The sequence below is a fragment of the Heloderma suspectum genome, chromosome 16 (assembly GCF_057233095.1).
Source record: "Heloderma suspectum isolate Gila_16-S chromosome 16, 16-S_ref, whole genome shotgun sequence".
In the NCBI taxonomy this organism is placed as follows: Eukaryota; Metazoa; Chordata; class Lepidosauria; order Squamata; family Helodermatidae; genus Heloderma; species Heloderma suspectum.
The window spans coordinates 22,432,230-22,557,219 of record NC_139473.1 but is presented as its reverse complement, the minus strand read 5'-3'; the positions used below and the strand labels follow the sequence as shown (position 1 = coordinate 22,557,219).

Here is a 124,990-nt window from a genome sequence, read left to right as displayed (position 1 = left end):
CCCCATTGGGTTCTAGTATTATGAGAGAAGGAGAAAAATGTCTCCCTATCCACTTTCTCCACACCATGCACCATTTTGTACACCTTTTCTTTAATGCTGATGCCCCAAGAGGCTCACACATCTAAAACAAGAACAAAATAATCACCAATGATAAAAACGGTAAAAACATTTTTTAAAACCAAGATGATCTTGCTAAACCTGAACTGCTAGATATCTAAAGTTTTAAAGTCTTGAAAGCTCTGTGAGCCTGTTTGCAAATTATGCAGACTTGGCTCAAGGTACCCAAGTCTCGCCAAAGAGGCAACAACAGGCTTGGCCTGACCAGCAACTCAGGTTTAGCAACATTCTCCATTGGCTCCAGAGTTGCTCCTTGGATGGCTTCTTTGCCTGCAAGCTATGTTGGGGAGGGTCAGGTGGAAGACTGACAAGCAAAGTAGAGGAAGGAACTAGAGGATTGACTATCCTTGACTTGATCCTAACCAACAGAGATGACTTAGTGGATAAAGGAGCAGTTACAGGAACTCTGGGGGGAAGCAACCATGTTGTACTTGAGTTCTTGGTTCTAAGGGAAGCAAAAGCCGAGTGTAGTCAAACGCGTGCCCTGGACTTTAGGAAAGCTGATTTTAATACACTCAGAACAATGATCAGTCAGGTCCCATGGCAAGCGACGCTAACGAGAAAAGGAGTCCGAGATGGGTGGGAGGTTTTTTTTTAAAAAAGGAAATTCTCAAGGCACAATTACAAACAATTCCAACAAGAAGAAAAGGTGGAAGACAACAGAAGAAGCCAATGTGGCTTCACAAAAAGCTTAGAGATGACCTGAAAACAAAAAAGGACACATACAGGAAGTGGAAGGAAGGCCAAGCTACAAAGGAAGAGTACAGGCAGGTAGCACAGCATTGCAGGGATGGCGTCAGGAAGGCTAAAGCTGAGAAGGAGCTGAGGTTAGTGAGGGATGCTAAAAACAACAAAAAGGCTTTCTTCAGATATGTGCATAGTAAAAGACAGAGGAAAGAAATGGTGGTTCAGCTATTCAACGAGGAGGGTAAAATGATACGAGATGACAAAGAAAAGGCAGAAGTGCTCAGTTCCTACTTTGGCTCAGTCTTCTCCTGAAAGAGGGTCTATGACCCCCCCAGCAAAAGCGAAGTACAGGCTGAGGGGCAGGATTGCAGCTTGAGATCGATAGGCATATGGTCAAGGAACATCTAATTGCTTTGATGGAGAGGGTTCAGAGGAGGGCAACAAAGATGATCAGGGGACTGGAAACAAAGCCCTGTGAGGAGAGACTGAAGGAACTGGGCATGTTTAGCCTTGAGAACAGAGGACTGAGGGGAGACAGGATAGCACTCTTCAAGTCCTTGAAAGGTTGTCGCAGCGAGGAAGGCCAGGATCTCCTCTTGATCATCCCAGAGTGCAGGACACGGAATCATGGGCTCAAGTGACAGGAAGCCAGATTCCGGCTGAACATCAGGAAAAACTTCCTGACTGTGACAGCAATACGAAAATGGAACCCATTCCCTAGGGAGGTGGTGGGCTCTCCCACCCTGGAGGCGTTCAAGACGAGGCTGGACAGCCATCTGTCAGGGATGCTCTGACTTGGATTCCTGCATTGAGCAGGGGGTTGGACTTGACGGTCTTATAGTCCCCTTCCAACCCTACTATTCTATGATTCTATGAAAGCTGCTCAACAATCTGGTATGATAAATAGTTCTTCAAGGGGACGGGAATTTCATGGCCTATATATTGCCAAGGGTTAGCTCAGTTAACTCATGTTTATGTTCATTCTTGGCTTAATTGAGCAGCCCTGCTGCACTCACAACCAAGGTGGCTGCACAGTGGCACCAGCCTGCCCGCCCCAATGCCTACAATAAACAGCGGTATTGCACCCCGCAGCTAGAAGCACTGCTAAAACCTACTCAGGTTTCACTTGTACATAAAGGGCATGGCTTGGCACTCTGCACATCCTTGGAGGCTGGCTGGCTGGCTGGCTTTCTTTCTTTCTTTCCTTCCTTCCTCTTTCTTTCTTTCTTTCTTTCTTTCTTTCTTTCTTTCTTTCTTTCTACTTCTGACACTGGGGGTAGCTTAAAATTAAAGGAAGCACTGTCTTTTGCCTCTTAATTTCACATGTTTGGACTGAGTGGTGGTACATACAGAACCCTGGTTTAAATGAAGCTTTATGCATGCTCAGACACACTCTTTTCTCTCCTGCCAGTTCCGTTATTTCTGGAGCTGGAGGCAGTCCTGCACTCAGCATGTGCTCCAAGGAAGAAGTCTCTTTCCCCCTGATAAATTCTTCATGTGTTCTGAATCCGAACACTGTCTCAGATGAATTCTTCTACTTCGGTGTAAGTCTGAATCCGAGATTGACTTTCCCAGGTTGAATGCTGACTTTGAGGATACTCTGCCCTCTGTACGTGCCCAGGGGTATCCCATTCATTCTTTTAACTCCACAGTTTCCAAAGCTGGGTGCTGGCACTAGGAATACATTCCCAGGATGAATGCTGCATCAATGAGAATTCTGCACTCTGCACATGTCCAGAGAAACTCTCATTGTTCTCCCAACTCCACATGGTACAAATGCGGGTGCCAGCACTGGAAACGGATTCCTGGCAATAGAAGTTCCAAGGATTCCTGGCAATAGAAGTTCCAGACTCTGCACATGTGCAGAGGCACCCTCTTATGCAGATTGTCAGAGCTGTGGGTTGACTCCAAGGAGGCATTCAGTCCTCTCTCATAAAACAAGTGCCTTGTGAACCTGGGCCATGGCTCAGTGGCGGAGCCCCAGCGCGGCATGCAGAAGGCCCCAGCTTTGATCCATCTCCAGGAAGGGCTGGGAAGGAATCCTGCTGGAAACCCTGGAGAGCCGCTGCTGCCAGTCAGTGTCCACAGGACTGGACTCGATGGACCCAGGCTGTGACCCAGTAAAAGGCAGCTTCCAGTGTTCCTGTAATACAGTGTGTGCATGCTCAGAGGCACTCTGCCTTGCAGATTTCTGATGCTGGAGCCAGGAGGATATGCTCATCACCGTCTGGCGCCCCCCGATTGTATTGGACTGCAACTCCCATAATCTGGTTGGGGGATTCTGGGGGTTGTAATCCAAAACATCTGGAGGCCATCAGGCGCGGAGAGGCCGCTCAACCCCCCTCCCCATGCCCAGAGAGGAGGAGGCCGCTTCAGAGGAGGCACTTGGCACTTTACACGCGCCCAGAGGTACTGCGCGTTGCTGGTGGGGGGAGGCGCAGGGAACTTGGACGTTGTCTGCACTCTGCCTATGCCCAGGGTCCCCCTCTCACGGCTCAGAGAGAGAGAGGCCGAGCGCGAGAGGAAGGCAGGCTGCGGCACCGGCGCCGCAGCTCCGTCCCGGCTGCGCCGCTGCCCCGCCCGTCCTGCCGCCGGTCACATGGGCGCCTCCTCGCTGCCCTAATCCGGCGCCGGCCTGGGAGGGACGGAGCGAGCGGAGCAGCCTCACCTGGCAGCGGGAAGCCCCGCCGCCGCCGCCTGCTGCGATGGTAAGCGCGGGTCCCGCGGGGGGCGCCCGCCCAGAGTGCGGGGAGAAAGCGGAGCGACTCCGGAGCCGCGCCGAAAACGCGCCCTGGGAGCCGCTGTCGCTCCGGCGCGTCCTTCGCAACGCTGTCCGGCTTCCCTCGCCCTGGATCCGAGTCCGGGTTGCGTCACTTGCTTGCGGGTCGCGGGCGCCTTGATGCGGCGGCTTCGCGAATCCTCCCCGCCGCGCCGCGCCGCCGCCGCCGCCGCCGCCGCCGCCCGGGCACGGATGCCCTCTGCCAAGGCCAGGAGGCGGGCGCCGCGTCTCGCTCCGTCTCGGGGGCATCCAGGCCTCTGCCCCGAGCGGGCAGCTGCACTGACTGAGGGCGGCGGCGGGGGCGGGAACCGACTCCCTTATTGGTGCCGGGCAGCGCAGCTTCGTCCCAGCCCACGCTTCTCCGGAACTGCCTCCATGGAAGCTGGAATAGCACAGGGAAGGGGAGCTCTGAGCATATGCAGAGTTGTTTTCCTTCCCGTGGAACACTTTGCCTCTGAGGCCCTGGTTTACAGGCCCCAAGTGGCTTCTAAGATGGTCCCCCAGTTCTCCAGCAATCAGTGAGACTGGATTATTGGGGGGGACCTACAGGAGCACCCCAGTTGCGTACGGATGAAGCGTAACCGCTGAGAGGGTGGACCAGCACAACTGACCCCGGCCGCAAACTTTCCAGGTGGCTTGAGGTCTCTCAGCCTCAGCTTCACTACCTGCAGCATGGGGCTACAGTGGCAGCAGCCCGCCTTGCAGGGGTGTTGTGCTGAGTGCTGCGGGGGTGTGGCGTGCAAAGCCGCTGAGAGCGCCCGTTGGGACGCGCCCTCAGAGGCCAGCACCGGATCTCTTGGGATTCTGTGCCACAGGATGTGTCTCTCTAGGGAGAGGCAGGGGCCCAATCCATTCCCACACACCTGGACATCCAGAGGCAGAAGTCGGCCTAGCTGAACAAACAAGGGGCACTTCGTTCCTCTGGGAGTGAGGCAGCATTTTTAGTCAGCCCTGGCCAGGGATGATGGGCATTGTAGTCCCCATATCTAGCAGGCGCCTGGTCAGGGATGGCTGTTTTTAGGGGGACATTGTAGCCCTGTGCTTTGTTTATAGCCTGATTCTCATGTTGGTTGCCACCAGGAGTAGCCAGAGGGGACCCTTGAGATCATGTAGTCCATATTTCCCCAACTTAATGCCTTCTGGATAGCAACTCCCATCATTCCCAGCCAGCATGGTCATTGATTGGGGATGATAGGAGTTGTGGTCCAAAACATCTGGAAGGTGCTAGGTAAGGGAAAGTGGGTTGGAACTATTTCTGCCTTCTTTCTTACTGGACTTGGCTGAAATTTATTTTTGACCTGCAGCTTTCTTCCACCAGCTGCTCCCCTCCCTCCACAGCTAGACTAGCAAACCCCCTCCCTTATCACCTGACAGCTTTCTCCATCATGCAGAAGGATGTGTTGGATGCGTGCATAGTTTCAATTCTCTTACAAGTCAGGAATTCGGGGGGGGGGGGAGGATGGGAAGAACTATTCGCTACTAAACAAACTGGGGGATTGTGGGGGAAAGGAGGGCTTCCCAAGGCTCTGTCTACGACCTCAGCTTTGCTTGCAAAAATTAGGACAGATTTATAGTTTTAGAACTAAGACGTTTTGAAGAGCAATTTAGCATGCTGTTGGTTTCAGAGGGAGGAAAATGCCAACAATCAACTAGCAAGTGAATGCTTAATATTATTGCTTTGATTTACTGGAAAGAATGAAAGGGTTAAGGCACAGTACTATGCAGGTTTAGACAGAAAAAAGTCCTACAACTCCCAGCAAAGCTGGCTCGGCATGCTGGGAGTTGTAGGACTTTTTTCGGTCTAAGCCTGCACAGAATTGCACCCTTAATTTTTTACACATTCAACTTGGAAATCCAATATTGGAATGCAGTTTGAGAGTTTTACAATTGGAGTGACACTGGTGTGACTGGCAACGAAATGTATCCTTATCTCCTAGGGGGAGTGACCCATTCCGGGTTCTTGATAGCCATACCCTTCTCCAAGGACTCCATTCTTTTATTCCCTCTCCTCTTCTTTTTTTTCAACTGACGGGCACCGTTCCATGGTTCATGAGTGTACTCCGTACCCCTTGGTCTGTTTTGTTTGTTTTGCCCCCATGTGTTTTATTCTTTAAAATGCCCCCCTCCAGTTTCTTAGTGGGCCCGTTTTGGCTACATAGCCATCAGCACTCACTCTTGTGAGCATGCTATTTGAAGGGGTGATTACTTTTGTTATTATTAATAATAGCTTATGGAGCAAACGTTTTGTGGGAGAATTTATTTGACTGATGTGTAAGGGAACTCCAGAACAGTGAGGTATGGTCAGACCTTTTCCACCACTACTCCAGTGCGTAGAATTTGTGGGAAATTGACTTGTGGTGAACAGGTTGCATGTAACCCTGGGCCCCTCTTTTTGGCATGTGCTGCGATGGTGAATAGTCCTTTAGTCCAGTCCATTGTTTTCAAACTCCCAGTCATTTGGGCAATTAAAATGGGAGGTGCACTTCACCCAAGAAGAGTGGAGGAAGGTGAAAAAAACAGCAATCGTTCTGAGAAGCCCACTTGCTGTGTGTTTCTGTGAGCCGCTGCCCTGAGCAGGACTCCTCTGAGGACAGGTGGGCGTGCTCCCTCTTTGCCTTAGGTGTGATTGAATGATCTGGTGACATCCAGGGCAGCCATGTGGAGGAATGATCTGTTTCCAGCAGAGGTTGATTGGAAAAGCCCAGAGCAGCGAGTCATGCAGAGACCCAATGGGGTAAGCTTCTTTGAAAGCAGGTGACTTGTGTGCGTGCATGCCTGTGTGTGTGCACGTGTGTGTGTGCGTGTGCACATTGGGACTGATTGAATGATCCAATTCGATGCCATACAGAGGCATAAGTGTTCACACACACACACACACACACACACACAGCTAGGGCAGAACAGTGACTCCTTCAGAGATACAGTGGGTAGCTTTAGTCTCCCAGGAGCTTTTCATTCTTCATGCATTCTTGCAGCCTCTTAGCAGGGCGTCTTTTTAAAACCATGAATGTATTTCTAGAATTGATGCATCCCACCATTCTATAGCAAACTTAACACTCTAGGAACAATTGCCTCAGAGGCTGATGTGTTTCTGGGTCTCCCGGCCTGTGGGTTTCTTCTGGGTAACTTCTGTGTAATGTGTGGGGTTTGTATTGCATGCAATGCCAGCCAATCTGTGGTGGGAGACAGTTTTTATATGTAATTACTGCATTTATTTTCTCCATGGAGGAAAGTGGAGAAAATTTTATCCTCCACTTTATTCTCACAACAACCCCGCAAGGTAGGTGAGACTGAGAGTAATTGCCTGGCCCAGGGTCACCTAGAGAGCTTTGTGGCTGAGCAGGGATTTGGGCCAAGACCCCGTCCTTCTCACCACTGCACCACGCTGCTTCCCATTTTTCTGCCCCGAGTGGTGGGATCCAAGAAGGGTGCTTTTGCTGGGCTGCAAAGGAGCTTGGCCTGACACTCATGGGGGACCCTAGAATGAAAATGTTGCCGATTGTCCAGACCTAGACGGGGGTGAGAGTCTAAGGGAGAGTCAGACCGCTTGGCTTCGACGGTGGGCCTTGAATGGTGACGTGGTGGTTCTAAGACAGGGGTGGGGAACCTCTTTCACCCTGAGGGCCAGATTCAATTTCAGAGAAGCTCTTGGGGCCACAGTCCTATAGTGGGCAGGGCCAAAGGCAAAGGGGCGGGGCCAAGATACTGGCCTATTTTAGCTTAAAGGTCTTGCTGCCAGCCACTGAGCTATGCGGGAGACATTTCAGCCTTTTTAGAATGGGGAAGAACACTACAAAAGCTGGGAAACCAGCACATAGTTGGTGGCTGGGGAAAGGGGGAGGGGGCAGGGAAAGGGGGTGGGGCCATTTGGGAACCTCAGCGGGATGGATTCGGCCCCCAGGCCTGAGGCTCAGCGCCCCTGTTCTGCCACGTGTCAGTGATTGCAAAAGCAGAGCTGGAAGGTGGCATTGGCGGGGGCTGGGGGCCTCGATGCCTGTGGGGGTTTCAGTCGGAACCAGCCAGAGCTCCTGAGGAGCTCTCCAGGGGGCCTTGCATCAGGACCACCAGCCTCCCTGGGATTTGGGAGAGCGTGGCATCTGGGGCCACCTTGCCTGCAGCACCCAAGTGACCCTTCTATTGCGCGGCATGTCAGGACAGCTCCAGTGTGCTTTGGGTTTGGGAAATTCATTGTGACGGCTCTGGAAGGGAGAGAATCTTAGCACCAGGGAGCCCCTGCTCCTGAGAAAGCCCTTCTTGGTGCCCTTCCCATTTTCAGATCTGGCGCATGGGTGTGGGATGTGCTTAATAGGGGGCTTTGGGGGGATTTTTGAGACCGTGGTGGGATGAAGCTCAGGCGAGAGGATGGTCTCGAAGGGGTGTAGGGACCAAGGAGCTTAAGGCTTTAAAAGATAGGTCAGAGTTGACACCTTGCAGGTTTGGGGTCTGGAGGACCCCAGGTAGTTGGAGCAGATGTTGGAGGCTCATTGCTATAACAAGCGACTGACAAACCCACTGATTAAGACAGCTGTCTGGAAAGCTTGTTGGTCAGTGCTGAATGTTCTATCTATGTATCTGTTTATTTTATTTCACATATTTTTGGCCACCTTTCAGGGCAAGAGTCCTCCCAAGGCAGTGTACAACAATAAAAAATCCCATCTGACAAAAACCAATACAGCAATAAAATCGCAAACAATCATAAAAACAATAAAACGTCTGGCCCTGTACCAATGTGATGGGCTGCCCCCCCCATATCACAGGACAAGGGTAAGTAACCTAGTGCCCTCCAGTTGTTTTGGACTGCAACACCCATAAACCCCACACAGAATAGCCCATGATGATGGGAGTTGTAGTTCAAAACATCTGGAGGGCCCCAGGTGTGCGAGTCAGCAAAACTCAAGCTCACCGAAGTTCTCCAAATTCCATCTCGACTCGTTCCGACTCAAGTCGCTATCAGATTGCGAGCTTTCCTTTTTTCTTTTCGCATGAAAAGCCGTGTGTATTTTCGTGCACATTTTCCCAAAGTTATGCATCAGTTGTGCACACCTTTGAAATGTACACATTCTTCTCCCATTGAATAAAGCATATTTCTGTGCATTTTCAAAAGTACACATTTGTTTCATGCTCATTTTTCAAAAGTACACATTCTGTCAAACTCATTTTCGGGCATCCAGGAATCATATTGCAAGTTTGGAAATGTACAGGCGTCAACCGCAGTTTGCGCCTGAGTCCGTGTTCATTCTGGAAGGGGCGCACTGGGCAAATCCTGATCAAAAACAAACAAAAACTACTTTCTCATACGTCCCTAAGCCAAGGTTGGCCTGCTGTGAGCAAGGCAGGTTAGGCCTGAGAAACAGGCCCAGGCCCAGGGAGAACTTTACAGCCAACCAGGGATTCGAAGCCCAGTCTGCTTCTGGCAGCCACTATGCTACACTGGCTGGGATGGGATGCTGCATTGCCAAGGAACCAGATGCTGCCTAGTCACTTCACTCTGATGGCTTTGGGAAGCACAGGCAAGACAGTGCTACCGAGTTGCACATCTGGGCACCACATGGGGCAAGCAGACACCCAGTGACTCCCGAGGCTGTGTTGTCCCTCCTTCTTAAGGTGCCGTCTCCTATCAGGGGTTAGCTATCATTACAGCTATTTTTATTTTTGACGCCGCTGCTCTGAATAGTTGTATAGAAGTACAGCTGAACCGTTGTCCCAGCGATTGCCTGATACCCACCGGCCTCATCCACAAATCCTGTGAGCTAGGAAGAGCCGGCTTGTGTGTCTGTATTCTGCTCTGCGTGATGCTTGCATGTTCTCCTGGGGCTTCTTTGCGGAGCTTTACCTCAGAACTGCCTAGCGATTAGGGTGTTGGGTTGGAATGGGTAGATTAATCAACTGAAGCTGTAGCTGACCAATTGGCAGGGGATGGTTATAAACCCTGAGTGAAAATAATATTCGTGGGGCTGAGGGCTCACCTTATCTAAGCTGTTTAGTTTCTGGTCTGTTACTGTAAAAAGTAATGAAAGCAGAAAAGTTTAATGATGGGTTGTCCCTTTGAACTTCGATTGGCAGCTTTTATTATTACATTATGAATCATCTCATACTCCAAGCAAGAAGATGACACAATGGCTTGTGTCCAGTGGGTTGTAGCTAATGTTAATCTGTCTTAAGTCCCATTCATTTCAATGGGTCTACACTAAGTAGGGCTAATGTTGGCTTGTTGTTGTTGTTCAGTCGTGTCCGACTCTTCGTGACCCCATGGACCATAGCACGCCAGGCCTTCCTGTCCTGCGCTCTCTCCCGGAGCGTGCTCAAGTTCATATTCATTGCATCGGTGATGCTATCTAGCCATCTCATCCTCTGCCGTCCCCTTCTCCTTTGGCCTTCAGTCTTTCCCAGCATCAGGGTTTCTCCAGAGAGTTTTCTCTTCGCATTAGGTGGCCAAAATATTTGAGCTTCAGCTTCATTATCTGTCCTTCCAATGAGCACTCAGGATGGACTGATTTGACCTCCTTGCAGTTCAGGGGACTTGTAAGAGCCTTCTCCAGCACCACAGTTCGAAAGCATCAATTCTTCGGCGCTCAGCCTTCCTTATAGTCCAGCTCTCACAGCCATACGTTACTAATGGGAAAACCATAGCTTTGATTAGACAGACCTTTGTCGGCAAGGTGATGTCTCTGCTTCTTACTATGCTGTCTAGGTTTGCCACAGCTTTCCTCCCAAGGAATGATTTCATGGCTACAGTCACCGTCTGCGGTGATCTTGGAGCCCAAGAAAATAAAGTCTGTCACTGCTTCCATTTCTTCCCCTTCCATATGCCAGGAAATGATGGGGCCAGATGCCATGATTGTAGTTTTTTTAATGTTGAGCTTCAAACCAGCTTTTGCACTCTCCACTTTCACCCTCAACGAGAGGCTCTTTAGATCTGCTTCGCTTTCTGCCATTAGGGTGGTACCATGAAATGGCAGCTCGATTGAGGTTTGGCAGTATGCAAATGTATTTAAATTTAATTGCTGTGGTGGTTAAAAGGCACATGATTAATCAACTAAAATAAATGTATCTTTCAATCAGTTGATCACCCTTCTAGGCTTTCTGATTGAACTGGTGCTATAACTCCATTAGTTTCTTGATGGAGTTCATTTGCTGGCAGGTTAAGCTGGGTGGTGCCTAGGTGAGAATTTCCAGAGATGAATAATTTTTAGCACGACTGCTCAAGAGAGTCAGCCAAAAGGTGCCAACAAGCCGGCAATTAAGCAAGCGACCAGCCATGTTGGAGTTGTATGTTACTCGCTCGTTGGTGCAGAATGCCGTGGCCAGGTGACTAACGGGGGCGGCGTATCGCCAGCACGGCACACCTAGGCTGAGGGCACACCTATACAAAGCCCTGCACAGCTTGGGACCAGGGCTCTTCAGAGATTGCCTGACCCCCTGCCTGCCTCTTCCGTTGCTGTGTGCATCAGGAGATCCCCTCCTGGAGGCACCCAAGATTTTAGAGGCACAGGCCATCATGGCGTGAATAGGGCCTTCCGTGCTGGAGTGCCCACTCCTGGAAACCTTCTGGGGTTTCGGCACCTACTGAAAGTGCACTTTTCTCGACAAGCACTCCCAGGAAGGGAGCCTTGTTTTCTATATACAGTAGTAATCTACAGTATTTAATTCTGATCGTATACTGTATTCCTTTGTGCATCACTTAGACATTTCTATTAAGGTTAACAATTCATAAATGTCCTTAACAATATTTATGAGTTGCTTACACTAAATAAATAACCCGAGCTTCTGGAGTTGGTCTTTTTGGGACCTGCCAGCTAACTCAGGCGCGCCCAGAGCACTTTCCCCTCTCCATAACCGAGCGCTCTGCGTGAGATTCACGGAGAAGGACCTTCCGAGGCCAGGGACGCGAGGCCTGCTGACTCCTGCTTGTGCAATGCGATGTTCTTCTGGCTGAGGTTACTCAATGGTGAGCACGGGAGGGGCATTCTGCCCATGCTCAGAGACGTGTTTACTGTTACTTCAGACGATCTGGACTAGAGATGAACAAATGGATTTCCTTCTGGGGCAGAAAAAGGCCTCTTTCCTCCCCACTTCCCCACCCCATGACAAAACCCCTTTCTGGCATACTCTGTTTCAAAACAGCTGCCTTGAGGCAGGTCTGAGCAATTGCTGGGATGTGGCCATGCAAATAAAAGCCACTGTCCTCCCCCTGCCCTCCCCCGCTACTCTCCCATTAACTTGCGAGCCCTGTAGCGAAATATTCCATTTGCAGCCTAGATCTCACACCAGAGCAGAAAATGGCCTCGCCCATCTCTGAGCCAGGGAACGAGCCAAAGGTACAGTACGGTACAGAGCCTGCAAGTCAGGTAGGGAAGGGAGGCCTGATTTCTGGAGCTGGATTTGGTGCTGACTGGAGGCAGCACCTGTTTCTGTAAGGCTGCAGGGCAATAGGGGGCAGGGAGGAAACTTCTCTGTTGGACCCATAAAAATCAAGGACCCTCTGGGTAGGATGATGGTCATGCTGTCCAAAACATGACCATAGGGCCCAGCTGGGAAGGGGGCTTGGCTGCTAGATCACATCCCGGTTCCTGCCTGAGATTCCTTGCTCCTGCCTCACGAGAAGTGGCAGCCAAAGGGGCCCAGAGACTAATTTACACCCAGTTCACTTCAGACCAGAAAAGGGAGACTCTGAGTGGAGCGTACTGCACGCTCTCTTGAGTCCCCTGGTTCGAGAGTCTGACAGATCTGGACTTTCATTCACGAAAACTCACACTGCAGGGAACCTGTAAGTCTCTTGCATACCATGGGACGCTTTCTTCTTTTTTGCCACAGTGGGCTGACACCCCCGCAACCCCTCCCCGCTGGAATTGTGCGCCAAGATGTACCTTGAAAACCGACATGATTGTCCTGGGAAAGGGCTGTTTGTGGCTCAAACTGCCTCTGGCTTTGGGGGGGGTGGGGAGAAATATGCCCCTGTACTGCTCTCCGGACATTTTGGTGCCATTCCCAGAGTTGATCTACCTCTTGTTAGGCGCAGAAGAGGCTGCAAATAGATATTCATGTCCAGGCTTTGATGCTCCCGGAGGTGTTTGATTATGGACCATTTCTGTATTCTTAGGAATATCTTATAGCTATCAGGCAATTTTGGGCATTCACCGTACTCTGTGTGTGTGTGTGTGTGTGTGTGTGTGTGTATACATATGTTGCTTTTGTCTCGGCCTCTGTCCACAGGGCAGGAGTGGCTCACTCTGGACAGAACACAGAGGATACAGATGTTTTGGATCTCTGCTCTGCCTTGGCCACGCTGGGTCCTTGTGGCCATCTCATTTTCTCTCTGCCTTAGTTTCCCCATTTACAAAATGGGGAGAGCTGTGATTTACTGCTCTTATAGAATCATAGAATCATAGAATAGTAGGGTTGGAAGGGGCCTACAAGGCCATCGAGTCCAACCCCCTGCTCAATGCAGGAATCCAAGTCAGAGCATCCCCGACAGGTGGCTGTCCAGCCTCGTCTTGAAGGCCTCCAGTGTGGGAGAGCCCACCACCTCCCCAGGGAATTGGTTCCATTGTCATATTGCTCTAACAGTCAGGACGTTTCTCCTGATGTTCAGCCGGAATCTGGCTTCCTGGAACTTGAGCCCATTATTCTGTGTCCTGCATTCTGGGGTGATCGAGAAGAGATGCTGGCCTTCCTCTCTGCGACAACCTTTCAAGGACTTGGAGAGCGCTATCTTGTCTCCCCTCAGTCTTCTCTTCCCAAGGCTAAACATGCCCAGTTCTTTCAGTCATTCTTCATAGGGCTTTGTTTCCAGTCCCCCGATCATCTTTGTTGCCCTCCTCTGAACTCTCTCCAGTTTGTCTGCATCCTTCTTCAAGTGTGGTGCCCAGAACTGGACACAGTACTCCAGATGAGGCCTAACCAGTGCTGAGTAGAGGGGCAGGACTTGTTTTTGACAAATCCATGTTGGCTTTGAGTAATCACTGCATTGTTTTCAAGGTGCTTCCAGATGGATTGCTTTATCATCCGCTCCAGAATTTTCCCTGGGATTGATGTCAGACTGACTGGTCTGTAGTTCCCAGGTTCCTCCTTTTTACCCTTTTTGAAGATAGGGACAACATTAGCCCTCCTCCAGTCATCTGGCACTTCCCCCGTCCTCCATGATTTCTCAAAGAGAATAGACAGAGGTTCTGAGAGTTCTTCTGCCAGTTCCTTTATTACTCTAGGATGCAGTTCATCTGACCCTGGAGATTTGAACTCATTCAAAGCCATTAGGTGTTCTTTGACCATATGCCTATCGATCTCAAGCTGCAATCCTGCCCCTTCAGCCTGTACTTCACCTTTGCCAGGGGGGTCATAGACCCTCTTTTGGGAGAAGACTGAGCCAAAGTAGGAATTGAGCACCTCTGCCTTTTCTCTGTCATCTGTTATCGTTTTGCCATCCTTATTTAATAGCTGAACAACCATTTCTTTCCTCTGCCTTTTACTATGCATGTAGCTGAAGAAAGCCTTTTTGTTGTTTTTAGCATCCCTCGCTAACCTCAGCTCCTTCTCAGCTTTAGCCTTCCTGACGCCATCCCTGCAATTCTGTGCTACCTGCCTGTACTCTTCCTTTGTTACTTGGCCTTCTTTCCACCTCCTATATGTGTCCTTTTTTGTTTTCAGGGCATCCCTAAGCTTTTTGTGAAGCCACATTGGCTTCTTCTGTTGTCTTCCACCTTTTCTTCTAGTTGGAATTGTTTGTAATTGTGCCTTGAGAATTTCCTTTTTTAAAAGCTCCCACCCATCTTGGACTCCTTTTCTCGTTAGTGTCGCTTGCCATGGGACCTTACTGATCATTGTTCTGAGTGTATTAAAATCAGCTTTCCTAAAATCCAGGGTACGCGTTTGACTACACTTGGCTTTTGCTTCCCTTAGTACCAAGAACTCAAGTACAACATGGTCGCTTTCCCCCAGAGTTCGTGTAACTGCTCCTTTATCCACTAAGTCATATCTGTTGGTTAGGATCAAGTCAAAGATAGTCGATCCTCTAGTTCCTTCCTCTACGTTCTGTAGGAGGAAGTTATCCGCCACACAAGTCAGGAATTTCCTGGAGGGGCCATGTTTTGCAGAATCTGTTTCCCAACAAATATCAGAGAAATTGAAGTCCCCCATTACTACTACATCATGCTTCCTTAAAACATTGGCTATTTGCTTTTCAAAAGTTTCATCCCCATCTTCTAGATTGGGTGGCCAGTAGTAGACTCCGACCACCAGGTTCCTTTTATTCTTTGCTCCATTTATTTCAACCCAGATGCTCTCGATGGGGCTACCAAGCTCCTCCTCCTGTATTTCTGTGCAGAGATATGTATTTTTCACATACAGTGCAACCCCACCTCCCTTTCTGTTCCTCCTGTTCTTTTTGAACAAGTTATATCCTTCAATTGCTGTATTCCAGTCATGAGAGTCATCCCACCAAGTCTGAGTTATACCTATCAAGTCATAATTTCCCTCTTGTATTAAGAGTTCAAGTTTGTTCTCTTTGTTTCCCATACTCTGGGCATTAGTATATAGACATCGAAGACCACGTGCTTCATAGTCTGGCTTTCTTCCTACATGTATCTAAAGACTATTATTGGGCGCCGTCAGAGCTGTTCTCTCCGTTGCAGTGCATGCGCCTACGTCCATTGTTACCCCCAACATTACATCTCCCTTCCCTGTAGGATTCAGTTTAAAGCCCTCCTGATGAAGTTCTTCATGCTGTGGCCAAACACATTCTTCCCAGCCTTTGTGAAGTGCAATCCGCCCCTTGCCAACCGTCCATCTTCCAGGAAGTATAGCCCATGGTCCCAGAATCCAAATCTCTCTCATCGGCACCAGCTTTGTAGCCAGTCATTCACCTGGAGTATTTTTTGTTCCCTTTCTATCCCTCTTCTAACTACTGGAAGGATGGATGAGAAAACTATCTGAGCCCCAGAGTTCTTGAGTTTCCTTCCCAAAGCTTCAAAGTCTGACGTGATTTCTTTGTAGGTCCGCTTGGCGGTATCATTTGTTCCCACATGGATGAGAAGAAAGGGATACCTGTCAGTGGGCTTCATGAGTGTAGGCAACCCTTCAGTCACGTCTCTAATCCGTCCTCCCGGGAGACAATATACCTGGCGAGTTCACGGGTCTTCGCGACATACTTGGGTCTCGATCCCACGCAGCAAGGAGTCTCCCACTACTACCACTCTTCTTCTTGTTGTAGGCCTGGGTTTCATCGCCTCTGCTTGGCTGACCTTCAGCTCTTGCTCACTCTCATGCAGGTTCCCCTGTGATTCTTCCTCTGCAGGCTGTCCTCCAGTCTCATCCGCAAGTCCCTGGAATCGGTTCCACAGCTCCATTGCTTCCGCTGGTGCAGAGTGGCATCTAGTTCTTATTTAACTTGCCTTTTGATGCGTTCCCCCCCACCTTCTTACCTGTTGGACCTGTCAGTGTGTTGTAGTAGCCATAGCTGGGGATATGCAGATCAGCAAACCTCGAGCTCGCTGAATTCTCTGAATTTCACCTCATTCTGACTCAAGTCTGTACCAGATTGCGAGCTTTGTCTCTTTCCTTCTGCATGAAAATCCATGCGTGTTTTCCCAAATGTACGCATCAATTGTGTGCATCTTTGAAATATATGCATTCTTCTATTAATTAAAGGATATTTGTGTGCATTTTCCAAAAATATGTATATTTTCATGCATATTTTTCAAATGTACTCATACCATTGAACCCATTTTGGGGGGTCTACAAATTGGAATTGCAAGCTCAGAATTGTACGGACTTCAATTTGCAGATCTCGTCCAAGTCTGGGCACCCCTCTTATCGCTGTCCTAATGATCTATCTTGCAGGGTTGTTGTAAGGAAAAATGGGAATGGGAGCGGGAAACTAGTATCTGCATTGCCCTGGTAGCCTTGGAGGGTGGGAGACATGGTGATTGTCCAGGGCTGAGTCCATTTCCAAAGGGCTTTTAGGTTTGTGTGTTTGCATTGAATAAAGTAATGTGTGAATGAGACAACCCTGTGTTTGCAAACACAAACATCATCTGGCTGCCAAGTGTGGCTGCAGCTCCTGTCTATTGTCTCTGGCGTGGTTTGCTGCCACATAATCTGTGGAGTCGCCCCTTGAGGAGCAGAGGAAGGCATCTTAATAGCAAGTAAAACTGATCATGGAGGGAGGCAAAAGGGTATGTTAATCTGTAGCAAAGAGATGGGGAGCTTCCAAAACTGAGGACTAGAAGCTTGAATTGGTAGGAAGCATGTTGGGGAGTTTGAAGGGAGGGGTAGGCACTGTGATCGTCAGACGGGAAGATGCATTTGGGAAAGGCTGGTTATGAGGTGACCAGAGAACGGTGCTGTGGCAGGAGGGGAGACCAGCCTGGTGGAGGTTATGGGAATCCAGGAAATGGCCGGATTGCACCATAGCAGGGCTTGTGAAATGCTTTGCATGACAGAAACGTGTGCGGGTTTTGAATAAAGGGTTCAGTGTTGACTCCAGGTTTAGGAGGGTCTTTGAGGAAGATACCTTCCCTCAGCAGTTTACCTTCTCACCACCATGGTCACCTGCGGCTCGTGCGCCTCCTGCTCTGTCCCATCCTTGCTCCCCCTCACGTGCTGGACAGGCCGGGAGCCAGGGGGCAGCTTGCCGGCAGGCCCTGCTGGGAACGAGCAGCTTGCCAAGGAGAAGAGGAGGCGCAACTCCAGGAGGCTCTTGCCGGCGGGCCCTGCTGGGGCGGCCCCTTGGCAGGGGCCCGATCAGGCCGACCTTGGTGTCCATCCTGGAAGTGTTGTTGAAACGGAGTTATCCCTCTCCTTATGCTCCTCCTGGTATCCTGAGTGCGGAAAACTGAGCCCAGAGAGCCACGGCTGGGGAGGTGCTGATCAGGCTGATCCCTCCCGGCCACAGGCTGGACACGAGAGGTTTAGAAGTCCGTGTGGGCCTCGGCAGCATGATCATATCCTGGAGTGGCTCTGGAAGAACAGGCCCACAAGGGCATCTCAGGCAGAGATTGGGGCAGGGGGGCGGGAATTGCCCTGTTGAGGTTTTTACATGGATTTACCAAATTCACATCTCCTGAGCCGATAAGCGAGCAGAGAGGGAGGACAGAGTTCTGTGGCAAAAGCCGCACTTTTCTGAGTGTGGCGATGCTGTTTGCCATGGGAAAATGTGCATATTAATGGGGAGTGTGCACAAAATTGCATTGCGCCCGTGGGAAAGTATTTGAATAAGAAGTGTGTCTGTGTGGAAAAGATGTGCACAAAGAGGTGAATTTCCATGTGGATTTAAAAAAACAAAAAACAGCACAACTTGCAAACTTATTTAGAAATGGGATGGAACGAACTCAAGCCTCAAAGTCCGACAATCTCGGTGAGGGCAAAATTAACAGATCGGCCCATCCCTAACGTCAGGCCCCAAACTCGGGCCCTTGTGTCTTTCTGCTCTCAGACCTTTGGGTTATGCCCCTGCCAGCATTTCTGAGCCTGTCTCTGGTCCTGTGCAGCTGAGGCTGGAAGCTGCAGTCGCTGGGTGGGGAGGTGGGAAGACGCACCAGCATCACAAAGCTGGCTGCATTCACTGGCCCATTTGCACGAATCTTTCCCCGTGTACCCAAATTCCAGGCAGAGGGATTGAATCAGGTGCAAATCCTTTTGCATGGGGACCAAATCTGGCCTCCTTGGCATCCCCTCTGGGGTCCGCCCGCAGGCCACGCCCCTCCCCCTTTCCCCCACCCACAGGCCATTTGGCTGTCTCCTGGCATTTGTGCATTCCCCCCCCCCATGCTAAAACGCTGACCTGCCTCTCCCAAGGCTGGTGTCTGGCAGCAAGAGCGTGAAGCTACAATGGGGTAGTATTTTGGCTGTTCCAGCCCCGCCCTTTTTGCCTTTGGCCCCACCGACCACTGGGATGTGGCCCCCCAAAGCTGCTCTGAAATGGATTCTGGCCCTCAGGCTGAAAGAGGTTCTGCCCCCCTCCCCCTGGGTATACTCCCTATTTGCTTTTCAACTGGCTTGTAACTCCCTCTGGCCAGGGCAGGCTGAATTTCACGGGTTCACTGCCTCCAAAAATGGAAGCTCTGTCCAGAGGACCCAATGGAGAGGCAATGAATGGGCTTGTGCCACGGAAAAGGAGCCAGGAAGGTCAAAAGAGGAAACTAGGGAGAGATCTAATCAGTGCAAGGAGATGGAGGAGGGTTTTTTTCTTAAATTGAGGACTAGAAGCTTACTGTTGTCTTGCAGAGGGTGGCACTCGCAGAGAGCTGAACGACAGGATCTGTGGGGTGCGACGGGTTGACAGGCTGCATTGGCCTGAAGTGGTAACTCCGCCGTGTCCTCTTCAAGGGCAGAGTGGCTGAGCGTGCCTGGCTCCGGGGGTAGCAATGACACAGATGTAACGAGCGATATTGATCAGGACGGACCCAGATGGGGCATGATTGCTGTGGCGGGGGCGGGGCGCCGCCGTGCCCCTCCCGGCCTGGCCCCTGCAGCTGAGCCTGCGGCCTGCAGTGCAGCCTCTGCCCGGCTGGGGGGGGGCAGAGGCGCCGTGCCGGCCCCGGATTTTGAGGCCCTTGAGCAAGACCCCCTCCATGCCCCCCCCAGTGGGCCTACCACTCGTCGCCGTCGTTGCCAGCTGCTCCTGCCCCTCCGTCTCACGTTGCTGCCGCTCGCTTGCCAGACAGGCCGAGAGCGGGAGCCGGGGGGCTGCGGCACGTGCTGCTCCCTCCTCACCAGCACCGTTCGTGGCCGGAGCGAGAGGCAGCAGGGAGCAAGCCCTTGCCCGTGGAGGAGGAGGCGCAGCTCCAGGGGCCTTGCCGGTGGCAGAGGACGTGTCTTGCAGTGGCCCATACGAAGTCCTGCTCCAAGCCTTGGCGGCCTCTCCAGCCAGAAGGGATTCCAGGGAGCCCAGCTGCGGGAGAGACGCTCCTGGCTGAGACCCTGCCCCCAGAGCCAACGGTTCTAGACGAGCTGGACCGGTGGACTGACTCAGGGTAAAGCAGGTAGATGACGGGTCATCGAATATAAAGGGCGACCCACCAGGTAGATCAAGGAATGGAACACAGAACCTGGATCAGAGGTGCCTCCCTACGGGGACCTGGAATTCTCTGTGGAAGCAGCTGGATTGACGCGCTACAGCCGCTGGGCCGAAAGAGAACGGTGTAGAACTGGCGGCTTGAGGAAGGATGGCAGAGGTTCCGGGATGTGCTGGAAACGTAACAGAGAGAGGGCGGAGTTTGCCATGGCTGGCGGCAGCGTAGGCAGGCAAAGGGGTCAACTGGACGCTGCGCGAAATGCGTAGCGTCTTAGGGCACAATCCTATGCACGCTTAGACCGAGGAAAGGCTACGACACCCAGCATGCCCCAGCCAGCAATGCTGGCTGGGGCATGCTGGGAGTTTTAGGCCTTTTCTCTGTCTAAACGTGCATAGGATTGTGCCCTTAGTGACCCCAACTTTTTTTAGACTCTTGTGTAAGTGCAAGGGGGCCAGATCTGGACTGCTGTATGCAAGATGCGGGATTATAAGAAGGATCTCCATTGGTGCCAGTGGAGCTTTTTTATTTAGTCCCTGTGAGGGGTGTGTGCAAATTTGGGCGGGAAGCAGCTGGGTGGGAAGGAACCCCCATCTCATGTGCGTCAGTCCCAAGCTGGATCTGGCCCCCACACTCTTACACAAGTTTTTTTAAAAGTTAGGGTCACGGAGATGCTATATGTTTAACATAGGGTGTCTCTACATTAAGCACCCCCCCACACACACACTGCATCCTTACCTGGGCTCTGTGCTTTCAGTTTCTTTGTGGGATTAGGATGGGAGTCAGGTGGCTTGAATCGAGGGAGCCCTTCCCTCCCTCCCTGGCATGTGTGCAAAGGAGCGGGGGCAGGGAGAGACTTTTTTTCTTTGTGTAACTTGTGCTGTCCTGTTTCCTCGCAGCCCCCAGGAAAGCTATGACTTACTTCTGAGTAGACGTAAGATTGTGCTGTAAGTCTGCAATCCTAGGCACTCTTATTTGGCAGTAAGCCCCATTGAACTCAGTGGGACTTATGTCTGAGTAGACATAACACACTATAAGACTGCAACTCTCAGCACACTTACTTGGGAGTAAGCCCCACTGAACTTAATGGGGTGCTCTGAATTAACAGAGGATGTTGATTCTGAGCTTGGTGGGGGATCAGATCTGTCTCCCTTCGTTGCAGGGAGGCATTTTGCTCAAGTATTTAATGGCAGATTTAATGGTTTGAATTGAGGAAAGTCCTTCTCTGCGAGATCATAGTGCTACATCGGTATTACACACTGCCAGTATGGCGCCATTAACTTTTATTACTAGCTTATCACCAATCTTTTTGAAAGCGGGTTAAAGGGGGAAATGTGCCAGAGACAACCTCATAAAGCCCACTGACAGGTATCCCTTTCTTCTCATCCATGTGGGAACAAAAGATACCGCCAAGTGGACATACAAAGAAATCACGTCAGACTTTGAAGCTTTGGGAAGGAAACTCAAGAACTTTGGGGCCCAGATAGTTTTCTCATCCATCCTTCCAGTAGTTAGAAGAGGGACAGAAAGGGAACAAAAAATACTCCGGGTGAATGACTGGCTACGAAGGTGGTGCCGACGAGAGAGATTTGGATTCTGGGACCACAGGCTATACTTCCTGGAAGATGGACTGTTGGCTAGGGATGGGTTGCACCTCACAAAGGATGGGAAGAATGTGTTTGGCCACAGCATGAAGAATTTCATCAGGAGGGCTTTAAACTGAATCCTACGGGGAAGAGAGACGTAAAGTTGGGGTAACACTGGATGTAGGTGCATGCACTGCAATGGAGAGAACAGCTCTCATAGCGCCCAATAATAGTCTTCAGACGCATGTAGGAAGAAAGCCAGACTATGAAGCACATGGTCTTCGATGTCTATATACGAATGCCCAGAGTATGGGAAACAAATGGAACAAACTTGAACTCTTAATACAAGAGGGAAATTATGACTTGATAGGTGTAACTGAGACTTGGTGGGATGGGACCTTCTCAAACTGGGGAGAGGTAACGAGTGGGGTACCGCAGGGCTTAGTCCTGGGCCCAATGCTCTTCAACATTTTTATTAATGACTTGGAGGAGGAGGTGCAGGGAATGCTGATCAAATTTGCAGAAGACACCAAATTGGGCGGGATAGCTAATACTTTGGAAGACAGAAACCAAATTCAAAGTGATCTGGATAGACTGGAGCGCTGGGCAGAAAACAACAGAATGACATTTAATAGGGATCAATGCCAAGTTCTGCACCTAGGAAAAAGAAACCAAATGCACAGTTACAAGATGGGGGATACGTGGCTCAACCACACTACAAGCGAGAAGGATCTTGGAATTGTTGTCGATCACAAGCTGAATATGAGCCAACAATGTGATGTGGCTGCAAAAAAGGCCAATGCTATTTTGGGCTGCATTCATAGAAGCATAGCTTCCAAATCCCGGGAAGTACTAGTTCCCCTCTACTCAGCACTGGTTAGGCCTCATCTGGAGTACTGTGTCCAGTTCTGGGCACCACACTTGAAGAAGGATGCAGACAAACTGGAGAGGGTTCAGAGGAGGGCAACAAAGATGATCAGGGGACTGGAAGCAAAGCCCTATGAAGAGAGACTGAAAGACCTGGGCATGTTTAGCCTTGAGAAGAGAAGACTGAGGGGAGATAGGATAGCGCTCTTCAAGTCCTTGAAAGGTTGTCCCAGAGAGGAAGGCCAGCATCTCCTCTCGATCATCCCGGAGTGCAGGACACGGAATAATGGGCTCAAGTTCCAGGAAGCCAGATTCCGGCTGGACATCAGGAAAAACGTCCTGGCTGTAAGAGCAATACAACAATGGAACCAATGACCTGGGGAGGTGGTGGGCTCTCCCACACTGGAGGCCTTCAAGACGAGGCTGGACAGCCATTTGTCAGGGATGCTCTGACTTGGATTCCTGCATTGAGCAGGGGGTTGGACTCGATGGCCTTGTAGTCCCCTTCCAACCCTACTATTCTATGATTCTATGACTCTCATGACTGGAATACAGCAATTGAAGGATATAACTTGTTCAAAAAGAACAGGAGGAACAGAAAGGGAGGTGGGGTTGCACTGTATGTGAAAAATACATATCCCTGCACAGAAATACGGGAGGATGAGCTTGGTAGCCCAATCAAGAGCATCTGGATGAAAATAAATGGAACAAAGAATAAAAGGAACCTGATGGTCGGAGTCTACTACCAGCCACCCAATCAAGGAGAAGACGAGGATGAAACTTGAAAAGCAAATAGCCAATGTTTCAAGGAAGCATGATGTAGTAGTAATGGGGGACTTCAATTTCTCCGACATTTGTTGGGAGACAAATTCTGCAAAACCTGACTCCTACAGGAAATTCCCGACTTGTGTGGCAGATAACTTCCTCCTACAGAAAGTAGAGGAAGGAACTAGAGGATCGACTATCCTTGACTTGATCCTAACCAACAGAGATGACTTAGTGGATAAAGTAGCAGTTACAGGAACTCTGGGGGAAAGCGACCATGTTGTACTTGAGTTCTTGGTTCTAAGGGAAGCAAAAGCTGAGTGTAGTCAAACGCGTACCCTGGATTTTAGGAAAGCTGATTTTAATAAACAACAGAAGAAGCCAATGTGGCTTCACAAAAAGCTTAGAGATGACCTGAAAACAAAAAAGGACACATATAGGAAGTGGAAAGAAGGCCAAGCAACAAAGGAAGGGTACAGGCAGGTAGCACAGAATTGCAGGGATGGCGTCAGGAAGGCTAAAGCTGAGAACGAGCTGAGGTTACTGAGGGATGCTAAAAACAACAAAAAGGCTTTCTTCACCTATGTGCACAGTAAAAGACAGAGGAAAAAATGGTTTTTCAGCTATGAAATAAGGATGGCAAAATGATAACAGATGACAAAGAAAAGGCAGAGGTGCTCAATTCCTACTTTGGCTCAGTCTTCTCCCAAAAGAAGGTCTATGACCCCCCTGGCAAAGGTGAAGTACAGGCTGAAGGGGCAGGATTGCAGCTTGAGATCAATAGGCATATGGTCAAGGAACACCTAATGACTTTGAATGGGTTCAAATCTCCAGGGCCAGATGAACTGCACCCTAGAGTAATAAAGGGGCTGACAGAAGAACTCTCAGAACCGCTGTCTATTCTCTTTGAGAAATCATGGAGGACGGGGGAAGTGCCAGATGACTGGAGGAGGGCTAATGTCCCTATTTTCAAAAAGGGTAAAAAGGAGGAACGTGGGAACTACAGACCAGTCAGTTTGACATCTGTCAGGGATGCTCTGACTTGGATTCCTGCATTGAGCAGGGGGTTGGACATGATGGCCCTGTAGGCCCCTTCCAACCCTACTATGCTATTATTCTATGTTTCTATGAACCTGGAGGTTGATGACATAGTATAAAGGACCTGCAAACATCCGTGAGTGACCAGTCATGAGTGTGCAATAAATCACTTGTGTAGGGACACCCATAGCGTTTAGTTGAGCCCTAAGAGATAGCAAGTGTTAGTATCAGTTAATAAAATCCTGGGGGGAAGTTACCTCTTGACCCTAAGGATTTGTTTTTTAATTAACAAGCTTTAAAGGGTTGAGAAATAAGGATGAGGAAACACTCCTTTATCACATGATTGTTGCTACTAGAGTAGCATATACAAAGCACTGGAAATCTGACCGAATCCCGAGAATTAGAGGGATCCAATCTTTATTTCAAACTTTAAGTTATGAGAGTTTGCAGTTCTAAATAAATTAACCTGGATTAGCAGAGCTCACCAGGGAGGGGGGCCTTGTGTGAAGTTTGAGCAACAGTGGAAGTGCTTTAAACCAGTTGGGGTGCTCCACACTGTATAATGGTCGGGAACCCATTTTTGTTGATAGAAAGAAGAGAAAATGTTGGTATAAACTGGCTGCTTTAGTATGTTGTGTTGCTGAACTTTTTTTCCTCTGGAAAATATAACTTTAGAAATTAAAAATAATAATAACTGACTCAGTATAAATAATGCTTCATGTGCTCAGGGCAGGAGAGGTGTTCTAACTGTAGTATCAGCGCAAGAACTGAATGTTCCCCGGAGGAGGATGTGAAAGAATAACAAGGTGCCTCTGTGCATGTACAAAATAAATGCAACCAGTCTTTTTAAAAATCTGGAACTTGGGGAGGAGAGCTCTTCCTGTACCAAAAGCCAGGCGTGATTGAGCTCCAACACCTTTCGTGTTAGCAACAGACTGTCAGGCTGGTTTAATGTGATCAGGGAGTGTCAAGGTTCCCCTTATGACCTGGACTCCCCCCCCCCCCCAATCAACTCCTTAAGGCTCTCTTGTCTCCTTAAGAGTCCCATCTTATTGGATTCCTGCATTGAGCAGGGACTTGGATTCGATGGCCTTGTAGGCCCCTTCCAACCCTACTATTCTATGATTCTATGACCTTCCTTCTTTTAAACTTCCCCTTCCCGGTAATGTGGGGTTTAGGCTGTAGACATGTGTTAACTGATGCTCCAGACACAGGGTTTAACCACAACAGTTTACTAGTAGATTTAAAGCAAACAAATTACAACTAAAGGTATTTACACAATAGAGCTGAGTGATACAAAAGGCATTAAAAGAAAAGAAAATTTGAAAAACACAAGTTCCTTTACCCTAGCTGTCCTTAGACTTTTCTAGGCTGCTTCTTCCTGCTCACTCTTCTGACTCTGCTCTCACTTCAGGCTCTGGCTGTCTCTGTTCTTACTGGCTGTCTTTATATACCGTCCTCTCTCAGAACCAAAAGTACTTCTTCAAACCTGAAGAAATGAAACTTAAATGGAGAAATGAAACTGACACTTAACTGGAGCAATGAAACTACTCCTCTCAGGGTTACTCCTCCCAACAGAAAACTCCAGGTCCCTAAGTCTGACCATTTTTCCCTTGTAGGCCTCAACGCTTCACAGGGAGACAGCTGGTAATTCCACCCTTCTCTTTGCAAAGGGCCAAATACAGCTTTGAAGACCCCTTCTGGATCCATCCGATAAGAGCCACTGTGGAGAATTAACATTATTTAATAATTAATATGAACTTATTAATTATCTATGAACTTGAGCACGCTCCGGGAGAGAGCGCAGGACAGGAAGGCCTGGCGTGCTATGGTCCATGGGGTCACGAAGAGTCGGACACGACTGAACGACTGAATAACAACAACAAATAATTAATAATGAATAAAAGTAAACAAGGTTCTATTTCATTAAAAAAAACACCCATAATCCTTTTGTCTAAAAATAGTCAAGGTGATGTACACGAAAAACTGAGTGCTGTGTTATTACATTGCTAAAATCATAGCTTCCGAGGCATTTTTCAGATCGACAAGAAACAGATTTGTCTGTCCGTGCTCTAATAACCCCCCCTCCCAAGGTGAAGAGGTGGTGATTTGCCCCAAGCAGTGCAATGCAGCCTTGTGGCTGAGCGACATTTGAACTCGGCGCTCTCATGTCCAATCTGGGCCCGTTCTCCAGTACCTGCCTATGAAAGCCAAAGCCCACGAAGCATCAAAAGGCACTTGATTCCAGAGGGCACAGGGGCACCCAAACGGGGGAGCCCTTTGGATCGAAATCGAGGGCCTCGTTTTCCTGCCTGCCTGCTACTCTGGAGAATCCCCGGGGTGTGGAAGTGCAGCGTAAGCCAGAGCCGTTGCCCACTGCATGGTTTTCAGCATGTGTTCCTAGAATGCTCACCAGCACACAGTGGCCCCCTGCGCCATGCCGGCCCTCCAGCGCATGCTGCCACTGCAGCATCCCGCCAGATGACCGCCCAGCCTCTGCTTAAATGGCTCCGGCGGAGGAGAAGCTGCTGCTGCCAGGGGCTGCCTGTCCCATGAGGACGTTTCTCCTCAGGCTTAGCCGACATCTACGTGGCTTTTTCCTCCCCGCTTTTCCTTCTGCGTGGCGTCTGTTCCGCTGCCAAGCAGCTCACGCTGTGGGGACGTTTCCCGGCACCTGCTCCCCTGCAGTTCCCACCTCCTGCCCTCCCGAGGCCTCTGTTGCATCCCTCCCTCGTCTTCTCTTCTCCAGGCTCAGCAGACCCTGCTCTCCCAGCTGCTGCCCATTTGACTCGGTTCCCCGACCCGGCCGTTCCTGGTCCCTCCTGTTTTGTCTCCACAACGGCCCTGGGAGGTGGGGAATAATGCTTGGCTCAGGGTCACTCCTCAAGCTTCGTGGCAGATCAAGGTTTTGAGCCCGCATTTCCCCCTCCCAACGCGTTGCCCACTCCACTGCTGTAGGACCCATTGGTACCGTCGTAAATGTGCGTCTTATGCTTCAGTCCTGTGCATAGAGGGGGTTATCCATGTACCTAAATCTGTACCGCACTCGTAACTGTACAGACCCAGCTTGCTTGCAGAGAGATCTGTGGAAGTGGTAATGGTGGGCGAGGAGGCAACGGTGCTCGTGGGCTTGGGGGCACCGGCCTTTACAGTTGTCTTTTGCTCTGGGGCTTTCCCACCCATCCAGCTGCTTCGGCTAGTCTCTGTCTTCTGGTTTCTGTCCCTCTGCTCCCTTTTGCTCCATCCTTCTGACCCCTTTCTCTCTCCTCTTGCCACATCTCCTGCCCTGCCCCACACTCACCTCAGGCGCCAGAGGCAGAAGGCACCTTGGCAGCCCTGGAAGACTCCAGAGAGACCCAGGCCTGTGTGGGGGAGATGCCCATTGCGGGCACCCTGGGAGAGGGCACCGATCAGAGCTTCTCCAGGCAGCCTGAAGTGATGGCCAGGATCCCCAGAAAGCACACAGTAAGACCTTGGCGTGAGGAGACCGAGTGCCATCTTGAGTTTTCCTCTGTGCCCCCACCCCCAGCCCCAGCCTGGATTCTTCCTCCCCTTGAGCATCTTCCTGCACCTTCCCAATGGTGCAAATGAACATCACGCATCTATGATCTAAGGATCAAAGGATTTCTCCTGTTCCTATCCTTTACCATTCCTCTGTTTTCCCCCTGTCTGACATCCTGCTCTTCCTGAATTCCCGCTTAACTAGGTGACTCTCCTGGTATGAACTTACCTGGTATTAACTTACAGTCGCCATCTGAGGCCCTCCTCTAAGTGCCTCCTCCAAGGGAGCCTCGGAGGATGGCAACAAAAGACAGGGCCTTTTCAGTGGTGCCCCCCCATATGGATTAATCTCCCCAGTGAGGCCCACCTGGTGCCAACATTGTCATCTTCCTAGCACCAGGTTAAGACTTCCCTCTACTCCCGGGTATTTGACAGCACATTGTGAGATTTTTAACAGGTTTGGGAATTGCTATTGTTGCTTGTGCAAAATTATTTTATATTTCCATATGCAAATGGTTTTATTTTCCATTATTATATTGTATTTTTAGGGTTTTAATAAACCACCCAGAGAGCTTTGGGTATTGGGCAGTAGGGAAATACAATAAATAAAACAAAATTTCTGGAATCTTTATTCCGGAACAGGCACAGGGGCCAATAGCTCCGTTCCTTCAGGTCACTTCTATTTCTGCCCTGTCCCGATTAGTGAAGGGCATGTCTGGACTGAGAAAACACTGCTCCCCACAAAGGCTGTTGTAATATGGTCATTATGTTATTATGAGTTTAGTATTGGATTTTTGTGACTAGGGACGACTGCTGTGTGTTTATGTGCTGGCTGGGGATTGTAGCCCAGCCAGGTTGGAGAAGGCTTGCAGCCTAACTCGGGCCCAGCAAGTTGGACTTCTGTAGGCTCTGATGCTGGCTGTCGAGACGGCTTTTCGTGTGGGTGAAGATCAGCCAGCCATTGCACAGGGCAGCAAAATGTTTGATTCTTGTTTCAGTGGCAGGACAAAAATGGCTCTCACCATTGAAGTATGTTTACAACATTGGTTGGAATGAGCTAGCTGTGAAATCAGCAAGTCATTTGTCTCACAGTATCTACTCTTCAGTAGCAAACAAATCTGGAATTCATTTCTTTTGGTGGCCTTGTTCAATCGTAATCTTTTAGGTCAAAATCAGATGGCCCGATTTTTGTTATTCTTGGTAATTTTATGAAGTGCAACGTGACTTGATGGGTTTCCCTTTCAATCCTTCATATTCTCTTTAGAAGCTGTGTTTTTAAAAATTGTGACTGGGGGGCCAGGAAGTGACCCCCCTGTTGCAAAGGGGATGGTGAGCTGCTGTCTTGTTCGATAGAGGCCAGAGTGTTTGCAAGACCGCTGGCAGTGCCAAAGCAAAAGAGAAAAAAGAGGGGAGAGAGGTCTGTCCAATATTGCAAGCGTGTTGTACCTCAGATCTGCAGGCCAATTCCAGCCTTCCGGCACCCCCAGATGGCCAGGCCCCCTCCCCTTCCCCCTGACTACTGATCATTTAGTGGCTCTTTGGATTTTGTGTGGGTTTCCCCCTACCCTAAAAGGCTGAAATGCCTCTCGGAAGGCAAGAAGAGCTTCAGGCTAAAGCAGGCTGGCCTGCCCCTTTTGTCTTTGGCCTCACCCGTCTCTGGACCGCAGCCCTCCGAGAGCTCTGGAATGGAATTCGGCCCTCGGGCGGAGAGAGGTTCGGCACCCCTGCAGCGCTGGCTCGGCCGCCAGGCTCCTGCTGCTGCCATGTACGAAAGGCACCAGGAGGACTTCATGAGTAATAGAAGCAGCAGGGGAGGCCGGTGGCTCCGATGTCCGTGGGGCGATGAATGCACACCTCGGAGAGCTCCCTCAGAGCTCTGACTGAAGCCTGGAGCCAGTTCACCACCCCACCGACATCGGAGCCACCAGCCTCCCCCGAGAAATGATGCTTCCCTCTTCCGCCTCCCCTGCTCATGCCCACGCTCTCGCTCTGTCTTCCTCCCTCTCCCTGCTTTCTTCACACGGCCTCTGCTGCCACCTTTCCCCACCCAGATCAAGCATCTCCTGAAGGAAGACTCGGAAGAGGCTGAGCTGGTCCAGTTCCTCAGAGATTATCCTGCAGAGGAGACCTTCTGTCGCGTGGAGGTGGGCAAGATCCGAAGGGACGAAGGCCCCAGCTGCCTGGAGCCTGAGATGTTCACCAGTGTGGCACTTGGGGCCACGCCCAGCGATGCCGTGGAGGAGAAGGGCCTGAAGGCCTCCCATTGCCCGCGGCCTCTCAACTTGCAGCAGCAGCACATGGCTGCTCCAGCGCCCTCAAGTCCATCCCGGCCCAGAAGCCCCTGGGGCAGGCTGGACCCATATGATTCTGACGAGGTACAGCATCTCTGGCCGCCCTCTCCCGACTCCGCTGCTGCTGAGCTCTCCTGCTGCATGGGCGCTGCCTGGCCGTGGCCCTTGGAATCTGTGGCGTTCCCAAGGCTAGGATTGCCACCCCTGGGACACGTGGAACCCGCCTGTATGTGCGTGTGGGGCTGCGTCTCCTGATCATGAATGTGACCCCTGGTGCACTCCTTGACCCATAGTAAGCAAAGGGCTGGCCCCAGAGATGCTGGTGTCAGTGGCTGGAAATCCCATGGGCATCTCCCCTCCACTACTTTGCACAGGGCGACATCTGGAGAGGAAGTGTGTTTATTTATTGTTATTAATCTGTTACATTTATATCCTGCCTTTTCCTCCAAGGAGCCCAAGGCAGCTTACAAGGCCCTCCTCCTCCCCATTTTATCCTCTCAACAACCCTGTGAGGTAGGTTAGGCTGAGAGCCTGTGACTGGCCCAGAGTCACCCAGGGAGCTTCATGGCCAGGTGGGGACTGGAACCCAGATCTCCCAAGTCCTGGTCCAGCACTCCCACGACTAAAGCACACTGTCTCTCATCATGCAAGCCCGTGGCAGGGTTGCCAGCTTTTAAACGTCTCCCTGTACCTTCGCCTTTTAACAGCAGCATGATGCAGGCCTCAACTGCTGGTAACATTCACTGCTGGGCTGTGACGTGCTAGCTTTCCTGAAAACCAAACTGCTCTTAAGAGCGCAGGAGTTAAGCCAGGGCTGTGCTGCTGTTTTTCCCTGGCCAGTTGCCAGCCCAAATGAAGACCCGTTGTGCAGGAAGCTTCTTTCGTGGGCTTGGGCAGAAGAACGTCCCGACAGATTGTGTCGTAGTTTCATTTTATAAGCAGTGGGCTGTTGTTGTTTTTGCCTTTGACAATACAATATAGTATGTGTTTTGTGCTTGCAGTGTTTTGTGTTTTTATAGCTTCTGCCTGCCCTGAGTGCTTGTGGATATGATAGATAACTATCTACGATAGATGGTTTCCTAACTACATCTCTCTCTCTCCCTCTCACAGGATGATAAAGAGTATGTTGGGTTTGCAACACTCCCTAATCAGGTCCATCGGAAGTCGGTGAAGAAAGGATTTGATTTCACCCTCATGGTTGCAGGTATCGGGATGGTGGCAGGGTGGCAGGGTGGGGGAAGGTTCCCATTTTCTTTTCTTTTGAGATGCACAAATGTTGCAAGTTAAAATGGGCATGGTTCACAACAAAGAATTCTAGTTCAATCTGGCCATCAAGTTTCTAGCCCTGTACCATCTCATGTTTAAGCTGTGGGTGATACCAGTGATCAGTGATACCAGCTGCTCATTAATCTAAGCCCAGCTAAAGCTTTGCTTTTGATTTTTGAAAGTTTTATGCTCCTAGCGCCCTTTTTTTATACTGACCCACAGTCTAAACTGGGGATGGCAGAGAGCTAGAAACTTGATGGCTGGCTTTAACTATACTTCCTTGCTGTGCACAGCACCAGTTCTGTGTTAATAATTTTTATTCAGTTTTCGAAACAATTTTTATAAACATAAATTTCACATATAATCTGTATTAATTTTTTGTTCAAATTTTGAAACAACTTTTCACATATAATTATATTAATAATTTTACACAGTGCTAGTTCTAAGTTGCAAATGCGTATTTCTCTGTATCTCTGTGTGTGTGAATATATATATCATTTGTATATGCCCCCTCCACAACCTTTTTTGGCTTTCCTTCAAAAAGTCTGCTTCTTTTGGATCCATCTTCCTGCTCAGCAATGTCAACTCTCTTTTTTTCTTTCTCTCAGGAGAGTCTGGGCTTGGGAAGTCTACGCTGGTGAACAGCCTCTTTCTTACGGATCTGTACAAGGATTGTAAATTCTTAAATGCAGAAGGTAAGCATTGCTTCTGAACCACCCTCTCCCTGTGTCCAGATGCAGCAGAGAGCTGGAGGAGGGGTGTGCTAGGCACCCTAGTAGCCACTGAAAAGGGGGTTTATGCAGGAGACCTGTGCAAGAGGCCTCTTTCCTTCGGAAAGGGACCCAGGGGACAAGAGCGTAAGAAGAGCTCTGTTGGATCAGACCAAAGCCTGTCTAGTCAGGAGTCCTGTTTCCAGCAGTTGCCTCCAGCAAGCTTGCCAACCGATAGACTTCCTGTCAGTCAGGGGGCTCCATTTAGCCATGACTGCATCCTGTGGCAGCAAATGTATCATTAATTCATTTATCATTTATTTCAAGACATTTTTATTATAGCTGTGCACAAATGGCTGATTGAAATTCTCCACCTTAGTTGTGGGCAGAGAAATGGAACAATTTCACTGAATTTCTCCAGCAGGAGGAGAAATTCTCTAATAGTTTCTCACAGGTAGGTAGGGCTTGCCATCGGCAGGGACTGTAGAACAGCTTCTTCCTTTCTTTCCTAAGCATTTTGGGGGCTGCCACTACAAGAGGCAGCAGCTTCAGCAGTGTCGGCATCCGACCCTGTTTTGCATCCCCCACAGTGCAGGTGTTGCAGTGCAGGGCGCAGTGTTGCATCCCGCTCCAGGGAAGACGTTGAGCCAGTGGCATGCCAAAATCTGTCCTCCTGTTTCCTGAAAATTTTCTTCCCCCATGAAAGAGGCTTCAGTTTTTCTGACTCATTCTCAGGGCATTTTATAATTTATTTATAATTTATTTTGTTGGGGTTTTTTGACCTTACCTAATCCCTGTGAGGTGACCGAGGGTGCTGTGTGTGTCTTTCCCCTGTTTCTATCACACATCTCTCCATTGCTCTGCAGCCTCCCAGGCTGCCTTCATTTCTGATCTGAAAAAGCCCTATGGGAGGAGTTACCTCCTGATGTCTTCCCCTGGGCTTTAATTGAAGTGTGGGAAGCCGGGGAGGCTACAGGCTGCTGGAGACGTGATTGTACAGTGAAAGACAGGACACTTGGGCGCTCTCCACACTCCTTGGCCACCAAGCACAAGAAGCCTGAACCCAGCCCCAGGGAATTTTTCCAAAATGTTCTTCTCCTTTGAATTTCTTTTTGAAAGAAGTTTTTTCCCCCTCCCTGTCAGATTGAATGAGAATGGTAAAAAAAAATGTTGGAGACATTTTCCGCACAGTGCTAATTTCTATCCTACTCCTCGGCACAAAAAGGCTGCCAGAGTGGCTTCCATGCAGCCACTTCGACATGCAAGGAAAAGGGGCTGGGGAGGGCAGAGGAAATATGTGCGAGACCTATGCGAGTGAGTCTGTTCTTTAGCCCCGTTGGAAGGGAAGTGTGCTGTGCCTCCTGTCCCCGATACTGTGTGCACTGATGCAGACATCTGCAACAGGAAACCCTTCGCATGTTGAGGTGCACATGGAGGCTGTGCTACACCTAGGAGCAGCTGCACCCTTTTCAATAGGGAATGCCCCTTCATGCGAGTAACACTTGACTCTTCAAGTGTATTATGGTATTGCAGGCTTATGTCTGTCCCCTAACCTGCTGCTGCCCCTTGACTATCAGTGGACGACCCCACTGCATCCTAGTATCGTAAGTGAGAGAGAGAAAGGTCAAAATCGATCTTCTCCAGGCCGTGCATAATTTTAATAAGTCCCTAAGTCAGAGGTGGGGGAACCTGATGCCCTGCAGGGGTGGTGGGACTCCAACTCCCATCAGCCCCATCCAGCCAGACCTATGGTCCAGAATGATAGGAGTTGGGGTCCCAGCAACATCTTGGCGTCGCCATGATCCCCATCCCTGCTCCAAACTCTGTTGGTAGGTGGGGGAGAGGGGGATTTTCTTCCTCTCTCCTTCCACTAGTCCTCGGAGGCCGCCCCTGACGCTGGTCCTCCATAGGTTTATGATGGACAAAAGAGAAGCACCTTCTTCATGCGCACACATGTCTCGCTCACGTCGGGACCTCAGTGCTGAAAGACGTGGCGACGGCTACTAACTTGGATGGTGATAGAAAACGATCAGGGCCTGATCCAATCATGGATCGGAGCGCATAAGAGATTCCTTGCCCTCCCCCCTCCCCAAGCCCTTGGAAGCCTCCAGGTGGTGGTGGGGGAGGCCCATGGAGGGAGCCCAAGCGCCGTGAGCCGAATGAGGAACCTCTGCAGGCCAGATTAGCCCTGTCGGCCGGAGGTTCCCCTCCCCTGGATTGTTCATGGAGGAAGAAGAAAGCTCTTGGCCTTGATAGATAGACTGAACCTCCATGTACAGGAAGGAGATACTCCTAAAGCACTGCTGCTAAAGCCCAGGGGCACCTGGCTGTCCACTGCTGGAAACAAGACACTGGGCTCAGGCAGACCCGTCTTGGTCTGTTCTCCTTTTTGATGGTGTTGACCCACATCGTCGCGGAGGGGGTTTGGCCTCCAGCAATGTACGTACGGGAACTGCAAGCTGCCGCCCTCTCCCTCTTGGCCCGTGGCCTCCCCCCACCCCCGCCCATCTCTCCTTCCTTCTATGACTAGAACGGATCCTCCAGACCGTGGAGATCACCAAGCACATTGTGGACATTGAGGAGAAAGGGGTGAAGCTTCGCCTGACCGTTGTGGACACGCCTGGCTTTGGGGATGCTGTCAACAACACCGAATGGTAAGCCTTCCCTGGTCACCACAATGCGTTGAATGTGGGGCCACCCTTGAAGATGGGGCAGAAGCTTCAGGGCGTTCACTGAGTTTCCAGTCAATCCCATGCTTTGTCAGCTGCACTGGCTTCCCGTCCATTGCCAGGCCCAATTCCAAGGTTTGGTGTCAACATTTGAAGCCTGAAATGGCTCGGGACCAGAGTATCTAAACTAAAACTTGGGGCTGGATTGGGACCCCCGAGGTTCAACACCCCTGATCTAAGGGAACACGTTCTCCTGTATATATCTGCCCAGACCCCTTGGATCATCTTCAGAGCCCCCTTTCCTGGTGCCCCCACCAAAGGAAGCTGGGTGGGAGGCTACAAGAGAGGGCCTTCCCAGTGGTGGTCCCCTGTTTATGGAATGCCCAACCCAAGGAGACGTGCCTGGCGCCTACATGGTTGTCTTTTCAGCATCAGGTGAAAGCGTTTCTACTCTCCCAGGCATTTTAGAGACCGAGGGTACAATCCTATGCATGTTTAGACAGACAAAAAGTCCTACAATTCCCAGCATGCTCCAGCCAGCCATGCATGGCTCTTATTCTGTATTGTATTGTATTGTACTGTATTGTATTCTTTCAATTATTTGTAATCCTCCCAGAGAACTTTGTTATTGGGCCAATTAAAATAGCAGCAGTAGCAAAAAAAAAAAAAGATTAAAAAAGGGGAGGAATTCGCCCCGGCAGCTTTACGGCAGCGCCGTGGAGAACTCTGGGGTGGGAATCCTATTGGTCTTCTCCTTGACCTTTGGATGGGGGCCAAGACTGAGATAAAAATAGTCTGCTAGAGACAGAGGCCAGATGGCTACGGGGCAGATCAATCCTGCTGCCGCGGGTGGTTCAGGCTCTAGGACAGGAGGACACGACTGACCACAAGCTGCTCTCTCCCTCCCCCCCGCCACGATATGCCATCAAAACGTGTTTGTCCAGGGCTCAGATAGGAATTTTAGTATGTTTTTATTTTAATCCTCCCGATAACCGATCAATCTCAGAGTGGATTACAAAAGGGAAAAACAATAAAATACAAAAACAACAGCCAGCACAGGACTAAATATAGACGCAAGAGTCATAACTCAGTGGCAGAAGGTCCCAGGTTCTATCCCGGGCAGCAACTCCAGGTAGCCCTGGCAAGGAATCCTGCCTGAAACCCTAGAGAGCCACCGCTGCTGGTCAGCATTGGCAATACTAGGCGAGATGGACCGCAGCTTCTGATGCTCCTATTTCAGTCAGCTCCTTATTCACAACCATGAGGACTAGAATCTTACTTTAGTTTTAGGGGGAAAGCCATAGTTCAGTGGCAGAGCCCCTGTTTTGCATGCATCCCCAGCAGCATCTCTAAGAATCCCGCCTGCAACCCCGGAGAGCCGCTGCTGCCAGCTGGTGTCAACAATACCAGGCTAGAGGACCAAGGGTCTGACTCGGAGTGAGGCAGCTTCTGATGTGCGGATAAAATATATCAAAGCAGCTGTACCACCGAGCCCCCTGCCCCCACGCTCTAGATTGTCTGGGAGAAAAGAAAAGCCCATGCCCAGCGGGGAAAAGACAACAGTGGCGAGCATCCTTGGGGAGTGGAGTCTGGGGGCTGCTTGTGCGCCTCTCAGAGCAGCGGTGATCCTCGGGGGCCTGAATTCTTCTCTGGCTTTGGTTAAGATTTGAACTGGTGAAGAGATCCCAGCATAACTGCCACCCTGACCCTATAGCAGGCCAGGGATGCAGCACCATTTTTCGGTGGGGGCCAAATTGCACCCCCGGGCCCTCCGTGGGCCAGCTGATGTCAGTGGGTTTGGCCACAGCCTCGTCTGTGAACCCCCGCCTCTTTGCCATTCGCCATGTTTGTCCCAGTGCCGACTGCTTTCTCCACCGCCGGCATTTCTGCCATTAGGTCGGAGTCTCCGGTCAGAGGGAACAGTGGGGATTCCTCCGGGGGGCGGGGCTTGAAGCCCAAGCCCTGCCCCCTGGAGGAACCCACAGTGGCATCCCTGCAGCAGAGCTCAAGCCAGCATGAGCCGGGGGCAGGTGCACCAGGAGACCCCCGGATTTCTCCCACGTGCCTCCTTGGCGCGTCCTGCTCCCCTTCCCCCCAAATGGGGCAACGCGCCATGTTCCGCCCTTGTCTCTGCCCCTCCTTGTGATGTCGAATGTGTTATTTACAGACCAGGGACAGACGGTGTGACTTGGCCAAGCCGCTCTGGTCAGAGCAGGACTCCACCTCGGGAGGCGTGAGCCTCACCTGCTCCCAGCCGTGCCTCGAGCAGCGATGCAGACTGCGGGCTGCCTCGTCTCGCTCCTCCGCTCCGCTTGCTAAAGCTCTGCTCTCTCCCCCTCCCCAGCTGGAAACCTGTGGCCGACTACATTGACCAGCAGTTTGAACAGTACTTCCGGGACGAAAGCGGCCTCAATCGGAAGAACATCCAAGACAACCGGGTCCATTGCTGCCTCTATTTCATCTCGCCCTTCGGACATGGGTGCGAATCCTGGGACATGTGTTCAGAAGTCACGGGCCAGAGGGCTACTCCTATGCTAGCAAGCAAAGGGGGGACATGGTAACCGGTTGTTCCTAGCCTTTAAGGGTCCCCTCTACACTACAGACATATACTGGCTTTCCATCACTGTAAGCAGTCGTGGCATCCTGCAAAGGATCCTGGGAACGCGAGTTCCATGAGCAGGATTCTGGGTTGGAGACTGTTGCCCCATCCAGGTCTTTGGGTCCTTTGGATATTCTTCAGGAGACCTTTGATGTTCCTCAGGTGTTGAGCCTCTTTCAGCCCAGGGCTGAATTCTGTTTCGGAGAAGCTCTTGAGGGCTGCATCCTGGTGTTGGGCGGGGCAAAAGGGAAGGGCCAAAATGCCGGCATCGCCTAGCTAAAGGCTCTTACTGGCGGTAACGAAGCCTTTGGAGAGGCATTTCAACCTTCTAGAGTGGGGAATAACTCACCCCAAAGCTGGAGAACCACCTCTTTCTCCTCACTGCTCCCACTTGCTTGCTCGGCAGGCAGAGAGCCAGGGGGCAAGTCAGCTGCGGCATCTCCTGCTCCTCCTCCTCGTCCTCATTGCCACCATTGTCTGGGCCGGAGCGAGAGGCAGGGGAATGACCAGGTTGCAGTGGTGAAGAGGAGGAACACTCTTGGCAGCGGGCCCCTGCTGGGTTGTGGGCCCCCGGCAAATGCCTGACCGTGCCCACCCGTGGCGCTGCCCCTGCAAATCTGTGTAACCTATTAAGTAATTTGAAGGAGGAGGTGCATTTGAACGATGTTGCAAAAGAATTGGCTGTGTCGGTCACCCCAGTGCCGCTGTGCTCGTTGGTCAGAAAAGACGATGGCTGCAGGGCAGTGCTTCTTCCTCATGCCCCCCCCGCCCCCAGCCCCCTTGCCGTGCTCTGTGTGCATGGTGTGCTCTTGAGATGTGGGCCATCCCTTTCTTGGCAGGCTGCGGCCTCTGGATGTCGAGTTCATGAAAGCTCTCCACCAGCGCGTGAACATCGTTCCTGTCTTGGCCAAAGCGGACACTCTGATGCCCTCTGAGGTGGATCGGATGAAAAACAAGGTGCGTGTGCATGTGCGTGTGTTGGGGGGGATGGTTACACGCCCTACCCCTTTCCTGGGTGACACGGAGTTATGGGGCAGCCCGACCGGGGCCGCTTCTCCGGCCCAGTGTGCCTGGGCATAACCCAGCCTTCCCCAACCTGGTGTCCTCCAGATGTGTTGGACTACAACTCCCAGCGTGCCCCAGCCAGTCCAACACACCAGGAGGGCACCAGGTTGGGGAAGGTTGAAGAAGGCTGCTGTAACCTGAGCCAGGCAGAAGATCCAAAGACAAGCCCTGCTGGATCAGACTGAAGGCCTGTCATTCAGTCCAGTATCCTGTTTCCTGCTGTGGTCAACGAGATGCCCCAACAGGAAGCCCCGCAGCAGGGGTGGGAAAGCAGCAGCTCCTGGAGGTAGACTGCCCCTGGTCGGGAAGGTTCCATTGAGCCATCTGGACTAGATCGACCTTTATGGTCCTTGAATTTGCCCCATTGCCTTTCAAGCCATCTAAAATGGTGGTCCTGAGCCGCTTCTCGGGGTCGTGGGTTCCATATATGAGATGATGGGCTCTGCAAAGAAGCCCCTCCTTTGGTCTGCCCTGAATCCCCTGCCAGTAAATTTCATAGGGTGACCCAATACGATGAGGGAGGGAGAAGAGTCTCTGTCTCTCTCTCCTTTCTCCATCTATAATAATGAAAGAGGATATGGGTCTGTCCGTCCACCAGTCACCACCGTAGCACCAAGACCATGGAACGTAGACATTTGAAACTTGGCATGCATGTGAAAGGGACCTAGGGGTTTGCGCCGTGGGACCATTTTGTTTGTACAAAGCATCAGTTGATGTTAATTAATTGAAATGTGTCCACGTGGTTGAAGCTTGCAGCAACGTTTTCAGTCAGTAGGTGGCAGGCTTCCCTCACCAGCACAGTTTTGCAGCCCACACAGTTTGAAGCCAGAAGGGAGAGTCCAAAGGACTGGGTGGTAGACCTGTGCGGTAGCCCCCCTTTCAGAGGAATGGAGTGGCCAGGCCCCTTCTTCAGGGGCTGTAGAGGTGCACCAGTGCAGGGGCTGCTCCAGCAGACCTGGCTGCACTCAGGAGGGGCAGCTCACCGGCGCTGGTAGATGCGAGGTGTGTGGAAAGCCTCACGGTGTCAATGTGCGAAGCTGGGTCCGTTCGCTAGTGGCTGCATTAACCCCTTAGGGTGTCCCCCCGCCCCGTCGCGTTTCTCCCCTACACTAAAAAGCCCCGAATGCCTGCTTCTGTAGGGCAGCTGCCACCTGAATGTTTGGGACGACACTTCCCATCAGCCTTGGCCATTGGTCATGCTGGCTGGAGGTGATGGGAGTTGCAGTCCAAAACACCTGGAGGGGGAGCAGTTGTAAGGAAAGTGCTCCGACACCCAGAACATCCCCCCCAGCGCGTTTTTTAGTTCTACAATATCCTTTTTGGATGGGCAGCCGGAGACACGTTTCAAGTCTGGATACGCCACAGATTTCTATCAGGCAGCCTCTCCCAACCTGGTGCCTTCCAGGTGTGTTGGACTACAACTCCCACAATCCCCAGCCAGCATGGTCATTGGCTTGCAAGATGTGCAGCCTGCACCTTGGGAACACCCCACAGTGTGTGTTCCACAGCCTTCCATGACTTGCTATTGATAACATGCAGTTAGGGGATGTAAGAGCATCAGAACATAAGAAGAGCCCTGCTGGATCAGGCCAAGGGTCCATCTAGTCCAGCATTCTGTTCACACAGTGGCCAGCCAGCTGCCCACGGGAAGCCCACAAGCAGGACATGAGGGCAACAGCACCCTTCCGCCCAGGTTCCCCAGCAACCGGTACACAGAGGCTCACTGCCTCTGATCCTGGAGGTGGCATGGAGCCACCAGGACTCAGAGCCACTGCTCGCCTTTCCTTCCAGGAATTTGTCCATTGTAATCTGATTGAACAGATGGCCTTGGTTTTCTCGGTTGCCTCCTCCCAGGCCCATCGAGAAGGGGCTGGATGTGGGGCCAGGCTGCGGGAGGGGAGCCTCTTTGGCATTTCAAATGCTGGCTGATGGGCCCCCGCCTCCCTCCTGGCCCAGTCCAAACTGGGGGAGGCAGGGGGCCCGTTGGCCAACATTTGAAAATGCCAAAGAGGCTCCCCCCCACAGCCTGGCCCCACATCAAGCCCTTTCCAGATGGGCCTGACACTGGAGGAGGAGGAGAGGCATTTCTCTGCTGTTTAGTGGGTTGACGGTCAAAGTTAATGCTGTAAGACAGCCTTCCTTAACCTGGTACCCTCCAGAGGTGTTGGACTACAACTCCCATCACTCCTAGCCATTAGCTATGTTGGCTAGGTCTGATGGGGGCTGTAGTTCAACGCATTGGGAGGGCACCAGGTCTGCGGAGGCTGTGATTTGGCCCTCAAGTGGCAGGAACTGTGGCTCTGAGCCAAGGGGAGACAACCAGATGCCCTCCAGATTTTTTGGACCACAACTCCCATCAGTCCCAGCCAACCTGGCCAATGGTTGGGATGATGGTACTTGTGGTTGCCTGGCCCTGCTCTAAGCCGTGACTGCGCTCCATCAGCTGCCAGCCTGCTGCTTCTTCTCCAGATCCGTGATGAGATCGATCAGTTTGGCATCCGGATCTACCAGTTTCCTGACTGTGATTCAGATGAAGATGAGGATTTCAAGCTGCAGGATCAAGCCCTCAAGGTGAGGTGGCGGAGGAGGCGCCAGTAGAAGCCCGCGCTGGGACGGGCACGGCGATGGGCCTGGTTTGGCAGAACAGCTTCAGGCCGAAGCGGTGCTTGCTCCACGGCAAGGAAGGTGGCCCAGGGAGAGGCGGCCGCCTGCAGCCGCAGCTCCTTTGCCAGTGCGCTCTCCCGCATCTCAGCCCTGCTCCTCGTTTGCCAGGGACATGACTCAGTGTGCAGGAGCTTTCGGTGTTCCTCTTACTTGCAAACGGCCACTATGTTCCCGACTTGCCTTACCAACACAGATGCTGCACGGCCGGGCACAGAGCCTGGCTCCAGTGGAAGACAGGCAGGTGGGACCGAGCGGAGCCCTGCTGTGGCAAGATACTTCGCCAGCTCTCCCCCACAGGTGGTCATGCCACTTGGTCTGAGAGGTTGCTCCCAGATTCCTTGCCAGGTCCTGGAGCATGCTAGGAAGGGGCCGTGGCTCAGTGGCAGAGCCCCGGCTTTGCATGCGAAACGTCCCAGGTTCAATCCCCGGAATCTCCAGGTAGGCCTGGGCAACACCCTTGTCTAAAACCCTGGACAGCTTCTGCCAGTGGGTGCAGACAGTGACTCGGTATAAGGCAGCTTCCGATGGTCCTGACAGCGTCCACACTTGGGCTCCTAACAAAGCTCCTTTTCTCTCAGTCAGCTGTAAACACAGGCGTCCCCCCACAGTGCTTCTCCCGAGTCCTGTGCAAGGCCACTGACCATCCGTGCTGATTGAAGGAACTCTGTGATGTACTGAAGATCCATTCGGCAAGCATCACAGTTCCAGTCATGCCAACTGATTGGGTTGGTCGTTAGCAAGCAGCACGGTTCTAGACATGTCAACTGATTATTGGTACTTATTAGTTCTAGGCACCTCAACTGATTATTGGTGCTCGTGAGCAAGCAAATTCCACGATGGCCATTTCCTCACTTGAGGCTACACCGGACAGTCTCCTGTGCAGCGTCTTGCTCTCTCCTCGCACCAGACCAAGATGAGGCACCAGATCAAGTTGGGTGTGGGCCCCTGCCATGCTGGCGGGTTGCTCATTGCTCCCCTTCTCTTGCAGGAGAGCATCCCTTTCGCTGTGATCGGCAGCAACACGGTTGTGGAGGCCAAAGGCCGACGGATCCGTGGGAGGCTGTACCCTTGGGGCATCGTGGAAGGTAACCTGCAGTGTCATCATGGCTCGTGGCTCTGTGCCGCTGCCTGCACAGAGGGAAGCACCAGTTGCTGGGGAACATGGGTGGGACAGTGCTGTTGCACTCATGCCCTGCTTGTGGGTTCCCAGTCAACAGCTGGTTGGCCACTGTGTGAACAGAATGCTGGACTAGATGGACCCTGGGTCTGATCCAGCAGGGCTCTTCGTATGTTCTTAAGCAGGGCCAGGCCTGTCTGCTGGGATCACTGTTTGCAGGCATCATACAGAATCCTGCAAAAACCTTGACGAGGTTCCCCCTGGTTTGAATTAATGTCCAGTTACGGATGTTGACCTGGAGGTCTTCAGGCAGAGACTGGGCAGCCACCCGTCAGGGAAGCTTGGAAGTGGATTCCTGCACAGAGCAAGGGGGTGGACTCAAAGGCCTCAGCGGCCCCTTCCAACTCTGGGTTTCTGTGATCATCCTCTATCTAATCTAATCTATCTATCTATCTATCTATCTATCTATCTATCTATCTATCTATCTATCTAATTGCATTTATACCCCGTCTTTTTTCCTCTTGCAAGGAACCCAAGGCGGCTTACATGATCCCCCTCCTCTCCATTTTATCCTCATAACAACAACCCTGTGAGGTGGGTTGGGCTGAGAGTTTGTGACTGGCCCAAAGTCACCCAGTGAGCTTCCATGCCCAAGTGGGGACTAGAACCCAGATCTCCCAGCTCCTAGTCCAACACTCTTGCCACTACACCATGCTGGCTCTCCAATCCTCTATGGATTGGTCTGGTTCCAAAGACATCTAGTACGGCGAGTGGCCATTGCTGCACACTGAATTACACTTGTCCTCCTGCCAGTGGAGAACCCCATGCACTGCGACTTTGTCAAGCTGCGCACCATGCTCGTGAGGACCCACATGCAAGACCTGAAGGACGTGACGCGGGAGACGCACTACGAAAACTACCGGGCGCAGTGTATCCAGAGCATGACCCGCATGGTGGTGAAAGAGCGCAATCGCAAGTAAGTGGGCCGGGGATGGGGGGGGAACTGTGGTGAGGGAGCTCTCGGTGGACCTTGGTGTGGCCGGGAAGAGTAAAGAAGCGTGCACCTTGGGGGCAGAATGCCCCCTCCCCTCTCCTCCCTCAATAACGGTCTTGTCGCCTCCTCCCACCAACAGGTATGAGGTGGAAAGGCGAACAAAGTGCTCTTAAGAACTCCCAGCTGGGTTGAGGGTCCAACGAAGAGCGTTCTGCAGGAAGGTCAGCACTGGCTGGAACTTCCAGATCTCTCTCCTATCCCACTTTTTAAATTTCAAAAATGACTACTTTAGGGCCCCAGAAGCAGAATTCGAGTTTTATTCTAACAACGGTGGGGTGCCCTTTTGCAGCCAAAATAAATTGCGCAGATTGATCTCCATTTGCCTGAGCTTGCATTTGCCCAGGGGCCAGGGACAGAAAGGCGTTCACTCCTTCGGAAATAGAAATGCATGCAGGGTTTTATTGATGCCTTTTGACCTGCAACTTTTCTTTTATTAATAAAGGATGAAAAAAAAAAGTCCAAATTTGCAGGATGTCCAAATTTGGCACCAGGAATAGCAACCCATAGAGGTGGTGAATACACAGAGAATTGGATCTCACCTGTCATCAGGGGGTAGGGGTTCCAGTTATGTGTTCTTCTAGGGACCAGCAGACATAAGTTTAAACTAGTGGGTGAAATTTGGCCCCCTGCTGCTTATTTGTAGTCTGCTCCTTGCCTGCAGGTACCCCCGCCTCTCAGTGCTAGGGCTGATGTGGGTTTTCCGGAAAATTTTGAATTGGAATTTTTTTCTGGGAAAAATTCTGATGCAGATAAGGCTAATTTTCATAGGAAAACTTCCAATTTGCATTGCAAAATTTTCTTATGCTCTAAAGCTGATGATCTATAAGAACAACAACAGCCAGACATCTGGAGGGCACCAGGTTGAGGGAACCTGCACTAGAGAATGAGAAAATTTAGCATGTGTCCTTTACTTGCATTTAGTAAACAAAGCTTTAAAAAAAGGACTCTGTTAATTTTTTGTCTTGATTCACCACAAGTATGTGGCCTGAAATACTTCAGGAAAACAATTAAAGCACATGTGATTTAAATGTTACAATTTGTAGAATTTTTAATTGGGATACTTGTAAAAAAATTAAAGATATGTCCTTCCCTTCAATTGTTTAGATTTAAGAAAAAAACAAAGGTACGGAAAATTGTTAACAAACTAATTAGTTTTGGCAACTCAAAGAACTGTGCACCATATGCTGACAGCCACTCATCTGTTTCAACAGAATTCTCTTCCACTAAGGTTGTTGGGGCACCCAACATATGAATTACAACTTTGGAACTGCCAAGCGCAGCTAATATTGCATTTGCAATTGGTGTATATTCATTGTTACTAAAGAACGTATGAAATGGGAATTTTTCCACAGAAAAATAAAGCGTTAGAAAAGTTTCTCAAAAATTTTCCTTGGAAAATGTTCCACCCACACCACTGGTCCTCCATAAATTCCTCTATAAATCTCTCCTCAGCCAGTATCTCCCCTAACACATACTTTGCACAGCCCCTCTGCTTTCCCTCCCTGCCTGTGTCCCATGCCTCACACACATAATTCCCTACTTCCTAGCCTACTGCCCTCTTTCTTGGCTACCCTGCCTCTGAGCTTAGGAATGGACAAATCTGTCACTTTCGCTTCCTTCCACATTCAGATTTCTTAAAATCTCAACTTCTTTCCATCCCATTTATGAAGAAACCTACAAATTTTGGCAAGTTCCTATCAAAAAGAGAACTGAACAAGATTCTCACCCAAATTCTCACTGGCCAAATTCAATAGGTCCAGCTACTCCCAGCATGGAGAGGACCCTGGTCACCCTGCCTGCCATGTGGCTGTTAAAGGCGAGGAGCCTGTCAGAACAAAAGAGGTGGCAACCTAATTCAGCACCACAATTACTACTGAATACACAGGAAAACAAACCCAGACTTTTAAGAGCTGAGCACGCCTCTGCTTGGAGGGACAAATCTCTCAGTTTTGCTTACTTCCACATTCAATTTTTTTAACATTTCAAGTAGGTATTTTATTCATTCATTCATTTATCATATTCATATTCTACCCAATAGCCAAAGCTCTCTGGATGGATGATAAATTTGCTCCATTGATTTTTTTAAATGGATTTGCGCCACCTGAGCCTTTCAGGGAGCTGAGACAGAGAGTTGCATTCCAAAATCTGCATTTTTGCAAGCTCATCTCAGGAAAAATGTGTACAAAAATGTACATATTAGGGAAATGTGCACATAAAACTGTATCTCAGCAGTGTACAGTTCTTAGAAAAAAATGTGTATATTTAATAATGCGCAAAAAAATGTGTGTATTGAGGAAAATGCCCCCCCCCTTGCAAGGTATAAATCATAGAATCATAGAATAGTAGGGTTGGAAGGGGCCTGCAAGGCCATCGAGTCCAAGCCCCTACTTAATGCAGGATCCAAGTCAGAGCATCCCTGACAGGTGGCTGTCCAGCCTCGTCTTGAATGCCTCCAGTGTGGGAGAGCCCACCACCTCCCGAGGGAATGGGTTCCATTGTCGTATTGCTCTAACAGTCAGGACGTTTCTCCTGATGTTCAGCCGGAATCTGGCTTCCTGTAACTTGAGCCCATTATTCCGTGTCCTGCAGTCTGGGATGATCAAGAAGAGATCCTGGCCTTCCTCTCTGTGACAACCTTTCAAGTACTTGAAAGTACTTGAAAGTACTTAGAGCACTACCATGTCTCCCCCCAGTCTTCTCTTCTCAAGGCTAAACATGCCCAGGTCTTTCAGTCTTTCCTCACAGGGCCTTGTTTCCAGTCCCCTGATCATCTTTGTTGCCCTCCTCTGAACCCTCTCCAGTTTGTCTGCATCCTTCTTCAAGTGTGGTGCCCAGAACTGGACACAGTACTCCAGATGAGGCCTAACCATTGCAGAGTAGAGGGGAACTAGTACTTCCCGGGATTTGGAAGCTATGCTTCTATTGATGCAGCCCAAAATAGCATTGGCCTTTTTTGCAGCCACATCACATTGTTGGCTCATATTCAGCTTGTGATCGACAACAATTCCATGATCCTTCTCGCTTGTTGTGTTGTTGAGCCACATATTCCCCATCTTGTAACTGTGCATTTGGTTTCTTTTTCCTAGGTGCAGAACTTGGCATTGATCCCTATTAAATGTCATTCTGTTGTTTTCTGCCCAGCGCTCCAGTCTATCCAGATCACTTTGAATTTGGTTTCTGTCTTACAAAGTATTAGCTATCCTGCCCAATTTTGTGTCATCTGCAAATTTGATCAGCATTCCCTGCACCTCCTCCTCCAAGTCCTTAATAAAAATGTTGAAGAGCGCTGGGCCCAGGACTGAGCCCTGCGGTACCCCGCTCGTTACCTCTCCCCAGTTTGAGAAGGTCCCATTGAGAAGCACTCTTTGAGTTCGATTCTGTAGCCAACTGTAGATCCACCGGATCGTTGTTTCATCTAGCCCACTTTGAGCTAGTATGCTCATCAGGATATCATGGGGCACTTTGTCGAAAGCTTTGCTGAAGTCGAGGTATATGATGTCTAAAGCATTCCCACAGTCCACAAGGGAGGTGACTTGATCAAAAAATGAGATCAGATTCGTCTGGCAGGATTTGTTCTTGACAAATCCATGTTGGCTTAGAGTAATCATTGCATTGTTTTCAAAGTGCTTACAGACTGATTGCTTTATCATCTGCTCCAGAATTTTCCCTGGGATTGATGTCAAACTGACTGGTCTGTAGTTCCCAGGTTCCTCCTTTTTACCCTTTTTGAAGATAGGGACAACATTAGCCCTCCTCCTGTCATCTGGCACTTCCCCCGTCCTCCATGATTGCTCAAAGAGAATAGACAGCGGTTCTGAGAGTTCTTCTGCCAGTTCCTTTATGACTCTAGGATGCAGTTCATCTGGCCCTGGAGATGTGAACTCATTCAAAGTCATTAGGTGTTCTTTGATCATATGCCTATCGATCTCAAGCTGCAATCCTGCCCCTTCAGTCTGCACTTCACCTTTGCCAGGGGGGTCATAGACCCTCTTTTGGGAGAAGACTGAGCCAAAGTAGGAATTGAGCACCTCTGCCTTTTCTTTGTCATCTGTTATCGTTTTGCCATCCTTATTTAATAGCTGAACAACCATTTCTTTCTTCTGCCTTTTACTATGCATGTAGCTGAAGAAAGCCTTTTTGTTGTTTTTAGCATCCCTTGCTAACCTCAGCTGGTTCTCAGCTTTAGCCTTCCTGACGCCATCCCTGCAATTCTGTGCTATCTGCCTGTACTCTTCCTTTGTTACTTGGCCTTCTTTCCACTTCCTATATGTGTCCTTTTTTGTTTTCAGGTCATCTCTAAGCTTTTTGTGAAGCCACATTGGCTTCTTCTGTTGTCTTCCACCTTTTCTTCTAGTTGGAATTGTTTGTAATTGTGCCTTGAGAATTTCCTTTTTTAAAAGCTCCCACCCATCTTGGACTCCTTTTCTTGTTAGTGTCGCTTGCCATGGGACCTTACTGATCATTGTTCCGAGTTGATTAAAATCAGCTTTCCTAAAATCCAGGGTACGCGTTTGACTACACTCGGCTTTTGCTTCCCTTAGAACCAAGAACTCAAGTACAACGCGGTCGCTTTCCCCCAGAGTTCCTGTAACTGCTACTTGATCCACTAAGTCATCTCTGTTGGTTAGGATCAAGTCAAGGATAGCCGATCTTCTAGTTCCTTCATCTACTTTCTGTAGGAGGAAGTTATCCGCCACACAAGTCAGGAGGGGCCATGTTTTGCAGAATTTGTCTCCCAACGAATATCGGGGAAATTGAAGTCCCGTATTACTACTACATCATGCTTCCTTAAAACATCGGCTATTTGCTTTTCAAAAGTTTCATCCCCATCTTCTCCTAGATTGGGTGGCCAGTAGTAGACTCCGACCACCAGGTTCCTTTTATTTTTTGCTGCATTTATTTTGATCCAGATGCTCTCGATGGGGCTACCAAGCTCCTCCTCCTGTATTTCTGTGCAGAGATATGTATTTTTCACATACAGTGCAACCCCACCTCCCTTTCTGTTCCTCCTGTTCTTTTTGAACAAGTTATGTCCTTCAATTGCTGTATTCCAGTCATGAGAGTCATCCCACCAAGTCTCATTTATACCTATCAAGTCATAATTTCCCTCCTGTAGTTCAAGTTCGTTCTGTTTGTTTCCCATACTCTGGGCATTAGTATATAGCCATCAAAGACCATGTGCTTCATAGTCTGGCTTTCTTCCTACATGTGTCTGAAGACTATTATTGGGCACTATCAGAGCTGTTCTCTCCATTGCAGTGCATGAGCCTTCGTCCATTGTTACCCCCAACTTTACGTCTCCCTTCCCTGTAGGATTCAGTTTAAAGCCCTCCTGATTAAGTTCTTCATGCTGTGGCCAAACACATTCTTCCCAGCCTTTGTGAGGTGCAACCCGTCCCTTGCCAACAGTCCATCTTCCAGGAAGTATAGCCCGTGGTCCCAGAATCCAAATCTCTCTCGTCGGCACCACCTTCGTAGCCAGTCATTCACCCGGAGTATTTTTTGTTCCCTTTCTGTCCCTCTTCTAACTTCTGGAAGGATGGATGAGAATACTATCTGGGCCCCAAAGTTCTTGAGTTTCCTTCCCAAAGCTTCAAAGTCTGACATGATCTCTTCGTAGCTCCGCTTGGCGGTATCATTTGTTCCCACATGGATGAGAAGAAGGGGATACCTGTCAGTGGGCTTGATGAGTGCAGGCAACCTTTCAGTCATGTCTCTAATCCGTCCTCCCGGGAGACAACATACCTGGCAAGTCCACGGGTCTTCGCGACATACTTGGGTCTCGATCCCACGCAGCAAGGAGTCTCCCACTACTACCACTCTTCTCTTCTTCTTGTTGTAGGCCTGGGTTTCATCGCCTCTGGTTGACTGACCTTCAGCCTCTTGCTCACTCTCATGCAGGTTCCCTTGTGGTTCTTCCTCTGCAGGCTGTCCTGCAAGTCCCTGGAATCGGTTCCACAGCTCCACTGCTTCCACTGGAGCAGAGTGGCGTCTAGTTCTTCTGCTCCTGTCACCCTTTTCCAAGGAGTATCCTCTACTCCATTTTTCTTCTCAGCATTTCCCACTTCTGCCTCATCTTGCTGTTGCTCTTCAAGCTTCTGGTCTTCCCTTTGCTGCTGTAGTTCCCCCATTCTGTCCAAGAACTCTTCGTGTTCTCTTATTCCCCGGAGGGTCGACAGTCGCCACTCCAGTCCTCTTACTTTTTCTTCCAGCAGCATGATCAGCTTGCACTTGTTGCAGGTGTAGGCCATGTTGTTCTCAGGCAAGAAAACAAACATGGCACACACCTTGCAGGTCACCACCACTGGAGTCTTGCCCTTCCATAGTCTCTTTTCCCTTTTTGTGTCTAGCTTTCTGATTGTTCTAGAGTAGCCTGTGCCTGGTCCTCTACTCACTGTAGGTTAAAAACAGAGTCCCACTGGTATGGAAGTGTGTGTAAAGAGACTAATATTTTTTTTAAAAAATGAAAAAAGTTAAAATAAAATAAATAAATAATGTTGGGGGCCTCCCCCTTGACCTCCCCTGCTGAACTCCCCTGGCCAACTCCTGTTTGCTCCCCCTGTTTGCTCCCCCTGTTCGCTCGCTCTCTGGGAGCTTGCCTGCTTCTGTAGTCCCTGGACCAGCTGGAGCAGCTTGCTCTGCTCTGCTCTGCTCTGCTCAGCTGGGAGGCGGGAAACAGACTGAAGCTTCCCGCCCAGTCAGCTGCTGGGAGTACTCAGGCCACCCCCCCCCCCATTCAGTTGGAGCTCTCAGAAGCACCTGGTGAGCTCACAGCCAATCAGAAGGATAAAGGGAAGCCCCCTGGGCTTCCTGCAGCCCACTTACCTCTTAGCCTCTGTCTCCTTTGTCTCTTCTACCACTGCAACTCTCCTGGCCAACTCCTGTTTGCTCCCCCTGTTTTTTTTTTTTTTAATTTAAAAATTATTTTTAAAAATAATCACAGGCTTGTGTGGAAACAGGACAGACGTTTCACCTAAAAAAAAAATCCAACAGTCTTGGCAAGACTGAGATTAACAGATCCATCCGTTCCTAATCTCAAATTCTTTACATCCCTTTTATAAAGAAACATGCAGGTTTGGCCAAGTTCTTATCCAAAACCAAGCCCAACTAAATGCTCACCCAGCACATTTTTCCTCTCGTTGGTCCAGCAATCTTTTTCCTCCATTTCTCCTTCTAGCATTCGGCACCTATATATCCCGTCCTCTCATCCAAATGGACCTTTCACTTCCTTCACTAGACCTGTGTTTTGTCAACACTCTATGACCACCTCTTTGCCCCAAGCAGTTGAGCAGGGGTGGGCAGAAGGGTAGATTGGGATTTACTGATATTAGATCTCTGATTGATTTGCACTAGATTGGCAAGGATTTCTGGCTCCCACAGTAGCAACACCAAATCGTTTTTTCCAGCTAAATTTAGGCTGCTGAAGTAAGGAGAGCTTGGGGTAGCCGGGTGTGGACTTTTGCATGGAAGGGCTGCAAGCTCAGTTCAGTTAGAACTGCAACCCCCCCAGGCTCAGAATGTGCTCAGAGGTGTTTTGCTCTTTAATTCAAAGTGTACGTCTTCTGCACCTGGTGGGTCTTGCAGTTCTTGTAAAAAAAACAAAGTAAGTCTGAGAAGCCTAACATCTACCCAGCACTGAGTTGGGATGTTTGTGAACATTCCAGTCGCTCAGCCAATGAGTAGGAGGACCCTTGGCAAAAGGCCCTTTTTTCAGCGTTTTATATAATACAGCCTTCCCCAATTTGGTGCCCTCCAGATGTGTTGGACTGAAACTCCCAGCATGCTGCAGCCAGCAGGGCTAGCTGGGGCATGCTGGAAGTTGCAGTCCAACACATCTGGAGGGCGCCAGGTTGGGAAAAGCTTGATACAAGCACTACACATCCCAGGAATTCTGCCTGCACAGTCCCTCACTTGGCCCCTCAGTTTTCTGGGGTGTTTTTGGACTTGTTGTTTCGAAGTGTCCATTATCTCACCTGGAAGCCACCCTTAGCCTTCCCCAGAAGGTCTGGAAACAACCCTGGACGTCCCACAGGTGGGGAAGCAGCTGTCCCTCTCCTTGTTCCTGGCCCATTGATGCTAGATTGCCTCAGCAGCTCTGGAAGGCGTGCCGTGAAATGACCACTTTCCCAACAAAGCAAATGGGAGTGGGAGGTGTGAGCATCAGGGAGGGTGTGTGTCCGTGAGTGTGTCAGGGGGCTTGCATGGACCGTGAGAAACTCTCTCTTTTTTAAAGAATGGATCTTGGTATCCACCCGACATTCTCCCCCACTGACCAAGCTTCAAAAAGAGGACAACCCTGCTTTTTTTGGTATCGCCTGACCCATGCCACCACTGTATTATTTCTGGGACACGTTGCTTTTGCAAAGTGTGTGGGAATCCTTCTTGCACATCTGGCCTTGCAGCAAAGATACCGTGAGGGAGGTGCATGGGGAAATGTGCTCGGTAGAGGCAATGGTTTTCTTGGCAGGCATGAGAAGGAGGATGAGTCACCCAAGAGTCAGTGTCTGCAGTGATGGGATTCAAGTCTCCCTGGCTGCTGGACTGCTTTCTGTCAGCGACAGATCTGGTCCAGGGCATCTGAGCCAGTTGATGGGGCTTACCTGATTCCCTCCAGGGCAGAACCTCAGTTCGGGGGGGGGGGCGGTCTGGCTCTCCAGGGTTCCCCAGAAGGCTACGCCCCTCCCGCACGCCACGCTGCTTTCCCTGACCTCTGGTCATTCGCTGGTTTCCTGGCTTTTGTGCAGTTCCCCCCCCATTCTAAAAGTTGAAATGCCCCCCCAGAGGTTGTGTTACTGGCAGGAAGAGCTTTAAGCACAAATGGGCTGGATTTTTTGTCCCCGCCCCTTTTGCTTTCGTCTCCTCCCGCTTCTGGAATGCGGCCCCCAAGATCTTCTCCACAGTGGCCTTTGGCCTCTGGGGCAAAAGAGGTTCTGCCCCACTGCCCCAGGGTGAGGGCTTGGCGAGAGGCTCAGGAAGTCGGTAGAGCACCCGCTGTGAATCCAAGCTCTGTTCCACTGCTCCGCTTGCCACACTCCTTGGGGAGAAGGGGGGATTCCTCGTCCTGGAGACTGCTGCAGCGACACTTCTCTGGAGTGGGCCGCTGAGGTCTCTGGCCCGTGGGGCGATCCTCCAGTGCTGAGGATTTGCACCGCATCCCCGTGCCAGGCTGGGGCACGGCCAGCCTCCTGTCTGGCTCCTGTGGATGCCCATGAAAACGTTCTATTTCTGCCACGGTGCCTCACTGCTGCTATCGCATCGGTGGGAAAGCAGCGCAGGTTTGTGGCTGGCCCCTTCCGCCCAGCTTCAGGGCTCCCACGCTGGCAAGCCCAGGAGGGCCCTTGCCCTCGTCCACCACATGGGCAAAGCCGTGGAACGTGTGCTGGCATCGCTAGCAGGCCCCCGGGTGTGGTGATGTAAAGGGAACCAGGGCAGGGGGGTGTAGGTTGATTATGGGCCAGAAAACAAGGGTTGGATCCAGATGTAGGCCTACTTCAAGTCGGTCAGTTGAACCTCTTTCACCCAGAGGGCTCAACTCCGTTTCAGAGACGATCTTGGGGGACTGCATTCCAGGGGTGGGTGGGGCCAAATGCGGAAGGGGTGGGGCCAAATCAGCCTAATCTAGCTTCAAGCTTCTGCTGCTGGCCAATCGGCCTCCAGAGAGGCATCTCAGGCTTTTGGAATGGTGGAAAAACTGCACCAAAGCCAGGAGACCTCCAAAAAGGGGATGGGCTATGGGAAAGGGGTGTGGCCATATGGGAGAACCCTGGAGGGCTGGATTGGGGCCCCAGGGTACCCCTTGGAGTAGACCTGTTGAAATCAGTGGAACTCGCATTAGTCAAAACTAGTCTGCATCCAACCCCAGTCTGGACAGTCCCGTTGAAATTACTGGAAACTACCTGAGAAGTTTGAAGAAGTGGGTAGGGGGGGCAGGGAGAGAACATCTATGTGAATTTGGGGGTAAATACAGGCATAGAAAAAAATAATGCATGGCTCTAGGGCAGGTGTTTGGGCCTATAACTCCCAGCCTCCCTCACCATTGGCTATGCTGGCTGGGGCTGATGGGAGCTGTAGGCCAAGAACGTTGGAGGGCCACAAGTTGCTCACCCCTGCTCTAGCCGTTGGAGGATTGGAAGGCTTGAAAAAAAAGAGAGCGTCTTTGCTTAGCATCTGAATGCTTATCTGAAACCCCATTGTCCCTGGGGCAGAGAGTTCCACAGTTCCCCGGCTGGGAAGGCCCACTCCCGTGCACCCAACCACAGCTCTGCCAGGAGCCGGCCCTCCTCAGAAGTGGCACGCTGTGCATTGCCAGGGGCACTTCAGCCCTGATGATGAAAACAGGTTCTGGGGCTGAGCTCTGGCAAGTCCTAGCTCACGTCTTGTCTTTCCTGCCTCCACGGCCAAAGCATCTCTGGGTGTTGCTGGCAAGCTGCGTAATTAGCATTGATGCTGCTCCGCGCACCCCAAAAGGCTGGGTCCAGGTTCTTCTCTTTGCCAGGTGACCAGGACACAATTTGGCTGTGGCGGTTCCCCGCCTAGAAACATCATTTCCCCAAAGCGGGAGAGTCTCAGAGTTCGAAGAGGCCAAATTCCAGGCCTAAGGTTGCAGCTTTGATCCACTACATCCCCCTCCCACCCAGAGGGTTGACTTCTGTAGTCTCTGCAAGGGGGGGGGGGTCTCCTAAGGGATGGGCTATTTTTGCTGCTTACCCAGCAAGCATTGGCAGAGAGAACCTTGTGTGCCAGGCTGCAGAAGTGAACACGTGTGGGTTTGGGGGCGGGGGGGAGGGCTTGGGAAGGCCAGAGTCCGGGATTCAACCACCTACATCAATACGCCTTTGCCGCGGTGGCAGCGTGTTGCAGCTGCACGGACGACTTCTTTGGCGGAGTTCGCTAGAACAGGACTCCGGGCTGAACAGCATGCTGTGTTCAATACATAACGTGCAGCAGATCCTCACCATTGTGTTTACTGTAGTGTAAGCATGGGGGGCCCCAATCCACATTGGGACCACCGCATGCAGGTTTAAACCTTGCCACCTCCCCCCGCCCCCAAATTCACCCCTACCACCACAGGGACTAAAAACAGAAAAGAACCTCCGTTTGTCCTAATGGAGGTCTCGCTCTCCCTTTTTTAGTCCCCACGGTAGTGTGTGTGTATGCGCGCACGCGCGCGGATGGGTGGGTGGCATTTTGGAGGATGGGGGGTTAACCCTCCCCATCCCGCACGGGGTGGCCCTCTCCCCGACTGGGGACCCCACGCGCTTCTCCTAAGGCCCGGCTGCCGCCTTGTGTTTCATGTGGCTTAGCCCCTGCAGCCGTGCCGCCCGAACCGCACGCCTCGTGTGTTGTGGCAGCTTGCGCGGGGCTGTGCTCTCTGTCTGCAGTCCTCCGTCTGAGCACCAGGAAGACGACTGGGGGCGGGGGGACAAGGACTGCACTGAATGCGGGGCTCAGCAGGCTTCGAATCTGCTTCCTTCGAACACCTTGAGGGCTCCAGGCAGCCGCCGGGCCGTACCAGACCCTGGCGCCAGCGGGCCTCTCCAGATTGGCTCATGGCATCCAGATGAATTTCTGAAGCTGCCTTAGACTGAGACGGACCATCGGTCCAGCACTGGTCCACTCTGATTGGCCGTGGTTCTCCAGGGTTTCTGGCAGAGGGGTGTTTCCCCATCACCTGCTGGCTGAAATACAGGTACCTGGAGATTCTGGGATGGAACCCTGGAGATCTTTGGAGTACTGGGCACCTGTTCTCTGCCACTGAGCTTCAGCCATAGGCAGGGAGGGCACATGCTAGCAATCCACTGGTGCCCAAAGACCATCCTGGCGGCGCTCGGGGTTGGGGGGGGTAGGTGCGCTCAGCCAAAGCAACTGGAGAATGGAGAAGGTGGAGAGGAGGAAGACAAGAACTTGGTCACGAAGACAGGATGGAGAGAAATGATGACGCCACTCCGATGTCACTCTCAAAGCTGACTGGACATGGAGAGGAAGGGGAGAGTCCATGAGTGGAGGCCCCATTTCTGAACCATCCTGAACATGGGAAGCCACCTTCTCTTGGCTCCAGAGTCAGACTCAGCAGCCGTGGCAGTCCAGGGTTTCAGGCAGGACTCCATCCTAGCCCCACCTGGAGATGCTGGGAACGGAACCGGGCACCTTCTGCATCAGGGATGTCAGAGAAATCTGTCCAGGTGGTGGAGCCCAATGAGCTTCAGTTGATTTGGTCCCCCGGACCTCAGTCCATTTTTACCTTGTAGAGCCCGACTTGCTCTGCAGCGAGTCAGGCAAGTTTGCATTTTCTCGTATTTTTTAATTTGTGCAAGTTACAGCTGCAATTTGTGCAAATTTGCACAAATCACGCCAGTAGCGGCTAAAATTTGTGAAAATTATGCAAATTGCAGCCAAGGTTTGAGCAAATTATGCAAATATATGAAAACTGGCTGCAAATCTCTATTTGCACAAATTACGGCTGGCTCAACAGAGTTCAGAGAAAAAGCCGCGGCTCAGCCCACAAATGTAAACTGAGCCAGGCACTACATGGATCTCCATCAAGCCAAAAGTGAGATGGGGTTCCAAGCAACGGATATCCCTATCCTGCATGCAAAGTAGGGCTCCGCCACTAAGTTATGTTTCTTGCTCTAAAAATAAAGTAAGTTTCTAGTCCTCATGTTTCTGAATCAAGGGCTGATTTAAATAGGAACTCGGGAAGCGGCCTTATCCTGAGTCAGACCACTGGCCCATCTAACTGTTGTCTGCCCTGACTGGCAGCAGCTGTCCACCTCTGAGCCACGGACCTTCCTCACAAAATGAAGTAAGATTCTAGTCCTCATGGTTCTGAAAAAAGGCCTGGTTTGAAATAACATTTTAAGAACACAGCCTTAAAAAAAATCTGCACCCCCCCCCCCGAAAGAAGCGTGCTTTTAGTTCTCTACCCTGCCAATTAAAATTGGCCTTCACAATAAAAAATCAGACCACAGTTATGAATCAGTGAAAACTTTAGATCGTCCTCCCGCAAGCTGGTGGCTTCCAGGCAAATTGGACTGCAACTTCCATCATTCCCAGCCAGCATGGATAGGGATGATGGTAGGTGCAGTCCAACACACCCCATTCAGGGTCTCTACGGAGCTTTTTCCCAAGTGTTCAAAGAGTCTCGGTCCTCCTCACAACAGCCTTGCAAGGCAGGCCAGGCTCATTCTCCTCGTGCTACAGATTTCAAGAGCAGGAGGCGAGTGCGCGGCGCGGCGCGGGCATTAGCCAGTCGTGCGCGCCCATGGCCGAGGGGCGCCGCGGCCCAGCCCCGAGCTGAAGCCCCTCGGCGTGATGCGCGGGCAGCGCCGGGCAGCCCACGGTGGAGAGACCTGAGCAGTTCGCACGAAGTTGCCGCGAACGGGGCCAGCTCGCCCGCCCGCTCGCCGGGGCTGCCTCTCCCAGGCCTCGGACAGAGCGAGCGCGGCCCCCTCCCTGCGCCCGGTGCCCGGCGCGCCTCGAACTGGGGATTCGAGCTCGGGCCTTTCAGCGGCTCTGCCCTGAGCTCCCCCGAGGGTCGCCCGGCGGCGTGGCTGGGCGCCTGGAGGCGCGCTGTCCTCGAGACGGCGGGAGCTGCCGAGGGGGGCCGCGAGGGCCTTCGCGAGAGGCCTGGGGCGCGGGGAGGCCGCGTGGAGGAGGCTCCTCGTCCGAGGGGCTCTGCGAGCTCCGAGGCGCTGCTCCTGAGCAGTTCCCCGAGAAGGCGCGCCGGGCCGGCCGGCATCCGGGCCGGCGTGGCGGCCCCTGGCGAAGGCCCAGCGCTCCGCGGCGGCCCGCTGACGAGCCCCCGCGGCCTGCTGGTTGCCCCGGCCCCGACAGCGGCGGGGGCGAGGAGGGAGGCTCCCCGCGGGAGGGGCCGCGCCCAGGGCCCCCGTCCGGAGCTGGCCCCCGCGCCCCAGCGGCTGCCTCGAGACGTTCCGCGGGACGGCCCCGCGCCCCCGGCTGTGCAAGGGCGGCGCGGGCGTCCGAGGCCACCGGCGGGGCGGCCGCGGCGTGCGCCTCTGCTCCGGCCTCGAGGCTGCCTGGACGGCAGGCGTGCGAGGCGCCTCTCGGGCGACACGGAGGCAGGACAGCGCGGTGCCTGGGCTGGCTTGGCCGGAGCTGGCCGAAAGCCGGCTGCGCGGTCTCGGTGGCGGGGGAAGCGGGCGCGCCTCGGGGCCCTGCGCCTTGAAGGCGCCTGGCTGAGCTGCCCCTTGTTTTCGATATGTTTTTTGAACAGCAAGCTAACCAGGGAAAGCGGGACCGATTTCCCCATCCCGGCCGTCCCCCCGGCGCCAGACGCGGAGACGGAGAAGCTGATCCGGGAAAAGGACGAGGAGGTGAGCGACGTCGAGATCGGCGCACGCCGGCCTCCCTTGAGCCTCCGAAGCGCCAGCACGGCACGCGCGGCCTTGGATCCACCTAGCACAGCTTTTTCCAACCAGGTGCCCTCCAGACGAGTTGGACTGCAGGCTGGGGATGATAGGAGTCGCAGTCCAACACATCTGGAGGTTGCACGGCGATATTTGCACTGTTCTGGTCCAAGGGGAGCTTGTCCCTCTTGCTTAGGCCTGGCTTGTCCCCAAATGTGCCTGACCACTCTGAGCCCCCACCCACAGCAGCGTCTCCTGCCTGCCCCATCCAGGCAGGAGACCTGCCTGCTTGCAGCGTCTCCTGCCTGCCTGCTTCGCCCGTCCAGCTGGCCCTGCGGGTGGAGCAGGCGGCTTTGCAGAGAAAGCCACCTGGGTGGTCCTGGATTGCAGCCTCCCACCCGACAACCTAGATTTGGCTTGACCTCAGCTGCCAGTCGCTTGGTGGTCTCCTGGCTTTGGCACGCCCCCCCCCCCCAACTCTAAAAGGCTGAAATGCCTCTTCCAAGGTGCAGTTACTGGCAGTCAGAGCTTTGAGCTAAAAATATGCTGGTATTTTTGCTCCCCCTTTTGCCTTTGGCTCCACCCTGTTTGCCTTTGGCCCTGCCCACCACTGGAACGTGGCCCCTAGAGCTTTGCTGAAGCTGGATTCGGCCCTGGGCTGAAATGGGATCCCCAGGCCTGCAGGAGACCTGCAGCAGATCCACCTCTCCCTCTGGAGTGCTTCCTGTGGGCTCATTGCTGCTGCCCTCGATTTCCCATGCAGAAGGGAAATCAAAGGGTGTGAAATCTTCGCCTCTTGTGACTGAGGCCTGGGACAAAGGGACTCTTAGGCGTGCATTTTCTGTTGCTTTCCAGCTGCGACGGATGCAGGAAATGTTGGAGAAAATTCAGCAGCAGATGGAAGACTCCCACTAGCAACCCCCCCGCCCCTCCATCCTGCGAAACTCCTCCATTCTCTGCACCCCCTCAAAGACGCAAAATGTTTACATCTCACCGTCCATCCACCCAGTCTCCAGCGCTCAGTCCTGGCGCCGCACCTGCCACATTACGCCGAGAATCTACCGCCGAAACCATGGCCTTACAACCCAAGCTCACCACGCTTGAGAAATGAGAAGCCTCCAGAGGCTACCTGTGACACCCCCCCCCCCGCAAATGAGGACTTCGCCTCTCGCTGGCCCCGTTGAGCCGCCCAACAGGCATCGCTGTGATGAGGTTCTGTAGGGCGCAGTTCTGAGCCCCAGTTTGTCTTGCAGAGTGGAAGGAAGCAGAGCCGGAAGGGAGGCATTTTGTGCTGCTCCCTGCTGAAGGCATGCAGACTCTCAGCAGCGACTGGCCGTTCTGGATTCGGCCACCTGCTGCTCCGATTAGGTGCAAATATTTGAAATGATCCAAGGGAAGAAAGGGAAGTACACCCACGCAGCACGCTCTTCCCTAACCTGGGGCTCTCCAGAAGTGTTGGGAGCTATGCTGGCTAGAGGGATTATGGGAGTTGTAGTCCAACACATCTGGAAGGCCCCAAGTTGAGGAAGGATGCCCAAAACACACCTGGCTGTGCTCTCAAGAGCTCTTCGGCCCTTTTGCCAAAAATGTCAGAGGCCCTCATTTAGAGGTGACATGCCCAATTCAAAGCCTGGAGAAAAAGATCAAAATGGAGATCTCAGGAGGCCACATTTTGGACCGATTGGCTTTAAAATTTGATCAGAGTTGTTGGGGGCTCTCCTTTAAAACAACCACTGCACATCAAAAGGTGAGTCCATCTTGGTAAGCCTTCAGAAGCTACAGAAGCGAGCCAGCTGCAAGTCGCCCGTGCCCAGCCTTGTTGAAATAGGCGCTGCATGAGCTCTGTGCTGCAGGGCTTCCCGCTGGTTGGTGGCTCACCTAGACTAGTTTCCCCAGACACACCCATTCATGTCCAGTTGGATATTCATGTGCTTTTGCAAAACCCTCAGGGCCTCCCTAACAGAGAGCACTAAAACAAAACTTGGAGTTAAATAATATCGTTATAATATTAGATCACATAATTATAATTTTTCAAGGTAATTTGACTGAGGACAATATGCTTGTGATAATGTACCCCCATCCCACCCCCACCCTGAAAATCCTTTCCTGCTCTGAGGCACACATACAGTAGCGAAAACTAGGGATGGGGGAGAATTTCTCCCCAAAACTTCGGGGGGCCAAGTGCCAACGTATTTGGCCCCCCAAAGTAGTTTCAGGGAGAAATTCTCCCCCCCGCCCCCCCCGGGATGGGACTTACCTTTCCCGAATGTCCCTCCCGGCAGCGGTTCGGCAGGTCTTAGTCAGGGGTGGGGGCGGCAGCTGGTCTTTCGACCGGCTGCCGCCGCCGCCATTCCAAGAAAAGTAAAAAAAAAAAAAAAGCCCCCGTGATAGGCTATGTGACGATTAACGTAGCCTATCACGGCTAGATTTGCAAAGTCAGCCGTGATAGGCTACGTAAATCGTCACGTAGCCTATCACGGGTGACTTAAAAAAAAAAAAAAAGCATACGCAAATGGCAGCCCCCATAGGGAGCTGCCATTCGCGTTCCTTATTTGGTCGCTGTAGTCTACGTAAAGATTTACGTAGACTACAGCGACCAAATAAGGAACGCGAATGGCGGCTCCCTATGGGGGCTGCCATTTGCGTACGCGCTTTTTTCTCTTTTTTTTGACTTTTTAGATCTAGCCATGATAGGCTACGTAAATCGTCACATAGCCTATCACGGGGGCTTTTTTTTTTTTTTAACTTTTTATTTCGCGGCTGGGAGAGGCGAGGCGCCTCCTCCCCGGCCTGAATTTTGGCCGGGCGAGGAGGGAAGCCTCCCCCCCCCCGGCCTGAACTTCGGGGGGAGCAGCGAAGCGCCTCCCCCCCACCGCCAAGCAAGCTGCGAGACCAGGTAAGTGACTTTTGTGCACCCCTAGTGAAAACACATCTTTGTGAGATGTGTATAACCCCACCCGGAGTTGCTTCTTTTCCAGCCTGAAATCTGCCTCCTTGTGCACGTCTGCCCAGATTGGGACCAATTGGCAGGCGGGTCTTTCCTCTGTGGCCTGTACCATTTGGAAATCTTCCATGGGGTCCAGAAACAAGCGCAACGTCTTCCCCCAGCTCTAGGGGCTGCTCTTGGCACTGCATGATGCCGCCCTCGCTTGGGGCCAGGATTTTGAGTTCGCCAAAACCTCTATCTCGATCTTCATGCAATGTGCATGCTGCAATATGCATTTTTTTTAAAAGGAATGCCTGAAGAACTAAGCTGTGCATTGGTCTTCAAGCAGGTGCATCGCTCATGTGCAGGAGGGATTGGTGGGATGCACACAGGGGGCAAATACGGGAAAACGCAACTCTGCCACGTTTCCCTCGAAAGGACCATTAGAGTCCCAGCACAGAAGCAAACATGGCTCTCGGCACACTTCCAGTGGAACGGCGCACTCCTGAGGAGCTTGTGTGCAGAAGGTGCAGAACGGAGGTGGTTGCAGTTGTGGGCACACCCTGCAAAAGCTGCCAGTTGCCCGTTTGGTGCTCAAAACTGCCAGCCGCCTCTCTTCACACATCCTTCCTGCGCCACACGAAGTTACTGGGGCAGCTCATCGCACCAGCATGGCCTCCCTGTGGTGCTCATCAGGCACAGAGAAGCAAAGGGTCAGAAATGGGTAGGCGGGAACTCCCGAAACATGGAAACATGCGGCTGGCACAAACCAGGGGTGTGTGTCTGTGACTATAACCAAAGAGTTGCCTCCTGACCCGCGGGCGAGCCCCTCTTCACTCTAGCTACAGAAAAGGAATGTCTGCACACTGGATCATCAGACCAAAGCTCAGCCAGACGCCTTTGGGGATCCATGTGGCGGCATAACTCATCTTACCAGCATCTGGTCATCAATTCTAGACTGCCCTTGAAAGGGGAGGTTCCATCCGTAGTTCATAGCGGTGGCTAATAGGGATGGGCAGACATGCAGTGTTTGAGTTCGTTGAGGCTCTCCAAATTGTTCCATGAAGCTTGTTTTACCTTGTTTGCATTCCTGAATGCTGGTGTCTTTTTTCTCCCCAATTAGGAAAAATGTGCATTTTCAGAAGTGTGCCATTTTTCTCAGTTGAAAAGAAATACGCATTTAAAAATGTGTTTTCCCGACGAAGAATACGCATTTCCCCCAATAGGCTGAAGTGTGAAAATGTGGATTTGGGGGACTTTTGTAATGTGCACTCCTGAAAATGTAAGTGTATGTGCATCCTTCTGAAAATGCACATATGTGACTTACTGGGTTCCAGAATAGGATTCCCTGTAGCCAGCGGGGCAGTGCTAGAGTGACCCATCACCTGTGACTCGCAGAACGAATGATGGGAAGTAGTTTAAGAAATTGCAGAATCCATTATGCCCCAAAGATTCAAGCAGTTACGCTTAATCTTGCATTATTCTATAGACTGCAGAATTGTGATTACTCACTGGCCTGGAATTTTGACTTTTAATACTGAATACTTTGCCCTGCTTGTGAGCATACATGGGAAGGGTGGATTTTATTTGTAAGTATCTGAAACGATAAGGTCTTGCCAGAGCTAAGCAGAACACCGCTATTCATTTTTTTACTCGTGGCTTTTGTTAGTACAGATGAGAATGGAGTTGGCCTCTTCTGCTGCAGCACCACAGTGCTGCCTTGCATACAGTCTTAGGTCCGTTCCCCTATGCCGTAGGCAGGCGGGCAAGCCTCTGCCCGGCCTGCGTCTTGCCCTGCTTGTGACAAAGGCGTTGTCAGGATTCTAGGTCGTGAGCGCAATTTACGGGGGGGGGGGGGCTTGTCTCAGGAAGGCTGGCGGTGGCATGATTTGTCCTGGCGACAAGCAATTCCCAAGAGCCGGAGGAGCGCTGCTGGCTTAATGCTTGTCGTCCCGCTTCCCGGACAGCGACGGTCGACCAAGGCGCGGCAGGAAGGCCGCCGGGCGGCCCGCTGCCCCCAGGCTGGCACCCCCAACTGCCCAGCTGCGCGAGGGCGGGAGCGGCGGCGGGGGGGGGATCCGCGCCCCCGGCCAGAGCGAGGGGGCTCCACGCGGGCCGCCACAGGCGCTTCGGCCGGGCCGACCCTCCTCGCTCCTCCGGCCGGGGGGCGCCCCTCCCCCCGCGGGGCCGGGGCGCCGGCAGCTGGAGCCGGGCGCGCCCCCGGCGCGGGGAGGAAGCGAGCCCTCAGCGCGCCTGCTCTGGCCGGGGGCAGCTCGGCCTCCCGCGCTGCGTGGAGGGGTGCCCGGGCCCCGGCCGCGCCCCCGCCCGCTCCCCAGGCCGGGGCTGCTGCGCTCGGAGGCGGCTGCTGGCGGGGCCGGGCTCGCTGCCCCCGGGCCGGCGCGGCGCTCGCTTCCCAGCGGCGCGGCGCGCCCCCGGCCTCGTCTTCGAGGCGCGGCTCATTCGCGCGCGGGGGCGCCTGCGCGGGAGCCGGGCCCGCCGGGGACGCGTCTCCTCGCGGGCAGGCGCCGCCCCCGCCCCTCCCGGCCGGCTGGCGTCCCGCTCGCCTGTTCTTTGGCCCGCTGCCCTCGGAGGCCGGCTGGGGCTTCAGCGCGCGGGCTTGGGGTTCCGAGGGCACCCGGGGAAGGAAGGAAGCAGACGGCGGTGTGGGCTCCCCGCCGGGCTTCCGCGGTGGGCCTCGGGAGGGCCGCGCGCGCGCCGCGCTCCAAAGGGTGGGAACGCCTCTTCCCAAGCGGGGTGGCTGGCGGGAAGAGCTCTTCCGCGCGAAGAGGCTGGCATGTTTTTGCATTTCGGCCCCGCCCCCTCCGGCCCCGCCCACCACTGGGAGGCGTCCCCGAGAATGTCTCGGAAATGGTGCCCGGCCCGCGGGCTGTAAAGGGCCCCGCACCCGCAAGGCCAGGCTGAGAAGGGCAACCTCAGCTCTCACGGGTGGGTGGATGGGGAGAGCAATCCAAAGCAGGAGCTGTCCGGGGGCCTGAAGGCTCCCTTAGCACAGCCTCCCCAAAGCTGCCCCCCTCCAGGTGTGTTAGACAAGAGCTCGTGCTGCCAGTAGTCTGCCACATCTGGGGGGCGCCTGCTTGGGGAAAGCGGCCTTTGCCACATTGACCCCAGGTGGGACACGTTTGGCTCACGGGAAGAGGGGCTTGGGCATCCCGGCCGTCTCGCAGTCCGGAGGAGGTCCAGAAAGCAGCAGCGTGTCCCTTTCACCCCTGTCGCCACAAGTTCCCAGCTCCTTTCAGGAGCAGTGAAGTGGAGGCGTGGAACGGGGCATTCGGGGGCCCCCGAGGAGGCTCCTGTGTTGACTTTTGTTTGTTTGTCAAATCTTGCTATTTTCTTACCGAAAAAAGAGAGAGACCCGATCTTTGTCCGGATGCCGGAAAAAGAAAATGTATTTACTGAAAGGCTGTACAAAGAAGGATGGGTTTGCACAGTCGGAGAGCTCCCGGAGCGATATTTTTTATCCCACAATAAACGCAGCTACTTTCCACAAGCTGGTCTGGGCCTCCAGGTGTGTTGCGCTTTGGCGGGAAGCAGCGGCCCGGGTGGCGCGCGAGTGGCACTGCCTCACAAGGGGCGCTGGCATCGCTCCCGGGCAGCGAAGGGAGGCCTGCGACACGTGCAAGAGGCCCCGTCCCTGACGGCCTGTGGGCTGCTCGACACCCGTCTCTCTTCCGGAGCCCCGTGCAACAGAAGCAGCGCAGGCGCAGCAGCCGTTTGGAGCAGAGCGGGCCGCACTCCGGGAACAGCAGTCAGCCAAAGCAGATCCAGGCTGCGTGTCTACGAGAGGGGCAGAGCGGCGGCGACTGGTGCTGCTCAGGAGGCCACAGGCCCCGGTGGCAGAGGTTCCAGGTGGCAAGGAGGAAGGGAGCTCCAAAGAGAGGGACGTTCGGTCAGGGATGCACCCGCCCTCCAGAGCTTTCCTCCCTGGGCCAGTCGCCGGCACTGGAGGGTGCAAGGGTGGGTGGGGGGAGGAGGCACCCCAGCAGAGCTATTTCTGCTGTGTATATCCGTGCGTTTTCAGAGAATGGGCCTGTGCGCCAACTAATGCAGGGGTGCAGAGCTGAATTCCTGCGGGCTCATTCTGGCCCACTTGGGCTTCTGGGACTGCACCCCCTTTCACCTGGCCCCCTTTTCCCCAACCTCTAATTTGCTGGATTCCCGGCTCTTGTGCAGCCCAGCCCGCCGGCCATTCTGAAAAGCTGAGATTCCGAGGTTGAGTGACAGGCAGGAAGAGCGTGAAGCTAAGGCATGCTGGTATTTGAGGCCCCACCCCTTTTGCCTTTGGCCCTGCCCACCACTGGGATGCAGCCCCCGAGAGCATCTCCCAAATGGCCCTCGGGCCGAAGGAGGTTCAGCACCCTGATGGCATCACGTGGAGGCAAAGACAGAGTTAAAAACACAGTGGAGATACATATGCCATGAAGGGCCATGCGCTGGGCATGCAAGCACACCACCACACCCAGTCACTCCACCCCGTTGAAAGGGGACCATGGAGGTGGTGGGCACCACTTTGCAGGATGCACCTCTCTCTCTCTCTCTCTCTCTGCCTCCCCCCTTTCTATGCGCCTCCCCTTTCGCTCCCTCCTTCAGTTTCTGCCACCCACTTTCTCTCTCTCTCTCTCTCTTTGCATATAGCGCATCTGGCCAAAGTGATGCCTGGGCCTCCTGCTCAGTCCTGTGGCCTGACCACTGGCTCTCCCAGGAGCTCCCCGGCAGACATCTTTGGGGCTACTGTCAGTCAAGGTTGAGGTGCAAGACACAGCATGCGCAGCCAGACAAGGAAGCAGTCCCTTCACAGAGGCACTCTGCATGTGGTTAGGGGCACACTCGGCCTTGGGTCTTTTTCTTTTAGAAAATATATTTTCCCCTTGAGGGAGGAAAGGAACTCCACATATGCTCAGAGGCAAACTTTTTTGTAAAGAAAAGGTGACCACCCTAGGACAGGTGAGCAAAGCTCAGGCATCCCTCCAAAAGGGCTGGGATGCAGAGAAAGATGCAGGCAAGAAGTGAACCTGAACCAAAAATTTAGACCCTGAAACCCCAAAGACCAAAAATCCTGATGCTGGCAGAGTCCCCTGTTGGCTGCATCTCCTTGTTATCTCCTATCTCAAAACCCCAGAAGACTCTGTGGGCTGGATTACAGGGCCCAGCAGGCCAGATGAGGCCTACAGGCCGGGGGTCATATGCCCCTGACCTAAGGAGACAGGCAGAGAATGCATTTGGTGGGTGAATTGGGGAGCTCATGCAAAATAGATTTTGGAGGGCTAAACCATAACCCCCCCTACCCATTTTGCGACCCCATTTACAGGGTGCAAAGCTGGGGGGGGTGTCTTTTTTGCAGGGGAGGGGAGGGGTGAAAGCTCCTGCTGGGGTGGTGGCGCTACTAGGGCTCCTGCTGGCTGCCATTGCGAGATCCCACGATTCCCTGGCCTAGAGCAAGGACAGGAAGCGTTGTGCTCATTCTGCTGGGCTTCAGATGATCCTCCATTGTCACACAGCCCCCGAAACCCTGAGGCTAATGCTCTTTCAGCTGCAATCCTAGCTCCACTTAGCTGGGAATAAGCCCTACTGAACTCAATGGAACTTACACCTGAGTAGACATGTACAGGAATGCAGCATTAGAAGAACTCGGAGCCACTTCATATAGGATCGTCTTGCATCAGGCCAAGACTCTCCCCTGAGAAATCTTCCTTCTGAAAGATGCTTTCCTCCCCTTGCTTTTTGACCCAGCCCCCTTCCACTTATGGACTCTGCTGTTGCCCAAAGTGAAGAGAGGAACAAAGAAGAGCTGCTCTCTGCTTGTTGTTGTTCAGTCATTCAGTCGTGTCCGACTCTTCGTGACCCCATGGACCAGAGCACGCCAGGCCTTCCTGTCCTGCGCTCTCTCCCGGAGCGTGCTCAAGTTCATATTCATTGCATCGGTGATGCTATCTAGCCATCTCATCCTCTGTCGTCCCCTTCTCCTTTTGCCTTCAATCCTTCCCAGCATCAGGGTCTTTTCCAGGGAGTTTTCTCTTCGCATTTGGTGGCCAAAATATTTGAGCTTCAGCTTCAGTATCTGTCCTTCCAATGAGCACTCAGGGTTGATTTCCTTTAGGATTGACTGATTTGACCTCCTTGCAGTCCAGGGGACTCGTAAGAGTCTTCTCCAGCCAGCACCACAGTTTGAAAGCATCAATTCTTCGACGCTCAGCCTTCCTTATAGTCCAGCTCTCACAGCCATACGTTACTACTGGGAAAACCATAGCTTTGATTAGACGGACCTTTGTCGGCAAGGTGATGTCTCTGCTTCTTACTATGCTGTCTAGGTTTGTCATAGCTTTCCTCCCAAGGAGCAAGCGTCTTTTGATTTCATGGCTACAGTCACCGTCTGCGGTGATCTTGGAGCCCAAGAAAATAAAATCTGTCACAGCTTCCATTTCTTCCCCTTCTATCTGCCAGGAAGTGATGGGGCCAGATGCCATGATCTTCCTTTTTTAAATGTTGAGTTTCAAACCAGCTTTTGCACTCTCCTCTTTCACCCTCAACAAGAGGCTCTTGAGATCCTCTTCGCTTTCTGCCATTAGGGTGGTATTGTCTGCATATCGGAGGTTGTTGATAATTCTCCCGGCAATCTTAATTCCGACCTGTGATTCATCCAACCCGGCGTTTCTCATGATGTACTCTGCATATAAGTTAAATAAGCAGGGTGACAATATGCAGCCTTGTCGTACTCCTTTCCCAATTTTGAACCAATCGGTTGTTCCATGTCTGGTTCTTACTGTTGCTTCTTGACCCTCGTACAGGTTTCTCAGGAGACAGGTAAGGTGGTCTGGTACTCCCATCACTTTCAGAATTTGCCACAGTTTGTTGTGATCCACACAATCAAAGGCTTTAGCGTAGTCAGTGAAGCAGAAATAGACGTTTTTCTGGAATTCTCTTGCTTTCTCCATGATCCAGCGAAAGTTGGCGATTTGATCTCTAGTTCCTCTGCCTCTTCGAAACCCAGCTTGTACTTCCGGTAGTTCTCGGTTTGCATACTGCTGAAGCCTAGCTTGTAGGATTTTGAGCATCACGTTGCTGGCATGTGAAATGAGTGCAACTGTACGGTAGTTTGTACACTCTTTGGCGTTGCCCTTCTTTGGGATTGGAATGTAAACTGACCTTTTCCAGTCTTGTGGCCACTGTTGAGTGTTCCAAATTTGTTGGCATATTGAGTGCAGCACTTTAACAGCATCATCTTTTAGGATTTTAAATAGCTCAGCTGGAAGACTGTCATCACCGCTAGCTTTGTTGTTAGTAATGCTTCCTAAGGCCCACTTGACTTCACTCTCTAGGATGTCCGGCTCAAGTTCAGTGACCGCACTATCATGGCTATCAGGGACATTCAGATCTTTCCTGTATAGTTCTTCTGTGTATTCTTTCCACTTCTTCTTAATCTCATCTGCTTCTGTTAGGTCCCTGCCTTCTTTGTCCTTTATCATGCCCGTCTTTGCACAAAACGTTCCCTTGAGATCTCCGATTTTCTTGAAGAGATCTCTAGTCTTTCCCATTCTGTTGTTTTCCTCGATTTCTTTGCATTGTTCATTTAAGAAGGCCTTCTTGTCTCTCCTTGCTATTCTCCGGAACTCTGCATTCAGTTGGATATATCTTCCCCTTTCTCCCTTGCTTTTCGCTTCCCTTCTTTCCTCAGCTACTTGTAAAGCCTCATCAGACAGCCACTTGGCTTTCTTGCATTTCTTTTTCTTTGGGGTGGATTTCGTTGCTGCCTCCTGAACAATGTTACGGACCTCTGTCCATAGTTCCTCAGGCACTCTATCAGGTCTAATCCCTTAAATCTATTGCTCACCTCCACTGTATATTCATAAGGGATATGATTTAGGTCATACCTGAATGGTTTAGTGGTTTTCCCTACGTCCTTCAATTTAAGCCAAAATTTTGCAAGAAGCAGCTCATGATCTGAGCCACAGTCAGCTCCAGGTCTTGTTTTTATAGAGATTCTCCATCTTTGGCTGCAAAGGACATAATCAATCTGATTTCGATATTGACCATCTGGTGATGTCCATGTGTAGAGTCGTCTCTTGTGCTGTTGGAAAAGAGTGTTTGCTATGATCAGCGTGTTCTCTTGGCAAAACTCTATTAGCTTTTGTCCTGCTTCATTTTGTACACCAAGGCCATGCCTGCCTGTTATCCCGGTGATTTCTTGACTTCCTATTTTAGCATTCCAATCCCCTATGATGAAGAGGACATCTTTGTTTGGTGTTAGTTCTAGAAGGTGTTGTAGGTCTTCATAGAACCGATCAACCTCAGCTTCTTCGGCATCAGCGGTTGGGGCATAGACTTGAATTACTGTGATGTTGGTTTGCCTTGGATTCGTACTGAGATCATTCTATCATTTTTGAGATTGTACCCCAGTACTGCTTTTCCCACCCTTTTGTTGACTATGAGTGCTACTCCATTTCTTCTAAGGGATTCTTGCCCACAGTAGTAGATATGATGGTCACCTGAATTAAATTTGCCCATGCCTGTCCATTTTAGTGCGCTGATTCCCAAGATGTCGATGTTCAGTCTTGCCATCTCATGTTTGACCACCTCCAGCTTACCTTGACTCATTGATCTGACATTCCAGGTTCCTAAACAATATTGTTCTTTACAGCATCGGATTTTCTTTTCACCACCAGACACATCCACAGCTGAGTGTCCTTTTGGCTTTGGCCCAGCTGCTTCACTCTTTCTGGCGCTACTTGGAAATTCCCTCTGCTCTTCCCCAGTAGTATATTGGACACCTTCCGACCTGAGGGGCTCATCTTCCGGCGTCATATCTTTTAGCCTTGTGATATGTCCCATGGGGTTTTCTTGGCAAGAATACTGGAGTGGGTTGCCATTTCCTTCTCCAGTGGACCACATTTTGTCAGAACTCTCTGCCATGACCTGTCCGTCTTGGGTGGCCCTGCAGGGCAAAGCTTATGGCTCTCTGCTAGCTGGATGTATTTATAGCCAAGGAGAGCCAATGGGCTGCCGGGCGGGGGCGGGGCCTGAAGCCAGAGAGTTGAGAAAAGGGTGTGGGCGACACCCAACTACCAGTTCAAACTTGAAAGCAGCCTTTGGCCATGGTGCTCTACAAAGGAAGGTAGAGATGGTATCCCCTGGCCTGAAAAGGACCATAAATATACTTTGCATCTCAGCTCCTTGGTCAGGATTTGGCCCTTTTTTGCCAAATCAACGTTCATAGATGGAGCAGGATTTTATTAGTTGCATTGCATGAGCCAAGGTGGTGTCTAGGATGTGAGACCTAGGCTGGAGAAACCTGGGTTCAAATCTCTGCTTGGCCCAAACCTTCCAGGGCAACCTCTCTGAGCCTAACTTACCTCTCACAGTTGTTCAGAGGATAAAGATGGGGAGTGTGAACTCCCCCAGACCTTCTTGGAGGGAAGTCAGAAGAAAAAAAATGTAGCCATCCAATCAATTACTTTTTATATTTATATCTATATCAATGTGCATGGCTCTTTCAATTATATATTTATATCAATGTGCATGGCTCCCAGGTCTGTGCCCCAAGGGGCTTACAATCTCAAATTTGATAGGGGATAGGCAAGGGAGGCTGTGCTAAAAAGATGAACAAATAGGACCTGACACAGCATTTGACTGGTTCAAGGTGCTTCTTGGGCATTCTCAGGTTGTAAACCTTACAACACCACTGCAAGGGAGGTCAGTGTTCATATACGTTGGGTAAGAGGGTGCCTTGTTTAAGGCAACCTGCCCCTTTGCCCACAGCTCTGCAGCTTCAAGGCATTCACAAGAAGGCAGCAGCACACAGACTACAGGGTTTTGAGTTCATGTTTGCTTGCTTTTTTTATAGAATCATAGAATAGTAGGGTTGGAAGGGGCCTACAAGACCATCGTGTCCAACTCCCTGCTCAATGCAGGAGCCCAAGTCAGAGCATCTCTGGCAGATGGCTGTCCAGCCTCAACTTGAATGCCTCCAATGTGGGAGAGCCCACCGCCTCCCTGGGGAATGGGTTCCACTGTCGTGTTGCTTTAACAGTCAGCATGTTTTTCCTGATGTTCAGCCGGAATCTGGCTTCCTGTCACTTGAGCCCATTATTCTGTCTCCTTCACTTGGGGATGATAGAGAAGAGATCCTGGCCTTCCTCCATGACAGCCTTTCCAGGACTTGAAGAGCGCTCTCCTATCTCCCCTCAGTCTTCTCTTCTCAAGGCTAAACATGCCCAGTTCTTTCAGTCTCTCCTTGTAGGGCTTTGTTTCCAGTCCCCTGATCATCTTGGTTGCCCTCCTCTGAACCCTCTCCAGTTTGTCTGCATCCTTCTTAAAGTGTGGCGTATATGTTCATATACGTTGGGTGAGAGGGCAACCTTGTTTAAGGCAACCTGCCACTTTGCCCCACAGCTCTGCAGCTTCAAGGCATTCACCACAAGAAGGCAGTGGCATGCAAACTACAGGGTTCTGAGTTCAAGATCCAGCTGGACTTAACACGGTTGGAGCGGCTGGAGAATAGAGCAAACCCCATTCAGTTGTTGCCATTTTGGACACAACTAGCAAAAGGCTCTCGCCAGATCTGTCTGTCCTTAGGGTCATCCATTTCGGTGTCTCTCATTTTTCCCTTCTTAAGTTCAGTTCTCAGACTTTGAGAATTTCTCCGGTTTTAAGTTCAGTTAGTCCTGAATTTTGAGATTTTTTAAAAGTCTGCATGACAATGCATAAGCATTTTGTGCATGTTCCTCTCAATACATGCATTTTTGCCTAATCTACAATTTTTTGCAAGCAATTTTCCTAATACAATGCATATTTGAACATTATTCCCCCTAATATATGCATTTTTTGCATGCGTTTTTGGATTGAAGAACTTAGGGCACAATCCTATGCATGTTTAGACAGAAAGTGCTATGATTCCCCGCATTCCCTAGCTAGGAAATGTGAGGAACTGTAGGAGTTTTGTATGTGTGTGGTGTAAACACGCATAGGATTGTGCCTTCAATCGCAAAATTCATGAATTTTGAAAGATAACTGAGTTTCGCTTCTTGTAGCTGTTCAAGCATTCGAAATGAAGCGAGCCTGCATTATGAATTGTTCCCCCATCCATGGAAGAATGCCCTCCCCCCAGAGGAACTATCTGAAGGAGATCAGCATGGGGTGGAAGGACTTTTATTAATGCCGCGTGATTCTGTTGTACATCACAGTTTTGCGAATTCCCCTCCTCCCCTCCGGAGAGGGCATCACATTTCACTTCCAGGTCAAAGTGCGTAAAGATGCTTCACAGTCTTTGTCTAGTTCTCCCCACCCCCCCGGCCCCCACCCATATTCCCCTACTTAATACTTCCCATAAGCAGAACTGCGGCAGAGAGAGAACACGGTACAACTCCGAAAGCGCCAAGGGTGGCCGTATGAAAAAATAATACAAACTCTTCTCTTTGACTATGTTACAGAAAAATGAACCTGGACGTGGCGGGAGGCGGCAGCGGCTCTGCACTGCCCCAGGCATGGCGGGGAGTGTGAGGGATTCCGGCTGATGCGGCCGGCTGTGAGGAAAATCTGCCTGGCTTGAGAAAAACTCCCTGAATGCTGGACATCCCCTGCAGCACCCAAGGAGTTTAAAAGCACCCAGAGGGACAGGAGGGAAAGGGAAAAGAACGTGAAATGGGGTCCACATTCCCTGCAAGATGACAGGATGTGTGTCGGGGGAGAGGCAGAGGGGGACATGACCCAGGAAGCTCACAGGCAGATGTCGCGAGGGCGGTTGGGGGCCCAAGTGAAAATCAAAACTGAGTTTGGGCATGCATGCACGTTAACTTGGGGAACAGTCTGCCGCAATGTTCTCCTGCAGGAGCCCCACTGAGATGCAACGTTCACCCGTGCCGTTGCATGAGATGCATGCAGGAGACTGTGCGGAGGGGTGCCCCCAGCCACAGATCAGATCTATTTCCTGCACCCACAGCTGCCCAGAAACCCAGCAACTTTCCACACCTCCTGGCAGCCTGGTGTCCTGCTCACAGACATAACAGGAAGGACCCTGTGCACACCAGCCACAGATAGGAAGCCGCACACACTCACAGCCACACCTGGGCACAGACAACACTTTGGTGCTGCTGTTCCTGCAGGCCCTCCTGCAACATCCCTCGAGAGGAAACAGTAAGACTCCAGAGACGTCTGCAGACAGGCCGGCTGGCCAGGCAGAGATGCCAACACTGCCCTCTGGGGGCTCTCCATGGCACAGGCAATGAAAGCCACGACCTGCATGCCCCGACGCGAATCTTCACATGGGGGTTGGCCAAATTTCCGCAGTCCAAACGTTTGAACTTTAGCCTCGACTGAATGCGATTTTAACAAGACTCTGCTGGATCAGGCCCACCGACCCCATGACCCTGAACAGAGATACTTCCTAGCAGGCTGCAAAGACAAGCCTGTTGGTCCCCATCATCTAGGATGCAGGGGTGCGTTGCCCCGGGGACTATTCCTCCGTGGCTGCCTCCTTTTGGGCCTGAGGAGCACACGTAGACAGGTGCCCAGTTTTGCTGATGAAAGGCAGAATGGCTTAAAACCTGGCCACGTTTTGGAGTTTCATGGATGGTTCTTTCGCCAAACCCTTCAAATTCAATGCCATCCTCAATGGTGAATGCTATAAAACAAATACATTCATCTGTGTGTTAAGGTACTAGGAAAAGATACTGGCTTCTGGACGTTTCCAGCTTGGTTTTCCAGATTCATTTCAGGTTTTGCCCACATACAGATGGGATCTGCTTGACGCTCCACCTCAAAACATCAAGATTATGGCTGCTACCTATGCTCCAATTAAAAAATGTGGACTAGGAACCTGCATAGCTACATTCGTACCATAGACCAATGGGGAAAGCATCCAGCTGCAGCCCGCATAGCCCTCATCAGAATCCTCAGAATCCTAGTTCTGGCGTTAAGAGCTCTAGTGTGAATTTTCTCCCATCTTGAAGAATTTCCTTTTCTAGCAGCAAGAAATCGAGGAAGGCCGGGTCTCTGCAGCCCAAATGACCGAGGGCTACTTTGGCATGCGCGGCACCTCCAAAGCTGCCACCAGTGTTCTGCGCATAGCACGGCTGTGTGTCCCTTTGGACAGGACACAGACGCGTGTTTCCCACCATCTCCTTCCCCCTGTCCTCTCAACTTCTCAAAGGTTTTTAAAAATAAATAACTGACACAATGTAGAACCTGGCCTCCGGTTTTGTTTTTTTTGTTTTTTGTAAAGAGGCCCTGGCTTCTCTTTGCAAGGAACAGAAGCAGGGCCATGCGGTCGCCTTCAGTGGCCAGGCAGAAAGCCCCCAGAACAGCCCAGAAGCAAAGGCTGATGGCCGACCACGATTCTTTCTTCCTAGTATCTGGTAATCAGAGGTAGGTCCCCCCCACCCCCCAGCATCTCCCAGCTACGCCCCGCAGAGCTCCCTAGGTCTTTCCACACAGCTGATTGCTGCTTCCCTGCACACCAGCTTGTGTCTTAGGCATTTCCAGGGTGAGCAAACGCACTCCTCCCCCACCCCTGGCCACTCTCACAGCAGCCTGCAAGCTCAGAAATTCTTCCACAGTTTGGGGTCTTACAAATGTGCCGTAGCCTGGCGAAACAAGCCCCGGATTTTTCCTCCTTGGAGAAAAATTTAGAGCTGGTACCTGCATGCAGGTAATGGTACAGAAATGGGCCATTTCAGAAGGGTGGCTGGTAAATCACACATTGGGATAGGCTCCACCCACATCAGAATCTCCCCCCCCCCCATAGAAAACTAGGTCAGTGAGAGAGTTTTGATCTAGTTGTCTTTCTCATGCTGCAGAGGTCATTCAAACATTCAGTCTCACATCGGAAATGGTAAAGACTTTCCCCAAGCTGGTGCTCTCTGGATCTGTTGGACTACAACTCCCAGCATGCTGGGTGGGGGATGCTGGAACTTGTCTGACTGATCTTGCCACCCAATTGCTTGCCCTCGCACTCTGGGCCCAATCTCCAGCAGCCCAGAGGGAGAGCACATGGCAAGGGGAGGATGCCGCTCCATCTCTTGGCTCTTGCCACAGATGAACAGGCAGCAATAGCAAGGAGGTGACGCAGCTGAGCTAGGGAGTTCCAGGGATTAACAGTGGACCCCCTGCAAGGGCATGGGTGGGTGCCTGACAATGCTGACCCCTGGTGCTCTGTGATTTACCTGCATGCCATCTTGAACCTGGGAAGAGTTTGCAGGGCTTTCAAGCCAGGCACCAGGTGGAGGCTGAAAAAAAGAGGAGTGGGTCGACTCCTCATTTGCTCAACCTGGAAAAACTGTCCCTGCTCGAAGAACTCCCCGAGGGCCTGATGGCACACACAGAAATGCACAACCCTCCCACCCGACATGTCTTGGAACCTGGGGGTGGGGGGGAACTGTTCGAAAGGAAGGGCAATTTGCAGCACAGACATGGTGGGCAGGGAAGGGGTTAAGCACTCTCCCCCATACAGCTCCTCTGCTCCAAATTGCCCCCTCCAGACTTCGCAGTTCCCAAGGGAAAGCAGCCCGTGGCCTTGTGGTGTTCCACCCAGCGTGGTCAGGATGCAAGGAAGGAGAAGCAAGAGGGGAACACGCACGCACATGGGCACAGAAAGACAGGGACAGACACATGCGCTGGGTGCACATAGGCCATGCTCGGCACACACAGACACAGGCTTGCGTTCTCACACAGATGCAGCCTATGACAAAGAACGACAGAGCGGGGCCAGAGAACCCAGGTGTGCAACCTCACCTAAACTCAAGGCACCACTTTGGAGGATGAGGGTCTGCACAGGGCAGGGCGGGGTGCGTGTGTGGCTGGCTGGGTGAGAAGAAGGAGCCCCAGGCCCCCCACCAATGCCAGCTCGTGGGCAGCAGCTGGCTGGTGTCAGAAGCGCACATGCCCAGTGGAGCATGCAAAGGCTTTTGCGGCCATGAAGCACCCAGGGAAGGCGCTGTGGGACAAGGAGCAGCCCCTTCCCCTGCGCGTGCGGGAGAGAGGGGTGCCTGCTTGCAAGGAGTATTTACAAGGTTCCACGATGGCCCTGGTAATTTCTGTGCATGCCAGGCACAGAGCGGCCACCCCACCCTGAGGAGGGCAGCAAAGGAGCCCGCGCCCAGCGCATAGGGCACCCCCTGCCTCTCTGGAGCCAGAGACCAGCTCTAGCAGCTTGCGGGAGTGCTCAGCCAAAGGGGCGGCGCCCCCTTCAGCCCTCCTTGCTGACACACGCCTGGTGGGGAGGGGGCTCAGCGCTGCTTGGCAAACTCCGCGGCGCTCATTCGGATACTTCGGGATGTGCCGTCAGCCCACCGTCGGCCCGCCGATGTGTCTCCCAGAACGCCCGGTCCAGCTGTTCCAGCTGCGAGCTCAGCGGCAGTTGCATGGCCAGGTGCATTCGGAGGGCTTCCAGCCATTGTTCCAGGCGACTGAAGGAAGGCCTGGAGAGACAGAGCAGCAGGCCGTAAGGATGCTTGCTGGATCGGGCCGGACAGCCCAGGGAGGCCCGAAGGGAGGCCTGGAGCGAGTTCCCAGCATGGCAAACCACTTCCAGCTCTCCTCCCCACATCTAGGGAGCCCCCTGCCCCTCCCTTCTGGTGCTAAGGATTCTTTTTCCCCAGGCCTGTGACCACACTTAGGGAGCCATCCTGTGCCCCCCAAGCAGTGTTGGGGGTGGGGTGGGGATAGGATGGTTCTGTTTCCCGGTTCCGAGGTCAGAGACTTCCTGACTGTTAGAGCAATGCGACAATGGAGCCCATGACCTAGGGCGGTGGTGGGCTCTCCCACGCTGGAGGCATTCAAGGTGAGGCTGGACTGCCACCTGCCAGGGATGCTCTGACTTGGATTCCTGCATTGAGCAGGGGGTTGGACTTGATGGCCTTGTAGGCCCCTTCCGACCCTGCTATTCTATGATTCAGGGCTCTGACCTTGGAGCCAGGAAACCACACTCTCCACCCCCTCCCCCTCATGGCCAGTGTGGCAAGAACCATGATGGCTACCTCTCTGCTCTCGGGAGACAGAGCATGGAGATGGGGAGAAGCAGGCATTCTCGGGGGTGGGGACGGGCGGAGACCGGGGCAGCTGCCTCACGCTGTTTCCTAAGGCCTCCTTCCCTCCCCCTCCAAGGCGCCACGCTAGATGGGTGAAATCACCCCTTTAGCAGAAATGCAGGACAGCTGGAGCACGGAGTGAAGACTGCCTACGCTGTCCTCCCCCCCTGCACTGGATACTCGGCAGCCTCTGGGTTCGGAGGCTGCCAGCAAGCCACATAGGACTGCGCCCTTACTCACACTTTGACTAGACCCATTCTAAGGAATGGTGTTCAAGTGGGTCATGACTAACTCCCCCCACCCCCTGCTCTGGGGAGTCTGGATCAAAGTCTGGATCCAACCCCCACCCTTGCCCAGGACTCACCGTTTCTCGTGGTCCAAGTCACAGCAGCGGACGGCGATGGGGAAGAAGCTAACGGGGCAGTTGGGAGGGCAGTAGCGGTCCAGGAAGCCTCGGACGTTGAGGCCAAAGTCCAGGGTACGAGGCAGGTAGTCGGGGTCAGCGCTGACTCGCCCAATGATCTGTGCAAAGTGGAAGGGGGAAGAGGCTGGAAACCCTCACGGGCTCATCTGAGATTGGCATGAGAGCTACCCTCTGGGTCCAACCCTTCTGGCTCCCCCATGCCCCTCACAGACCAGCCAGCGCTGGAACGTACAGTCAGGGCCAGAAATATTGGGACAAGGATAACTGTTTTGGCAGTTGGCCTCTGTACACCACATTGAAGTTGAAAGGAAACACACCCAGATGGGGGCGAAGTCAGGACTTCCAGCTGTAATTCAAGGGGTTTGACAAAAGTGGGGCACTAACCATTCAGGAAGGACAGCCAGTGGCATACACACACACCCATCGTTGGCAGCTCATAAGTAACGGAGCAAACCAACATAATTTCAAACTTAAGGATCGCCTTTAATACCTGGATGAAAATCCTTTGCAGCCAATGACTGCCTGAAGTCTGGAACCCATGGACATGACCCAATGCTGAGTTCCCTCCCTCGAGATGCTTTGCCAGGCCTTCACTGCAGCTGCCTTCAGCCGCTGCTTGTTTGTGGGTCTTTCTGCCTTCAGTCTTGTCTTCAGTAAGTGAGAAGCATGCTCTGTTGGGTGGAGATCCGGTGACTGACTTGGCCATTGAAGAACATCCCACTTCTTTGCCTGGAGAAACTCTTGGGTAGCTTTTGCTGTATGTTTTGGGTCATTGTCCATCTGCAATATGAAGCGGCGTCCTATCAGTTTGGCAGCATTTGGCTGAATCTGAGCAGAAAGCATAGCCCTATACACTTCAGAATTCGTCCTGCGGCTTTGATCAGCAGTCAGGTCATCAACAAACACCAGTGACCCGGTTCCATGGGCAGCCATACATGCCCATGCCATAACACTGCCTCCACCATGTTTGACAGGTGATGTGGCATGCTTTTGATCGTGAGCCGTTCCTTTCCTTCTCCATACTTTTCTCTTCCCATCATTCTGGTACAAGTTAATCTTGGTTTCATCAGTCCAAAGAATCTTATTCCAGAACTGGGCAGGCTTTTTAAGGTGTTTGCTGGCAAAGGCTAATCTGGCCTTTCAGTTCTTGAGCGTTACCAGTGGTTTGCACCTTGTTGTGAAGCCTCTGTATTTACATTCATAAAGCCATCTCTTGACTGTAGATTTTTATTTATTTATTTATTATTAAATTTATTAATCGCCCATCTGGCTGGTCACCCAGCCACTCTGGGCGATGTACAACATACAATAAAAACAGTTTAAAACAATAAAATTCTACAATAAAAACATTTTCTAAAATACCCTAACCCACCCCAAATGCCTGCCTGAACAACAACGTTTTTAATGCACGACGGAAGCTCATTAAAGAGGGGGCATGACGGAGTTCCCTAGGGAGGGAGTTCCACAGAGTGGGGGCCACCACAGAAAAGGCCCTCTCCCTCGTCCCCACCAGTCTAGCTGTCCTGGCTGATGGGACAGAGAGAAGGCCATCCGAGGCTGATCTTGTTAAGCGGCCTGTCTGGTGCTGCTGGAGGCGCTCCTTAAGATAGGCTGGGCCGGAACCATATAGGGTTTTAAAGGTCAAAACCAACACCTTGAATTTGGCCTGGAAAACAACTGGTAACCATTGCAAATCCTTCAGCACTGGAGTGATGTGATCTCGCCGGCGGCTGCCTTTAATCAGGCGAGCCGCCACGTTCTGTACCAGCTGCAGTTTCCGAACCGTCTTCAAGGGTAACCCCACGTAGAGCGCATTACAGTAGTCTAAACAAGAGGAGACCAGGGCATGTACTACCGATGGGAGCAGATGGTCGGGAAGGAAGGGGCGCAGCCGCCGTATCAGATGGAGTTGATACAGCGCTGTCTGGCTCACAGCTGACACCTGAGCCTCCATGGACAGCTGGGAGTCCAAAATGACCCCCAGGCTGCGGACCTGGTCTTTCAAAGGTAGCCGTACCCCATTCAACACCAGGTCAACATCCCCCAGCCTCCTGTTGTCTCCCACCAAAAGCACCTCAGTCTTGTCAGGGTTCAGCTTCAGCCTATTCCTCCCCATCCAGCCACTCACCGTCTCCAGACATTTGGACAGGGATTCTACGGCCAACCTTGGTGAAGATTTAAACGAGAGGTAGAGCTGCGTGTCATCCGCATATTGATGACACTGCACCCCAAACCTCCTGATGATAGCCCCCAGCGGCTTCACATAGATGTTAAATAGCATCGGGGAGAGGATAGAACCCTGTGGCACCCCACAAGTAAGTGGCCACGGGTCCGAAACCTCCTCTCCCAGTGCTACCCTCTGGTACCTGCCGGAGAGGAAGGACCGGAACCACCGCAATACGGTGTCCCCAATGCCCAACCCCTCCAGGCGGTCCAGGAGGATACCGTGGTCAACGGTATCGAAAGCCGCTGAGAGGTCGAGGAGAACAAGGAAGGAGCATTCACCCCTATCTAGAGCCCTCCTCATATCATCTACCAAGGCGACCAAGGCCGTTTCTGTCCCATGCCCAGGCCTGAAGCCTGACTGAAATGGGTCTAGATAATCAGTTTCTTCCAAGTGTGCCTTCAACTGCACCGCCACCACCCGCTCAATCACCTTGCCCAAAAATAGCAGATTTGAGACTGGGCGAAAGTTGTTCAAAACTTGAGGATCCAAGGAGGGCTTCTTTAAGAGTGGTCTTATCACTGCCTCCTTGAGGGCTGATGGCATCACTCCCTCCTCAAGGGAGGCGTTCACCACCGCCTTGATCCCCTCACCCAGTCTCTCTCTGCAGCTCATAATGAGCCAAGATGGGCAAGGATCAAGTAAGCAGGCGGTCAGCCGTACCGATGAAAGCACCTTGTCCATCAGGAGGAAGAAGCTGGAACCGATCCCACAAAACCGGTTTGCCACAGGCCGCCTCTTGCTCACTAACTGTATCCACAGCGTGCAGAGTAACACACCTAATCTGATCAATTTTATCTGCAAAGTGCCTTGCCAAGGCCTCACAGGAGGCCTTAGAATGCTCCAGTGGTTCCGGAGCCACAGGACCGACCAGGCTCCGGACCACTTGGAACAGCCTCCTGGGACAGCACTCTGCAGACGCGATGGAGGCAGCATAATATTCCTTTTTTGCTGCCTTCACCGCCACGTGATAGGCTGAAGATACAGCTGTAGCCCGTGTCTGATCGTCTTTGGAGCGAGATTTCCGCCACCGGCGCTCTAGCCGTCTCACCTCCTGTTTCAGAGCTCGTAACCGCGGATTGAACCATGGTGCAGTCCGAGCCCTGTTCAGGGGGAGAGGGCGTTTCGGAGCCACCCGATCTAATGCCCCAGTGATTGCGGCATTCCAGCCACCCACCAGGGTCTCGACTGAGTGGCCGTTGGCGTGCCCCAGAGAATCCCCAAGCGCGTTCAGGAATCCATTCGGATCCATAAGACGCCTGGGGCGGACCATTTTAATGGGTCCTCCACCCCTGCGGAGGGGTTGTGGAACCGAGAAGTCCAGTGTCACCAGATAGTGATCTGACCATGACAAGGGGGTGGTGGATATACCCCCGACTTCCAGATCACTCCCCGCTTCTCCAGAAACAAACACAAGGTCTAGCGCATGACCGGCTACATGGGTGGGCCCAGTTAGAATATGATGCAGCTCCCAGGAGGCCATGGTCTCCATGAAGTCCCGAGGTGCTCCTGTGAGGATGGCCTCCGAATGTACGCTGAAGTCCCCCAACACCAATAAGTAAGGGGACTGCACATGCACATCAGAGACCACCTCATGGTGACAATGACATGCCTACCTCCGCAAGAGCGTTCTGGACCTGGCTAGATGTTGTGAAAGGGTTCCCCTTCACCATGAGCAGCATTCTGCGGTCATCCAATTTCGTTGTCTTCCGTGGTCTGCCAGGCCTTTTGCTGTTGCTGACCTTGCCAGTTAATTCCTTCTTTTCCAGGATGTTCCAAACTGTTGTGTTGGCCACTCCCACTGCTTTTGCTATTTCTCTGATGGGTTTATGTTGTTTCCTCAGCCTAATGATGGCCTCCTTCACGCGCATGGACACCTCTTTGGGCTTCATGTTGGGAATTCCAGTGAACAGCTACCAAATGCACATGTAACACTCAGAACCACCTCCAGGCCTTTCATCTGCTTGCTTGGTCAGGGGGTACCCAGGAAACAGGCCACACCTGGCCAGGCAGCTGCTTGTCAGCCATTCGTTCCATTACTTATGAGCCACCAACGATGGGGGTGTGTGTATGCCACTGGCTGTCCTTCCTGAATGGTTAGTGCTCCACTTTTGTCACACCCCTTGAATTACAGCTGGAAGTCCTGACTCCGCTCCCATCTGGGTGTGTTTCCTTTCAACTTCAATGTGGTGGTGTACAGAGGCCAACTGCCCAAACAGTTATCCTTGTTCCAATACTTCTGGCCCTGACTGTATGTCGATGTTCAGAGGCTTCCCTTGCATGAGCACGGTCACCCTTACGGCAATGATCTTTCTCCAAGTATTCTTTACAACAACCATCTTATAAGGCAGGGCGGTCCTACGATGGCTGTTTTACAGACAGGAGGCAGAGAGAGGAGTGAGATCATCGCTGGGGCGGCATCTGAACCCACAACTTCTTGGTTTGCTGCTTACAATCTTAGTCACAGCACGGCACTGACTCTCCCTGAAGTGGGGGGGATGACGACACCCTTCCTTCTGTCAAGGGCCACGTTATCTCCTTTTCCACCTGGCATGGGAGGGCCCTGACTGGCCCCAGCTAAAAGGGCCATGCTGCTCCTGAAGCTGCCTGAAAGCTACCAGGACGGGCGCTCCTGTGTCATGTTTGTGGCTGGGACGATATTCAGCTTTGATCAGATGTACTCTTTTTGCTATTTCCATTATTTTTTGGCCTCCGTATGATGGTTTAATCTTAGTGGATTATTTAATTTTAGTGGAGATTTATCAGTGTGAAATGTTTAGCCTATCTGTCTGACTACTTAATGTTGGTATGATTTGTAACTGTTAGGACTTTTCTGAAAATGTTGCTGTATTTTATTATGTAGAAGATTTTCTGATGTTGCTGTAAGCTGCTTTGAGCAGGGTTCTACCTCAGAAGAGCGGCATACAAATAAACTGATGATGGTGGTCTTGAGGGTAATCTGTTGTGGTTGCATAGAGGCAGTGGGTGAGGTCACACCCGTTCTCTCACTCTCCAACCCCCTTTCTCTCTCTCTTTTGCTTGCTCTTTCTGCCATTCCCCTCTCTCCCTTTCTGCCACCCCCCTCTCTCTCATACACACTCCTTCTGCCAATCCTTTCTCTCTCTTCCTGCCACCCCCTTTCTCTCATTCTTTCTCCCACTCTATTTCTGCTCTCTTGCTGAAACTCATTTTTTTCTCTCTTCCTCTCAGATTCTTCTCTCCTTATCCCATCCAGCAGGCTACATCTAAAGCAGCCTTCTCCAACCAGGTGCCCTCCAGACGGGGCGGACTTCAACCCCCATCAAGCTGGCTGGGATGATGGGGTTTGTAGTCCACCCGGTCTGGAGGGCCCCTTGTTGGAGAAGGCTGCTCTCAAGTCTCAGATGGCTATGTCTGGCAGCCCTCCCTTCCTCCACACATGCTCCTGGGACTTGCCTCGCAAAGGATGATGCCAAAGGAGAAGACGTCCACTTTCTCATCATAGCTCCTGCCTGCAAAAAGACAGGGGGGGGGGGTGCATTAGCCAGGCCCAGTGGCTGAGTGGTGCTGGGTGGCTGGGTCTCTAGCTGCCCAATTAATTTCCCACATGCCCCTGTTGTAGCATCAATCCAGGGCATTGCAGGGAATTAACATGGCAGCTGGACCCAGCCAGTTGGGGTCCAGAGAATGGGGCCTACCCTCTACGGATGGCCTCCTCAAACCTGGAGTCATTCATGGGGCCAAGCAGACAGGTGCCATTTGCCCTCTCGCAGCCCTTAGCACCTCTTCCAGTGTGAAGCTGCCACCCGAGCTGCCAGGGCAATGATTTTAAAGGGTTTTCCCTACAGAAATACTAGGACGGAGCAATGCCTCTTTGTTTCTCCACAGAGAATCCTGGCAAATGGCAGCTTCCAATGTAATACCAGAGGTTCAGGGCAGGCCTGATGCCAGCTCCTGGCTCGGTAGGGCAAATGCTGGGCCCCAGCAGGTTCTAACACCGCTGCCACCGGACTGCTGCTACCACCACCAGAGCGGATGCAGCTCAGCTGGGGTGCTGGTGGTGGTGCCAAGTGGAGCTCTGGCTTGCCTGGCACCTGAGTACTGGCCAGTGTCATGAGCGCCACAGCGCCGTCCAGTTACAGCAGGCACGTGTCCTACTCCGCAGAAGACCGTCTTGCATTTGTATACTGCCCACACCAAGGGGAGTCTAAAGATAAAAAACCACAAGAAGGCAGAGCAGCCAGGGCCCAGGGGTTGACCCGGGGAAGCAGACTGGGCCGGCACTGAGCGCATCGCAGTCTTCCGCACTATGGCGAGATGCGGATGCTTCTGTTCAAAGGGCAGTCGCTGTTTTCTCGTTGTTTAGCTGCGCAAACCTGAAGCGCTACTCTAGCCCCATCTTCCCCAGCCTGGCACTTTCCAGATCTGCTGGACTGCAGCTCCCATCATCCCTGGCCACCCTGGCTGTTTATTTATTATTTTAATAAATAATAATAATAATAAATAAACTGTTTATTTATTTATATAAAGGTTTCCCTTTTCTTGTGCATATATCTGCCATGAGGGCTTAGGGTCCCCATCCCGCCCCAATCAGGGAGACCCGGAAGCGCCGTCGCGTCCTTTCCTCGAGGCTAAGGGCCCTTTGGCCAAGGCCCCGATGGGGCCCCAGCATACATCTCCCCAAAGATGATCCCGGCCATCTGGCGCTGGATGCTGCCCTCAAAGAGCTGGCCCTGGTAGGATCCGCACTCGCACCCTCGCCCAGCTCACCATTGATCATTTCGGGAGCCATCCAGTACGGGTTTCCGACCACCGTGTAACGCTTTCTGCGGTCAGGCTTCTTCAAGGTCGCCAGCTGGTTCTTCTCATCCACCATGAGCCGGGAAAGGCCAAAATCAGCCACTACCACACTTTTGTTCTGCACAGAAGGGAGAAACGATCTTTACTGCGCGTGCAGCAGCACCCGCTGCACCCGTCAGACTCATGCTGTGGGCAGGCCAGACGGTGTTCTTCAGAGGTGGACACGCCTATTCTCCTTGTCCTGTTGTCACCTCGGGCCAAACAGGTCTGGCAGATTTTTGAAATGACACAAAAACCCCTGCCAACCCTGTTTATCCGAGGAGAGAGCATGATGAGTGACCACACCACTTGCAGCGGTGAACCATGAGTAGAGAACCTTGAAAAAAACTTCAAGTCTCTGAGGAAAAACAGCACACGCCATCGGGCTTGGGTAAATGTAAGCCGAAGGTCAGGTCTCTGCCCCTGAGGGGCCTCCATTTTAAATTGTGACGGTGCAGCAGACTACAGACAGAACAATGCTCAAATTGGTTGCTGGTTCCCAGCTCTTTATTTGCACACAAGTTCACCTGAGGGTGCTTTGCATGTCTCCCCTCCTGCTCGCCCCCCATCTGGGATCCAGCCCCATCACAACCTACCTCCCGCACAAGGCAGTTGTGTGTGTTGAGGTCTCTGTGGATGATGTTCATGGAGTGGAGATAAGCCTGGACAGCCGGGGAGGGAGGCGGGGGGAGAGACAAGGCAGTTAGAAACATCATTCCTGCTTCCTCTTTGGCTTTAAAGAACACCGTCACCCTCCATTTACAGTATCTAGCACAGCTTTCCCCACTGTGAGCTTTGGGAACATGGTTACTTCTCTAGTTTTGAGTGCATGAAATGGCCGTAACCCACCCTGAGTCATAAGAAAGTTAAGAACAGTCCTGCTGGACCAGATTCAAACGGCTCACAATCTGGCTGGTCAGTTGCTTTTGAGAAGCCCCCAAGCAAGGACATGAAGGGGATCGCCCAGGCCCTGCAGCGTGCACCCAGCGGGATGCCGGCTTCAGCATGCAAAGGAGCATCCACATGTAGCATCCACTTAGTCAACAGCCTCCGTGAATTTGTCTGACCCTTTTTTTAAAGGCCACAGAAGGAAACACATGAGATTAGAAGGCAGAATACTCCCAGTGCATTCTGTGAGGCACGGGTGTCACTAGGCATTTAAAAGATTTGGAGCTGACAGCAGCGAATATGATCCACCTCTTCCTCTCCATTTTATCCTCAGAACCCTGCGAGGTAGGCCAGGCTGAGAGTCAGGGACTGGCCCAAAGTCACCCAGGGAGCTTCATGGCCGAGGGGGGACTGGAACCCAGGTCTCCCCGGTCCCAGTGCAACACTCTTGCCACTACACTGCACTTGCTCATATATAAATAATGAATAAATCCATGCGTATTTATTTATTCATTTAAGAGAGTTATAAGATACTTTTTAGGGTAGAAACTCCCAAGATGGTATATGACAAAACTTAAAACCATCAAACCTAATGAAACAATGAGAAGAACAATGATAAAACCAAAATTAACCATTAAAAAACAGACAGTGCCAGAAGGGTGTTGCTGGGCACGTAAAAGATCTGGGGCACAGGCTCATAGGGTTCAACGCTGCATAAAATTTGCACACGCTAATTGGTATGGATCTACACAACTTTGGAAAGTATTACTAGGGTTCATTTTCATTCCACTGAAGGCAAAACCAGCTAATTAATTTCTCATGCAAACCACCCCGAATAAAAGACACTCTTCGATTAATGTGCACCCCACCCAGGATCAGGATCAACTCTTCCCTCCCCAGCTGCAATCCCCCCTGAAAATCCACACACACACGAAGCAATTAAGCTTAGAATAAAACCTTCCATTAGCAGCAACAGGCACTCGGGGCCCTGGGAGATGGATCATGGGCTTGGACCCCAGAGCCCAGACCTAACAACACCCCGATGCAAGGCCCCTCCCTGTGCAGCCTCTTGCGACGCCTGCCACAGACTCGGGGCCGACGGCGGCACTCACCATCCCAGCTGCGATGTCTCTCGCGAAGCTGACCCGCTGGCTCCATGGGTACTGGCTGTCCTGCGGGCGGAGAAGCAGCTGGTGAGCGGGGGCGTGGAGGACCACCGGGCTGCCGAGGCTGTGCTGGGGACAGGCGGGGCGCAGCCAAGAGACGGGGCTGGGGGCACCTCGCTTGGGTGGAGAGGGGCAGGGAGGGATTCTGCCGGCCCCTTCCTGGGCAGCCCCGCCTGAGGCAGGGGCGGCCCTCCCCCTGCCCAAGGGCCAAATGCCCGCCTTCCTTGTCAGGGCTTGCCCAGCTAGAACAATGCTGCCTCACTCCTGGGAGTGGTGGGGGGCCCTTGCCGTCTTCCCAGCAGGGCCTTCTGTTCGAAACCAAGGCGGTGGGCCGCCGGGCTGCTCTGATGCCCCTTCCAGGGGGCCAAAGGGGTTTGTGCAGGGCTGGGGAAAGCCCTTGGAAAACTGGTTGCACTTGCCAAGCCCCCTCCCCACACCAGTCCCTGGCCCTGCACCCGTGGGGGGGGGGCAGTTGGCCAAATGCTAGGAACCATCGGCACCTTCAGCCTCAGCTGAGCAAAGGGGGCCGGTGCGTCATGCCGCGACGGCCCCTCCCTCGCTCCCTCCCCGAGTTTACACGGCGTTAAGTCCCAAGTGCCGCCTGTTCCCTCCTCACCATGTTCTTGATGATCCCGCGGAGCGTGCCCCCCTTGATGTACTCCGTGATGAAGTTCAGCCGCTTGTCCTTGTAGAGAACCCCGATGAACCTGAGCACGTTGGGATGCTCCAGGCACCGCATCACCTTCACCTGAGGGCAAGAGCGCCATGGGTCAGCCTCCGCGGGGGCCACGGCGGGGCGGCCAAGCCGACCTGAGAGCTGTCTGCAGCTGGCAGGGATGTCCAGGGCCCAAAGCGCTCAGGGGTGGCTTGCTGCGCATTAGAGCTTCCGCACGCTTGTCTGCAAGCCCCCTTCGCAATTGGCCAAGCTTCTGTGACATCACGCCTTCCGAGGGGAAGTCACCAGATGTGGATGAACAGCACAGGCTCCGTGAGGGGCCACAACCCCCCCCACAAGGTCTGGGAAAATCAAGGGGCACACGTCTTCGAGAAGAAGTGGGACAAGAGTCAGCATTCAGACGTGTGGGGCATGGAGCAAGAACCAAGGGGGGCGAGCAGGAAAGTGACAGAGTGGGATGGGGCGAGGCAGAGCGAGGGGTTTCCATGGCCACTGGAGTACAGCTGGGACAGACCCACCTCCTTAAGGAATGTTCTTTGGGTCTCCTCATCAAAACGGATAAGTTCCTTCATGACCATCACCTCTCCTGTTTCCCGATGCGTCACCTGGGCAGATGGCATTGAGGGCCAGAGTGAGGAAGAGCAAGCCAGAGGGGCACACACATATCCCGAGAGCTCATGCAATGCCCTTCTGCCTGCCACTGGAAATCCCCCTCCCTCAAGCCAACGACAACTCAGGTGGGGGAAGGAAAACGTCAGGTGAGGCCTCCCCCAGGCCTGTGTTCCTCTTTCCTCCCAAGCCCCTTTCCTTTTGTGTTGTGTCTTTCAGATTGCAAGCCTGCGGACAGGGGCGGTCTTATTATCCTTGCAAGCCATCCTGGTAGCCTTTTTGATGAAAGGGAGGGATAACAATGCTATAAATAAAGAAATAAATGTCTCAGCGCCTGCATGGCTTGGCTTGCTCCAGGCTGGGCTACTCCCAGCCTCTACGGGATCACGATCCCAGTTTTGCCCATTATGCATAGAAATGGCCCGTTTCCAGGGTCTTATAGAAATGGTGGTGCTTTGGGATGCGCGTGTGCCAAATGTCAGCTTTCTAGCTAGTATGAAAGTACCTTAATAGTTTGAGGGTACATTTCATGTAGGCCCACCCCCTGCAGCTAAAAAGAAGAAATGTACCAAAGCCCTATTTCTACACATTTCTATTCATTTCCAGTGTTCAGGCTGTCCTGAGTACCAAATTTCAGCTTTTGACCTGGTACAGAAGTACCTTAGGTATTTGGAGGCATTCTTCCTGTCCATGCTTCCCACCCTAATTTCAAACTTCTGTACCTAAGGATGGGCAAACACACAATGTTTGAATTTGTTGAGGTTCTTCCTCAAAGCTCAGTTTGCCTTGTTCACCTCAAACATGTGTGTCTTTTTTTTTCAATAGGGAAAAATTTGCATTTTTTAAAGTGTGCGACTTCTTGCAACTGAAAAAATACGCAGTTTTTAGATATGGATTTTCCTGAGCAAAAATGTGCATTTCACCAAAATAGCTTAAAGCATGAAAATTTGATCTTTGGAGGGGTTTGTGCAAATGTGCACATACATATTTTTGGAAATGCGCATATGCGCATATCTGCATTTTCAAACACAAATGCAAGTTCGGGAAATTGCAAAACATTCCTGAGAATGCTGCTTGCGTTTGGGGTTGTGAATGGAACATATCTACATGATTTGCAAAGATGAACAGAATCCTCATACATCCCTTGTTGTACCACTGTGGCCAGACTTCCCTATACTTGGCATCTGCATGGATCAATTTCCAGTTTTTCTACAGCGGTGTACAAATAACACAGGGATTTCTGTACATCTGGGAATTAGTCCCAACCCCCTCGCCGGCTCTCAGTGGTGTGAGCCGCTGTGAAATCACAGCAGATCCATCCCCAAGTGGCCAATGGTGTGATGGTACCTTAATGGCCTGCCCAAAGCAGCCTTTGCCTAAGACCTCCCCATGGATGAGATCCGAGGGGCGGAAGATGCGGTGAGGGCGCGAGACGACCCGCAGTGATTCGGAGCGGCCGATGTCATTCCGCTGGGAGGCGGGGGAGCCCAGCGAGCTCGAGCAAGGCGACTTGTCAATGCTGCAGCTCCTCCTGTGCGGAGAAAGGGGTGGGGAAGAGGTATGATCAGGTGTACTCCTCTCATGATGCAGCAGATGACAGAAAACAGCAGAGTTGACCAAGATGCAAGGGAAACCTGGATCCTGAAATGCAGCACTTACCAGAGAGGCCAGGAGACTGCAGCCTTCCTAAATATCTTATTACGGGCGCAATCCTATGCAGGCTTAGACAGAAAAGAGTCCCACAGCTCCCAGAAAACAGAAAAGAGTCCCACAGCTCCCAGCATTCCCCAGCCAGAACTGCTGGCTGGGAATGCTGGGAGTTGTAGGGCCTCTTTCTGCCTAAGCCTGCATAGGATTGCGCCCTAAACGACATATACATATACATATGTAGCCTGCAAAGATCTCCGATTTGTTTTTCCTTTTCATGAAAGACCTTGAGTTTAATCACCACACTTATGGGTATATCTGAGAAGAGTTAAGGGAAGGTATATAAATTGCTGTTTTCTAAGATTTCTTTCAGAGATCTCTGCAGAAGTGAGACCATGTCAGTGCAGTTGATACAGCTTTAGGACCACCCAGAGAGCTTTGGCTAATGGGTGGTATAGAGATGTAATATATAAATAAATATGCAGCTTAATAAGATACTCAAAAACGTTTGTTTCTAGATTGTTATATTGCCCACGTTTTGTACAGCTCCTGAAGAAGGCCCAGAAATCTATGGCACAGGGCGCTGGGCTACTCAGAGGAAGAAAACTTATCCTTAACATCCTGGGACTTTGTTCCTCCTTTTCACTGTGCGGTTTTGGACGTTTCCAGTCTTGTTTCAGTCTTTATGGTGCCATAGGAGTTTTTTGCTGCTGCCCCTCCGGCAGTGGTGACATTTAGATGCACCCTAGTCATTATTTCTAGATCTGCATGTATAGGTATAGGTATAATGAGCGTATGCAGGTTTCAGGCAGATGTGTGTCCTGTGAGCCCCTGGACCTTTTTGGAGCCTTGCAGTGCTCCTGCTGTGCACCACTGTGCACCCCCAACCTGCGCAACCGGATCCGTTGCCAGTGTGTCCTGGGGCAGGGCTCACAGGGACGCAGCACCAGCCCTTTTTATCAGCAGGGACACCGATGTCACCTGCCACCCCTCCGCCTTCCCTGCCCCCTCTGAGTTGATCTGCAGCCCTCACAGTGGCCGGGGGGAAATGGATTTCCCCAGTAACAACACAGTGTTTCCCTCTTGCAACGCACAGTCTTCGGGGGCAGCTTGGTCTGGAATGGGCCATGAAGACCCATTCGCTTGACAAAAGCCCTGCTCCTGGTGGAGAGGAAAACGGCTAGGACTAGTCTGTTGAGATGGATTAACGCTGCTGCCTGTAGCGATGTATGAGAATTTCACGCAAGCGTGCCTCTTCAGAGCTCCGAATGCAAGTCCGAGCACGTGCCTGCCAAAAATCCTTGCAAATTATCAAATGCATGCTTGTGCTTGTCTCATTCCCAATATCCAGTTTGATTTGTGCAAATCTCCTAATTTGTGCAAATTTCCTCAGTAAACTGAATCAGCCCCGCTTTAGTCTATGGAGGAAATTTGCGCAAATTTGGGGAGATTTGCACAAATCTCACATCCAACGGCTGCTTGCGTTGTATAAGCTTCCTATTCGCGCAAAGCCAGCAGCAATCACGAGTGTGAAGGGGAACTGGGCATGAGATGAATGGTGAGGCAATGGTCAGAGAAACCCAGCGATCTTCAGCATTGCTCGTTCGCCCCACCCGAGCGGCCGGAATTTGGGGGCCCTCCTTGGGGGTGTGGCTACTGGCAGTGTTACGAGGAGCACCTGCACTCCATAATGCACCACTGCTGGGGAAGCAGGCATTACCCCTGATTTTGGGCCGGTTGCCCTGCCTTTCCCCAAATCCTTACATGACAGAACGCTGGCGGATGGCAGAGGGTTCCGGGCAGGGGGTGCAGCTGGGCGAGCGGAGGGGGCTGCGCAGCTCGGAGAGGGGGCTGCTCTCCCGTGTCTCATGCGGGTCGTGTTCGATCGTGAGCTGCAGCAGGCGGCTGGTCTCCTGGATGAGGAGGTCGATCTGTGGGGACACAGAGAGGCCAGGCTGGGGGGGGGTGCGGAAGCGGGGGGCAACACAACCCTGCCAGGCCACAGCCGCCAGGGTTTCATCATGGGAGAGAAGCAGACAGGGCCCCTGAGTCGGAATGGGAAAAAGGTCACCTCATCTAGCGGGACGTGCCGGATTGGCGTGCCATTGATCTCGAGGATGCGGTCGCCAATGTGGATGGAGTTCTTCATGTCAGGGCTGATGCAGTCCGGGTTCAACCTGGGTGTGCAGTAGGGGAAGGCAAGGCAGGCCATTAGGGGTCACTCCACCCTGGGGTACAAAGACCCTCCTCACACCAGAACGCAGGGCTTCAATCCCAATCCTAGAGCGCCTGAAGGGGGAAGAAGGAAGGGGACTGAAATCGCACCCCCTCCCTGCAATCCCACATTCTCCATTGCTCCCTCCTCCCATGATCAACCAACACGATCTGGATGAATTTGCAACTGCAACTCCCATCATCCCCAGGCAGCATGGTAAAGGGTATAAGGGGGAGTGCCAAAAACACCAGCCTATGGCAGCTTCAAGCTCTCCTTGCTGGTCACGCAGCCTCTGGAGAGGCACTTCAGCCTTTGGAATGGGGGGAAAACCGCCCCGAAGGCAGGAGGCCACCAAATGACTGGTGGTCAGAGACAAAGGGGGTGGGGCCAGGAAAGGGGGTGGGGCCATGTGGGGACCTTGCAGGGCCAGACTGGGACCAGGGGGCAGCTAGAGTAGGCCTTCAGGGCTGGGTCTCTGCCCCATCGTGACGTGCTTGATGGATGATGTGCAAAGGCACGATTTCCTAGACGGTGTCTGAGAGGCAGCAGCAGCAGCAGCAACGGTGATGGATACTGAACAGCTGACAGCTTATGATGGGAGCGGTCCAGATGTCTGGGGCTACAACTCCCATATGCCCCAGGCAGCATGGCCAATGGTCTGGAATTATGGGAGTTGTAGTCTCCAACATCATGACTGGCTCATGAGATTCCATATTTGAAGGCGGCCAGGAGCAAGAGATGCCAACGAAGCCAGGAACATGTGAATGTCAAAACTATAAACCTCTGGGTTTGAATGGGAAAACTTCAGTTAATTCCCCAAATTCCCCTTCAGACCAGCTCTGTCGGTTCTGCTCGGGAGGCCCCACCGTAGAAGGGGCCCTTGGCCACCCCACAGTGCCCAGACAAGGACAAGGCTGGTGTGACGCCCGGTGCGCAACTCACTCTCTGACGCGCACGGTGTGCGGGTGCTCCGAGCTGACGTGCTGGTCGATGGAGACGGAGAAGCCGCGCTTGCCTTCAGAGCAGGCTGGGATGGACACGAGCGTGACCGTGTGCGGGATCCGGGTGCCGGGAGATTCCGGGAGCAGCTGATCCATCACTGGTGTCACCACCATCTGGTAATAGCAGTGCCCACTGCAGCACAGAACGCAAGCTAGAGCAGCCATCCCCAAACCCTGTGGCTTGGCACATGGGCAAGGCATGAGAGACGCCCCAGTGCGCCCCAAGGGATCAAGGGAGCTGTGTCAGTGGTGGCTCCTGAGAGAGGTTCCAGGGCAGGAGGACAACTGCCGTGTCTCTGCGTGGCAAGTAAGCCGAGGACTTGGGTCACTCCCTCTACTGCAGAAGTGCACCGGATTGGCTCATTCTCAGAGGAGGGCGCCTGCTGCAGCTCTGCACGCATCACTCCTCTGGGCATGCAAAAGCCACCCTCGCAGGGAGGTTGTACAGGAGTTAAGCGTGCCTTTCTTTGAGATTCAGAAAAAAACAGTGACTGAAAATGAGAGCTACTCTGAGCTGGGGTATTAGCTGCAAATTATTTAAGTAGGCCAGGGCTGGGCGACATGTGGCCCCCTGGCCTCTTCGGTAGCCCCCACTGCTGCCAAATTTGCCACGGTGGTGACTAGTGGGGAGCACGTGCCTTGTTTGGAAGCAAAATCGCTGCTTTTCTACCACTGAATGTTGGTGGCAAATTTTTTGGTGGTGCAGTGTCGGGGGGTGGCAGGAGTCCAGTTGGAGGTAATGGGGCCCCCTGAGCCCACCCCTGAAGCAGACCCTCCTCAACCCTCAACTGTGTTGGGAAGGAGGAAAGGGGGTGGAGAAAGACCCTCACACTGCATCAGAACATCAGCAGCGCCCTGAGGCAGGATCGGGCCCAGGGCCCATCTGCTCACACAGTGGCCAGCCAGCTGCACACGGGAAGCCCACCAGCAGGACCCAAGGGCCACAGCAGCACCTCCTCGTGTTCTCTTCCCTTTCACTCTTTTCCGAGGAAGCAACAGAACGGACCGCACCACTTGCTGAGCAAGTGCATGGAGCATGGAGCAGTGAAAGGGTGCTGGGGATGCCGAGCAGCACTGAAAGGGCTCAGTGCAGCCGACCGCAGGCCCCACCTGCAGCCTCATGGCTTTGTCTCTGACTTCCGGTCTCACCCTTGGCCAAGATCAGGGGCCTGTCCCTGCCCTGTGCCTCTAAGTAGCCCAAGCAGGCTTATGCGGCAATCAATGCGATGTTCCTTACGGTGTCACAGGGCTCTCTGTTGGCTCTCCTCCGACAGACTCACCTGGCTGCCCTTCCAGCATTTGTTCCTAGGGGATGGGTACGGATATGGGAGGAGGCCTTCTGAGAAACTCGGACCGTGAAGCTCCTAGCTGCAGCCTTCAGCAGCGAAAGACGTCCCGTTGGGTCTGCCTGTGCTTCCCCTGCACGGGTGCCACGGTCCTCTCAAAACCAGCTCGGCCACGTCCCCCGCCCCCCCGAGGCAGCCACTCACCAGTACAGCTTGGATCGCTCCACCAGCGCGTACGTGTCCCCGTCGCCAATGAACACCCGGCAGTTCAGGCAGCTGAAGCATTCCGGGTGGTACTTCTGCTCGCCAGCCACCTAGAAGGGAGAGAGGCAGAGTGAGCCGCCTGCCCTTGCAGGACTTGCGTCTCAGCCCCCGGATCTCTTGCGGTTCTCCAGATCTGTTCAGAGGGCTGCTATTTAGGGGCAGACTTGGAAGAGACAGAAGATGATGAAGATGAAGATGGTGAGGACATCTTTCTCTCAAAAAGACCCAAGGCACCTTGCAGCCGGGGTTAAAACATACAAAGAGTTAAGACATTCCAAAGGTGGGGTGCTGCAGCAGAAAAGGCCCTGCCCTTGCACACCATCACATCTACCTGTGCAGGTGATGGGACAACCAGGAGACCTTGATCTCTCGATCTCAGTGAACAGGCAGGTTGATCATCGAATAGTAGGGTTGGAAGGGGCCTACAAGACCATCGAGTCCAACACCCTGCTCAATGCAGGAATCCAAGTCAGAGCATCCCTGGCAGGTGGCTGAAGTTTGTTGCCCCACCAGGGTTTGTCTGGAGCTAAAATATCCATGAGGGGCTGGGACCACCCTGTGGCAGTAGCCTGGGTCTTCCCCCACAGGAAGTCTGATGCCAGTCCAGTCCATCAGGCTGAGCCAAGGGAGATGAGAAGAGGGAGCAGGGCAATTCCACAAGCCCTGCGGAAAGGCTCTGATCGTTTTTCTTCTTCCCTCCCCAGCCTCTTTTCCTTGTGTGTCATGTCTTTTCAGACTGTAAGCCTGTGGGCAGGGATGGTCTCGTTTTACTGATTATACATAAGCTGGGAAGGGAGCTTATTATTTGGGAAGGGAGATGTAATGTTGGGGGTAACAATGGACATAGGCACATGCACTGCAATGGAGAGAACAGCTCTGATAGCGCCCAATAATAGTCTTCAGACACATGTAGGAAGAAAGCCAGACTATGAAGCACATGGTCTTCGATGTCTATATACTAATGCCCAGAGTATGGGAAACAAACAGAACGAACTTGAACTCTTAATACAAGAGGGAAATTATGACCTGATAGGTATAACTGAGACTTGGTGGGATGACTCTCATGACTGGAATACAGCAATTGAAGGATATAACTTGTTCAAAAACAACAGGAGGAACAGAAAGGGAGGTGGGGTTCCACTGTATGTGAAAAATACATATCTCTGCACAGAAATACAGGAGGAGGAGCTTGGTAGCCCCATCGAGAGCATCTGGGTTGAAATAAATGGAGCAAAGAATAAAAGGAACCTGGTGGTTGGAGTCTACTACCGGCCACCCAATCAAGGAGAACACAAGGATGAAACTTTTGAAAAGCAAATAGCCAATGTTTTAAGGAAGCATGACGTAGTAGTAATGGGGGACTTCCATTTCCCCGATATTTGTTGGGAGACAAATTCTGCAAAACATGGCCCCTCCAGGAAATTCCTGACCTGTGTGGCGGATAACTTCCTCCTACAGAAAGTGGAGGAAGGAACTAGAGGATCGGCTATCCTTGACTTGATCCTAACCAACAGAGATGACTTAGTGGATAAAGTAGCAGTTACAGGAACTCTGGGGGAAAGCGACCATGTTGTACTTGAGTTCTTGGTTCTAAGGGAAGCAAAAGCCGAGTGTAGTCAAACGCATACCCTGGATTTTAGGAAAGCTGATTTTCATAAACTCAGAACAATGATCAGGAAGGTCCCATGGCAAGCGATGCTAGCGAGAAAAGGAGTCCAAGATGGGTGGGAGCTTTTAAAAAAGGAAATTCTCAAGGCACAATCACAAGCAATTCCAACAAGAAGAAAAGGTGGAAGACAACAGAAGAAGCCAATGTGGCTTCACAAAAAGCTTAGGGATGACCTGAAAACAAAAAAGGACACATATAGGAAGTGGAAAGAAGGCCAAGTAACAAAGGAAGAGTACAGGCAGATAGCACAGAATTGCAGGGATGGCATCAGGAAGGCTAAAGCTGAGAATGAGCTGAGGTTAGCAAGGGATGTTAAAAACAACAAAAAGGCTTTCTTCAGGTACATGCATAGTAAAAGGCAGAGGAAAGAAATGGTGGTTCAGCTATTAAATAAGGATGGCAAAACGATAACAGATGACAAAGAAAAGGCAGAGGTGCTCAATTCCTACTTTGGCTCAGTCTTCTCCCGAAAGAGGGTCTATGACCCCCCTGGCAAAGGCGAAGTACAGGCTGAAGGGGCAGAATTGCAGCTTGAGATCGACAGGCATATGGTCAAGCAAAACCTCATTACTTTGAATGAGTTCAAATCTCCAGGGCCACATGAACTGCATCCTAGAGTCATAAAGGAACTGGCAGAAGAACTCTCAGAACCGCTGTCTATTCTCTTTGAGCAATCATGGAGGACGGGGGAAGTGCCAGATGACTGGAGGAGGGCTAACGTTGTCCCTATCTTCAAAAAGGGTAAAAAGGAGGAACCTGGGAACTACAGACCAGTCAGTCTGACATCAATCCCTGGGCAAATTCTGGAGCAGATGATAAAGCAATCCATCTGGAAGCACCTTGACAACAATGCCGTGATTACTCGAAGCCAACATGGATTTGTCAAAAACAAGTCCTGCCAGACAAATCTGATCTCATTTTTTGATCAAGTAACCTCCCTTGTAGACCATGGGAATGCTGTAGACATCATATACCTCGACTTCAGCAAAGCTTTCGACAAAGTGCCCCATGATATCCTGATGAGCAAACTAGCTCAAAGTGGGCTAGATGAAACAATGATCTGGTGGAACCACAGTTGGCTACAGAATCGGACTCAAAGAGTGCTTATCAATGGGACCTTCTCAAACTGGGCAGAGGTAACGAGTGGGGTACCGCAGGGCTCAGTCCTGGGCCCAGTGCTCTTCAACATCTTTATTAATGACTTGGAGGAGGAGGTGCAGGGAATGCTGATCAGCTTTGCAGATGACACAAAATTGGGCAGGATAGCTAATACTTTGGAAGACAGAAACAAAATTCAAAGTGATCTGGATAGACTGGAGCGCTGGGCAGAAAACAACAGAATGACATTTAATAGGGACAAATGCCAAGTTCTGCACCTAGGAAAAAGAAACCAAATGCACAGTTACAAGATGGGGGATACGTGGCTCAACCACACTACAAGCGAGAAGGATCTTGGAATTGTTGTCGATCACAAGCTGAATATGAGCCAACAATGTGATGTGGCTGCAAAAAAGGCAAATGCTATTTTGGGCTGCATTCATAGAAGCATCGCTTCCAAATCCTGGGAAGTACTAGTTCCCCTCTACTCAGCACTCGTTAGGCCTCATCTGGAGTACTGTGTCCAGTTCTGGGCACCACACTTTAAGAAGGATGCAGACAAACTGGAGAGGGTTCAGAGGAGGGCAACAAAGATGATCAGGGGACTGGAAAAAAAGCCCTATGAAGAGAGACTGAAAGAACTGGGCATGTTTAGCCTTGAGAAGAGAAGACTGAGGGGAGATATGATAGCACTCTTCAAGTACTTGAAAGGTTGTCACAGAGAAGAAGGCCAGGATCTCTTCTTGATCATTCCAGAGTGCAGGACACGGAATAATGGGCTCAAGTCACAGGAAGCCAGATTCCAGCTGAACATCAGGAAAAATGTCCTGACTGTAAGAGCAATACGACAATGGAACCAATTACCTGGGGAGGTGGTGGGCTCTCCCACACTGGAGGCCTTCAAGATGAGGCTGGACAGCCATTTGTCAGGGATACTCTGACTTGGATTCCTGCATTGAGCAGGGGCTTGGACTCGATGGCCTTGTAGGCCCCTTCCAACCCTACTATTCTATGATTCTATGGTCCAGGATCCTTTTGGGCTGAGGAGTGGGATATAAAGATACATCCAATAGATAAATACGCGGCACCATCCCGTGAGAAGCCCTGTTTTCGAATTGCGTGGCTAGGCGCTGGATCCGGCTCTCTTACCCACCCTTTCCACACAGACTAACCCCAAACACTCAGAGGGCAGGTGTGCCTTAGAGCCAAAATCCTTTGGTGAGCTCACACAAGTGAGCCAAGGCTCAGGGCCCCTCGGGACAGGGCCCGATCCTCCCCCTGGGCATCTTTCCTTACCATGACGAGCCCTTTGGTGATCTGCTCCGAGCAGCCGTGGCACATCTCCCCGAAGTGGGCCCAGTAGTCCTTCTTGCAGTACAGGCGCCCGTCCTTCTCGTAGTACTGGTGGGAGAGGGAAGCACTGCATTCGCAGCACCTGCAGGGGCAACAAGGGCGCGGGTGTCAGGGCCCTGGGTCTTCATCGGGGGGGCTGCTCACCTGACTGACGAGAGCGTGGCAGCGCACCCCAGATTATGTATGTATACATGATATTCATAGACTGCCCTTTCTCGCAAGGAGCCCAGGTGGCTAACAGCCCATACCAAAACAACGCAACACGTGAACACCATGAGCATCGGACGTACAAAGGCGCAATAAAATGCAGCGAAAGGGTCACTACAACACCAGCAAGCAGATGAAACACTTGCTGCAGTGGAAACATAGGCGACCACTGGACAGCGAGGAGTTCTCCTGCCCATGTTGAGAGTGCCTGTTCGTTGAGCTGATTGTGTGTGGGTGTGGGAAGCTGCGCTGGTTCCCAGGGAACCCCTTGCTGAGGCCGTATTCAGCGCTTGTAGATGAAGACTTTGGCAGAAGGTCACAGCCAGCTGAGACGGGAGCGATCTGTGTTGGCTGCCGGCCTGCCAAGCGTTGAGGCCAGTTGTTTCCCAGTCTACAAGAACGTGAAATGTCTCCAATCCTGGGACCGGGTCCAAGATGGGAGTGATCAAGGGGATGAGACGTGATGCCCAGGACCTTCCCAATTCAGAGCCTCTCCCTGGGCCGAGCCGGCAGATACTCTGGGCCAGGCCTTTGGAGCCATTCCTCACTGCTCTTACTGGACATGCTGATCTGATCCGAGAACGCAGTTCCCGGTGGCTGAAGGAACACATGCTTTATGCTTTGAATATATTGTCTTGCTTTTTCTTTCTTTATTAGCCTGTTTTAGCTAAATCAACTTCTTTCCTTCACCCATTGGTGTGTTCATTGCCTCTGAATATCCAAAAAGAACCATTGCCTATTGACAAAACAACTGGCAAAACACTTGCCTATAACCCCAAAGCGTGTACAAATAAATACATTTTTAACTGGTGCCTGGATGACAACAGCATGGGGAACAACAGAAATCTCTACTGGAAGGGAGTTTCCAGGGGAATCTGGTGGCTCTGATTTCAGTGGGGCTGTAAATCCATCCTGGGTTTCAGACAGAACCAGCCAGAACTCTAAAGGAGATATCGAAGGTGCTCAACCCTATCCCCAAAATGGGTTCAGTATACTGGATAGCTCTTTTGAGTTCTGGCTGGTTCTGACTGAAACCCAGGATGAATCCACAGCCCCACCGAAATCAGAGCCACCAGCCTACACTGAGTTCCACAGTCGGGGTGCCACCACCAAAAACGCTCTGCAACATGTGGGAGCCCCACAGGCCACATTCCTCAAGGACATCGCAAACAAAGCCTCCCTAGCTGATCTTAAATCCCAGGTTGGTCAGTACTGGGGATGGTGGTCCTTCAAGTACCTGGGTCCTGAGATGTTTAGGGCTTTGTACACCTGTACTAACACCTTGAATTGGGCCCAGTAGCTCACTGGCAGCCAATGCAGAGATTTCAACATTGGTGTGATATCTTGCTGCCCCTGTCAGCATGTGGCCACCGGCATTCTGCGCCAGCTGCCGCTTCTGCACTGTGGCCCCACATAGAAAGCGCCGCAGTGCTCCAGGGGGGAGGTTATCAGAGCAGGGTCTGCTGCTGCCATGTTGCAGGATATACAGATGTGTGCGTTGGTCCAGACCTGCTGAGCACAGCTTGTTGTCTAACGCAGGGGTGGGCAGCTCTCCAGATGTTTGGGCGTACAACTCCCATCAGCCCCTGCCAGAATAGGCAATGATGATGGATAATGGGAGTTGTGGCCCAAAACATCTGGATGACCACACGTTGCCCACCCCTGGACTGTAACACGTGTCTTCAATTCCTGTGCACCACTCAGGATTTTGGGGTTGGCCATTTAGGCTGCAATCCTACATACGCTTACCTGGGAGTAAGTCTCACTGAACTCAATGGGATTGACTTCTGAGTAGATGTGTATAGGATAGCACTGTTAACCAATTTTTTTAAAATCAACAGATCAGATAATGGCCAAGCATTTTGGGGCGCAATCCTATTGCAGGCAGGACCAGCATGGGGGGGATCGTCCCTGCCATGCTTCAGTGGCCCTGCATTCGCAGCTAGGCAGCTGATTTCGGTTAAATGCAAGGTTAAAGGCAAAGGATTCACCCCAAGTTGTCCATTTTGGCTGTTATCCTGGGAAAAAAGGGCCAGCCTACTGTTGTGGTTTTTGGGGGGTGGGGGGAGAAGGGGTAATTGAATAAGTTATGTTACACGTGTATTAATGCTTTCGGGTGTCTGTTTTTCTTTGTTTTTTTAATGACTTATTGGGTTTGCTAAACGAGAAAAGGAGAAAAACCAAACAAAAACCCAGAGAGGATGAAACAGAAATAAGGCAAGGCAAGAGCAATCCCCAAGCCGGTTTTTCAAGGCAGCTGCGCTCAGGAGGCAGGAGGGGCTCAGTTCTTCAACTACCGTCGCGTTGGGGCTTTGTGGAAGTTTGGACCAGTGTGGTGTAGTGGCTAGAGTGTTGGACCTGGAGCGAGGAGATCTGGGTTCTAGTCCCCACTCAGCCATGGAAGCTCACTGGGTGACTTTGGGCCAGTCACAGACTCTCAACCCAACCTACCTCACAGGGTTGTTGTTGTGAGGCTAAAATGGAGAGGAGCCACCTTGGGTTCCTCAAAGAGGAAAAAAGGTGGAATATAAATGTAATAAATAAATAAATAAATAAATTCCATCTCTGTGACTGGCGCGCCAGCCACACCCAGGATATCCTCACTCCAAAGTTGTCTCCCTGGGGAGAGCAAGGCTACGCGCACGCGAGTGTGCGCGTGTGAGGATCTGCAGTGTGGCTTGGCACAACGCGAAGCACAGGAGGACCTGCGGCAGACATGCGCCAAGGAGGTTTAGGGGTGCGCAGAACCCTGTCTTGTTCCTGTGTCTGCGGCACCAAACAGCTGCCCAGGCACTGGTGATGACAAAGCCAGGCGGGGTGGGGGGAGCTGCCCGAAGAGGAAAGACTGGGGAAGTGGGCGGCGCTTCCTCTCGGTCATGCCTCGGGGGTTCCTTGGCTTGCGACAGCTGGGCGCTGGCTCTGTCGCAACCCTGACCGGCCCGGACAAAGAGGCAAAGCTTCCCCCCGGCCACCGGACCGTGAGGTCTGAAACTCTGATCTCACACTGAGGGTGCGGCTGGCTCTGGGCGCGGCTGGGGCAGGTGCCTCCCTGGGGCTGCTGCGCGGCTGGAGGAACTCGGCACAGGCATGCCCACGGTCATTCCTTTGAAGCAGGGGTGTAGAGCCAAAGGCCTGGGGGCTGGAGCCTGCCCTCCAGGGCCCTGCCCCCTGCCCCGCCCCTGGCCCCACTCGCGGATGGTTTGGTGGTGCTCTGGCTTCTGTGCGGGCTCGATCTAAGAGGCAGAGATGCCCCTCCGGGGGCCAAGCCACTGGCAGGGAGAGCTATGGCATGCCGGTGTCTGGGGCATTTTGGCCCCGCCCCTTTGGCCTTCGGCCCGGCCCACCACCAGAAGGCAAGAGCTGCTCTGAACTGAATCCGGCCCTCGGGCTAAGAGGTTCCCCACCCCGGCCTGAAGGATTAAACGTCTCTGAAAAAAGGAACAGAGAGAGACAGCCAGAGAAAGAAAGGAAAAGAACATCAGAATAACCTTGCTGTATCAGACCGGGGGAATTCCACCAGATATATTGGACTACAGCTCCCATAATCCCTGGCCAGAAAGGCCAACAGTAGAGATGCTGGGGCGTATATCACCTGGGAGTTACCAGACAGGGCCTAGCTAGCCCGAAGGAGTGTCTTCTCCCACATGTACTAGCCCCAAGGTCTGAGGCCCTTCTCCTGCCCGTCAGATGAGGTGAGGCAGGTGGCTGCCAAGGAGAGGGCCTTTTCTGTGACGGCACCTTGGTTGTGGAGTGCTTGCCCAGAGAGGCTCGCCTGGCCAGGGCCGTCCCTATCATTAGCTGGGTGATGCGCCCACATCAGCGGTGGAGTGTGGAAAAAGCGGCAGATTGCACCGCTCTACCCGCCCCGCTGCAACCCAGAGGGGCCCCCCGCTTTTTCCCTCGCCACTGCCGCCCACCCGCCCACCCACCCTACCTGCTTGGCTGGCCAGCCAGTCTACGGGCCTGCCGGCCTGCCAACCAGCCCAGACAGCCAGTTGCTCCTGCCCGCCGAGTCGCCGCTCCCGCCTTGCGCCCCAGCTGTGGGGCTCCTGGGAGAGGCCGGTCGAACTATCGCGAGAGACTGGGCAGCGGGAGGCCCTGGCTGCGGCACGAGGCAGGAGCAGCAGCCGGACAGGCAGGAGCAGCGGAGAGATGGGCTGCCTGGCCGGCCAAGCGGGTGGGGTGGCTGGCTGGGCGGGGGCCAGAAGCAGGCGGCGGCGGCCCAGCCACCTTTCTTGAGGCAGCCGCCTGCCTTGAGCTGGGCCTCAAGCGGCGCCTCCCTCGTGGCTTTCTCGGCACCTTGTCATTCTCCGAGGCACTTTTAGGAACTGTTTCTAGTGCTTTTCAGTCAGAGCACTGCTTTATTTTGTGGCTGTTGTTTTACTGGTTTGATCTGCCGGCATGTTTTAACTCCTTGCTGCTGGCTTTATCTTGCATTTATTACATGCTGCTTTTCTTTGTCATTTCACCATTTGCATGTCATGTTTACCCTGTATTTGTACGTCGTTCAGAGAACTTGGGTGGTTTAAAAGTACAAGAGCCAAATAGACCAATAATGGCTGGGGGGATTTCTCTCGAGGAGAAGAGGCACAATGCGGCAGTTTCGCTTCCCGTTTGGGCTGGACTGCTGCGAGGCCACCAGCGCGCTTCTCTTCCCACGCCATCGGAGTGCAGCGTCAGAATCATGTCGTGGCAGGGGAGGGGCTGGGCGGGCGGCAACGGGCCACCCCTTCCTGGAAGCTCTGCACCGCCCCCACTGCAGCAGTTGAAGTCAAGAAGTTCAGGATCCCTCTCTGGAGGATGGAGGAAAAGGGGATGTCCACGTTTTGATCCTGGCCCCGTCTAACCATGCTGCCCCTGCCTTCTTTGGGCACAGAGCTGTGGGAACTGCCGTTCTTTGAGGAGAACCTGCAGTGGTGCCGCCCACTAGGGATGTGTGAACGTTCCATTTGGGGTTGCAAAACATGTGAGCATGCCCATTTCGAAGCCCCGAACGCACGTGCAAGCATGTGTCTACTGGAAAGATTTGCAAATTGCCACGTGTGCTCGCACCTGCCTCGTTCCCGATTCCCAGTTCTATTCGTGCAAATTTCCTCAGTTGACTGAATCAGCCCCACTTTAGTCTATGGAAAAAATTTGTGCAAATTAGGAAATGTGCACAAATTTAGGGGTGGTTGCACAGGTTTGGGGAGATTTGTGGAGATCTCCTATTCTATCGCTGCTCCATTTGCACAAGTTTCCCATTCATGCAAAGGGAGCAGCAATTTCAGACACAAACGTGAACCGGGCACGAGATGAGCAGCACAGCAATTTTTGGAAAATCCTTGCAACCCTGAACGTGGCTGGCCCGCCCACCCCAAGCCCCCAGCTCACAAAACTCCCAGGATTCTTCGGAGGGTGCCATGGCGGTTAAACTGGATGCAGACCTGCTTCTCTTTGCTTCGGCTTAAGCCGCCACCCAGTTCCGTCCACATGGCACTGTGCTCCACATCCCTCGTGAGGTGGGAGGAACAACATGGGGGGGGTCTCACTCCCCCTGCCACGAGGTGGAATGGGGCTGGGCTGGGGGGAGCCCTTTATGACAAGCGTGAAAACACCTGGCTCCCTTTGAACTCCCCTGTGCCTAACTTTCTAGGTGGCGCTCAGCTCTCCGCAGATTAGTGTTACCACAGTGGCCATGATATGATGCGGAACAATTGTGTTGGAACTCAAGGCAAGCTGGCAGCCCTTGCCTTATTCCCGGATCTATTCGTGGCAAGCTGTGGTACTCAGCAGCATGAGGAAATGCACTTTGCACAAGCTTGGAGGTGATACCCCTTGATTACCAGTTCATAGGTTCCCTGGCGGAGCCGTTGTGGAAAGAGATTTCAGGGCTCAGGGGGACCCCCTCGCCTGGGGACCGCCTTGCTCAAATAAAGCCACCAAAAGTCTCCTTTCTGCAATCACAACCTTCTACTCTCAACTCTCTGTGCTGCCCACCAGCATGCCCTACGGCTGATTTCAGGCACGCAACCCCCTCACGCCTCGGAGGATGACGTCTGCCCATGGCAAATGGCACTGAGGCGCTTGCTGTCAGCCCACCAAGATTCTTTGGCCAGTCAATCAGCTGCCTTTTGAATCTGCGCCTCATCAGTTACATTCCAAGGAATATGCGTATTACCAAAACCACAATACAGGCGCCTTTGTAAAGGTATTGCCAGCGGCATCAGATCCCGTGCATTTAGGCCACGACTCATGGTTTCTTTTTTATCCTCTAAGGCAGGGGTGGGCATTTGGTCTATCTCCAGATGTGTCGGACTTCCACCTCCAGCATTCCTGGCAGTGCTGGCAGGGGCTTCATGGGGTTGAAGTCCAAAGCTTTGGAGCGCTACCTTCTGCCCACCCCAGCTCTAAGGCAGCCTTCCCCAAACTAGCACCCTCCAGATGTTTTGGACTACAAGTCCCATCATGGCTGACTATTGGCCATGCTGCCTGGGGCTGATGGGAACCACAGTCCAAAGCCTCTGGAGGGGCCCAGGTTGTTTACCCATTCTTTAAGGAGCTTCCAAAAATATGCCCGCGGGCCTTTGATTTGCAACCCCACCCTATTGGCCTCCATGCCAAACCAGTGAATCAACTGAAGCTTTAGTGGATCAATCTACCAATCAAGCCGATTATCTGTTGTCCTTTGGCACCAAGACTGGAAGCCTGAAGCGTCCCTAAATTTAGTTGCTCGGCAAGAGCAGAGCATAACAACTCCCAGGCGAAAGGCCAGCTTCTGCTCCTGGCCTGCGTCCTTCACACTCTGGTGGTCCTCAGCCGTTCCCCAGAGGCCTCTTTCGTGGGCTCTCTGCTTTGGAGATGCTGCTCCAGAGACGGCCGCCAGCTCCCGGGTCCCTCTGCCGTGGCCCTCCGTTGCAATAGGGCTGCCTGCCCGCCAAGACTTCCTCCCGCTTCTCCTGGCTGCCATTCCTTTGTCCCGAAGTGCCTGGTTTCCATTGGGGTGTCAAAGGACACATCCAGAGCTCCCCCCGCCCCTGTGTCTCTTGGTCTCAGGGGACCGCAGGAGCTGGGCAGGTCACCCGGGGCCCAACTGCCTCCCCGGAACTCTGGCCAGGCACACTGTTGAGGGGGGGCACCAGCTGGGTATCAACAAGGCTGCCGGCCATTTTGGGATCTCCGTGGCGGTGGGGCAGCGGGGAGCATCAGGAGGGGTGCTGGCCCTCCCAAACGGAGCAGGGTCAGCTCAAAGAAAGGCCTGGCCGATTTGGGTGCCATTTGGAGCGGGGGGGGGGAGCTTTGCATCGGAGCAAAACGGCAGCACGCGGCCAGCTCAGCCGCAGGGGCGCCCAGGGTCTCACGGGGACTGGGGGCAGGAGGAACCGGTTCCCGCCAGTCCAGAAGGCGATGGCGGCTAAATGGGAGCAGCTGAGCGTGCCTGGAGCTTTCTGGCCGTGGGCACCTGCACCGATTCGTGCGCTGCGCTTAGCAGTCGCTCCGACCATCCCTCTGGGGCTGCAGAGTAGGAAGGAGCAACAGCGGCCCTGCCCCCAGGGCCGACAGACACCACCTGCCCAGGGAGAGGGAAGTAGCCAGGGCCAGAGGCCCCGCGCTGGGAAGGCCTGGCAAACCCTGAGGCCTCTCCCTCGCAGAAGCCCAGGCAGCTTGCAAACCGCTGCCCTGCATGCCACCCAAACTGGCCAGGCCTTTCTTTGAGCTGGCCCTGCTCCATTTGGCAGTCCTCCCGACAGCCCCCAGCGCCGCACCCTGTGGAGAGTCCACAGGGGCAGGCAGCCTTGCTGACACACACACCTCGGCTCCCCCTGCCCAGGGAGAAGCACTGGATCGCAAAGTCCTTCAACCAGTTCTTGGGAGTTTTCGTCTCTGCCAGGAGCAGGTCTTTGGTGAAGCCAATGTGTCTTCATCGCCCCTTCGAGACCGAGCCGCCATGAAATGCCATGCATCGTTGCTGGCAGTGCGGGACTCCAGGTTTCCGTGGGCCTTTGGGCAAGGCCCCCTCGATGGCTCTGGAAAGATGGCCTCCCCCCATCTGAGCCAGCCTGGTTCCAAAGGCCTACAGGAGAAGCCCTTCCTCCGAGATCGGAGGCGTGTTTGGTGGCAACGCGAGGGGGGGCCTTTTCCGTGCCGCTCCCAGGCCGTGGAGTGCCGTCCCAAGGGTGGCCAGGCTGGCCCCCTCTCTGCTGTCCTTCTGCCAGCGGGCAACGATCGCTTTATTTAAGGAGGCCTTTCGCCTGGAAGGGGGTCTCGTGGGTTGGGTGCTGTTTTTAAGAATATATTTTCCTGTAACTGTTATGTTTTTATTGCATTTTAATGTATTGTTTTAACCAATTTTAACGGATTCAGAGGGTCGAGCTGGCTGGGGGCTGCTGGGATTTGTAGTCCAACACCCCTGAAGGGCACAAGGTTGGGAAGACAGGCTGCGCCCCACCTGGCCTGCCTCCCACGCCTGCTGGCTGGCCAACCAAAGAGGAACCCCGGAGAAGCCAGCCGGCGCCGGCGGCAGCAGCTGCGTCCAGAGCGGATCTGGTGTGCCTCGGCCTGGCTCCGTCCCTCTCCTTTGCCGCGATGGAGCTGCATTGCCGGAGGCGGCCCGGCCGCCCGCCCTGCCTCGCCACGCAGCCCCCCTTTTCCTGCAGGGAGCGGGCAGGCGTTTCCCTCTCGCAAGGGGCAGGGATTGCCTGGGGGGTCTGCCCCCCCATGCAGGCCCCAGGGCTGCCATTGCTGCCCCTGCAAAAGGGAGGGGCTGCCCTTCAGGCGCGCACCTGCGCGTGCAATTCGGCCGACTGCTGTGCAGGCGGGCCGCGCCACCCCAGCTGACCTCAGGAGCCGCGCTGCGGACGCGCCAGAGATGAGCACCGGCCGCAGGGGGCGGGCCTCTGGGCGGCCCCGGCGCTCATCCGGCGCACACGCCCCCCCGGGCATCTCCCCGCCCCGGGCTCTCGCACCAGGGACCGCACCCAAGATCGGGGGGCAGCCCGCAGCCGCTGGCTTTCCCGTGAAAACGAGGAGGAAGGGGCAGGCCTGGAGAGGGAGATATGCCGAAGTGCCTGGCGCGCGTGCACAGAGCACACGCAGAGATGCTCAGCCGCACATTCTGCCGCTTAGCCCCCTCCTCTTTCTCCCCGCCCCCCTTCCTGGGGCGGGGGGGATGCCACTGATGACATCACTGGGGGGCACCCCATTACATCGCCAGCTCACACTCCGGGCCAGCCAATCGGTGTGCTTGCTGGGTTAACCCTTGCAGGGCTTGCTGCTCTGCCGTTCTGGGTTCCCCTGGATTTGCCTGCCCGAGGGCGAGCGCCGGGAGAGGCGGGTCCCAAGATGACCCTGGGGGAGAGAGGGGGCGCGGGTAGCGAAGCAGGGCGGGGAAGCTCCTTGTGGAGAAGACGGACAGAGGTCCAGGCATGTTTATGGCCAGGCAGGTAAAAGATTCGGGGCTCAGGCCCACGGGACACAAGCCTGCATGGGGTCTGCCTAGGCTCATTTCTATCCATATCTGCAAACCGAGAAATCGTGAGGAGGACTTGTTTAAAATTCATCCCAAACCAGTAGAAAAACTTCTTTTTTAAGCTGAATTGTCCTGCAGGGGAAGATGGGGGTGGGGGGTTGCAGCATACGGGGAGGGAGAGTTAACCCTTCCCTCCCCAGCTGCATTCTGGCAATTAAGTAAGGGGGGGGAGAACCTCCCACTGCCATCAACGGGCCCTCAGGGCTCTGTGGAATAGATTCAGGGCCAGGGGCCCCTGCGCCCAAGGCCAAGTGCCGCCCCTGGATACGGGCCTTCTAGCGAAGCAGAACCCTGGCCCATGTTTGTCTCTGCTCTGACCCACAGCTTGGTCTGGGCAAACTACACCACCGTCATGCCCATCCTTGTGAGCCCACGCAAAGGCGGAGGAGAAGGCACGGAACCAGGAGCCTTCTAGCAAGTCAGGCCCTGGGTCCTTCTAGCCCAGTACTGCTGGCACTGACTGGCAGCAGTGGTTCTCCAGGGTTCCAGGCAGGAGATTCTGCTGGGCATCGACCCTGGGGCCTTCTGCAGGCAAAGCAGGGGCTCTACCACACAGCCACAGATATAACAGTAGAACCTCCTTGCTACTGCCATCAGACTATTCACCCCAGCATCCTGCTTCCAGCAAGGGACAGCCACTGTGCCTTTGGGGACCTCACAGGAAGGGCACAAATGTGGTGGCCAGGCCCCGTTGCTTGCCTCCCGCATCTGGTACTCGGAGGTATAGACACACGGAGGCTCCTGTACCGAAGGGCCATCCCTCTTCCTGGTCATCGCTCATGGCCTCCAGGCTTTGCGGAAAGGCGCTGGAGAAGCCTGAATGGGTCAGACAAAACACCCACCGAGTCCAGCACAGCAGCAACCTGATGCCCACTAGAAGCCCACCAGAAGAGTTCGAAGCTGACAATCCAGTCCCGACGCTTCCTTCCAGAAACTGGTCTCTGGTGGTATACTGCCTCCAAACATGGAGATTCTGTCCCCAACCACCATGGCTCGTAACTTAAGAGAGCATCCCTGAAGCTGAATCGGTCCATCGGGTCCAGCATTCTGCGTCCCATAATGGCCACCCAGACAGCAGTCCACAAGCAGACAGGGAGAAATAGTGTCCTCCCTGTATCATTCCCTAGCAACTGATGTCTGGAAGCATCTCTCTCTCTCTCTCTCTCTCTGTTCCACAGCTGCAGGCTGTGTGGGAGCTCACTCGGGCTACTGGAAATCACAAGCCACACTCTCCCACACTCAACCTTCCTGGCTGCTGTGGGTGGCACCCTCCCAACTCTGTGCATAGGGGAAAGTGACTGGCCTATAAAACAGCCTTCTCTAACCTGGTGCCCTCTGGACATTTTGAAAGATAACTCCCATTATCCCCAGCCGCATGCATGAGCAGAGACGGCCACCTCTCGGTCCCCACAGGAGCGCCCTGGCCCTGAGCATGTCTCACAGCACACTGCTTGCTAGCCTAAGACACATCAGGTGCGTACCACCAGATACATCCACCATGCCGCCTTTTTCATCTTTCTTTTAAAAAGCATATTTGCTTAGGAAGAGGGGTGAGCAAGAGGAGACATGGCAGAGGTTGCGCCTGGTGTGGAGAAAGCAGATGGAGAAAAGGTTTTCTCCCTCTCGTAGTTCTAGAACCCAGCAGGGTCATCCTGGGATGCTGACTGGCAGGCGATTCCAGGCAGATCCAAGGGAGCCCTTCCTCACATAGCGCAGAGTTAAGCATTTGCTACTGCAGGATGCAGTGATGGCCACCAACTTGGATGGCTTTTGAGGGGTCAGGCAGCATCCTCGAGGAGACGGCTGTTGATGGCCACTAGTCACAGTGGCGGCATATTCCCGCCAGTGTCAGAGGCCTCTGCCACTGTACACCCGCTACTGGGGAGCCCGCGCGGGAGGCTGCTCTGGGCTCACGTCCTGCTTCCCCTTTGGGCACCTGGCTGGCCACTGTGGGAACAGAGCGCTAGACTCTACAGGGTCACAAGCTTTGCATCACAAGCTCCCTGGATGTCGTGCCTTTGTTTCAAAACAAGCGCCTGTCAGTTCTTTCCTCTGCCAAAGCCACGTTTCCTGTGAAGCCCGTAGTTGTTACATCTTCAAACTTGTCCCTAGCTGAAATGAAAGTCAAGCACACAGAACCGCAAACGCTCACAGGAATCGTTGGCAACCATTTCCTTCCTGCTTTGCTGTTTCGCTCACTGTCAATATTAAACTTGTAAGCTCCTGGGGGCAGAGACCCGACCCTTGGGCTAACATCACTCTACAAAGAGCCATGGCTATTGGTAATGGCCATCAGAACAATGCAAAGCACACTATATCGACACAAGGAATCCCACATGCCTTTTGCTGCTAAGGACAATGAAGGGTGACCTTCAATCATGAACAGAGGGAGGCACGGTTTTGCTGCCCTCCAGCCGTTGCGCCGGAAACACAGCCAAAGCTGCAAAACTCTGCCAATTTGCTGGCAACGGAGAGCATTTGTGGAGCATCATCAGCTGTCTGAGCCAAGGTCAGGCAAGCCGTTTGAAGAGAACTGGAAGCGATTCCATAGCATATACATATAGATTTATTTTGTCCTCTTTTTGCTTCCGGTCAAACCAGGTGATGCAGGTTTTATCAAAGCCATGCAAAAAACCTGCCAGGCCTGTCTGTGGGAAAAACAAGCAAGCCAGATCCACACACCAGTCACTGGGACACTTTGATAAGAAACTTTGCTGCTCGTAGCATGTACGCTCAAAGCCACGGAGGTGTGCCTGACCAGCGGCACCTGAAGGCACCACCTTCAGGTGCCTTCTTGCACCACCTCTGACTGTCTAGAAAAAACACGTGGGCTGCCTCCAACACAAGATGACAGACTCAGGCTGTGACGGGGCTGCTTTGATAGCTTATCCCTGTTGCCATTCCACACCTTGGATCCAGGAGCTGACATCTCCCTGCCGCCCCACCCCGCCTGCCATGCATTAATAAAGGCAGCTATATAGAACTTCCATATTTGGAGAGAGTCTATCTCTGAATACTTGACACTGGAAGCAAAGAAATGGAAAAGACTATCTCCTGCATGTCCCGCTTGGAAGCTGACCACTGCTGGAAACAAGGCACTAGACTGGGAAGACATTTTGTCTGACTTAGAGCAGTACTACGCTACCCTCAGAGAAATGCAATGTGTTGGAAGGGACAGACAGACACAGGCAGCCCCCCTAACGTTGCAAGTCTGTGTTATAACTTGGATTGAAAGGCAGCACAGGAATCAAATGCATTGATAAATCTAGCAGGGTCATTCTTATTTGAAAAGGGGATTTGACAAATTTGTGGAGAAGTCTATCGATCAAGCCTCCATGTATAGAGGCACTATGCCTCTGAACACCGAATGCTTTGTCCGGATACCAGACAAAGGACAAGGGGAGCCTATGGCCTTCACACCTTGCTTGTCCTCTTCCCAGAGGCATCGAGATGTCCCCTGTTGGAGGCAGGGGACTGGACTATGCCTATTCAACCCTGATCCAGCACAGCAGTCCTCATGTTCAGCCCGGTCAGAGAGGCTGAGTCAGTCTGCCCGTGAACGTACGAATCCCGACAGAGACTTACTTGGCTCCTGTTGTCAGGAACCGGCTGCCCCTGAGCACTGTGGCCAACGTCGGGGCTGGGACGTCCTCCTTGCCACTTGCCTGCGGGGGGCTCCTGAAGTGCAGCCGGAGGCACACCCTCCCCTGCCTCCTGAGGGCGGCCCCGGGCTCAGCCCGGGCCCCAACACAAACCTCCGAGTCTTCCAGCTTCCCTCGAACCCCACAGACGCCCGGGGAGGAACTGACAGGGCAGGAGAGGAGGGACTAGTAGGCTTGCTCCGTGACTCAGGCCTACGCCTGCCACCCAGCCCCCTAGGCAGGCAGGCAGGCAGGCAGGCAGGCAGGCAGGCAGGAAGCCACTCTGCAATCACAATGGGACAGCGCTTCCTCTGTGATGGCCTCCTCCACACAGCCCGCTGGTCCCCCGGGAGTCGCGGCGCAGCTGCCTTGGTCTCCGGAGCTGCACCCATGTGCCCGCAACGCAGAGCAGCTGGAACACTGCCGCGTCCCACGCGGACAGCATGCATGCGTGCTGCAGATCATCACCCGGCCGGCAGGCAGTCTGGGCTTCTTCTTCACTTCCCCCGCTGCCCAGCCGGGGGCATGCCAGCTGCTACGTGCTGGAAACAGCCCACGGCAGCGCCACTGGGAGGACCCCGTTTGTCCTCTCGCATCGCCCACCCCGAGCCAGACCTCTCCCAATCTCCTGTGTGGGGGTGTGAGAGGGCCGCTGTTTCATTTCCTGCCTGATCAAGCGGGAGATGGAGTGAGCACCGCCAGGCCCTGGGGCCTGGGAACGCGTTCTGTGCTGGACATGCAAGAGGGCTCAGGAGGTGCTCGGGCTAATGGGCAGCATGAGGGCCAACTCCTTGCGCTTGGCAGCCGCTGCCGCTATTAATGGCTGCCCGGTCCCAGCCGTGCATGAAGAGGAAACAGCGGGGCCGGGGGGAAGCTGTCAGGTCACAGATGAGCAATACGGCGAGGGGGAGGGGACAGAGGAAGGGGGGAATCTCTTGCTCAGCGTGCTAGAGGCTCTCCATTTGCCTGCTGCAGCAGCATGCAGCATGGCTCGCTTGCACAAGCTCCCCGGAGTGAGGTGGCTCATGCCAACTGCTCCTAAAGGAAGCTTTGCCGTTTCATCCTCTGCTTTCTCAGAAGGGGCTCCGTTGACATGCAGCTGTTGGTTACCCAACCCCACACCCCCAAAAGTGCCATTTTGAGAAATTCAGGGGCATGAGAGGTAAGGGGCCCAATCTCGTTTTAAACGCGGCGGCTCCTGCTTTGAAAGAAAGGGAGAGGCCTATTCCGGGGATGCGCCAAAGCCAAACTCACAAGGGTGTCCTCAACCCACAGCGATACCAATTGAAAAGTGTCGTTCCTGTTTCAAATCAGCCGCCTCCCATTAATCAACAGAGAAACTTGCGTGGAAGAAGTTATCAGTTTGACTGCCTAACCCTGGGCTCTGTGAACATGCACTGGATCAGGCCAGGGGTGCTCAACGTCTTTCAGCCAGAGGGCCGAATTCCATTCCGGAAAACCTCTGGGGGGCCACATTCCCAGGTGGGCGGGGCTAGAGGCAGAAGGGCGGAGCTACGACAGCACAAATGCTGGCATATTTCAGCTTGAAGCTCTCAGTGCCAGTAGCTACACCTTAAGAGGGGCAGGTCAACCTCCCAGTGATTGGTGGTTGGGAGAAGGGGGGCAGGGAATGGGGAGCGGCACCCCCGATCGGGCTGCCTGGCTTGCAGCCATTGGCTTGCGTGGAAGTGTGCTTCTTGCAGGAATTTGGTGACACGGAATGCAGCCCCCATAAGTCTGTCTTCCAACAAAGGTTTCATGGCATGCAAGATACATGGGGACCATATGACCCCCTGCTATAGGACTGGCAGTCCAAGGCCTGCCAAGGCTGCCTGGACCAAAATGGCTTAACACGACCTTGCACGGCCACCACGCCAGACTCCTTGCTCCCTGCCTCTCTCCTCCCCATGTCCAGCTTAGGGCTGAACCCTAGGCAGGGCTTAGGAGCATCCTGCAGAAGCGGAGTCCACCCCGGATCGGTCCAGGAAGTCAGGACAAAGCCAGAATTAACATTTTAAGACCATTTTTAAGCACATGGGGTGTGATTTCAAAGGGCCCCAAGCACAGGAAATACAACTGCATCTCTCTCTCCCCCATGGAATCCTTAAACGTCAGCGCTGCATTTTTGAATGATGGTGCAACGTCAGCAGGGGCTGTGCATCACTGTAGAAGGCACCTATTGGCTTGTGCCTCTAACATCATGGATACATCATGGATACACCTTTCATTCCCATTTTCTGGAGTAATTATGCTATTTTTCATTGGTTTATTTTTAAATGAGGTGAAGCAGTCTTGCAACTTTTAATTAATTAATTAATTAATTTTTAAATTAGGTGAAAGATAGAAATATGAATGAATCCCTGTCCAAATGCCACTCTCCCCCCCCCCTCTCTTTTTAAAGAAAGCAGCATGAATGTTGGAGCAACTCTGATGGCCAATCCAACCTTCATCCTGCTGGAATGTACATCTGTAATGCAAGTTGTGAAGCCAAGGTTGCGGCACAGGTGAAGGGCGCAGGCTAAACCAGACTTCCCCAACCTGGACTTCAACTCCCATCACCTCAGCCAGCATGGTTAATGGTCAGGAATGCTGGGAATTGTAGTCCAAAACATCTGGAAGGCACCAAGTTAGGAGAGGCTGGGTGAAACTGTGACCTCGGTCTCCAGCCTAGCAAGGAACCAGAAACTGCTCCAAGTTGGAATCAGACAGGCTTAAAAGGGGATTAGACACATCTGTAGAAGAGGCTGCTGGGGGTGGGTGGGTGTTCATCGATGGCTGCTAGCCAAAGCGGCTAAATGAAACCCCAGGTCCAGAGGGAGTGTGCCGTTGAATATTCGATGCTATGAACAGAGAAGGGCCATTCCGCTCTTCTCGCTTGCAGGCTTCCCAAAGGCCTCTGTTTGGCCACTGGGGGAAACAGTGGGGCATTCGACGGCATAAGATGGGGCCTCTTAACGGGTCCTGGGATTTTATTATTGTTGCTTGTTGCAAACTGGCCTGACAATGCTTGTATGTTGAAGATTTCATATTAGATTTTGCCATGCTGCATTTTTAGGGCTTTTATTTTGGTGAGAACTCTGGCTCTGGGCAGGATAGAAATCAGACCAATGCAATGTAAATGCACGACAGAACTCCCACCTGGGCTTCGCAGCCCCACAGCCACCCCAAGGAAGGCCTACCTGAAGCAGTCGGCATGCCAGTCGGCGTTCAGGGCTTGCAGGTACTGGCCATCGTAGATGCTGCGACTGCAACTCGCACATACTGGCAGGTCACTTGCTGGAGAGGGGAGAAGAGGCACGGGGGTCACGAGCACCATCTGGAGGGCCGACGCTGCAGGGGTGTCATTGGTGTCAACTGGGATGCGGGCTCCTGGGGGCAGGCCTGGCTCTCGAGGCACCAGAGAGGGGGTGCACGGGTGTGATTTTCTCTCCTTGCATGGTCCTCCCCCTACTCTCCCCCACTCTCCCCTAGGCCACCCGAAGCTAAATTCTTTGAGCTGGTGCTTGCCAAAACATAGCCCTGAAACCTAATGAAAGGCAGGTTGCCTCTGAGAATGCGCAGAGCAATTTCCTCTTGCCAAGCAGTCATCCCAACAGGAAGCCACAAATTGGGGATTGCTGAGACAGGAGAAACACAGGCGAAAGACGGGAAAGCCTGTCTTCTTAGGCCCCCTTTTCTTCAGAAATGGAGCAGTGACCCTCCTCTAACAGGGAATGGGGGGCAGGTTCTTTCCCGGCTTCTGTGGGGCAGAAAGAAGACAAGCTGCCCGCTGGAGGGAACAGAACTGCCTTCCCCCGGGTATTCTGTGCCTAGCCAGTCACAACAGCCCAGGAACTGGCGGCACCCGCGAAGGGGGTTCAAAGCTGCTGCCCCCTTCTCCAGCGGCCAGCAGCAATGAACTGATCTCCTGTTTATGTAACAGCAGCACTGTCCCCTATTTTACCCCTGACATGGGGGGAGGAGGGGGCAGGGGAGAGGTCAGGCTCAGGGGTGGTAAGTTATGCCTGGCACTGGGCAAGTGAGGTACAAGTGCCAGGCCTCAACCACCCTCCCCAAACCTGTTTCAGTAATGGGGTTTCAACCCTGGAACACTTGAGAGAATCTTCAAGGAAAGAGGGTGCCTTTGAGCATGCACAGAGTACCTTTCTCACTCTGCTGAGTAAAAACAGCATTCCCCCCCCCCCCCCGGTCTCGTTGGTCTCAAATTGTCTGCCTCCTCCCATTGGCGTTTGGGGTCATGAGCACCAGAACCATGAAGGGGGCAGGAGGGGTGTTGGAAAGAAGCTGGTCCCTGCTCTGCATCGCATGAATGCTGTTGCTTTAAGCCGGCCCCAATTTGAAAAGTTCTCCTGCAAGGAAAACTCCAAAATCCAGGAAGGAATAATGATGATGGTGATGATGACAACAACAACGTAGAAAAGGAATGCTCAATGCTCAATGCTGCCGCCTAAACACTTCAGCTAAAAAATACGTCAAAGGGGGGGAAATGGTGGGGGGAGAATTTACCCTACAACCTTGGTCTGTTCCAGACCTCACTTCCAGATCTCCGGGCCAGCTATGGGTCACTCGCGGGCTGTAGGGAAGTGGCGGCAGGAGACGAGGAGGAGGAGGGCAGCACCTTGGACAGCACCCGCCGGATGGGCCCTCTCGAGGGAAGGGAAGGGAAGGGCAGGGCAGGGCGGGGCGGGGCGGGGGGTGTCGGTGGCTCCCCGTCAAGCCTGCGAGCCGGAAACGTGGAGAGTTCGCTGGCTGAACGGGGCGACCAAAGACACTCTGCACGTGTTCAGAGGAACCGCTCGCGTCCTAACGCCTCCCATGGTCGGGGGCACTCCAACGGCCCTCGAAGGGTGCAAAGGAAGCGGGAGCGGCGGGGGAAAAGAGGAGGAGGGAGTCCAGAGTCCCCTTCCGACGTGCCAAGAGCACACGAGGCAGCCACCATCGGGGGAGGGGCGCGCAGAGGGCTCCCTCCGCACGTGTGAACGCAGCTCTGCGTGCAATGCAGCGAGGGGGGGGCGTTGCTCAAGGTCACGCACGCGATGGCGGGGGGGAAGGCCGGGAGATGTCCACACACCCCCAGCAGCCCTCCCCAGTTTGCGGGCCAGAGGCCGGGTGAGGGGCGCCGTGCGTCTGCGGCGGGGGGGAGGGGGCGTCCCACCTTCGTCCTCTCCCATGGGCTCGTCCCTCCAGGTGCAGCAAAGCAGCATCAACCTCATGCAGCCGCCCCCGCCTGGCCCCCGTCGGGCGGCAGCAGTAGCAGCGGCGGCGGCGGGGGGGCTGTTCGGGCGGGGGGGGCTGGGCGGACCGACTGCGCCGGCTGCGGACTCGCCCGGGCCGACTGCGCGGTAGCCCTGGGAAAAAAAGAGGGGGAGGGGGAGCGAGGGAGGCGGGGCCAAAGAGCAGCCAGCCAGCAAACCCCCCCCCCAGGATGCAACGTGCAGGGCCAGGCCAGGCCCCGCCCCTCTCGCCTGCCGGGGGGAGGGGGAGCTGAGTCTCAGGCTCGCAGCCAGGCGAGGCCGCGGACACCCCCAGCCACCCCGCCTCCGGCACCAGCAAATACCAGGCCGGGGGAGAGGAGAGGTGGGAGATGGGGCGGCCCCCTGAGCGCGTGCAGAGCGCCCTGGGGCAGCGCGGCGTAAAGGGAGTTTTTTTGGCGGGGAAGGAAGGGTGATGGGAGCAAGGGGCCAAGCCAGCTATAGACAGGGCCTGCACGTTTAGGGGCTGAAAGATGGAGTGGGGGTGGGGGGAGCGCCAGCTGCCCCCCCGACCCTGAGACAGCCGCTCTCTTCTCAGGTATGTCCCAGGCCGTGATTTGAGCTAGCAGAGCGGCCTTCCCCAACCTGGTGCCCTCCAGATGTGTTGGACTGGAACTCCCATCATTCCCAGCCTGGCTGCAGTCCAACACATCTGGAGGGCCCCCACTTGGGGAAGGCTGTAGGACTTTCCTGAAAGCCAGACCCCCCATCACGAATGAGGGCACTCAGCCCCCCGCCCTGACATGGTTTTCTTGGACTCCGTTGGGCCTTTGACAAAGTCCGTCACCAAAGACTCCAGAGCAAACTTAGGTGTCATGGAACAAGATGAGAGGTCGTCTTATGGATCAGTAACTGGTTAAAGAGCAGAAAGCAGAGAGCTGGAATAAATGGAGATTGTGGAGAAGCTGAATTAATTCTTTTCATCCATATTCACTGCAGAAGATATAGGACAGATACCTGTGCCTGAACTAATATTTTCAGGAAGGGAGTCTGAGGAACCGAGACAAATAGTGGTGAGAAAAGATGAAGTTCTCAAACTTATTGATAAAATGAAAGCAAATAAATCACCGGGCCCAGATGGTATCCATCCTAGAGTTCTCAAAGAACTCAAAATATGAAATTGCTGATCTTCTAACCAAAATATGCAACATGTCCCTAAGATCAGCCTCTATACCAGAGGACTGAAGAAGGCCAATGTAACACCAATTTTTAAAAAGGGGTCCAGGGGGAATCTGGGAAATTACAGGCCTGTTAGCTTAATGTCTGTTCCGGGTAAATTGGTTGAAGACATTATTCAAGATAAAATTAGTAAGCATATAGAAAGATAAACCCTGCTGAAAAAGAATTAACACAGCTTCCACAAAGGTAAGTTCTGTCTCACTAATCTTTTAGAGTTCTTTGAGAATGTCAATGAACATGTGGACAGGGGCAATCTGGTAGACATTGTTTACTTGGACTTCCAAAAGGCTTTTGACAAAGCCCCTCACCAAAGACTCCTGAGCAAACGTAGCAGGCATGGAATCAGAGGACGGGTCCTCTTATGGATCAGTAACTGGTTAAAGAACAGAAAGCAGAAGTAGGAATACATGGTAAATTCTCCCAATGGAGGGAAGTAAATAGTGAGGCCCCACAGGGATCTGTATTAGGACCAATGCTTTTCAACCAGTTCATAAATGATCTGGAATCAGGAGTGAGCAGTGAAGTGGCCAAGTTTGCTGAGGACACCAAATTATTTAGGGTGGTTAAAACAAAAAGGGATTGTGAACAGCTCCAAAAGGATATCTCCAAACTGGGAGAATGGACATCTAAATGGCAAATGCATTTCAATGTAAGCAAGTGTAAAGTGATGCAAGTTGGGGCAAAAAATCCCAACTTCAAGTCTAGCCTGATGGGATCTGAGCTAGCAGTGACCAACCAGGAAAGAGATCTTGGGGTCATGGTGGACAGCTCAATGAAGATGTCAGCCCAGTGTGCGGCCGCTGTAAAAAAGGCAAACTCCATGTTAGGCATAATTAGAAAAGGAATTGCTGGAAAAAGTGCAGAAAAAGGCAACTAAAATGATCAAGGGGCTGGAGCATCTCCCCTATGAGAGAAGGTTACAACAGCTGGGACTGTTTAGCTTGGAAAAAAGGAGGGTAAGGGGAGACATGAGAGAGGTGTACAGAATTACTCATGGTGTGGAGGATGTGGATGGGGAGACATTTCTCTCTCTCAAAACACGAGAGCCCAAAGGGGTCATCCTATGAAGCTGATTGGTGGACAGATAAAAGGAAGGACTTCTTTGCACAGAGCATAGTTAAACTATGGAATTTGCTACCAGAAGACGTTGTGATGGCCACCAATTTGGATGGCTTTAAAAGGGAGTTGGACAAATTCATGGAGGAGGAGAAGGCTCTCGATGGCTACTAGTTGTGATGGCTGTGTGCTGTCTCCAGTATCAGAAGCAATATGCCTATGTACACCAGTTGCTGGGGAACATGGGCAGGAGGGTGCTGCTGCACTTATGTCCTGCTTGTGGGTTTCCTGTGGGCAGCTGGTTGGCCACTCTGTGAACAGGATGCTGGAGTAAATGGACGCTTGGTCTGATCCAGCCTGCCCTGGGCCCTTCCTATTTCCCCACCACAACCTGACACTCTGAGCAGTCCATGCCAGGAGCTAGATCTCCCTGCGTTTTTAATCTCCCAGTAGGCCCCTGATGTGGTCTCACTCCAGGGAATTGTGGGAAATAAAATGGCAGCCCCCCCACCCCCAAATCTAGAGCCAGCTCTGGTCAAGGAGTCAGTGGTGCAGCTTGGTAATGTTAGGCTTCGGGTCCAATCCTATGCATGTTTAGACAGAAAAATGTCCTACAACTCCCAGCATGCCCCAACTCCCAGCATGCCCCAGGTCTTATGCCCCCCTTTAGATAACTGCATATTACTTGAGTTGTGAAGCACACAAGGAACGTGTCTCTTCTCCTCCCTTCCCTGCTGTTGTTCCATGCTTTCCAACATCTTCTACATTCCTGATATGTTAGAGCAAAAACAAAAAGCACTTAACCACAAATCCCTCCAGGAATAAAATGGAGCTTGCTTCTGCTGTCCTGAAAATGATAATATATTTTAAAGCAAAAATAATAAAGCGAGCATCTGTAACCATGTAGAGACCCAGCAGGCCACCCCTAACCATGAAAGGAAAGGAAAAAAAGGGAAGGTTCCTCCTGTGCAAGCACCGGGTCATTGCTGACCCCTAGAGGGACGCCTGCGTTTTCATGGCAGACTGTAGCGGGGCGTTTTCATTGCACTGGCGTTTTCATGGCAGACTGTAGCGGGGCGATTTGCCGTTGCCTTCCCCAGTCGTGACTACCTTTCTCTCCAGCAAGCTGGGTTTTACCGACCTCAGAAGGATGGAGGGCTGAGTTGACCTGAGCCGGCTACCCGAGACCCAGCTTCTGCTGGGATCAAACTCAGGTCGTGGGGAGAGTTTCGGTTGCAATACTACCGCCTACCACCCTGCGCCACACGAGGCGCATGAAAAGGGTTTTGTAATAAGGAAGGAGGCTGGGATGACCAGCTGCCCCTATCACAGGCCACTCTGGATGGCATTTGCCCCGCTCCCCGGGCTACAGGGGCCTTGACTTGGTCTGACAGGGTCCACCCGACTCGCTTCCCCACTGCAGGGACTCCCAGGGAAGGGCAGACCACAAGAACAGCCCTCTCTCACGCATATCTCTGTGTCGAAACAAACTCCAGATCTCCTTTTCAGCTGCCCTGGGTTCAGCAAGTCCAGGCAACGTTGGTGCCCTTGTCCATGAATCGAACACTTTCAGCCTTTTGCGGGAGGGCGGGTGCGGACCCGCTGGCAGGAGCCATTCCTGGCAGAGATCCCTCAGCCGCTGACCTCCGTTTGCACCAGCAGCTCCCAAATTAAACCTCCAGCAGCCACCCTGGTTGCTGCGCCCCTCCACACATCTGCATTCCTCCTTCGCCTGTTGAGCAAGAGAGGCTTTGCCCCGTCCCTTCACGGGAGATGGGCTGGCTGCTTGCAAGACACATGGCTTTGCGGTGACGGCAGGGATGGGCTTCAGGGCTGCTGATGCCACAGAGGCACTGATAGGTTTCTGACGGAAGATTGGTTCCCTGTGTGGCTCCTACAGAGCAGTGGGCTCCAGGATGGGAGCACATGGATTTCCCAGGCTCAGGTTGTAGAGTCCTCTGAATCATAGAATCCTAGAGTTGGAAGGGGCCATGGAGGGCACTGAGTCCACCCCCCTGCTCAGTGCAAGAATCCGCTTTCAATCTTCCCTAACAGGTGGCTGCCCAGTCTCTGCTTGAAGACCTCCAGGGACGGACAGCCACCACCTCCCGAGGAAGTCGGTTCCATTGTCTGACTGCGCTGACTCTTAGGAAGTTTTTCCTGAGGTTCAACCGAAATCTGCCTCCCTGTAAATTAAGCCTGTTATTTCATGTCCTGTAGTCTCTGATGATAGAGAACAGGATGTGGCCTTCTTCTGTGTGACAACCCTTTAGGGACTTGAAAAGTACTCTCATAGCCCCCTCAGTCTTCCCTTCTCAAGTCTAAGGTTGCCCAGTTCCTTCCATCTTTCCTTGTAGGATGAAGTTTCTAGTCCCCGCTGATCATCTTTGTTGCCCTTCTCTGAACTCGTTCTGAAATATCTGAATCCTTCTTAAAGTGTGGTGTCCAGAACGGGACACAGTATTTGAGGTGAGGTCTGGCCAGCTCTGAGTAGAGTGGAACTATTACTTCATGTGATTTAGGAATGAGTGTTCTGTTGATGCAACCTAATATTGCTTTTGCCTTTTTTGCAGCTGCATCACGCGGATGACTCATATTCAGCTTGTGAGCAATTACAAGTCCAAGATCCTTTTCACATGGACTATTGCCAAGCCAGGTATCCCCCATCTTATACTCGTGCTTTTGATTTCTCTTTGCTAAATGACGAACTTTGCACTTTTCTCTGTTACATTTTATTCTGTTATTTTCTGTTATTTATTTTCCTACCTATCAAGATCAGTCTGAATTTTGCTTCGGTCTAAGGTATTTGCTACTCTGCCCAATTTTGTGCCATCTGCAAAGCTGGTCGCGTGCCAGTCTGTGCCATATATTAACCTTACTCCCCTCTCAGCTCTCAGGAGCTTCTTCTCTGCCTGCTGGCCTTCCTGTCTTATCCTGAGGCTTGCAGCATCCCCGCTTGCTCATGCCAGTGTCTCTGCCCAGTCTCTCTTGCCGCGCCGTATGTCTCGAACGCCCTTCCAGTAGATTGGCCTCTCGCATCACTTTTTGGTGATAGCCTGCCTTGTCCCATGGAGACTCCATTTTGGCCTATGATGGGTAACACAGTCATTTTGTGCTCTGTCCTGTGCAAGAGCTACTTTTGCTGGATCAGGCCAAGGTAGAGCCATCTTGCTCCAGGGATTTCTAGGAACCATGCCTCACCAGTGGTCTGCAGGATGTTTTAAGGGGGTTATTGACACCGCATCAAAATAGGAGGAAAATGCTCAGAGCCTTTTCTAGAACAAACAGCTGGTGTAGCAGGGTGGCTAACAGTACAATCCTAAGCATATTTACTTAGAAGGAGGTGCCATTGAGCTCAACAGGACTTACTTGTTTATTTTTATTAATCTATACTGCTTTTATGTACTGCCTTAATATCCTAAAATCTCTGAGCAGTTCTTCCTAATAAGCATCTTTAGGATTGCAGCCTCAGAAACTCAGCTATCAGTCAGAAAGGCCCAGGTTTCTTAGAATTATAGAGCTGTGGGTGACCTCAAGGGTCATTTAGTCTGGCCCCCAGCTGATGCAGGAAAACAAGTATTACAGCATGCCTGATAGGTGGCCATCTGGGCTTTGCTTGAAAAGCATGAATGAAGGAGAGCCCACCATGTTCTGTTTCACTGTCAAACAGCTGGTATCATTAGGAAGTCCTTCCTAGGGTTTAGTTGAAACCCTTCTTCTTTGAATCCCCTGGTTCGGGTCCCCCCCTCTCCAGCAGCAGAAAACAAATTTGCTCCATCATCTATGTGACAGCCCTTTGGATATTTGAAGATGGCTGTCCTATCACCTCCTAGTGGTCTCCAGGCTAAACATATTCATCTCCTTCCACCTTTCCTCATAGGACTTGCTCTTCAGTCCCTTGACCATCTTTATCATCCTGACCTGGACATATCCCACTTTGCCAATATCTTTCTTAAACTGCAGTGCCCAGAAATGGACACAGCAGTCCAGGTGAGGTCTGCCCAAAGCCAAATTTTCTGGACACAATACTTCTGTTGCTGCAGCCTAGGATTGTGTTAGCCTTTTTAGCTGCTGCATCACACTGCTGACTCATGTAGGTTGCGGTTGTTGAGGCCTGAGAATGGTCATGTTCAGCCAACCACTTGTATACTTGACCCTTGCCCTTCTTGGTCTGTTACATCTAGTTGTATCCAGGAAATTGGGTCAAGTCGGGTCCAGGAAGTTGTACATTCCTCTTTGAGAGAGGCAGTGGTACCAGCCACCTTGAAAGAGGCAGTAATCAGGACACTCCTGAAGAAATCTAACCTGGCCACAGAAGCAGAGGACAACTATAGGCCAGTTGCTAATTTTCTAGTTCCATTTCAGTCTGGGAGTAAAATCTATAGAACTCAAAGGGGCTTGCTTCTGAGTAGACATGGACAGGATTGCGCTGTATGTGGACTTAGGACAGCCAGCTCCCCTCTTTCTATTTGCTTGTTTCTTTGTTTCTTTATTTGTGATACTTATATAAGCTTAATATAATAACATCCCGAAGCAGTTAATTTGGGGTTTGATTAGTATGGGAATATTAAGGCTAATACTAATTCCTTTCCTGGGATTGTGTGGCTGGGTTGGCTGTATTGGTCTGGATTTCATTGCTAATGTTTCTGCTCTGGTTCCGAAAGCAGCCGTGAAGGCTCGCTAGCAAAACAGTGGGGTAAAAAATAAAATGTTTTAGGTAAATAAATGAATCCCTCACAGTGTTGTTGCAAGGCTCAGAAGAGATTGTACGTAAAGCAGTTCGAACACTTTCCGGTGTGATGCAATGCAGGCTGCAACCCTGCACACACTTCCAAGAGTGTAAAAGCCACTGAGCTCAGTGGGGCACACCTGGGCATGTACAGGATCGGACTGCTAGAATTGTATTAATATGCTCAGAGAAGACTCCAGTGCTTCAGTATTCTGGTGCATGAGAATATTCACCAGCCAGACGGTGTTGCTCAGATTGTATCTGCCTTGCATCACAGCTGCCTGTAATTCAAGGTAGCGGAGGTTGGGGGCCTCGATGCCTGCGGGGCAGTGAATCCGCCCCAGGGTTCAGTCGGAACACTAAAGGAGCGCTCCAAGGCGCTCCACACCTTGCTCCACACCCTGGAGAGCTCCTTCAGAGTTCTGACTGAAACCTGGAGTGGATTCACCGCCCCACTGACATCACGTCCTCCACGGATCCAAGGCCAAATCACAGCGGTGTCTTCCCAGCGGCCCCCCTGGCCTCGCCGCCAAGGAGAGTCCGAAGATGCAAGCAGTGGTGTTGATCCATATCAGTGTTTGTGTCTGCCGCAGAGCAGCAGGACACAGCATAGTGCAGTGAGCTGGCGTGGCATAATGCTTGACGTGTTAGACTAGGACTGGGGAGACTGGGCTCTAGTCCCCACTCGGCCATGAAACTCCCTGGGCAATTTGGGGCGGGTCACTGACTCTCGTCCTAGTCTACCTCGCAGCGTTGTTGTGAGGGTAAGAGGGGGCGGTGGAGGAGGACCACGTACTCCAGCTTGGGCGCCCTGGGAGGAGAAAAAGGCAGGGTATAAATGTAATAATAGATAAATAATAAATAAATAATACCCCGTTTATTAGAATCAGCTGACGGGCATAGGCCAGTGAGCTGGCAAAAGGTGATGTGGTGGATGGGATGTCGCACTTTGGCTGGAGAGACCCAGGACTGCGCGACGGAGGGAAGCACGTCCTCAAGCAGCAGCTCGGGATTTTCCAGGGGTTTCTTCTCCCCAGCTCCTTTGGTTGCTCTCAGAGTCAGCAGACCAGTTCTAGCCGTTTTCCCTCTCCACCAGGAGCCGGCCTTTGGTCCAGCTCATGGGCCGCGATCGTCCACCAGGAGCCGGCCTTTGGTCCAGCTCATGGGCCGCGATCGTCCACCAGGAGCCGGCCTTTGGTCCAGCTCATGGGCCGCGATCGTCCACCAGGAGCCGGCCTTTGGTCCAGCTCATGGGCCGCGATCGTCCACCAGGAGCCGGCCTTTGGTCCAGCTCATGGGCCGCGATCGTCCACCAGGAGCCGGCCTTTGGTCCAGCTCATGGGCCGCGATCGTCCACCAGGAGCCGGCCTTTGGTCCAGCTCATGGGCCGCGATCGTCCACCAGGAGCCGGCCTTTGGTCCAGCTCATGGGCCGCGATCGTCCACCAGGAGCCGGCCTTTGGTCCAGCTCATGGGCCGCGATCGTCCACCAGGAGCCGGCCTTTGGTCCAGCTCATGGGCCGCGATCGTCCACCAGGAGCCGGCCTTTGGTCCAGCTCATGGGCCGCGATCGTCCACCAGGAGCCGGCCTTTGGTCCAGCTCATGGGCCGCGATCGTCCACCAGGAGCCGGCCTTTGGTCCAGCTCATGGGCCGCGATCGTCCACCAGGAGCCGGCCTTTGGTCCAGCTCATGGGCCGCGATCGTCCACCAGGAGCCGGCCTTTGGTCCAGCTCATGGGCCGCGATCGTCCACCAGGAGCCGGCCTTTGGTCCAGCTCATGGGCCGCGATCGTCCACCAGGAGCCGGCCTTTGGTCCAGCTCATGGGCCGCGATCGTCCACCAGGAGCCGGCCTTTGGTCCAGCTCATGGGCCGCGATCGTCCACCAGGAGCCGGCCTTTGGTCCAGCTCATGGGCCGCGATTGCCCAGTGCCGTCCAAGGCCAAGCCAGCCCACAAGGTTTTGCATTGCAA

General features: G+C 52.7%; 2 protein-coding genes and 1 long non-coding RNA gene across 4 annotated transcripts; 2 read left to right on the top strand and 1 right to left on the bottom strand.

The window, feature by feature from the left end:
- The first annotated feature begins 3,448 nt into the window (after nucleotides 1-3,448).
- On the top strand, nucleotides 3,449-59,502 carry SEPTIN4 (septin 4). Its single transcript, XM_084823073.1, has 12 exons — nucleotides 3,449-3,512; nucleotides 29,399-29,722; nucleotides 30,749-30,842; nucleotides 31,513-31,599; nucleotides 34,145-34,268; nucleotides 36,628-36,762; nucleotides 37,722-37,839; nucleotides 40,417-40,518; nucleotides 41,600-41,696; nucleotides 42,542-42,704; nucleotides 57,016-57,115; nucleotides 58,004-59,502. Exons 1-12 carry the CDS (start codon nucleotides 3,510-3,512, stop codon nucleotides 58,061-58,063), a joined length of 1,407 nt encoding a protein of 468 aa, XP_084679199.1. The 5' UTR covers nucleotides 3,449-3,509; the 3' UTR covers nucleotides 58,064-59,502.
- Nucleotides 59,503-59,904: 402 nt separating this feature from the next.
- Nucleotides 59,905-71,625, top strand: LOC146335086 (uncharacterized). The gene is made up of 2 exons (XR_014786187.1): nucleotides 59,905-60,044; nucleotides 71,516-71,625. It is a non-coding gene; the product is annotated as an uncharacterized LOC146335086 (long non-coding RNA).
- LIMK1 (LIM domain kinase 1) lies at nucleotides 71,220-116,218 on the bottom strand. Of its 2 annotated transcripts, XM_084823256.1 has the most exons (17): nucleotides 115,958-116,218; nucleotides 113,982-114,078; nucleotides 97,390-97,528; nucleotides 93,267-93,376; nucleotides 91,718-91,909; nucleotides 90,632-90,737; nucleotides 90,325-90,491; nucleotides 88,261-88,444; nucleotides 86,823-86,909; nucleotides 86,245-86,376; nucleotides 85,575-85,634; nucleotides 84,171-84,236; nucleotides 83,506-83,653; nucleotides 82,192-82,247; nucleotides 76,473-76,630; nucleotides 75,372-75,499; nucleotides 71,220-72,705 (listed from the first exon to the last, which is right to left on the bottom strand). In XM_084823256.1, exons 1-17 carry the CDS (start codon nucleotides 116,013-116,015, stop codon nucleotides 72,410-72,412), a joined length of 2,184 nt encoding a protein of 727 aa, XP_084679382.1. In that variant the 5' UTR covers nucleotides 116,016-116,218; the 3' UTR covers nucleotides 71,220-72,409. The 2 variants fall into 2 exon arrangements, with proteins under 2 accessions (XP_084679382.1, XP_084679383.1); XM_084823257.1 differs by lacking the exon at nucleotides 71,220-72,705 and having other exon boundaries at nucleotides 75,257-75,499; nucleotides 115,958-116,061.
- Nucleotides 116,219-124,990: the final 8,772 nt, after the last annotated feature.

Coding starts and splice junctions, on each gene's coding strand:
- SEPTIN4 (XM_084823073.1), top strand. Junction 36,763..37,721: donor ATCTCGCCCTTCGGACATGG/GTGCGAATCCTG, acceptor CTTTCTTGGCAG/GCTGCGGCCTCTGGATGTCG. Junction 42,705..57,015: donor GTGAAAGAGCGCAATCGCAA/GTAAGTGGGCCG, acceptor TTTTTTGAACAG/CAAGCTAACCAGGGAAAGCG.
- LIMK1 (XM_084823256.1), bottom strand. CDS start 116,015: ATGAGGTTGATGCTGCTTTGCTGCACCTGGAGGGACGAGCCCATGGGA. Junction 83,654..84,170: donor ACAACTGCCTTGTGCGGGAG/GTAGGTTGTGAT, acceptor CCTTCTGTGCAG/AACAAAAGTGTGGTAGTGGC. Junction 76,631..82,191: donor TTGGCATCATCCTTTGCGAG/GCAAGTCCCAGG, acceptor CACTTTGCACAG/ATCATTGGGCGAGTCAGCGC.